The sequence below is a fragment of the Abramis brama genome, assembly GCF_963993115.1.
Source record: "Abramis brama genome assembly, chromosome: 1".
In the NCBI taxonomy this organism is placed as follows: Eukaryota; Metazoa; Chordata; class Actinopteri; order Cypriniformes; family Leuciscidae; genus Abramis; species Abramis brama.
In genome coordinates, this window is record NC_139963.1 from 78248698 (window position 1) to 78370593 (window position 121896).

Below are 121896 nucleotides of genomic sequence, written 5' to 3' on the forward strand. Positions count from 1 at the left end.
CTGGCAGCAGTTCGGGCCTACCTGGGACAAGGGTGCCTACCCAGAGTGGTGGAGAGGCGAGCTCAGACATGGGCAGTGAGGCAGATCCTTGGACAGTGGGAGAGGCTCGGTTGGAGAGAGGGAGTAGTTTGTCGGTCTGTCCAGGATCCGGTGACCCATGACGAGGTACACCAGGTGGTGGTACCAGGAAGCCAGATCCAACCTCTGCTGCGGGCCTATCATGCTCAGGCGGGACATCAAGGACAGGAGAGTACCGTGTCATTATTGCGGAGGTGTTTCTACTGGCCCGGGATGGAGGCGTCCGTGAGTACTTTTATTCAAGACTGTCCTCGGTGTGTGCTTTTTAAGGCCAGGAAGGAAGTGAGAGCCCCAATGGTCCCCATGCGGCCCAAGTCTCCGTTACATATTGTGGCGATGGACTTCTTGACACTGGGTCGACCAACTGATCGTTACCAGAACATCTTGGTGGTCACGGACTTGTTTACCAAATATGCTTGGGCCATCCCAACACTAGATCAGACCGCTTGTACCACCGCAAATGCTCTATGGAAGGCGGTGATTCAACCCTTTGGCTGCCCAGAGACCCTCCACTCTGATCAAGGGCCGAACTTTGAATCGAGGATTATACAAGAGCTTTGCCAGCTTTATGGGTGTAGGAAGACTCGTACTACCCCGTACCACCCCCAGGGGAACGGAGGGTGTGAGCGCTTTAACCAAACTTTGCTGAGTCTCTTGGGGACCTTGGACGCTGACCAGCAGAACAATTGGGTAGATTGTTTACCCGCCCTGGTTCAGGCGTATAATAACAGCGTACACAGTACCACTGACTATGCTCCGTCTTATTTGATGTTTGGGAGACATGTGCGGTTGCCTGCGGATCTGCTCCTAGGGACGGTTTCGGCGGGGGAGGCATTCAGTACCACAGAATGGGTGAGCCGGCATCATCGGAATCTTCATTATGCTTACCGACAGGTTACGGACCAGATAAGCGCAGCCGCAGCTAAAAGTAAGCGACTATGCGATCGGACGGCAAGGGAGGCTCCCCTGTTACCTGGTGAGCGGGTGTTGGTGCAGGATAGTCGGCGCCAGGGAAAGGGAAAACTCAGTGACCGGTGGGAGCCCAGGCCTTATGTGGTTTAGCTGCAACATGGCCCTGACCATCCGGTCTATACCGTACGACCCGAAGGAAAGTCGGGCCCAGAACGGACCTTACATCGGAACTTGCTCCGCCCTTGTCCAAATCTTCCAAGACCGAGGGAAGAGGTCCCGACAGTGCCCGCGGCCCCCAGGTCACCCTTAGTGGGGTGGGCACTCATCCCGAGGCGCCCTGAGGTCGAGATAAGAGGGGCGGACCTTGTAGTTCCACCTAGACGCTCCCAACGAGATACCCAGGGCCAGCCTCCGGTGAGATATGGCGAATGGGACTCAAGTCCCACGTTCTAGGGACTAGAACGGACGGGCAGGGGGGGATGTCACGGAGCGACAAGCGGCCTGGCGGAACTTTTCTTTTTGGGGTATGTCCCCCTGGGGAACAATAACAGCAGAACACCAGAACGGTTCCGGTTCCCTATGAGAAGATCATGGCGGCGGGCGAGGTTTGATGAGAAAACTCACGTCAGGTGGCGATGCGTGGGATTATGATCCGTGATTGGGACACGTATTAGGAGAGAGGGTTATGAAAGCCATTCGGAATGAGAGAAGGCATCGCCGTCGTGGACTCAGAGGAATACAGGCAGTGGAACAGAGATTGTGAAGACTTTTAACAGTTCAAGTGGGTGAAGAGTTATGTATTCTTTGAATGAATAATGAGGATTGTGGAAAACACGCTGTGAGTTTGACTGAGCTTCGACTCCTTTCCTTACTGTGGCAACATTGGACAGTTAAGTACCACCTTTGTAATTCTAAAGAGAAGATAAAGATTTGCCGTTTCCACTGTGGAGGCTGAGTTATGTGTTAAAACTGGAAATTAACTAAAACGTCTTTCTGATTTCTTCGATGCCAGTGAACAACAGTGTTAAACGGACTTGTGTGCAGCCCTTGCTTATTCGATCCATTGGGAAGGAAATGTCAGCTGGATGGTGAGAGGAATGCATTGGGTGCACCGTGAGTCTGTTCAATTTTGCAGTCCGATTGTTTAAGTGAGCACGAGTGAGTTCTTGCAGTGTTCTGGTGAATTTATGTGAGTGTGGATTTGTGGTTTTTGCTTTCCACTCTAAATCACCGCTGATCACGTTCTCCCATGCTGGGGTCGCTGAGCTATGTTGTTTAAATGACTGCATGTCTATCGAAGAGGTGTTATACAGAGACTAACACCGTCTAGAGACCACACTGGTGAGATACGTAACCTCTTCTCTGCCCGAGCCCTGTGAGTGTACAGCTGCGCTGGTGAAATATTATTAACTTTTCTGCCTGAGCCCTGTGAGTGTACAGCTGCATTGGTGCAATACCTGTCATCCTCTCTTCTTGAGCCCTGTGAGTGTACAGCTGCGCTTGTGAAATACTATTAACCTCTTCTCTGCCTGAGCCCTGTGAGTGTACAGCTGCGCTGGTGAAATATTATTAACTTTTCTGCCTGAGCCCTGTGAGTGTACAGCTGCATTGGTGCAATACCTGTCATCCTCTCTGCCTGAGCCCTGTGAGCGTACGGCTACGCTGGTGAGATACGTAACCTCTTCTCGGCTTGAGCCCTGTGAGTGTACAGCTGCATTGGTGCAATACCTGTCATCCTCTCTGCCTGAGCCCTGTGAGCGTACGGCTACGCTGGTGAGATATGTAACCTCTTCTCTGCCTGAGCCCTGTGAGCGTACGGCTACGCTGGTGAGATACGTAACCTCTTCTCTGCCTGAGCCCTGTGAGCGTACGGCTACGCTGGTGAGATACGTAACCTCTTCTCTGCCTGAGCCCTGTGAGTGTACAGCTGCATTGGTGCAATACCTGTCATCCTCTCTGCCTGAGCCCTGTGAGCGTACGGCTACAATTGTGAAATACTATTAACCTCTTCTCTGCCTGAGCCCTGTGAGTGTACAGCTGCATTGGTGCAATACCTGTCATCCTCTCTGCCTGAGCCCTGTGAGCGTACGGCTACGCTGGTGAGATACGTAACCTCTTCTCTGCCCGAGCCCTGTGAGTGTACAGCTGCATTGGTGAAATACCTGTCATCCTCTCTGCTTGAGCCCTGTGAGTGTACAGCTGCGCTTGTGAAATACTATTAACCCCCTCAGGTCGACAATCACGCCGGCGTGATCTGCTCGTTTTTTTTTTATATCAGTGCAAAATACTCTGTTGATTTTGATTTTACATACTTGTGTTGTACATCATTCAAAACTGTTAAATGTCTTCTTTTATTTGTGTACACTCATAATAAAAACAAAATGTTGTGTTTTTCGTAAAACAAAGAAAATAAACATGATGCGCGTTCTGCCGTCTCTCTCAATGAGACACTCATTCTGAAACGCGACAGAAAATGACCTGTAACTCAGCGAATGTTTGTCACACAGACTTGAAACGCATGTCTATACAACTCTTGGAGTCTCTATTTTTAAAGTATGTAAATTACATAAAAAACAAATATTCTCTGTTTAAGTAATCCGTAAGAAAGCAGCGGCATGTACAGTTTCTCAAACACGTCCTAATTAACTATAATGTGACCACACCCACGCGCGCACGAGCGATTGACATGCAAATGATCCACGCGGCAGAACGCAGACCTGTAAACGCCCTCATCACCTCAAAACAAAGAATAAGAGACTTCAGGAACTTACTCCTCTCTACTTTTCATCGAGTTTGGAAGACTGTGCTGTGCTGTGCTGTTTACCTTGGATTTAGCCTACCTCAGAAGAACGCGATTTGAAGATGAGAAGATTTTTAAGGTAATTCTTGTCTTACTTGTCGTGTGCCAGATTAAAATGTATGTTATGAAATGAGTTTGGAGTAAAAACATGAACTAAGCCTAATATCGTACATGCATCTATAAATATACAGAAACATGATGAAATATGAACTAGACTGGTAGGCAACCTTTCTGTGCTAAATGTATATACTTGGTATATATTTCACTCAGTTTTGATTAGCTTATGACACTGATTATAATGCTAAAATACTTCTTTATGCGTAATGTAGCTTGTTTGCGAATATCTGCTTAGGTTATATAATGTGATTCAGTGCAAATATGTTTCAGCCTCCGGTAAAATATGTGATAGCCTACTGTCTACATTATATTTTTATATAAATGCTCGATTTTGGTTAGCCTAAGACACGCTTCAATACTGCCTTATGCACAGATGTTTGTGAATACAGGTGTAAATGTTTGAAATGTAGTTATGTGTGTCGTTCGCGAACGATCCGTTCATTGCGTGTCACTAAATGCGTGCGGATACCCATCAACAGATACTCGCGGTGACGCTGTCTATGGCCCATAAATAGATATTTCTCCATTCTATGGCCCATCAACTATACATTGTTCGTCCATAACCATCACTTGCTCATCAGTTTACTTTGAATAATGTATGCTAAAAGTTTTATTTTGATGTTGTTTTTTAGGAATGTGAACCTTCAGTTCTCAGTGCGATCGAGAAATCATACCGAGTAAGTGCATAGACGTAATATTTTACAGATGAAATGTAGCCTAATTGTGTTTACATCGTCATAATATAAAAGTAGCCTACCTATTCTTGTGTGAAATGACAAAAACCATCCATTCTGCTTATACAGGAGACACTGCGCAGAGGAGGGTGAAAACACAAGATACATGGAGGACAAAGACATTTCCATGTCCTGCACCTGTGACTGCATACAACAAACTCATGGGGGTTGTTGACCTGTCTGATCAGCTGATACAGTACTACACAACACAGCACATTACCATGAAGTGGTACAGTAAGATTTTTCTACACTTCTTGGACATTGCTTCCACCAACTCTTTCATTGTGCACAAAGAGCTACATGGTAACTTGTCCCATAAAGAGTTTATGGAGCAACTTATAACAGAGCTCTGTGGTGTGTCACAGAAAACGGCAATGAGTTTTAAATCAGTGTTGGAAACCGTTGTGCTGCTTAATATATATTTTTTATAACCCGTAATAGTTTTTTCAGGATTCTTTGAATAAAAATATTTTTTTTATAAAAAAACAAAAGTTTGGTCTTTTTTTCTTTCTTTTTTGGAAAGGATGTATTAAGTGATAGTAATAACTTTAAGTCTTTCCATTGTTAGAAAAGATTTCTATTTTGAATAAATGCTGTTCTTTTTAACTTTTTATTCATCAGTGAATCATTCTTAGTTCATCATTCTTTGTTCAGGCTGCCTCACAGCACCTTGATGGCCCATTAGCCATGGGGGGAGTGTCTTTAGTCACACCCCTGGTGTGAATCACATTAATATTCATGGCCCACGAATACAGCAGTGCTGACACAAAAACTGACATGCAAAATTAAAATCGTTATATTGCTGTTTGTGAAAGAGTGGTCAGAATGATTTTCACAATGATTTTAGATTCAGGGTCCCAAGGGCGAGCCGGGAACATCTATAAGATATATTTTATTCCCCATGCCATACAGGAACTTAATTTAAACTGAAATCGTTTTTAAATGTGTTTATTGTAGGTCGAAACCAACCTTATTTCAATCGGCTGCGCTGCTTTCCATTTTCTGTTGTTGTATGTTGATGGTGGTAGTGTTGTACTCTTAACTGTGTGTATTTTAATGTAAGTTTAACTGTGGTGTCACTGATGCATTTCTGTTCGGAGAAGTCGAAGACAAATTTCCACTAAGGTGGACAATAAAGTCTAATAATTATTTTTATTTTTTTAAATAGTAGGCGATTATGCATATTCAGACGCAACATAAGTATATGTATAAGCACGTCCAAATCTCACGGAAAATTGCACACCACACACCAGATATTTCTCACCTACTGTTTTATGAAAACTAAAGATTCGGATTATACTACTGTGTGTCAAACTCATGTTCACTGAGGGCCACTTCAGCATTATAGCTTACCTCAAAGGACTGGTTGCAACCTTAATACTGTATAAATATTACTAGTCCTTAACATATTGTTAACCCTCTGGGGTCTAAGGTGTTTTTGGGGTCCTTGAGATGTTCTGACATGCCCTGACATTTTTGCTTTTTTCAGTTGCTTATAAACATATTAATGGCAAAAAAAAAATACACACTATTTAGCACAAACAGGACTACCATGAAATGTGAGCAACAAGAATGTACATGTCTGCATTTTTGAGAGAATAATGTTTATGCGTGGTTATTGAAAAAACTAAAAACTAAAGTTTCTGAAATAAGGCCATAAAACACATTCTAAATATGTGCCAATAAGACTTTTGTCTAATGGATGTCATTGCCTAGTGTTTTTTCTTCAAAATAAAGTGAAAATCACCCTGCCTTATCATTCACATAACACAATACATTGATTTGAATTTTGCAAAGCACTTTCTGTTTGGAAAGGCCATATGCGGAGTGGGCGTCAACGGTCATGTATATGTAGTGGTTCACACCTTAGGAGACAATGGGGCCCGCATACTTAATTAGCCATTCATTCAGGTGAGTCACTGAGCCACAAGAATGCAAGAGCAACAGTTGGAAGCATCTCAATTCTTCTTTATTTTTCCTCATATTGTGCTTGCAATTTGGCCTATAATATCCAAGGAAAACATGTCTAGTAATTGTGCAGTTAATTCTCATACTGTATTTTCAGTTTTGGAATATTTATGCTCTCCCCAAATTTGTCAATAATAAAACACAATAAAAGTTATTTAAAGAAAAGGCTTATATTTACCTTTTAATAGTTTGTTTACATCTACCTTATAAATATATATTTTTTATTAAAAAGGTTACAATTACAACAACAATTCAAGTGTAATCTTTCTTTGTAAAAACTAAAGTATACATTTTATCATACATATTTCAAAGTTAAGGATTTGATTGATTATTTGATAACTTTATTTTTGACAAAACATATTATATTTAACATAAGCAAATATTGGCAAACAAAAGCTTATTTGAGGTGGCAGATATTTTACATTAAAAATGTATAATCTATCCAAAACTAATCAACGAAATGTTGTCTTTCATATGTCTGTAACATAGGTCTTTCATTTTTATTATAAGAAATATAAATGTTAATTTGCAGTTTAAATCCAGGAAATTTGTTAATGAAAAAAATATTAAAAGTAAGATACAATTGATACAAAACGAAATTCGTTTTAAAGAAAGGATTTGTACTTTCTGTTTTGAGGTCTCTGTGAAAGTTTGAAAGTCTTTTAGTGATTTTTTTAGAGCGCTCGCGTCCATAACGGAGAATATTGTCTCGTAATATTGTTTTTTCCTCATAAATGCGAACACGAAAAATAAAAGACGACTTTTAAGTAAAACTTACTCCGAAATTGTGTTCTCGGCGGAATTCGCTCTTCAAAATGCTGCCGTTCGTCGTCTGAGTTACAATCTTCCTCTGAGGAAAAGGTGCATTCTTCCTCGCTGTCCAGAATCATCTGAAGGGCATCTTTATTACCGGAGAAGCGTTTCATACTCAAAACGCGATGAACTATCAGTAAGTCTGATGAAGAAACTTTTTTATGGCATTGATCGAGGGGCGTATGCGATGCATACTAGATCACCTAACTATTTACATGTGAATCGCGCCGGGGGCGGGGCGGCCTCAGCACATTATAGAGATAATGAAGCAGAAGGAAAAACGGTACCTCTCCTTGCTTTCAAACGGATTACATGAGTTGAAAACATTTGTTTTTTATATAAATTACTTCATTTAAAAGAGGAGATTTCAAGCTTCATAAAGACATATCTCACGTGCCTGTGTGAGAAGTATTCGCTGAGTTATGATTCATTTTCGGACGCGTTTCAGAATGGACTACACGGACAGAAAGAAGGCAGAACTCGCTTCGTGTTTATTTTTCTTTATTTGTCGAAAAGCACAACACTATGTTTTTATTGTGAGTATACACAAAAATAATACACATTTAACAGAATCGATTGATGTATGAAACTTGTTTTGTAAAATCAAAGTCAAAAGAGTATTTTGGGTCTTAATTCAACTCATAAGGAAAAAAGCGAGCAGATCACGCCGGCGTGATCTCCGACCTCTGAGGGTTAAATAACTGTCTCTTTATTTGATTATTACTATTTGACCTTTGCCTGGATTTGGATTATGATTGTGGATAACCCTTTAAATAAATACTGCATTTGGATCCTTAACCTTTGTGTCTCAGAGCAGTTCGTAACACTCACCCTGAGACACCATATCACACACCGTTATCATACATTTATCATGAAAATGCACAAAACAAAATGTAAGCACAACCATCAAATTGAATACATATTAAACTGTTCTTTTTAAATTCTACATTTTTAAATATTATTAATTTAGTTTTCTTTAAAAAAATACCTACATATTGGTTTTCTGGCCGAATGTCTGACCGTTTTCCCACGGTCAGTGTGTCAATGTCTGGTTTCAGGTCTTGTGCTGCAGCCTAGCTTTAAAGTTAGAATTAAAAGTAACCAAACATATCTTCATACTTGTTGTGTTCTTTTTGCTTTATAAATGTATTTTGCTTATTTCTACAAATATGGACTGAATACACGATTAAACTTCTACATATATTTTGAGTAGATAACCCATAGTATATTCTTAGAAAAGGGTTTCACCCCGTGTGTTTCCACACTGATTAAGGATAGTTTGGGAGATACAAGTTAAAATTATCTTATACGTGTAATAGATCATAGCTACCAGTAAGATCATGCTTTGAATCAAGACGAGTAAAATTAAATATTCGCCAACTTGACTTATGCCACGTCATGGACCACAGAGGCACATCGCGTCTGAAATTGTGTGGTGATCCAAATGATACAAACTTAGTGTAAATAAGAGCAATGTAGAGTCCTCGGATTTCTTAAAAACAGCACAACATCAAAACATTGTGACAAACTTTGACAACATGTTGTATGGACAACATGCTGTATGGACAAAAATACTGTTTGAAATATTTTGGTATAAATAAGATCTAAGACGCCTAAGCATACTTTTTTGCTTTATTTATTTATTTCATTTTTGAAAAATGTACAAATGTAGGTTTCTGTGATGGTCGTGTTTAGGTGTACTGGATAGAATATGCAGTTACGGTACAAAAATCATTATGGCTATGGAAAGCCATAAAAATTGAAACCCCGCATGGACAAAAAAAAAATGCTGATTGAATCTTTTCATATAAATTAGTTTTCAGTTTTTTCGTTTTTGAACAGACATTGTTTAATAACAATTATACTTTAGGGTCACCGTTAAACAAAATCATTACAGTAATCTTCTAAAAGATAAATAGAAGATATGAATGTATTCAAACTTGAAAGATTTTTTCAAGAAAGAAAGTTAAGAACTTTAAACTTCAAACTAAAACAATCTTTCATTTTTAAAATATCATATTTAAACTTTTATGATTATGCTTTGAAATAAATTTAGTACAAACAAAACTTTGGCTCTGGAAAGGCGTTAGCAGACAACATTACATACGCTGTGACATGATGCACATAGAGATTAGTTCATTTTTTAGAACCGTGTGTGTGCGCGCGTGCAATACAGCTTAGAAATGATATTAAATTATTTATTTATTTTATAGTTTTCTGTGATGGTCGTGTTTAGATGTACATGATCGAATATGCAGTTACGGTACAAAAATCACATAACATACGCTGTGACATGATGCACATAGAGATTAATTCATTTTTTAGAACCATGTGTGTGCGCGCGTGCAATACAGCTTAGAAACGATATTAAATTATTTATTTATTTTATAGTTTTCTGTGATGGTCGGGTTTAGATGTACATGATCGAATATGCAGTTACGGTACAAAAATCATCATGGCTATGGAAAGCCATCAAAATTGAAACTTCACACGGACAAAAAATTATGATTGAATCTTTTCATATAATTGAGATTTAAGAAGACTAAGTACAGTTTTTTAACCATCTAAAGTTTTTGAACAGACATTGTTTAATAACAATTATACCTTAGGTTCAATTTAAACAAAATCATTACAGTAATCTTCTAAAAGGTAAATAGAAGATGCATATGTATTCAAACTTTAAAGATTTTATTTAAACAGTCTTTTGTTTTTAAAAGATATCATTTAAACTTTTAAGATTATACTTCTTATAAATAAACTCAGCACCTGATATCCTGATCGCTGAATTTGTGTGACTCTCTCACAGACACAAACACACACACACACCCTTTGGCTGATGCTTTTTGAAAGCCCTGCAGGTCAAACGCTGGTGTAAAGAGAGGCCAGAGGGCCCCTGATTTCTAAACATGTAGGATGATTTTTTATTTTCGTGAACCCGTTTCATACATTGCGTTGTTTCATAAGCTGTATGTTTTTTTCTTCCACTCTCTAAACATTTTTTGCAATTTTTTTGTGACCATTTTATTTAAACTGAAATGGTTGGCTCAGTGGATAGTTCTACATTTATTTCAACTTTTTGTGTGAGGTTTTAGTAAGATCTTTATTTTATATTATTTATTTTATATTATTTATATTCTTTTAAAGAACATAATGTTTTATGTAAGAAGATTTTTTATTCTTTTGTTTATCTAAAACTGAAAAAATTGGTTTCAGTAAGATGTTATTTTATATTATTGTATATTATATTATTTGTGTGAAATATACATTATTTTATAAAATCTCTGTTTCTCACTATCACTGTCGTCTGGAATGTGGAGGAGCAGAAGGAGGGGGATGTCAGAATACGGAGGGCGCGCGCACCACTCAGGCCGGGGCTGTGCTGGAGAGGCGCTTCAGTAAAAACTCTGTGATCTTTTGTGACTCCATTTTATTTAAACTTTTTGAGTGAGGTTTTAGTAAGATCTTTATAAACATTTAATTTATATTGTTTTAAAAGAAATGAATGGCTTTTCAACCTTAGTGAAATGAGCATGAGAACAGTATGTTTTTCAACTTTAGTTTAATTGGCACGATAATTATTAAGGATATGATGTGTTTTGTATGACATTGTTTAATCACAGTGTCTGAACAACACGTTTCAGATGTCAGAACTCAAATGCGAATGGTGGCAGGGGGAAATCCCGTGACACAGATGGTCACATCTCCTCTGATGTCTGATCTCCACACACACACGCTTTGAGAGACTCATTGCAATTTTTTGTGACTCTTATTTTATTTAAACTTTTGGTGTGAGGTTTTAGTAAGCTATTTTATAAACATTTCATGTATATTGTTTTAAAAGAACTGAATGGCTTTTCAACATTTGTGTGAGATAAACTTCCACAGTTTTTTCCTTATCAGCTTCACATTACAGCCCGGATACGCTCAGGGAGGAGAATCCTGTGATACCAATGGAAGGGGCGGGGCACCTATCAATCAATCATTTTTTTGACAGGTGGTATATGGTATCAACTACTAGCACACTTGGCAATAAATTCTGATTCTGATCCCATTTGTATCTGTCGATAAACCTCCCCATAAAGTATGGGCATTAAAATCCCCGCACCGTATTCCTCATAATCCTTTTATTGCTTCCATACTTTTACAATGTTTTCAACATTGATAATAATCATAAATTTTTCTTGATCATCAAATCCTCATATTAGAGATATTTCTGAAGGATCATGTGACACTGAAGACTGGAGTAATGATGCTGAACATTCAGCTTTGATCACAGGAATAAAATTACATTTTAAAATATAGTAAAATAGAAAACAGTCATTTTAAAATATCATAATATGTCACAACATTACTTTTTTATTATTGTTTTTTTATCAAATAAATGCAGCCTTGGTGAGCAGAAGAGACTTCTTTTAAAAACATAAAAAATCTTAACCGATCTAAAACTTTTGACCAGTAGTGTATATAATATATATATATATATATATATATATATATATATATATATATATATATATTAATATACAATTCATACATTTTATTTATTTGAGTTTAATGTAAATATTTTTTTCACATGTATGCTGAATGCTACACTTAATACACATTTATAAACTTAAATATTGACATTGTCGTCTCATGTGCTTTCTCTTCCTTCATAAAATTGTAATGACAGTGTTTTACTCCGGTGGGGCCGATCTTCATGATCTTGCCTAGGGCCCCACAACCCCACGGGCCGGAACCGGAAGTACGAGCGCACAACCGAGAAAAACACGGTTTGGCGACTCCCTCACACATCCTTGGTTAAAATCGCAATTTTCTCATGGTTTACAAATAGTTGGAAACATTTCGGATATTAATTAAATAAACAAAATATATAATAATGGCCTAGTGGTTTTTGGATATTTTACTGCAAAATTCTTCCTTAGTGCACCTTTAATCTTGTGTTCTGTCTCAGTCACCAGCTGGTGTGCCCAGGTTGGCCACTAGAGGGCACTCCTCCTCTGACCTTTGCCACTCAGCCATGAACTTCAGTACCCATAATCCTTTGCCATCATGAATTATTGCTTTCACCTGTTTGTCATTATTGTTTGTCTCAGCCTATTTATACCATGTTCTCTCTATCATTTCTCATCGAGGTTTTGTAGTTGTCACGTTGCACGTCTGAGCGCTCTCCCTTGTCTCTTGTGTTTTTATTGTGGATTGTTTGCAAGTGTTTTGACCCTTTGTCTGGCATATGACTACGATTCTGGATTTTCCAATGAAGCTGCGCTTGGATCTTACTAAAGTCTCAGAGCGATCCGTGACGCGTTCCCCTCCCAGTCTAGGGGTCGGAGGAGAAGTAACAAAGGAAAAGAAGTATGATAACGTAGAGATGTAAAAATATGTGCAGAACACACTTCAGCCTCAGAGTGAAACCATAACACAACTTTAAGGAAAAGGAAAAGTATTTATTTCCTTCATATATCAAAAAAGGCTTAACAAAAAATGGGGATAAATCTTCAGGAGAGAGTAAGGCCTAAAATAATAACAGAAAAGAAGCAACAACACAAACTTCCCTGAGCTTCCTCTCTAACCAGAAACTGGAGGAAAAAATATATATGTACAAAATAAAAAACACACTCTTCCTACATTTCCCAGATAACCATAATCAAGTGAACAGAGCTAATAAGAAGTTATATGATACATTTGAATTACTAACAGAAAATGAAGTAAATGCCTGCTTTCACAATATCTTTTAGTTATCCACAGGTAAAGAGTCAACACTAAAATGCTAACTAGTGTCTTCCATTTATACTGACATTACAATATAATATGTTCCAGGTCCCTCACAAGGATGAACTGGCAAGACAACTAACCATTGTTGGCACACAGCAAATGAGTGTAGGTCATCACACACACTCAACACACACTTTTTTTTTTTTTTTTTTTTACCATTTTGACAAACACTGAATTAAAACCCATTTAATCCCACCGGTCACAATAGTGACAGTAAAAAAAATCATTTCTAAGGCTATAAAAATGTTACTGAATGATCTATCAATGCATTTCCAGCAGATATTGAAATAATAAAGGGTCTCAATGAAATATGTGCAGTGTTGCATGTTTACTGTAAATTGTCACATGACCAGAGCTGTTTACTTCCTGTTTGTGCCAATTTAGGATGGCAGCAAGAAAGCTCCCAAAGAAAATGGTGGTAAAGTATGTTAATATAAAGATAGGACATAGATTTTTGGTACACATCATGTTTAAGGTGTCTAGTATTGATATATGCATTTGCAATTACTCAACTTTGTTTAATGTGGTCATAGTTCTCACAAACATGTCAACGGCAACAATAGTGATCGGTGGGATAATCCATTGTATCTACATACTAATACACATAGGCTAACTGTTCTACCTTACTTTCTACCTAATTTTACACACACACACACACACACACACACGGTCACGTCTCTTCTGATGTCTGATTTCCACACACACACACACACACAGAGACAGAAACTCTCACACACACACACGGTCATGTCTCCTCTGATGTCTGATCTCCACACACACACAAACACACACAGGGTTGCCAACCGTTCCGTATAATACGGAATCGTTCCGTATTTGACACATAAAAGTCTTGTTCCGTATTGAATAGTGCAAATCCATGACAGACACATTATTAGCTTCTAATATAGCCTATGTCAGACAGACTATGAACGAAGAAATTTAGTCTATGCTAAGAAAAAAAAACCCGACAGTGCGGTAACTTAGATACTAATTTCCAGTGTTGGGAGTAACGCGTTACAAAAGTAATTAATTACTGTAATGCATTGCTTTCTGCTGTAAGGCGGTAATGTAAGGCATTACAGGGGGAAAAAAAAGTAATATTTTACTCGGGACAAATGTCAGTAACGCGCGTTACAAGCATTGTTAGTTAACCTGGAATAAAGTGGTAGTTTTTTTTTTTCTTCATACAAATTCGCCAAAATCACTGGAGATCAGCAGAGGAGAAACGTCCGCGCAAAATGTTTCACTTCCTGTACATACGTTAATCAGACACATAGATATAAACACTAGATGTCGCCTGGGGGTTCTAAGCGTGCGTCAAAACCGCCGCCATCTTGGAACAGGGGTCTTGTCATAGGAAGTAGCTAGGTAACGCTGCTATCTCCACCTGTGCTTCTAATTCATAGATGATATCGGACTTTTGTGCTGCGTATGGATGTTCACACGAACGAAATCTTAACCAGAGAGCACGGGATTATATTTACTCTGTGGATGGTAGTAGTCAAGTTGTTTTCTTATAAGATAAGTGTACATTTCTCTGCTTGGAGGAAGAAAATAAACTGTGATTCTCGCACAGAAAATTAACCGTGAATGTGCTGTACTCTTTAGATATTATTTGAAATAACCCTTGTGTTGAAAATGTACAATATTTAGGAGTTGATCCTCAATACCCACTTTTGGCTGTGTTATTCTGTATTGTTCCTAACTTTTTTTTTACCGATTGTACTCAAACCTTTTAATGTAAACAGTGTTGCGCTTGTAACCTGTATAAGTACAGTCCTAATATGTTTGTCCTCTCCCTTTCAATCTTCAAACAGTAGGCTACATCCATTATTATTATACATAGAATTTCACAAATCTTATGAATGAATGTGTGCGTTTTGCACAGTGGGCTCAAGAGGGCTTGTTTTTTCCTTGCAAACTGGGGATGGAATTTGTGAATACCTCTTTAAAGCCTTCCTTTAAAGTGAATTTGTTTTGGATAAATTGTATCTTAATTTTAATAAATTTTATTTATCAACAAATTGCATGTTATATTATAACCATGGAGGCGCCCGGGCGGTCACTTACATTGCACGTTAACTGGAGCTCATCTCATGTAAACGAAACTCCGTGTAGGCCTATGCCTCACACAGACATGAGAAATACATCAAATACACAAAGCTTGATTTAACTTTAAACTAAATCATTCAAAACGAAAAGAAAAAGGCTACTCCCTGATTATGTAATCCATTATGTGCATTTCTCTCTTCAGGCGCATTCACTACGTATAGCGATCTTCAACTTCATCTCTGCAGCCGAGTCGACACTGTCAGAAAATAATAGAAATCAATGCACGCCGAACCGAATTTACAAATGCACTTCTTGTTTCGCACACATTATTTCTAAATAACGAGATATTATGTTGAAATAACATTATTATTAATAATACATCTTTTAGAATATTTGATTAAATGCTGAATGTTGCGCTTGTTCAATTTAATAAAATTAAAACTTTAATTGTGATCATTAAAATAATTGAATATTAAATATTTAGTGGCCAAGTTTTGCTCATTTATATATATATATATATATATATATATATATATATATATATATATAAATATATATATATATATATATGTGTGTGTGTGTGTGTGTGTGTGTATCGATAGTTCATTCTAAGTTTACTCAAGTGGAAGAATGTGACTAATAAACTTAGGCCTACTAGCACTATGCATCATATTTTGAAAAATAAGTAGCCTAATTATCTTAATATCAAAACCTTACATTGTCTCTGGACTCAATGGTAAATACATGTCTAACCGTTGGAACGAACCAAAAAAAACTAGAAAAACGCATTCATGACGATTTATGGTGATTTTATTTCTGTTAGACCTTTGCCTACATTGACGCTGATGCATTAAAGCGGAGGGGGTCCCCTGTTCCAAGATGGCGGCTCTATTGACGCATTCGTTCCAATGAACTGCCGTATACCAGGCGACATCTAGTGTTTATATCTATGAATCAGACAGAGCCGAGATGAGTGAGCCTGCAGCGGATTTACATTCTCAACAGCGAGAGAGGGAGTTTCCTGCTTACCAGTCGCAGTGGTCCAGCGCCGTTTCCATGGCAACTCTGCGCCGCGGCCGCTCCAGTGTTTGAAAGCGACATGAATGTTCAAAGTTCACGCGCACGGCCATTGATTAAACCACGTCAAAATCATGCAGCATTTACAAACATCTAGAATTAGAACATTACTTAAATAAAAATCTCATTAATATTAAATTATATATTTAAAACTGATTTTGGAGATCTATGACTCGTTCATAGACCAAATGGCCTATGCCCACACTACTGCAGTCACTCACGATAATAATTAAAATAAAATAAAAATATATTTGGCTTAGTTATTATTCATTAGTTATTTTTATTTTTGCTAAAGTTTAAGCCTAAAGTTTACCCCGGGCTTAAAGTAAAAAAGATGTCTGTACCATGCGTCCATGCAAAGTACCATGGTAATATTTGAGGTACCATGGTTATATCTGAGGTAGTATGTACCATGGTAATATGTACGGCAGAATGTACCATGGTTATATCTGAGGTACTAGGGCATGTACCATGGTAAATCTGAGGTACCATACTATGTACCATAGTAACATACTGTACAGTACAGTATAGTACTTCAGATATTATCATGGTACCATGGGCTATATTGATTAGGCCTACTTTGCTATTCAATAAATATATAGGCCTAATAAGTTGTATTATAATATGCTATAATGTATGAAATATATATAAATGTATCAATTAATTTCCACAATATTCACCAGAAGTCATCATTTCAGGGGTTATTTTTCAAAATTTTCTTCTGTGGGGGCCAGGCACGGCGTTAGTTTTCGGCGCACCCAAAACAAACAAACAAAAAAAAATAAATAATAAATTAATATATTCTAATTTTCTCAAGAACTATAAAAAAATCGTCAATAAGCTCATAATTTAGAAAAATAATTTTTTAATCCTAAAATAGTCTAAATGTTTAGTTATTAAAAAGCTGGCTATGTCTATTTTGATGTTTCTGCGCAAGTTCAGCAGACAGTGGTTTGGGTTTGTTCCGATCAGAGCTCATGAGTGGAGAGCGCATTTCTGAATATCCCGCTCCACTCGCTCATTCCGCAGGGTCGCTCGCTCAACCCAGAATGGCCTGCTGCTGGTTCGAAAATATGTGGAATAAGGGCTACCTTCGACTAATTTTTTTTTCTAGTCGACTAGTAGTTGTTCATTTAAGCCATTTGTGGACAAATCGCCCCTTTATATTAATTAGGCTACTTAAATAGGCTGGTACAGGATAATAAGCGTTATGACCGCATGCACGCATAAAGCTTGCCACAAAGAACCGGTTAAAGTAATGATTATGAATGTGTCTAAATTAGCAAGGAGACATTTATTTGTTTAGTAATAAACTGGTGTTTTCTGTGTCGCTGCAAAGAGAAATGCACATTTCATATGGATAATCAGAGAGTAGCCTATTTATTTTGGTTTGAATATTTTCGTTTAAAAGTAGACATTTCAAGCTTTCTGTAATATATAGTCTATATTTCTCAAATCTGTGAGGCACAAGCTGAGTTTCGGCGCCCTCCAGTTCACGTGAAATGCAAGTTGTGCTGCATGGCGCCTTATTACATTGCCTATATATTTGCTTCTTATTTAATAAATACAGGCAATTTGTTGATAAAACATTGATCAAAATTAAGGTACAATTTATACAAAACGAAAATCTTTTAAAAAGAGTTTTCTACAAAACAAAACTTAATGAAGTCGTCAAAATCATGTTTTACCAAAAACAGCGCCGTTGCTAGGAGGGCGCCAGCGCCTCTGCCTCGCGAGTAGATGATAGCCCTGAAGACGCCTAGCAATGGTAAACCTTTAGTGGTAGTATACCTTTAGTTAAGTTATATCTTAAGAGTCTTCGTAGCGCGCTAAGAGTAACGTTATCGGAAAATGCAGCCCAGGTATGATGCGTAATGGAGATTGCAAAGCGCTCTTCTTCGGTCAGACCCATGGAGAGCGATCGTGGATATAGGTCGTCCTATGCACCGAACTTTTAACAATGCAAAAACAATTTTAAAGAGCACCAAGCTATTAAAATCTATATTATGTATACGCACAGATAATATAACAGTAGGCTTTATCAGTCAATATTTTTTTATTAGGTTAACCCTCTATGGCATGGTGTTGCCCTCAGGCAACAAACCACATTTTTGGACCTCACACCACCCCCTTAATTTTTTTATATAATTTTTTTTTAATGTATAATATCACCTGACATGTCTGTTCAATGAAATAAGGGGCTGAAGTGGGTGTGATCTTTTTTGGGGGGGTGGAGCTGTGCTTTAATGAAGCAAAACCACATGCTACAGAGTGCCACCAATTAGTAAGATAAATATCACTTTTTAACATGTTTAAGTTAATATATTGTTTTATTAAAAATATATGCATGTGTATCAGTATGTAAAGAAGTATGTTTGATTGTTGAAAGATTTTTTTTTTTTTATTTATATACTAAAACTGTGGTTTTTTGGTCGTTGCCTCAGGGCAACACTGTGCTATGAGGGTACTAAAACTCACAAGGTTTTCTACATAGGTGGAATAGGGAAACCAAGCAATATGTGTATTAGAAGGTTTATTTTGACAAACATCAATCACAAATGGTTTCAACCTATCACAAACATCAAATAATCAACAAAAACAACTATTACTACTAATTACAACTAACACCCCCCATAACACTTTATGTATAAATGTTCATATTCATATATACATTTACACCAAACACTACACATACACATACATATGGGGGGGTTAGGGTTGATTACCAACTGATTACCAACCCCCTCTGTTACTTAACTGACCAGATCAATATCCCAGGAGTTTAACTGACTTGATGCTATTCTCTGATTAAAAAGTGTTCCCTTTATTTTTTTGAGCAGTGTATATATATATATACACAGTATATATATAGATATATAGGTCTATATTGTCTAATTTATCATTGTAGCCTTATATAAGTTGATTTACTGTATACTGTGTACTTATTTTTGGACTAATAGTGGTTAATAAAGTCCAATAATGGTATGAGAGAGTGTCAGTGGTAATATCACTGTGTTCCTGTCGGTCAGTGTTAGAGGATCTGTGTAACAGCTGAGGCTTAGCCTGACAGTTAGCCTGCCCTGGACCAGGCTAGTTTCCCAGTATAAGTTGCCAGAGTAACTGAGTTTGAACTATTTTAAGTTTGCTTTATGAAACAGAATCCACCGACAATAAGTCTGACTAACCAAAATAAGCCTGGCTTGTATTCTAATCTTGTTTTATGGAACAACCCTCTGGAGTATCAACAACAGTTACTGGTCGACCATCAACTTCACCAACTCTCTTTTCACAAACTGTCGTGACTGAATCTAGTCTTAATTCACTGACAAACTCATCTCTTCCCAGAATACTGTTTCCTGTTGCACTCTTCCCATTTCCTGTCTTCCCGATCAGAGCAATCCTCAGACACTCCTAATCATCTTGTTCATCTTCAGCACCTGAAAATCACAGTGGTAGAAAGAAAACTTAGTGAAATGAAGCTCAGAACTTTAAAATTGTTATGTTGGATTGTAGAAGTTGCAGATGAATGCTAATTGATTATGAACTGAAAAAAACAAAACATCTTAAGTCACTTGCAATAATAATACTGGCTAAACCGACCGTCTGCTAGCGGTCTCACGTCACCCAGGTCAGATAAATCCCAGCACATAGAGCCTCTTTCACCTAGATATCATCATATAGAGACTGTGTCTGTTCCCAGAATTAGGAAATACAAAAAAACTCCTAAACCCATTCAAGGGTAAAAATTTAATTGATGTTCAACAAATAAAAGACAGATATAATACAAATGAGCAATAATAAAGCTTGGGTTGCTGAATATTCGATCGCTTACTTCAAAAGCACTCATTGTTAATGATATGATTTCAGATAATAATCTAGATGTGCTGTGTTTGACAGAAACCTAGCTAAAATTAAACGATTATATTACTTTAAATGAGTCCACCCCGCAAGATAACTGTTATAAACATGAGCCTCGTCTGAAACGCAAAGGGGGAGATGTTGCTGTAATTTATATTAATATCTTCAGAATTACTGAGAAGTCTAGTTTAAAATATAATTCTTTTGAAGTGTTGGTGCTTAATAGAGCAATATACACTCACCTAAAGGATTATTAGGAACACCATACTAATACTGTGTTTGACCCCCTTTCGCCTTCAGAATTGCCTTAATTCTACGTGGCATTGATTCAACAAGGTGCTGAAAGCATTCTTTAGAAATGTTGGCCCATATTGATAGGATAGCATCTTGCAGTTGATGGAGATTTGTGGGATGCACATCCAGGGCACGAAGCTCCCGTTCCACCACATCCCAAAGATGCTCTATTGGGTTGAGATCTGGTGACTGTGGGGGCCATTTTAGTACAGTGAACTCATTGTCATGTTCAAGAAACCAATTTGAAATGATTCGAGCTTTGTGACATGGTGCATTATCCTGCTGGAAGTAGCCATCAGAGGATGGGTACATGGTGGTCATAAAGGGATGGACATGGTCAGAAACGATGCTCAGGTAGGCCGTGGCATTTAAACGATGCCCAATTGGCACTAAGGGGCCTAAAGTGTGCCAAGAAAACATCCCCCACACCATTACACCACCACCACCAGCCTGCACAGTGGTAACAAGGCATGATGGATCCATGTTCTCATTCTGTTTACGCCAAATTCTGACTCTACCATCTGAATGTCTCAACAGAAATCGAGACTCATCAGCTGTCCAATTTTGGTGAGCTCGTGCAAATTGTAGCCTCTTTTTCCTATTTGTAGTGGAGATGAGTGGTACCCGGTGGGGTCTTCTGCTGTTGTAGCCCATCCGCCTCAAAGTTGTGCGTGTTGTGGCTTCACAGATGCTTTGCTGCATACCTCGGTTGTAACGAGTGGTTATTTCAGTCAAAGTTGCTCTTCTATCAGCTTGAATCAGTCGGCCCATTCTCCTCTGACCTCTAGCATCAACAAGGCATTTTCGCCCACAGGACTGCCGCATACTGGATGTTTTTCCCTTTTCACACCATTCTTTGTAAACCCTAGAAATGGTTGTGCGTGAAAATACCAGTAACTAAGCAGATTGTGAAATACTCAGACCGGCCCGTTTGGCACCAACAACCATGCCACGCTCAAAATTGCTTAAATCACCTTTCTTTCCCATTCTGACATTCAGTTTGGAGTTCAGGAGATTGTCTTGACACGGACCACACCCCTAAATGCATTAAAGCAACTGCCATGTGATTGGTTAATTAGATAATTGCATTAATGAGAAATTTAACAGGCGTTCCTAATAATCCTTTAGGTGAGTGTATAGTGTAAATGATAAATCACGTTTGAGATTTGTGCTGGCTACTGTATACAGGCCACCAGGGCACCATACAGACTTTATCAAAGAATTTGCTTATTTTCTATCGATGTTAGTACTGGCTGCAGATAAAGCTCTAATTGTTGTCTTTTGAAAATCATATTTCATATGTTACAAAAACAGCCTTTTTCCACCTTAGAAACATTGCTAAGCTACGTAATATGCTATCTGTTTCTGATGCAGAAAAGTTAGTTCATGCGTTCATGACCTCGAGACTAGATTACTGTAATGCTTTATTAGCTGGTTGTCCTGCATCCTCAATAAACAAGCTACAGTTAGTCCAAAATGCCGCCGCTAGAGTTCTTACTAGATCAAGAAAATTTGACCATATAACACCAATTTTATCGTCACTACATTGGTTACCTATAAAGTTCCGTATTAACTACAAGGTATTGCTACTGACTTATAAAGCCCTAAACGGCCTAGCTCCAGTCTATTTAACGGATCTTCTATCACCCTATAATCCATCGCGCTCTTTAAGATCACTAAATTCAAGGCTTTTGGTCATACCTAGGATATCCAGATCAACCAAAGGAGGGAGATCATTTTCACATTTAGCTCCAAAACTCTGGAATAGCCTTCCTGATACTGTTCGTTGCTCAGACTCGCTCTCCCAGTTTAAAACTAGACTAAAGACGCATCTCTTCAGCCAGGCATTTATATAATATTTTTAATCATACAGTTAAATCCGACCTCTAGTTCATAAACGCCAGAGGAGAACTGGCCCCCGACTGAGCCTGGGTTCTCCCAAGGTTTTTTTTTTCTCCATTAGGTCACCTGATGGAGTTTTTCGGTTCCTTGCCACTGTTGCCTTTGGCTTGCTCAGTTGGGGATACTTAATTTAATTTAATTAATCAATCAACAATACTATTGATCAGCATTAACAAACGTGGATGTTTTACACTAGAAACAAACACTGATGTACTATTTTATCTAATACTGTGAAGCTGCTTTGATGCAATCTGTATTGTGAAAAGCGCTATATAAATAAAGTTGACTTGACTTGACTTGATTGTTGGTGATTTTAATATACATGTAGATAATGAAAAAGAACCTGCGTGAAGTTGGCCCCCCACCCAACGCAAAACGTCTTCAAACTATGCTCAATCGTTTGTGCTCCGTTTGTGCTGGTTTGTGCTGTGAAATTTTTCGTTTGTGCTGTTTCGGTTTTTTAGATATTAAAAAAATATTTTTAGGTCATTCTGAGGTTACTCAGCCCCCCCCCACATGCTCCAAATTCACCCAAAATAGTCTCGTTCGTTTGTGCTGGTTTGTGCTGTAAAAAGTTTCGTTTGTGCTGCTCCGGTTTTTTAGATATTAAAATAATATTATGTGGTCATTCTGAGGTCACTCAGCCCCCCACATGCTCCAAATTCACCCAAAATAGTCTCGTTCGTTTGTGCTTCGTTTGTGCTGGTTTGTGCCGGTAAAATTTTCGTTTGTGCTGCGTTGGGTTTTAAAATATTATACATTCAATTATTGTTGATGACGTCACCAGCCCCCCCACATGCTTCAAATTCACCCAAACTATGCTCAATCGTTTGTGCTTCGTTTGTGCTGGTTTGTGCTGTAAAAAGTTTTGTTTGTGCTGCTTCGGTTTTTTAGATATTAAAATTATATTTTTAGGTCATTCTGAGGTCACTCAGCCCCCCCACATGCTCCAAATTCACCCAAAATAGTCTCATTCGTTTGTGCTGGTTTGTGCCGGTAAATTTTTCGTTTGTGCTGCGTTGGGTTTTAAAATATCAGAAATTGAATTATAGACGATGACGTCACCAGCCCCCCCACATGCTCCAAATTCACCCAAAATAGTCTCGTTCGTTTGTGCTTCGTTTGTGCTGTTTTGTGCCGGTACAATTTTCGTTTGTGCTGCATCTGCCTTTAAAATATTAGACACTGAATGAAAGCGAATTATAGACGGTGACTTCACCAGCCCCCCACCTGCTCCAAATTCACCCCAAACATGCTCAATCGTTTGTCTTCGTGTGTGCTGCAAAACGTATATATATATATATAAGCCTATACATATACATATACATATATATATAAATATATATATATATATTTTTTTTTACAGTAGCTAGTTGAAGTAACAAAGTAAGACCGAAACGGATTAAATTAATCAAAAGTGAAAAATTTATCAAAAATTTAATTTTCCACAAAAAATATTAAACACAAAAAAACACACAAAATAAAACATTATTTATTAAAATAATACAAAATACAATACAAAATATGAGCCTTTCTTAACTGAGCAGTGAGCACCAATAATAATTGAGCACAAAATCAACATCTTATGATTTCTAAAGAATAATGTGACATTGAAAACTGGAGTAATGATGCAGAATATTCAGCTTTGACATTACAGGAATAAATTACATTTGAATTATATTAAAACATTAAAATATTAATTATATGAAAATATCTATTTATAGGCTAATCATTTTTCACAATATCAGCAGCACTCCCAAACTGTAATACATTACAGATTACTTTATTACTTTTATTTAAAGGTAATTATTTACCTTACAATAAAGGCTGTCTCAGAATTGTAATGCATTAGCTACTCCAGTTACTTTCACCAAAATAACTACAGAAGTAGAACTTAACATTTCTAAAACGACTAGGGCTGTAACAATATGCAATATGAAACCGAAATCCCGACGCTCCATCCACGAACCTGTGTTGCGGTGTGAGAAGGCAGAATCACGACACACCCCTTCCAACTCCAGAGTCCAGATCCAATGCTACTACATCTTCATATCACTATTATTTGAAGTTAACATTATAAAATACATAGACTTACACCACAAAAATAGTTGAGGATAAATTCTTTAAAATTGGTCAATTCCAGCGTTATGGACGTGACATTTGCGCATATAAATGATCAGAAAATGCACTTAATACCAATATATTGAAACGTCTGTTATATATCCATAGGCTTCTCCCTTAATAAAGGAGTCCAGACATTAGAAAAATATCAGTCTACTCATGCGTTTTATATTTATGAGGGAAATAGCATGTGCGTTACATTTTTTTTTGTAATTCTATGAATTACACTGCGCAAACCAAAAGTAATACTAGCCTACCTACTGGATGAAGAAGCGTTGTCTCTCCGCAGAATATAAATTATCCATTTTATTTAATTTTTCGTGTTTGCATTTATGAGGAAAAAACAATGTAACGGACGGAGAACTGCGTTACGGACTGACCGCTCTAAAAACGGCACTAAAAGACTGCTTTAAAACTTTCACAGAGACCTCAAACAGAAAGCACAAAGCCTTTCTTTAAGGTGAAATTCGTTTTGTATTAATTGTATCTTAATTTTAATCATTGTTTCATCTACCAAATGCCAGGATTTAATAGGCAAAATAAGAAGTAAATAGGCCTATATCAGACAATAGATAATCAGGACATAGAGGCGCCGGCGCCTAAACTGCAGTTCTCATAAATGAACCGAAACTCAGCGCCTAGGCCTACTTGCATCACAGACATGTCTACTTTTAAACAGAACAATTCAAAACTAAAGAAAACAGACTGCTCTCTGCGTATGTATGAAATGTGAATTTCTCTGTGGTGCGTTCACGAAGATGCAGGCTGGTTGAAGTCACCGTCATTTAATGGGCTGGTGAAGTCACCGTCTATAATTCGCTTTTCATTCAGTGTCTAATATTTTAAAGGCAGATGCAGCACAAACGAAAATTGTACCGGCACAAAACAGCACAAACGAAGCACAAACGAACGAGACTATTTTGGGTGAATTTGGAGCATGTGGGGTGGGGGGGCTGGTGACGTCATCGTCTATAATTCAATTTCTGATATTTTAAAACCCAACGCAGCACAAACGAAAAAATTTCCGGCACAAACCAGCACAAACGAATGAGACTATTTTGGGTGAATTTGGAGCATGTGGGGGGGCTGAGTGACCTCAGAATGACCTAAAAATATAATTTTAATATCTAAAAAATCGAAGCAACACAAACGAAACTTTTTACAGCACAAACGAAGCACAAACGATTGAGCATAGTTTGGGTGAATTTGAAGCATATGGGGGGGCTGGTGACGTCATCAACAATAATTGAATGTATAATATTTTAAAACCCAACGCAGCACAAACGAAAATTTTACCGGCACAAACCAGCACAAACGAAGCACAAACGAACAAGACTATTTTGGGTGAATTTGGAGCATGTGGGGGGCTGAGTGACCTCAGAATGACCACATAATATTATTTTAATATCTAAAAAACCGGAGCAGCACAAACGAAACTTTTTACAGCACAAACCAGCACAAACGAACGAGACTATTTTGGGTGAATTTGGAGCATGTGGGGGGGCTGGTGACGTCATCGTCTATAATTCAATTTCTGATATTTTAAAACCCAACGCAGCACAAACGAAAATTTCACCGGCACAAACCAGCACAAACGAAGCACAAACGAACGAGACTATTTTGGGTGAATTTGGAGCATGTGGGGGGGCTGAGTGACCTCAGAATGACCTAAAAATATTTTTTTAATATCTAAAAAACCGAAACAGCACAAACGAAAAATTTTACAGCACAAACCAGCACAAACGGAGCACAAACGATTGAGCATAGTTTGAAGACGTTTTGCGTTGGGTGGGGGGCCAACTTCACGCAGGTTGAAAAAGATGCATTGGGATTGGTATTTATGGACATTGTAAACTCTATTGGAGTTAGACAACACGTGTCAGGACCTAATCATTGTCGTAATCATACTCTAGATCTAATATTATCTGTTGATTTATGCCGTTGAAATTCTACAGCAGAGCGATGACATCTCAGATCATTATCTAGTCTTGTGTAAACTTCATTTAGCCAAGGCTGCAAAGCCGACTCCATGTTACAAATATGTTAGACCTATCACTTCTGCCACTAAAGATTGCTTTATCAATAATCTTCCTGATCAGTTTCATCATCTCAGCATCCCAGATAGCTTAGCAGAACTAGATATTGCAACAGAAACTTTTAACTCTCTCTTTTCCAGCACTTTAGACACAGTTGCTCTGTTGCGCTTAAAGAAGATTAAAGAAAATAGTCCAACGCCGTGGTACAACGAGCACACTCGGCCCTTAAGAGAGCAGCCAGAGAGATGGAGCGCAACTGGAAGAAAACAAAACTAGAGGTATTTCGCATTTCATGGAAAGAGAGTTCGATTGCATACAGAGAGGCTTTAAAAGCTGCTAGATCTGCTTATTTTTCAACCCTATTAAAAGAAAATAAACATAATCCTAGGTATTTATTTGAAACAGTGGCTAAACTAACAAAAAATAAATCCTCAAGTCCAGAAGTTTCCAAGCAACACAGTAGTAATGACTTTATAAACTTCTACACTTATAAGATTGATTATATCAGGGACAAAATTATAACTATGCAATCGTCTACTACAGTATCGCATCAAGCAGTGCATTGTAGTCTCCCTGCCGAAAATTTTTATTCATTCACTGCTAATTTACAATTATACATTTCTAAATTATGCCTAATTACTATTCTAAATGAGCCAGCATCACGCCATTACACGTCAGAGCCTGCCAAGGGGGCGCGGCCTTAGCCTATATTAGTCCCCGAAAAACGCCATGATTTTAGCAGGTTTAACGACTGAAGCGACAACTTGCCAGGTTACTATAGTGCGGCCGGCTACGCAATACTCGTTCCCTACTCTCAGGGAACTGAGGTTACGATAGTAACCGAGTAGTTCCCTTTCGAACGGTCACTTCGTATTGCGTAGCTTAACGCAGTGGGGACGCCTTGCAAAACGCCGCACTGTAAGTAACAGGTTGCCTACTGCAGCTCAGGACCCCTCAACTCAGGATTTACACACAGTTTTACAGTATAAATTACTACACCTGCTGTTAATATTTACATAGGTCAGGTAGAAAAATTGCCCATAGGTTGTTTTAAAAGTTAATTTGATGAGAATTTGATTAGACCAAAATAAACAAGCTTTATGCATTTTGTTTGTGATTTGTGTCATGTATGACTATTCTGCATCTGACATAATACTGTTATGGTAAGTGTGATGTCCTAATTATAAAATATAAAAATCGCAAATTTTTTCACAAATTTCTGGAAATTACCACTGTAGCGTCTGGACCAATCAATTTATTTAATAAATAATCCAGCAAACTCACTCTCCCAAAATGCCTGTGAAACTTCCCCCAAAAACTAACATCCCAAATGAAGCTAACACACTGGCAGAACGCGGTGTCTCGTTACAGGACACACAGAGACTGATAAGAGGATTTTACGATCCAAAAGAATGTCCAGAAAGCTGCGACTCTTACTTACTTCTCACTGAGAAAGAGAAATAAACCCTGTTAATTCTATGTATTCTATAACCATTTGAGGAATGTGTAAACATCTATCTAATTTTCCGATCTCATGATTTTCCTTTAACCCCCTGAGGTCGGCTATCGCACCGGCGCGATAGGCTCGTTTTTTTCCTAATCAGTGAAAAAAAATAATATATATATATATACTTTTTATCTTATATGCTTGTGTTATACATCAATCGATCCTGTTAAATGTGTATTATTTTTGTGTATACTCACAATAAAAACAAAGTGTTGTGCTTTTCGCCAAATAAAGAAAAATAAATATGATGCGAGTTCTGCTTTCTCTCTGTCAGTGAAGTCAATTCTGAAACGCGTCCGAAAAAGAACCATAACTCAGCGAATACTCAGTCAAACAGACATACAGACACACAAGCATGAAGCTTGAATTCTCTTCTTTTAAATGAAGTAATTTATATAAAAAACAAATATTCTCAGCTTGTGAAATCTGTATTAAAAGAGAGCGATTCCAGTCGAGCTAATTAGAGCTCATTCAGATGTAATGTGAACCCGCCCCGGAGAGCGCGCGCTATTCAAACGCAAATGACTGAGGCAATCCTGCAAACTGTGAACGCCCCCATATCAGCTCGAGAAAACACATCAGATCATTGTACTTGTTTACACCGTCTCGCAGCGCTGTGAGGAATAATACTATAATGGAAAATTTACCTCAGAAGTACGAGGAGCAACAGATCCGAGGCTATGGAATAATGTAGTAGCCTAAGTTTTTTTTCATTCTCAAGTGCGGCGCGTATCTGTGCATGAATGAATGAATGAACGGCAGAGATGCCGCTGTTTACCACAACTGGTAAAAGACGGTTTAAATTTGAATCGTTTCTGTATGTGAATGTTTCGCTTTTAGCAAACTGTATTGCTATAGACTACTGAGTAAAAATCGAGTGAAATATGTTGAAATAAAATGCATTTGTATAAGCAACGTATTAAACTGCAAATTAACATTTATATTTCTTATAATAAAAATGAAAGTTACTATGTTACAGACATATGAAAGACAACATTTCATTGATTAGTTTTGGATAGATGATACATTTTTACTGTAAAATATCTGCCACCTCAAATAAGCTTTTGTTTGCCAATTTTTGCTCATATGTTAAATATAGTATGTTTTGTGTAAAATAATCAAATAATATGTTATAGTGTTTATTCCAATGTAGCCTAGGCTATGTTCAAGTAATGAATCCTTAACTTTGAAATATGTATGATAAAATGTATACTTTAGTTTTTACAAAGAAAGATTACACTTGAATTGTTGTTGTAATTGTAACCTTTTTAATAAAAAAAAAATACAAGGTAGATGTAAACAAACTAATAAAAGGCAAATATAAGCCTTTTCTTTAAAATAATTTTTTATTGTGTTTTATTAGTGACAAATTTGGGGAGAGGTTTTGGAGAGACGTTTTCCTTTTGATATTATAGGCCAATTTGCAAGCACAATTTGTGGAAAATAAATAAATAATTGAGATGCTTCCAACTGTTGCTCTTGCATTCTTTCTTGTGACACACCTGAATGAATGGCTAATTAAGTATGCGGGCCCCATTGTCTCCAGGTGCGAACCACTAAATATGCATGATCTTTGACGCCCACTCCGCATATTGTCTTTCCAGACAGAAAGTGTTTTGCAAAATTTAAATCAATGCATTGTGTTATGTGAATAATTAGGCAGGATCATTTCCACATCATTTTGAAGAAAAAACTCTAAGCGACATCCATTAGTCAAAAGTCTTATTGACACATATTTAGAATGTGTTTTATGGCCTTATTTCAGAAACTTTAGTTTTTAGTTTTTTCAATAACCATGCATAAACATTATTCTCTCAAAAATACAAACATGTACATGCATGGTGCTCACATATGATGGTAGCCCTGTTTGTGCTATATAGAGTGAATTTACACCTTTGCCATTAATATGTTTATAAGCAACTGAAAAAAGCAAAAATGTCAGGGCATGTCAGAACATCTCAAGGACCCCAAAAACACATTAGACCCCAGAAGGTTAATGTGGTTGTCTTTTGTATTCTTGTAAACTCTATTGGGTTCATATTTCAGACTTTGGATAATATGGTTAACCAAATCAAATGTGTGGCATTTTTGGTATCTATAAACTCCAATCTTCATCCCTGTTTTGTTAATTTACATTACATTCTGCTAACTTTGTGACGCATTAGTATTATAAGCATCTTAAAGATTCTTGTGTTAAACATCCAATCAAATTGCATGTTCAAAGGGACAATGGGTCGTAAAATTCCCCTCCAAAGGGAAATCTTCTCATTGGCTTCACCTCCAGAGGTTGTGCCATCTTCACGCTTTAAAGTCACTGATCAGCTCTTAGCTCTCGCTTAGTCCCTTTCTGAAATGCTGACGTGAAGATGATGCTGAACTAGAAGCCTCTAAGGACCCCCAAGCTTGTGCCAGGCTGCGGCCTTGTCTTTCCATTCACCAAAGATACTCTGGAAACCACTGGTTCTCTCTCATCAAGACCACATCAGCAAAGATCAACTGGAGCCTCAACAAATTGCATCAGGACAGTTTACTTCAAACTTAGTCTCATTATTTGATACATGAAGTATCCTTACCCCTTTAAAGAAGAAGGGCATGTTAGAACTAAACTGATGGTTTGCTCAAGGCTGTTGATCTGCTGAATTTCAAACAATGCTATAACTTCTTGCTTTCCTGTATTCTGCTTCAGCTCTCTTTCCCTTGGTAAACTGTATGCATGTATGTGTGTGTATGTTAGAGTAGTTTAAGTGTTTAGACTAGTTAATCTTGTTCATGTCACACGTAAAGTTGTCCGTGTCTCAAGCTCATAACTGGAGTCACTAATCATTTAGATTTTTGCTACTGCTCTTAGTAGTACTGTAAATTAAGAAAGACATTTCCCACGACCCAGAAATGTACATTTCTTAGAGTTAATAAACAATTAATCCTGAGTGTTCACGGGACAAACAGGCTAATTGATTGTAACATTAATTTACGACAGTAAGTTAATTATATTAACTGATCCAAATATTCATAATCAATTATAACCAGTTATTATTGATTATTAATATTTCATACAGCTAATTTGCTACACCACCACAAAATCAGTCATTTTGATCGCAAAAATCACACAAAAAATCGTGAAAACCTGGAGGTACGGAATTAGTTCATGCGTTCATGACCTCAAGGCTAGATTATTGTAATGCTCTACTGGGTGGTTGCCCTGCACGCTTAATAAACAAACTACAGCTGGTCCAAAACGCAGCTGCTCAAGTTCTTACCAGAACCAGGAAGTATGACCATATTAGCCCGGTTCTGTCAACACTGCACTGGCTCCCTTATTGAATATTGTATAAATTTTAAAATATTGCTGATTACTTACAAAGCGCTAAATGGTTTAGCTCCGCAGTACTTGAGCGAGCTCTTAACGCATTATAGTCAGTCACGTCTATTGCGATCTCAAAATTCCGGCCAGTTAATAATACCTAGAATATCAAAATCGACTGCTGGCGGTAGATCCTTTTCCTACTGTCTTCCTAACATTGTCCGGGAAGCAGACACACTCTGTCAGTTCAAAGCTAGATTAAAGACACATCTCTTTGGACTAGCGTACACATAATACATTATAGACTTCTATAATTCAATGTTAGGCTGTATAGATTAGGTCAGCTGGAACCGGGAACACTTCCCATAAATCCTGATGTCATTATTACTAACCCTAACAGTAGTCAGAGAGCGAATTTGTGTTTTTTTGCATTGATCTGAACTGACAAAATAGACATTACCGTTGGTTGAACACAAGTTAATAGCTATCAATCAACAACCGGCACACCACACACCGGCTAAAGGTGGAGAGGAGAGATTTGGCTATAGGGTGATGTGTGCCTAACTTACACAGAAGATACTTTTTTGCTCAGCACATGAAAATAAACTTACTGTGATCTCAGACTGTGTTTAAGTGGTTTCTCCACTGCATGGATCTTCATGTGTAGATTCAGGTGACTTTTAATAGAGAAACTAGACCGGCACTGATTACACGCGTACAGCTTCTTTCCAGTGTGGATCCTCTCATGTGTTTTCAGATTTGATGGCTGACTGAATCTCTTGTCACAGTGTAAACACTTGTAAGGTTGTTCTCCAGTGTGGATCTTCTCATGTGTTTTCAGATATGCTGATTGACTGAATCTCTTGTCACAGTGTAAACACTTGTAAGGTTGTTCTCCAGTGTGGATCTTCTCATGTGTTTTCAGAGATGATGACTGACTGAATCTCTTGTCACAGTGTGAACACTTGAAAGGTTTCTCTCCAGTGTGGATCCTCTCATGTGTTTTCAGAGTTGATGGCTGACTGAATCTCTTGTCACAGTGTGAACACCTGTAAGGTTGTTCTCCAGTGTGGATCATCTCATGTGTTTTCAGATTTCCTAACAGACTGAATCTCTTGTCACAGTGTGAACACTTGTAAGGTTGTTCTCCAGTGTGGATCATCTCATGTGTTTTCAGAGATGATGACTGACTGAATCTCTTGTCACAGTGTGAACACTTGTAAGGTTGTTCTCCAGTGTGGATCATCTCATGTGTTTTCAGATTTCCTAACAGACTGAATCTCTTGTCGCAGTGTGAACACTTGTAAGGTTGTACTCCAGTGTGGATCCTCTCATGTGTTTTCAGAGTTGATGGCTGATTGAATCTCTTGTCGCAGTGTGAACACTTGTAAGGTTTTTCTCCAGTGTGGATCCTCTCATGTGTTTTCAGAGTTGATGGCTGATTGAATCTCTTGTCGCAGTGTGAACACTTGTAAGGTTTTTCTCCAGTGTGGATCATCTCATGTGTTTCCAGCTGTACTGGCTGACTGAATCTCTTGTCACAGTGTGAACACTTGTAAGGTTGTACTTTAGTGTGGATCATCTCATGTGTTTTCAGATTTGATAGCTGACTGAATCTCTTGTCGCAGTGTGAACACTTGTAAGGTTTTTCTCCAGTGTGGATCATCTCATGTGTTTTCAGAGTTGATGGCAGACTGAATCTCTTGTCACAGTGTGAACACTTGTAAGGTTTTTCTCCAGTGTGGATCATCTCATGTGTTTTCAGAGTTGATGGCAGACTGAATCTCTTGTCACAGTGTGAACACTTGTAAGGTTTTTCTCCAGTGTGGATCATCTCATGTGTTTTCAGATGTACTGGCTGACTGAATCTCTTGTAGCAGTGTGAACACTTGTAAGGTTTTTCTCCAGTGTGGATCATCTCATGTGTTTTCAGATGTACTGGCTGACTGAATCTCTTGTCGCAGTGTGAACACTTGTAAGGTTGTACTTTAGTGTGGATCATCTCATGTCTGTTCAGATTTGATGGCTGACTGAATCTCTTGTCGCAGTGTGAACACTTGTAAGGTTTTTCTCCAGTGTGAATTCTCTGGTGCCGTTTTAAACTGTCCGCTGTAGTGAAAGTCTTCTCACACTCAAAGCACATGTACTCTCTTACACCAGTGTGAATTTTCTGATGTGCGTGTAAATACAGCAGAAGTGAAAAATTCTTTCCACACACAAAACATGAATGTGGCTTCTCCTTCATATGAACTGTCAGGTGTGTCTTCAGGACTGATGCACTAAGAAATGTTTTGCCGCAGTGATCACATGAGAACGGCTTTTCTCCGGTGTGGATCCTCATGTGAACAATAAGGCATGATGATCGACTGAAACTCTTCCCACATTGATCACATGAGAACGGCTTCTCTCCGGTGTGGATCCTCATGTGAACATTAAGGCATGATGATCGACTGAAACTCTTCCCACATTGATCACATGAGAACGGCTTCTCTCCGGTGTGGATCCTCATGTGAATCTCAAGATTTTGTTTGGCTGTGAAACTCTTTCCACACTGAGTGCAGGTAAAAGATTTCTTGGCTCTTCTTTCCTTTAAAAATGTCAGTTCTTCACTCTCCTCCTTTACTTCACTCAGTTCTTCACTCTCCTCCTTCACTTCCATCAGTTCTTCACTCTCCTCCTTCACTTCACTCAGTTCTTCACTCTCCTCCTTCACTTCACTCAGTTCTTCACTCTCCTCCTTCACTTCACTCAGTTCTTCACTCTCCTCCTTCACTTCCATCAGTTCTTCACTCTCCTCCTTCACTTCACTCAGTTCTTCACTCTCCTCCTTCACTTCCATCAGGTCTGACATGAAAGAAAAAAATATTAAATAAAATTTTCAGTACATCAAAATAATTAACCGAGAGAAATATAAAGTGAAAGGACATGAAAGTCAGCCCTGATGTAATGGTAGAAAGTAGACATGAGCTATAAAATATTATGATAATTGATGCCTTTTTATAAATTGATATGTCAATTTCCATGATTGTGAAGAGGTGGAAAAGGTGGCATCAAAAGGCAAGTGAATGGCGTCGAATTGATAATTTGCATCTGCCTATTATTATCTGGAGATATACAGTCCCCTCCAAAAGTATTGGAACAGTGGCAATTCATTTCATTCTTCTGTAGACTGAAAATATTTGGGTTTGACATCAAAAGATGAATATGAGGGAAGAGATCAACATTTCAGCTTTTATTTCCAGATATTTACATACACAACTTAGAAGATATAACCTTTTGTTTGAACCCACCCATTGCTCATGTGACCAAAAGTATTGGAACATGTGATTGGCAGGTGTGTTTTGTTGCCCTGGTGTGTCCTATTACATTGATTATTCAAACAATAAAAAGCACTGAATGTCTGCGCTCAGTTTCAGATTTTGGCTTTGTCTGTGCAGACTGCATTTATAGTTAGACGAGTAACCAACATGAAAACCAGAGAGCTGTCTATGGGTAAGATAAGATAAGATAAGCTAAGATAAAATGGAATATCAATCAGAGCCATTGCACAAACATTGGCCATAGCCAGTACAACCATTTGGAATGTCCTGAGGAAGAAAGAAACCACTGGTATACTAAGTATCAGACCTTGAAAGGGTTTACCAAGGAAAACATCAGCAGTTGACAACAGAAACATTGTGAGAGCTGTAAAGAAAGACCCTAAAACAACTGTTAGTGACATCAGCAACAACCTCCAGAGGGCAGGAGTGAAGGTATCACAATCTACTGTTCGCAGAAGACTTCATGAACAAAAGTACAGAGGCTACACCAGAAGATGCAAACATTTCATTAGCAAGAAGAATATGAAGGCCAGGCTGGAATTTGCCAAAAAGTACAGACAAGCCTCAAACATTCTGGGGCAAAGTTGTATGGACTGATGAGACAAAGATGAACCTTTACCAAAGTGATGGAAAGGCTAAAGTTTGGAGAGAAAAAAAAAGATCTGCTCATGACCCCAAACACACAAGCTCATCTGTGAAACACGGTGGAGGTAATGTCATGGCTTGGGATTGCATGGCTTCTTCTGGGACGGGCTCATTAATCTTCACTGATGATGTAACATGATGGCAGCAGCAAAATGAACTGTACAGACACATTTTGTCTGCCAATTTACAGAAAGATGCAACCAAACTGATTGGGAGATCTTTCATCATGCAGCAAGATAATGACCCAAAACACAGTGCCAAAACAACAAAGGAGTTCATCAGGGGCAAGAAGTGGAAAGTTTTAGACTGGCCAAGTCAATCTCCAGACTTAAACCCTATAGAGCATGCATTTTACCTGCTAAAAAAGAGACTGAAGGGAGTAACCCCCCAAAACAAACAACAACTGAAAAAGGCTGCGGTGAAAGCCTGGAAAAGCATTACAAAACAAGAATGCAGAAGTTTGGCAATGTCAATGGGTCACAGGCTTGATGCAGTTATTGCAAGCAAAGAATTTGCAACTAAATATTAAGTCTCAGTCACTTTAATGAATAAGGACCGGGAACACTTCCCATAAATCCTGATGTACTTGGTACTAGGGCTGCACGATATTGGAAAAAAAATTACATTGCGATATTTTTTTCCCAACGATATATATCGCGATATTGCGTGCCATCAATCCAGGCTAAAGTCAATAATTAGCCTACCATTCCATGATATTAATAATTTCACTAAGCAAGCTTCATTACAAGTGACAAAAAGGCCACTTAATATTTTATTCCAAAATTAGAACATATACGTCAGAATTCGAAAAAAAGAGTGTCTCTATGTTTTCGGTGCTGATGCAGTGACGCGTTCATGTAAACGGCACTTAAAAGCTGTCACAAAGAACCAGCAAAAGTAATGATTATGAATATGTAAAATATTACAATGAGACATTTTAATTGTTTATTAATAAGGCCATCCTTAAAAATATTTTGGTTTGCAGTAACAGCAAAAAAAAGAAAAAAAGGGTCGGTAGGTAGGTCTATATTTTTATATATATAAAAAAATATATATATAAAGGGGTATTGGAGAGAACATTTTTCACCGATGTCTAGGGGCTGTTTACACCAGGCCACTTTGCGTTTTCTCAGATCGGATTGCAATCTGATTTATCAAAACGATTCCATTTACACCTGGTTACATAGGCTAAATGTGTGTTGTTGTTTTTTTGCGGATATAACCGATCTTCAATTCCCGCTATATGCAGATTTAATGGAGTGCACGTCACCGAAAGCAACAGTTATGAGATACATTATTTTATTGATCAACAGCTAAAATTTCTGAATCAAAGCCCGCAATAAGAGAAAGCAGAAACAGCCCTGGTAAGATCATTTCGTTTCTTTACATTTAATGAAGATGATCGTGTGTTAAGCGTCTGCGACTTACTTTCACTTTGATTTGCGATAGCACGTTGATGCTCAGCTTCTCATCTGCGGCGATGCGTGTTGCAGTAGCGTCGTCATATCTGACTAAAACATGACATATAGCCTATAACACGCTCTCACATGTTTATTTTTTAATAAACCATATTCAACAACATATAAAAATGAAATAATCTTTAGAGTAAAGCCGCAGCCATTATTACCAAGCGCGAACCATTGACAGTGAATGAAACGAAGCGATCTTAGCCTGCAGGCCGTAGTGTGACATGCTTAAACCAATGGTGTAAACATAATGACGCGCCACGAGTTTTTATTTAAAAGAAAGAACGTAGCTTATGTTTGTATGTAGGTCTAAGCAATTTATATTCACAATACTTAATAACTAATATTATTTTATTGCATTCGTTTTAGTAGTTTGAAGAGTTAAAAAAAAATCGGTAGGTCTTAACGCAAGTTTACAACCGGCAAGTCGGTCGGACTAAAAGGGAAAAAAATAAATAATTGGGTCGGTACTAAATTGACAGGGTCGGTCGGGTTACGGCAAACAAGAATATTTTTAAGGATGTAAACAAGTGTTTTCTGTAAAGATGAAGTTGACGATCTTCATCTTCGCAGTAGTGATCGCGTGGGAGAGAAATGCACTTTTCATACGGATTACATTATTTTTGTTTTGAATGGTTCTATTTAAAAGTAGAGATTTCTGTAGATAATAGATATATTTATATATTTTTTTTAGGTGTGTGAGACGAGTAGGCTACCTTATATGCTGAGTTTCGGTTCATGGATTCAGGCGCTGGCGCCCGCCGTGTCGTGATTATGTCTGCTATATTTACTTTTTATTTATTTAATCCAGGAAATTGGATAATGAAACACTGATTAAAATTAAGATACAATTAATACAAAACGAAATTCGCTTTAAAGAAAGGCTTTGTGCTTTCTGTTTGAGGTCTCTGTGAAAGTTTTAAAGCAGTCAGTGCCGCTTTCATAACGGTCGCGTCCGTAATGGAGAACTGTCACGTAACATTGTTTTTTCCCCATAAATGCGAATACGAAAAATAAAATACTTTTTAAAAAAGACAACCATCCACAACTTTATAACACTTCAGCAAAGTACCTCTTTTTGGTCAACATCCTCCTTTTTGTAGACAAAATAGTCCCAAATAGCTGATTTTGACTTTCTTTTTGGTACGAAATAATTTTTTTTATTTTTGCGGCGGATCCTCTTTGTCGCCCATTTTTAGCTATAGGATGCCAGTGAATGTTGGCTGTGAGCGTGGTGAGCTGCGGCACAGCGAACCAATCACTGTGCAAGCATGCGGAACACCCCAGCAAAAAGCCATACAACAAACTCGGGTTTACTGTGTGCTACCCTGGTGCTACCGTTCTCTCAATACACAATGGGTGCTACTACCCTTCACATCGCATGTTCCGGCGATGTGACTATCGCTCATTCGCACATCGCAATGTCTATGTTAAAACAGAATATCGTTCAGCCCTACTTGGTACATCATAAAAAGGATGGCGTATACGCTAATATTAGTCTCTCTGTTTATCCCGAGGTTTACCGCTGTCCGCCGGATCCAGGCTGTATCCAGATCTGATGAAGGACCAGCGCCAGGACACGATGACAACGCAGTCCTGAAGTGTCAAGTAGTCTCTCCCCTGTGAAGGCCTCCTTCCCTTTACCTCTATACAGATAAAACATTGTTGGGATAATTCTGGTTTGCATGGCTACGCAGACGTGACAATTTCTGAATTATAAATTTAAGGCCTTACAAGTAGTTTGTTGAGGGTTGATTTGTGAAAGACTGCATGGCTGCGCATATATTTGCGCGCATACCTATCAACCAAACACGTGATGCGCATGTGTGCGGCATCTGCATTTTTGAGGTTTGCGCAGAGAAAATGGATAATCGTTTGCTCCTTCAAACCAATTTCAGGAGTGCGTTCTTGAGACACCAGGCACTTTTTGTGTGGATGGGCGGCCGGAGCGTGTTAAGGGTTTTCTGTTAGAACGGTGCCGTGTTAGCGGCCCCTAAGTTAATGACTAATGATCTTCGCAACTTCACTGTTACACTAATTTCTATTATCACTGTAAAGCTGCTTTGAAACAATCCATACTGTTGAGAGCGCTATATAAATGAAGGTGACTTGACTTGACTTAAAACACAATGGTCGAATGTATCAAAGGCTTTTGGTAAATCTAACATGACCATGCCCCAGAAGTTTCCATTATCTACCTCCTTTTTCATATAGTCAGTTAGAAATATGTCGAAATATGTCAGTTTGAGATATGTCTTCGCTATTTATCTAATAATTTCTTCTCTATTGTGATTTTTGACTATTCTATATTATGTAACCAGGTGATTGTCACATGACTAACTAATTGCTGCTTAAAAGGACTCTGAGTGTGTTTGCTACCCACACCCTGATGAAGGCTCAATAGCTGCAATGTGTCGGTGTGTGGTTACTTGAGTAATTTTGTCAAGTCAAGTCATCTTCATTTATATAGCCCTTTAAACAATGTAGATTGTTCCAAAGTGGCTTTACAGTGATAATAGGAAATTAAAGTAACAGAGATTGTTTTGGCTTTATAGCAGCTCTAGAATAAAGTTATTTTCCAGCTAAAGTTAGTTTTTATTGATTCACTTCCATCGCAACGATCATTAGTTATTAACTTAGGGGCCGCTAACACAACATCGTTTTAACAGAAAACTCTTCATTTCTTTCTGCGCAAACTTTAAAAATGCGAACCCGTGAGAACACTGATGGTGTGCACATGCGTATTACGAGTTCAGTCTATAGGTATGTGCATTTGAATATGTGCGCAGGCGTGTAGTCCTTCCCTACAAATCAACCCTCAACATACTACTTGTCTGGCCTTAAAATTTGTAATACAGAATTTGTAATTTGTAATACAGATACAGATTTTTACAAAATTTGTAATACAGAATTTAGAAATTTAATACAGAAACGTTTAATCTATACAGAGGTAAAGGGAGGGGAGGGAGGCCTTCACAGGGGAGAGACTAGTTGACACTTCAGGATTGCGTTGTCGTCGTGTCCAGGCTAGGGGTGTAACGATACACGTATTCATACTGAATCGTTCGGTATGAGGCTTTCGGTTCAGTACGCATTACAAACCGAACGATTTGGTGCGACCAAAATTTTGTTAGCAGTCGTGCTGACACCACAGTGTTGCCCAACAAGCGGAACGAAACTGCGCTAAGCTTTTTTTGACTTTCTGCTCAGCTACTGTTCGGACGCTCTTGCTTACTGCTCCGCGCACTGCTCTCGCTTTTATATTTCATCTTCTATACTTTTATATTTTATCTCCTTTTATCACCTAATTTTAACTTCAGCAAACAGCACAGTGCTCAAACGACAAAATTTGGATTACTACAAAAACGCAGAATTCTTTCACCCGACCAGCTTACATTCCGGGGAAAGGAAAACACAACTGCCTACATTCATAAGGATAAGAGAGAAAATGCCTCTTCTGGTTCAAGAATCTACTTGCTGCACTAACTGCCACAGACTTTTACAAAGGATTGCAGTTCTTGAAACAAAGTTACTTAAGGGACCACCAAACCAGACAGAACACACAACAGAGCTTCGTCATGGACATCCTCAGCATATAGCCGGTGAGTCCCATGAAACTAGTGCTCCTCGACAGGTAGAGAAACAAGCCGATCGACTTACAAATCGATGACACAAACGGAGCGAGACCCAAAGGCACTCGAGACATCAGATTGTCACGAGCATCACATATTGCCGCAGTAGCATCCTTTACCCCAGATTCGACTCTGACAAGGATTGAAAACACTGGTCTCCTACCACCGCCTATACATCTTGAGAACAGATTTGAAGTACTAATGAATCCCCAAACGTGATGAATGTGATCAAACACAGACTGAATCAGCCAGTAGCTCAGACTGAATCAGCCAGTAGCTAAGACTGATGCTAACTGGCGCTCAAGGTCGAGCAGACAGCGGCACTCAGCTCAGAGCGCTGACGAGCCCAGGACTCTGATAGTGGGGGACTCCATAATCAGAAACATTAGCAGCAGGGATACAACTACGTGCTGCCTTCCACAAGCAACAACTTCTGATATAAACAGGGAACTTCAGAACATTCTGATGAAACATAAGACTGCAAATCGACTCATCATTCATGTGGGGAAGAATGACATTCATAAGGAGCAGTTAGAACTCCTTAAGAAGGATTTCAATGAACTTTTTGAAACACTTAAAAGACTGAAAGTTCAAACATTCATCAGTGGACCACTTCCAGCAAGAGGAATAAACAGGTTTTCACAGTTGCTTGGGCTTAATACATGGCTGCAAGAAACCTGCAATATAAAAGGAGTGAACTTCATTGACAATTTCAATCTTTTCTGGAGTCAGAGACAACGGTTTCAACAGGATGGCCACCACCCAAACAAACTTGGTTCAAGAGTGCTAAAGGACAATATCTAATTGATATCTCTCTGCTCCAAGATTCAGCACCCAAGGACGACTTCCTGGAAAACAGCCAGGGAAGCCAGGTCAGCATATTACAGCCTCCGATAACACCAGAGCAACAGCCCCTTTCACCAGACACTTTATCCCTCTCTCCAGCATCTCCACTTCTGTGCTTCTCACAGAAAATGGAAGAACTGGTGTATGCTGGAACCAAACTATCCCACTCTTTTGCTGCGAGCCCCTAGATTTCAAACAAAAAACGGCAGGCACCGCAACCACCAAAGCCTGCGGGCCCAGCTCGCCCTCCCCCTCCTGTGAGAGCTCTTCGGCCTCTGCCACAACGCCAGGGCCCACACCCTCCTCCATCTGCTCGAGGTGAACCAAAAAAAAAAACAACTGATACCAGCTCTCAGTGATATGTGTTGGGTCCCTGCTATGATAACAGTAACTTTCTCAAATGTTTACAGAACAAGCGGGAACCCAGTGTGCATGTATCTTTCTCTATTGCTGTTCTATTACAAGATAGAAAGTGTAAGGCCTTCAATAGCTGTACAGCAAACCAAACTAATCTGGTGCCTATTACAAGTCAAACTAAGATTGCTGTGGGGACAAGTAAGACTGTTAAGTTAACGCTTTTAAACATTCGCTCACTTAAAAATAAATCACTTCTAGTCAACGACATTGACCACAAACAACCTGGATTTTATGCTTCTAAATGAAACCTGGCTACAAGACAGCTGCAGTGCAACAGTCCTCAATGAAGCATCCCCTCCTAACTTTACTTTTATGAGTGTCTGCAGAGCTGTTAAGAGAGGTGGGGGTCTAGCTGCTCTTTTTAAAGATATCTATCAATGTAAGCAAATATCATTTGGGAATTAGGCCTACACGTCTTTGGAATATCTGTTAATAACTGTTTTAAAAACTTTTGATCTGACTCAGCATGTACATGGACCCACACACAATCGTGGACACACTCTAGATTTACTTATCAGTAAGGGTCTAAACATTTCATCGATTGTTATTAAGGATGTAGCGCTGTCTGATCATTTCTGTATTTTCTTTGATATATTGATCTCTCCTGCCACTGAAGCTAGATCTGTGTCTGTCAAGAAGAGATGCTTAAATGAGAACACTAGTGTACTATTTATGAAGGCTATATCCTCAACACCAAGCATATCCGCAGACTCTGTTGATTTTCTCCTTGATTCTTTTAACTCAAAAGTTAAAAGTGTAATTGATGATATTGCTCCTGTTAAAGTCAGGAAGAAGAGTGGCAGACAAAAAGCACCTTGGAGAAACTCAACAGCAATGCAAAATATGAAAAGACAAGGCAGAAAAGCAGAGTGCATGTGGCGGAAGACAAAACTTGTAGTCCATTATAACATCTACAAAGACAGCCTTCATGCTTTCAATATGGAACTAGTCAAAGCTAGACAGACTTTCTTCTCAAATATTATAAACAGCAATTTAAACAACACACGCACTCTTTTTGCTACTGTATAGGGCTGTCGCGATAACCGCAATATCGCAGTACTGCGCTACTGACAAGCCAACCGCAGAGGAATTCAAGTAACCGCAGCAACCGCGATATTCACGTGTTTTCTTTATTCATAAGGATATACCCCTCTTGTTTTGAACTTCGTGCATGTGTATTGAATGTTAAATAAGTTAATAATGATAATAAGACGTGGTGATCATGGTTTTATCATGGTGATTTGTACAGACTACAGAGGCTTCGTGGATTTGCACTTAAGCCTAAACAGACAGTGAATGAGAGAGATCGACTGAGCGCGTGCGATTACCTGCATCTGTATTTGAGTTCAAGTCATATTCGTTAAAAGGTTGCCGTGTACAAGGACAGTTAAATATTTGTCCTGTCATCCTTTTAACGTTTAAAATAAAGGGTATTTACCATGAATGGCATCAGCGACAGCGCTGGTCAGCATCCACAGCGCAAGGAACTCGCGGTCGCGGGAAACAAAACTCAGTGAGTCACGCATTGAATCAATGCCATATGTCTCTATTAAGTGAAGCTTCAGCGTTACCTATGCAATGCATTGCTGGTCCGCTGAGCCTTGAAAAGTGGAGCACAAAGTTAAAAATAATTAACCTTGTTTCATTACTATCTTTTAATGAATCAATCAGCGTTTTTGAACGTGTTGAATGAATGGTTTATGACTCACTCAAAGACAGTCCGTTGCCGTAACAACTGCGCTCTGAGTGACAGGCTTTCAATGCGCAGATACGCTGTTTAGTTTCGGTTTATTGGTTACTGAAAATGTACTCGTTTTTGTGCATGTGCTGACCACATCGTAACACTTATTTATATAGCAACAAATAAATCAAAATAAATTCATAAATGCGGTAAGTCAAGTCAAGTCAAGTTTATTTATATAGCGCTTTTCACAACATAGGTTGTATCAAAGCAGCTTCACAGTAATAAATTAAAACAATACATCAATGTTTGTTTCTAGTGGAACGTCTACGTTTGGTAATGCTGATCAATAGTATCGTTGATTGATTAATTAAATTAAATATCCCCAACTGAGCAAGCCAAAGGCAACAGTGGCAAGGAACCGAAAAACTCCATCAGGTGACCTAATGGAGAAAAAAAAAAAAAACCTTGGGAGAACCCAGGCTCAGTCGGGGGCCAGTTCTCCTCTGGCGTTTATGAACTAGAGGTCGAATTTAACTGTAAGATTAAAAGTATTATATGAATGCCTGGCTGAAGAGATGCGTCTTTAATCTAGTTTTAAACTGGGAGAGCGAGTCTGAGCAACGAACAGTATCCGGAAGTCTATTCCAGAGTTTTGGTGCTAAATGTGAAAATGCTCTCCCTCCTTTGGTGGATCTGGATATCCTAGGTATGACCAAAAGCCTCGAATTTAGTGACCTTAAAGAGCGCGATGGATTATAGGGCGATAGAAGATCCGTTAAATAGACTGGAGCTAAGCCGTTTAGGGCTTTATAAGTCAGTAGCAATACCTTGTAATTAATACGGAACTTTATAGGTAACCAATGCAGTGATGATAAAATCGGTGTTATATGATCATATTTTCTTGATCTAGTTAGAACTCTAGCGGCGGCATTTTGGACTAACTGTAGCTTGTTTATTGAGGATGCAGGACAACCGGCTAATAACACATTACAGTAATCTAGTCTCGAGGTCATGAATGCATGAACTAACTTTTCTGCATCAGAAACTGATAGCATATTACGTAGCTTAGCAATATTTCTAAGGTGGAAAAAGGCTGTTCTTGTAACATATGAAATATGATTTTCAAAAGACAGGTTGCAGTCTAATATAACACCCAGGTCTTTTACTGTAGAGGATGAAGTAACAGGACATCCTACTATGTTAAAGTTGTATTGTGAGAGGTTTTGTGGGCGGTTTTTTGAACCGATAAGTAGTACCTCTGTCTTGTCTGGATTTAATAAAAGAAAATTACGCGTCATCCAATCTTTTATATCTTTAACACACTCTGTCAATTTGGATAATTTAGCGTTTTCATCCGGCCATGATGAAATATAGATTTGAGTGTCATCAGCATAACAATGGAAACTAATTCCATGTTTCCTTATAATATTTCCAAGTGGCAGCATATATATTGAGAATAATAGAGGGCCTAACACAGATCCCTGCGGCACTCCATAGTTTACTGGAGTTATGATAGATTTTTCTCCATTTAAATAAACAAAATGGTAGCGGTCAGATAAATACGATCTAAACCAGCTTAATGCTTGTCCTTGAACACCAGTATAATTTTGTAATCGATCTAAGAGTATTGTATGATCTATAGTATCGAACGCAGCACTAAGATCAAGTAAAACTAATATTGAGATACAGCCTTGGTCAGAAGCTAAAAGTAAATCATTTGTGATTTTAACGAGCGCAGTTTCAGTGCTATGGTGCGGCCTGAACCCAGACTGAAACTTTTCATAGGTGTCATTTTCTTGTAAGAAAGAGCCCAGTTGAGTGGACACAACTTTTTCTAGTATTTTAGACATAAAAGGTAGATTTGAAATGGGTCTATAATTTGCTAGATTATGTGGATCTAATTGTGGTTTCTTAATGAGAGGTTTTATAACTGCCAGTTTAAATGTTTTTGGAACATAACCTAAAGATAAAGACGAGTTAATAATATTGAGGAGAGGCTCTTCCACTACAGGTAACACTTCTTTCAATAGTTTAGTTGGTATAGAATCTAGTAAACATGTTGTTGTTTTAGATGAAGTGATAAGTTTATTTAACTCTTTTTGTTCTATAGTTGTAAAGCACTGTAATTGTTCTTGCGGGGTGATAATTGAGGCTGAATTATAAGGCGCGATTGAGGATTGAACGTTTACAATTGTGGTTCTGATGTTTTCTATTTTCTCAGTGAAGAAGTTCATGAAATCATTACTACTAAACTGTAACGGAATATTTTGTTCAGGAGACATCTGTTTATTTGTTAGTCTAGCCACGGTGTTAAATAAGAACCTAGGATTGTTTTGGTTGTTTTCTATTAGTTTGCGGAGATGCTCAGCCCTGGCTACTTTTAGGGCCTTTTTATAACATGACATACTGTCTTTCCATGCGATTCTAAAGACCTCTAAGTTAGTTTTTTTTTCCATTTACGCTCTAAAATACGGGTTTCTCTCTTTAGAACATGCGTAGTATTGTTGTACCATGGTGCTTTACTTTTCTCTCTGACCTTTTTTATAGGGGTGGGACGATACAGGTACCTCACGATTCAATTCTGTGGCGATATGTGGTCCACGATATGATAATATCACGATTCGCGATATCTACGATATTCAATATATTGGAAGAAATTTCATCAACGATATATCACGATATATGTGACTGAAAAGAAAAAGAAGGAATAAGGAAATAAGGAAATTTTATGCATTTATTAATGCCAACATTTCCAACATTGTGCAAAGAAATATGCATTTGCATAATAACTCACTGCCTCTTGGTCTTAAATGTAAACACTGTACATCTAGACAGATAAAAGTGCATGAACATTACAAAACAACATGAACATTATATCACCTGAGAGTAGTTCACCATGATAGCGAACGAGGTGCATTTGCAGATTCGTAGTGTTGCTGTTATATTTTATCTTTGCAAAGCAGTTTTTGCAGATTGCATAGTCTTTATCCAGTGCCTTTCCATCGACTGTCTCGTAAAACCCGAAGTGTCTCCACACTTTAGAGTGGAAACTAGCGGGTGGGTCTTTGATTCGTTTTTTATTGTTTTCCGCCATTCTTCTCGCTTCTCTTTTTTTCTGCAATTCTCTGTTGTTGTTAGTTAACTTGTGTTCTTAACCGGCCGCTGTTTGCGCCACTTTACCCCTATTTACTCGAACAGCGCCCCCCGCAAACAGAATGGTAGATATTGGGTAGTGACAGTGACACTGACAACGGGTAAATTAATCATTTTGTGTTGTAATAAAATATCGATATTGGGCGTTAGTGTATCGATTATTTATTGCGACAGAGAGCACAACAATATATTGCAATATCGATTTTTTTTCCCACCCCTACTTTTTTAATCTAATGGGTGCAACATAATCCAATGTTCCAGAGAGAATGGTGCTCATAGTGCTTGTTAATTCCTCAAGTTCATCTGTTTGTTTGGGTTCACTCAGCAGCTGAGACAGATCAGGTAAGCTATTTGAAAAATTATCTATGGTGGATGGAAGGATTGTTCTGCCTAATCGATAACGCGGCGCAGCATGATATACTACAGGAGTACGTAATATGCAAGTTACCATGTAATGGTCAGTGACATCGTCACTTTGTGGAATGATATCTATATCGGTTGTATCGGTTCCATGTGATATAATTAAATCGAGTGTATGATTAAAACGATGAGTTGGTCCGGTAACGTTTTGCTTGACCCCAAAGGAGTTTGTTGCCTTTGGCTCGCTCAGTTGGGGATATTTGGGGATATTTAATTTAATTAATCAATCAATGATACTATTGATCAGCATTACCAAACGTGGACATTCCACTAGAAACAAACATTGCTGTATTGTTTTAATTTATTACTGTGAAGCTGCTTTGATACAACTTATGTTGTGAAAAGCGCTATATAAATAAACTTGACTTGACTTGACTTGTTTTATGTCAGCTGAATGTCCGAAACGCTTTTCAGAGAAGATAAGGCAGTTTATTTAGCACAATTCACACCCAGCGGTAATTAAGGGAAAAAAAAAAATCTCTGAATGCTCCACGGAAACTCTTCCGACCTTTTACCACTGTGACGATTTATTTTGATGAATATGTGCGTGCGGGAGAGAGAGCAAGACAGCGCTTAGTTTGGAGGCGGTGAAGTCTTGTTTACACTTCCGCCTGGCTCTGAAGAGAGAGTGCGCACGACCTGGTCTCTCTCTCTCTCTCTCCGCTCGTTCTTTCAGTTAAACACGCGCCCTGTCACAAATGCAGCAGTTCATCTACATTACTCACCGATCAAATAAGACTTTGGCGGGACAACAATTCACTGTGGTGGGTGCTAAAACAAGTTCAATGCAGGAAAATTCATGCGTGAATTTAACTGAGTAGTACATGACCATGCACTCGCACAAATGCAACATAAAATTTTAACTCGCACATTCTCCAAAAATTGATTGCAGTCTGGAACCCTGCATACGTGTTCATTGAATCGATTGTAAAATCGATTTTGCATGTCTAAAGACGTTTCTATTTTCAATGCCGAATATAGGCAAATCCACAGACAACTAACAGGCATTAGGACGAACGTAACGAGGGCGCTGGAGACGCGCACAACTCAGCAATATTCCTGATGATTTATTGGCGTGAAGTTTTGTGCACAATGACAAACAGGAGTGCAACATTCTCCAAAAACAATAAGCAGAGTGGACTGCCATAACATCAGTGAAGAACATTATGCAGGCTTCAACATGGCTGTGTTTACCATTAGAAATGTCAAACAAATTCACCTATGTAGGCGATTGTATTGTATTGTTGGTCCGATCGATTGTGCAATCGATTTTCAAACGTAAAGTGACAGCCCTAGTACTAAGTACATCAGGATTTATGGGAAGTGTTCCCGGTTCCGGCTGATCTAATCTATGCAGCCTAACATTGAATTATAGAAGTCTATAATGTGTTATGTGAATGCTAGGTCAAAGAGATGTGTCTTTAGTCTAGCTTTGAACTGACAGAGTGTGTCTGCTGTTAGGAAGGCTGTTCCAGAGTTTTGGTGCTAAATAGGAGAAGGATCTGCCGCCAGCAGTCGATTTTGATATTCTAGGTATTATCAACTGGCCGGAGTTTTGAGATCGCAATAGACGTGAAGGACTATAATGCGTTAAGAGCTCGCTCAAGCACTGCGGAGCTAAACCATTTAGTGCTTTGTAAGTAATCAGCAATATTAAAAAATGTATGCAGTGTTTAATAGGGAGCCAGTGCAGTGTTGACAGAACTGGGCTAATATGGTCATGGGCTAATTTTGTAGTCGATCTAAGAGTATTTGATGATCTATAGTGTCGAACGCAGCACAAATGAAAAAAAAAAATCTTCAACTTTGATAATAATGAGAAATGTTTCTTGATCATCATATTAGAATGATTTCTGAAGTACATCATTTTAAATTAAAGCTACAATATGTAATTTTTTTCACCACTATGGATCGCTAACCTTATACAATAACAAAGGTGTAGGTTGATGACGCAGTGACGAGCTGAATGATGGGACTTGCTGTCAAGCTGATGGATCTAATAATGTTAATGGATGAGTGAAAACATTCATGTTTTTATCATGACTGTGGTATGAATCAGGTCACGATTGCTAATAATAGACAGATATCACACGCGAGTCCCGCAGATATAAAGGAATAAGGACATTTCCTTCTACCGAACTTCCCGCAAGTGCTGAATTACTGCTCACACACAGGTCAGTTCATCAGACGAATTAAACTTGAGGAAACGCAGCGCTGTTTCACTGGGTCTAACGTTACACTATCACACTAAACTGCATTTGAGTGTGGTGAAAGCTAAATGTTATTCTATGTGTTAGTTTATTTGCAATATGAAACTAGCAGTAAGCTAGATCAACATTAGAATAACATACAGATCGTTTGAACGAAACAAGAACAGCGCGCCGCTAAACGTTACGCACTACGTGGTTGTCCACGTCTGTCGCCATGGTTACGTCATGTCTATGGCAGTACGAGCGGAGACCGAGGATAGCACGGATATTGCGTCATTGACAGGCGACATATTTTTCCGGGACGGGCCAATATTTAAAATTGGAATTTCTCTGAAATAAAAAATATTTGGAGACTTTTGGGATATTGTAAGTACACAACTGCAGGAAATAATATTATATTATAATATATATCACACTGTGCAAAAAAATCTTACATATTGTACCTTTAAATGATAATGTATATGTGTATATATATATATTACACACACATAAAGCACTATTGTTATTCTTACACAACAACATTATGGAAGAAGCTGGATGATCATTTTGCTCATCCAACACATTATGCAACTTATATGTTTATTGCATTAATTTATGATACTGTATGCTCAGCCATAAATTGTGATTTTCTATAAAGTTCAGGATTTTATACACATTTACAGGTTTTATCATTGAGGATTTGTGGGGGTGCTGCTGCTGCTGTACTTATTTGCTTTATATATCCAGATGTATTTCTAATATTCTGACCACCTCATGTATGTAAACAGGGCTGACAGAAAAACTCTGAAGTGCAACATCACATTATTTAACTATGACCTCAGGGTTTAATTTACACATTTCTGACTGGTAGCGAACATTAGTGAAGTGTTGGTCACTAAGCTAGCTGCAGTTAACTATTCTCTTCCAATAAACACTAACTAAAGCTGGCTACACAACTACTGCCTAGATTCATGAGAGGACGGCTAAAGTGTTTAAAAGTGAAAAATACAGTAATTTCGTCAACTTACCAGCGAGCGTGTTTCGGAAACACTGGAAATAAATGGGGTTCAGTGCTGGAGCTGTCGGTGTTTGCTGGAACTTCTTCTTCTTCTTCTTCTTCGGGCTTATTGGCGGTTCGCATTCTTAAAAAGAGCATTACCGCCATCTACTGTAGGCAATAGATCAGAGACAGTATATCAGAACTCCCAGAACAATCAGGGCTCGAGCTTTCAGTGTCGCAGCGTGTTCAGCTCCTCCATCTCCAGCCAAAGCCCATCACATTCCAGAGATCAGGGATAATGATACTAATAATAATACCACTAATAGCCTATCTATATTCTATAGATTAAATTAGTTCTATTTAAAAACTGTATTATTAATCTACCCCCTTCTACTGAGTATAAAATCATCTTTAATGTTAATTGTTGATTACCTTTCATCTGAAATTCTTTAATTATCTTACTTCTTTTCTCTGAATATTTATACTAGTAATATTGATTAATATCCTCTACATTCCTACCTCTGAGCCACAGAGCTGCATCATCCGTGAACAGCGATTTATTTATACTATTGTTGCAAATACATCATTAATCATAACAATAAACAACAGAGGGCTTATAACACTACCCTGAGGAGTTCCATTCTCAATTATTCCTTTCCTTGATATATGGTCAGTGACATATGTACCATAAAAAAGTGTTTTTTTCAAAAATTTCAAATAACAGGCATAAAAATGGTTGACTCTCATCTTTATAGAAACATGTTGTTTCAAAATTTTCAATTGGAATCAGAATTTATGTGACAATTTGTTGTATTAGTGCGTACAATCGTCATATGGTGTGACATGAAAATAATTGTATATAAACTGAAAATACTTATACTTTTACTGTTATAAACTCTAGAATGATTTTAAGAGATTCATCACTTAAAGGGTTAGTTCACCCAAAAATGTAAATTCTGTCAGTAATTACTCTCCCTCATGCTGTTCCAACCCCGTAAGACCTTCGTTGATCTTCGGAGCACAAATTAAGATATTTTTGATTAAATCTGAGAGCTGGATCACTCCTCCATAGGCTTCTATAGACATTATAACTTGCTGGCCCAGAAAAATGTATTAAAGAGATTGTTAATATAGTCCAAGTGACTACAGTGGCTCAATCTTAAGTTTATAAAGCGACGAGAATACGTTTTATGTGCAAAAAAATTAAATAAAAAAATAACGACTTTATTCCACTATTCATTTCCTTCTCTCTGGGCCTCGAGTTGGTTCACGTAGTGTTTTAGCGCAGCGCTTCTGTGTTATACGTCACACGAAGGCTCACTATTGGCCGACGCTGGTCATATGTGTGACGTATAACACAGAAGCATATAAAATAAAGCATAAATTAAATGTGTTTTTGTAAATGCATACACTCTTAGAAAGAATGTGTTAAAAATGACACGACCTGTGTTAAATTTTGACACATCTGTGGGTGAGCTCCAGGACTACTAGTTTTGTGTTAATTTGAACTCATTCACTGTGTAAATTATTTTAACACAGTAATGTGTCAGGAAAGGTTAACACAAAGATGTGTAAACATGTGTCATTTTAACACAGTATATGTGTTGTCCATGGTTACACAGAATGTGCAGGAAAACGCACCTAAAAGCCTATAGAAAAAAAGCGGTATTTTTGGCCTAATATCAGTTACTTAAAACAATGACCAATGACAACCATTAATGAGTTCAAAACATTTATTGTCTTGAAAATTCAATTACATTCATAGAACTCGGACTGCAGAATATAATGATAGTTTCAAGAAGTAAAAAAATATGTTCAGCAGGACAGTTTCACAAATTCATTAGGCAGAATGGCAGATACAAAATAAATCATGTCAATACTTTGTATCTGGGATTGATGTAGATCTGATCATCTAAAAAACTTGTCTGAATATCAAGGGGTCTGGAATCTGCCAGATCAGTAGGAATTTGTACAAGCCTGTACTCCTCCATCTTTTCCACAACGAATGAGTAAAAGTGATCATCAAAATATTTGACCTTAACAGTCCTTAAAAAAGCTAATAACATGTTTTGGTCCACCTCTGGGAACAAGTGGACAACTTCACCAAATATTGGTTCGTCTTCAGAACTGTATCCACAGAAACTAACAGAGTTTGACACATGAACTGTGTCTGTTGACACATCTGACAAGGAGCTCAGTTCTTCTCTTATTTGGTTACCATATTCCAAAGAACAAACAACAACAGGATATGCATTTGGCACACACATTGTATAAACTAACGGGTCCCCAAATTTCCAACAATGCATTTGCTGTACCTGGTTTTTGTAAGCCAGAGTTTTTGAAATATTCTTGAAATTGCAAACAGCATGTGCCTGCCGTTTGAGAGGATTATGCTTTGCTTCAAATCTCATACACCACAGTTTTGACAAAGGTCCAAATTTAATTAACATACTAGGATAATGTATCATAAAGTGGTGTTTTGGGATGAGATTTCGAGCAGGATAAAGTTCTTTGAACAATTTATGATGATCTATGATGAGCTGTTTCAAGAATACTGCAAGACCTCTGGTTACAACAGGAGCAAATATAATGCTGCAAATTTCTCGTAACAAAATGAATAACTGCCAGTGCAGACTCTCAGGATTGACAATGTCCCCCAAAAGAAAAGGTAAGTTTTGAATGAGACACCACATCTGTGATGCTGTTTGTTTGATTGCTGTCTCAGATTTCAAGTTAAGGATGACACTTGGTTTGTTTTTTGTGTTTGAATACCCATAATCATAGCTGGCAATTCTTTCATTTAACTGTTCCAGGCACAACAGTTTTTCTTCATAAATGTAGCGCTGAAGTAAAAGTCTCACTTCTAAAGGTGCAACACCTTCTAGCACATCATGCATTATATCAACACCTACATTTTCGGTTACATGAAAGAATTCCAAGGTATTCAAGCACGAGTCTCCTTTGATTCCTGAAATACTAACATCATTCAGCACAACATGCTGCAGGTAATTGTGTCTGTTCCTCTTTTCAATTTCATCTTCATTAAACGTAGTTTGTGAAGTTGGTTTATCAACAAGGCAAATATGGCCGAACTTATTTGCAGAAAAACTTTCTGCATATCCACACAGCGCATGACAAGCCAGATTGTCAGCAGTGAAAAGGCAGACTGTTCCATATACTGTGTTCGTTTCTCCTCTTATCAAAATGTCAATACCTTGCATCTCTAGGACTTTTATGTCATCTAAAAGAGGCTCAAAGATTTTTGCGAAGCCATATTTCTCTCTATCAATAGAATTGAAAAGAAGACAAAGATGAATGTTGGCCAAGCTTGAGTTATATTCAGGGGACAAGTTTCTCAATGAAAAATACACCGCCCCCATTTTATGGATTTTTGTTTTCGACCCAAGATCATCAAAGTAAATTTGAATTTGTAGACCATTAGGGTGTGTTTTGTACAGTTTGTGGTTTGCAAAATGATCACCATCACAATAGTCATACATCTTACCATCTGTACTTCTGTGAGACTGCAAATAGAGGGTCTGAAATCTCTTATTACCAAAGATAAATTTTAGGGTTTCAAGGATGGAAATATACTGAAATGTATCCGCTGCAAGTGTTTGTTGTGCAATACCATTTTTTTTTATTGGTGTCAGCTCTATGACCTAAAAAGATCTCTGTTGGCTTAACAAGAGAATACTCTGTTTGAACAAAGCACTGGTAGATGCTTGAAGGCTGTCAATAGTCCTATCCAAAAGTTCTTTAGTGCAAGTTACACTTCTTTGTACATCACTCAGTGTTATATTAGAGCAAGATAATTACCGGTATGTTAATAGACAATATAATTATTATCAGTGATCCAAGATTATAATAAATAACTAAATAAAAATTACCCGTACAAAGTCCAGCAAATAAGAAATCGCAGATCTGACACTGCACCGGCTTGACTCTCCACCTCTTCCTGGAGTTGGTGGAAGTAAGTGTGTCAGGACCTGCAGCATGATGTAGCACTTCTGATCTATTTAATGAGAAAGAGAATAAGATGGTTGTAGTGTCAGTTAGTTAAAATTATGTCTGTAACTAACCAATTAATGCATTATAATAACACTGAAAAAGTGATTAATCTTAGGTTGAAGGTGAATTGATTATTTTGTCTAAACAACAACTTTCAGGTGTCCATTCATGTTTATTCTGTAACTGAGGAGGAGAATCGTGTTTACTCACACTTCGCGCTGCCACTTTTTTTTGAGGAGCTACAGTGATCTGTCACGCCACATCAAAGGGGCTGTTTACACCTGGCAACTTCATGCGTTTTCTGTGATAGCTATCAGATCCTGAAATGACCAGGTGTAAATGCCCTCCGAAACGATCTTTGATTTAGAAATTTTAACGGATGATCAATAAAATGCAAATCACATCTGTTGCTTTGAACGTCATTAAATCTGCATATAGCGTGGAAATCAAAGATTGGATTTATATCCGTTTTGCAAAAACGAATATGTGACCAGGTGTAAATGGAATCATTTTGATAAATCAGATAGCTATCCGATCTAAGAAAACGCATTAAGTGGTCAGGTGTAAACAGCCCTAAAGAGCAACAAAACAGCATTTATTGTTTGAATTTTGTGATCAAATTTGAAAGATTACACCTTGCTTATTATCGAAAGTAACAAAACACGGACCTTGCTTTTATATGGTGTTAATGGTGGTTAGGCAGGGCTGGGCCGGGGTAGCAGGGGGAGGGGCATCCTCACGCCATGAGAGTATCACGATACGTAGGCCTATCGCGTTTTTTTGGTTCGGTTTGAATATCGTTACAACCCTAATAAATATCCCCCCACCTTTATGCTACATGTCACTTTACATAGTAATGATTCAAATATGTCCTTAAAGGACAATTCCAGTGAAAAATGAACCTAGGGTTAAATAACACATGGTTACCGAGTCGATCGTTCCCTGGGATGCGTTTTCATGATAATCGAATATAAAGAGTTTTATCTCTAAAAACAGATTAGCTCATAACACTAGTATATGGGGCATATTTTAAGTAAAAGTAAATTGCAAGTTAATACCACTAACAAGGCTCAATTTTATCCTCACACTAACACGGTAGCATAATGAGGGTCCCTACATGCAAACCGAAGCATTGAGAACTTTGTAAGTGTACAGACAGTTTAATAAGAAGATACTTTATAACGACATTACATTACGTGTATACAGGCAGGCGTCATCTTGGAAAACAGGCACGATTACAGGGTGGTGATGGCGCAGTGGATAAGACACATGCCTTTGGTGTGAGAGACCCGGGTTCGAATCCACTGTGAGACACCAATGTGTCCCTGAGCAAGACACTTAACCCCTAGTTGCTCCAGAGGCGTGCGACCTCTGAAATGTATAGCAATTGTAAGTCGCTTTGGATAAAAGCGTCAGCTAAATGAATAAATGTAAATGTAAATGATTAGTCGAGCCACGAACGCCAGTCTTGGGCTACAGGGTGATATGGCTGCTGACTCTTTAAGAGAGTCTGTCATTCCAATGGCAGTGTCCATCGAGATGTCCACTGCTTGCATTGCCTTGCTGACAGGTGATCTCTGACAAAAGATTGTACCAAACCAAGAGGCACATGAGGAACTCCATTCTGACAATCTCGCCAGACAGCGACTTTGCCTCTGAGACAGTTTTGCCGTCTTTTTCCACTTCCTCAATCTTTTCCAAAGCATCAAGAATCCCCCCCATAACTATAAATGTACAGCTTTGACAAGTTTATTTTTGCTTCCCACCTGGTATCACTCAGAGGCTTCAGTGTAATGTCCACAAATTCTTTCAGAATATCCCACCTCTTCACCGAAGCCGAACAAATGGTGTAGTCTTTGGAGAGTGCCAAAAAAGGTTAGACACACTCTGTTTGATGACGCAGCATCACATAACAGGAGGTTCAGACTGTGGCTACAGCAGGGGATAAATAGTGCTTCTGGACTAGAGGTCTGCACAGGCTTCAAACTTTAGCCCGAAAATAAATAGTTTAAATAGTTAAACATTAACCCGAACCCGGCTTGTACCCGAAATAATTTAACCCAACCCAACCCGAAAATTATGGTTATATTTTAAGCCCGAGCCCAACCCGAACCCGAGGTCCGTTTCTCACTCTAAATACTTTTTTTTTTTTTTTCAATACGCTGTATTTTATGATTGCTTACAAATATAATAAAAAATATGCTACATGTACAAACACCGTTTCACCAAGGCACAGCGGCCCCCTCAGCAGACAGCAGCACACAAGAAAAAAAAAAAGAGCAAAAGCACGGACTTACTAATTACGAAACTTAGATGTGGTTGAACAGGTGAAACAATCACAAATTCCCCTGGTACCCAAACATTAAACTTCAAAACAAAGTTTGCGCAGTTGCACAACTATTTACACAAATATATCCTTCTCAGTAGACTACGAGTTATGAAGGAAGAGAACAGCATCGAGAGTTGATGGTTTCAGCGCCACCCTCTGATTGCGGTGTTGTGTCTGAAATAGCACGCGCAGGCTATTCATTAAACATTAACCCGAACTTAACCCGAAACCTGTGAGTTTTTCGGGACCCGTCGGGCTCGGGTTGGGTAGCAGACCTCTACTCTGGACACTTCTGCTGCACCAATGCTTGCACAATGCACACCCTTGTGTATACCCCTCATATTTGAGCCATTGTCATAGCTCTGCCCCTACAGTTAGCCAACTCCAACCCCAGGTTATCCAGCACCCCAGTCAGTGTTTCTGTGAGGCCTTTACCAGTTGTGTCCTTCACAACTGTGAAGCCAACAAAAGACTCATTGATGGTGGCATTTTTGTTGTCGTCTGTATGAACATACAGGATTATTACGGAGGCCAGCTCCTGCTTTGAAATGTCAGGTGTGCAACCCAACTCCACTGCAAAGTACTTGGAGGCTTTGACCTGGGCACAAATTTGACCAAGTACACATTCAGAAATTGAATCAAAAAATTCATTTTGAGTGCACCAGGAAAGATATCCTGTGGTTTCTTTAGAGGCTACATTTCTAAGATGCTCTGCTAGTGTGACAACATATTGTGCTATGGCATTAAGGACACCCAGGAAATTTCCATTTTTAGGATCTCCTAACTTAGCAATGTTCTGTCAATAGTTTTCCCAAGGCGTAAGCGTGATGCTACACAACAGATAAGCACTTTACACAACAGATAAGCATTTATGTGATCACCACTGGTTTCATGGTGAACAGGTGAACTTTTGGAGTACAGTAACCAATCCCGCTGCACTTTTTCTTCATTGGACATTGAACGAAAACAGTATGCTTTGGAAAAACACTGTCTACTCTTGTCTGATCTCAGATACGGCCCATCAGGACATTTCTGTGGGCCATTCTCAGCCATACACTGCCTAAATGAGTCCCCAATCTGGTGTGGTGGTGGCCAGTCAGATGGATCTTCTGAGTAAGGCCTTGTCTCAGCCCTCTCCTCTTCACCTCTGTTCCATTTCCACCTCCCTCTCCTCTTCACCTCTCTGTTCTATTTCCACCTCCCTCTCCTCTTCACCTCTGTTCCATTTCCACCTCCCTCTCCTCTTCACCTCTGTTCCATTTCCACCTCCCTCTCCTCTTCACCTCTGTTCCACATTCTCTTCCACCTACTCTGAGCAATGCCTGAACTTTGTATTTTGAGCACTTTCTTGCATAGTTTTTTGCCTTGCTTGCTTTAGTCCTCAGTTGTAAGTCACTTTGGATAAAAACATCTGTAAAATGACTACATGTAAATCTCAAGGCACCCCAGTGTAAATTATAATTTAAAAACACTGCATAACCCAAATGTAATGTACAAATGTAATGTATACAGTCAGTGTATTTTACAAACTCTAAATGTATTGTTTTTTTAGTACTTATGTCTGAAACCTAAAACAAACATTATGTGGATGAAAACACTGAAAAGTTGTGATATATGACAGCTGAGCGCACCTGTCTCTGGCTCAGCTCCAGCCAACGCGCGAAAGCACATTTGAATTTAGCTGTTGATCACGTCATGCACTGACCGTTCTAATCACACCGGTGCTCCAGGGACCAGCCTAGACTGATCACACCGGTTAGCATCTTGCATCCAAAAACTGCTGGCGTTCCAGATTGGAGATTGCAAGGAAGAGCAAGTGAAAGAAAGAATCATATTTACTGTAAGGCACATGACTGCTTATTTCAATATCACATGTACACATGCTGATCCCAGCTAGTGTAGTCCTGCTATTTCGGTACAAGCCTGACTGTCCAGTCAGTGGCTTTTTCCTCTGAAGATACAACAGTTCCTTTGTATGTGTGGACAAAGACCCTTCTTACTGCTCTCTCATGTGACTTGAGAGAAACAGAGATGGACAGAAAACTCTTTATTCACAACAATATTTTTAGATGGTTATATGTTTCAGTAAACCAGAAAGCTCGTCAGTGACATGCTTAGTTACAGGCTTCTTATTGTGACCCTTTCTGCGTTGACGTCGAGTTTGAGGTGTAGGTGAAGTGAAGGAAATGCCGCTCTCAGGTGGAGCCTCGTGACTCCGCAACACAACATACATGTCAATATTTATTATCCTTAGACACTCCTGAGGCCTGTTGCACAAAAGTAGAATTAAGACATCCGGGATAAATGACTCAGCTGAGCTCAATGAAGCCAAAACATGTGCGTCCAGGCTTAATTGGTTGCACAAAGACCAAGCCAGGATGAGCAGACACGGATTCATTAAGCCAGGTGAAACCAATCCTGGATAGGTGCGCGCTCACGGCTCACTCAAATAGACCCCGCCACAGATCACAGATTAACTGATTTACCATGGCAACTAGAGCCGCGTACTTTTCCCCGTCGGAAGCACAAATCCTCATGGAGGCATACGAGGAGGTAAAAGATATAATTAAGAAGAAAGGCAACACCGCCACAGTGATAAAGCAAAGAGAAAAAGCGTGGCAAAGTATTGCAGACCGCCTGAATGCGTAAGTAGTGCACAATTACACACTCACCGCTCCGCTGAAACATCACAATTACAATTCAAATATTTAATTCACATCTCCAAAAACGCAGTTGTACTGTAATTATGAAACGGTTAAATTTTTAATTGAAATGCACTGCAGATATGAGTGAAATTGTGTAAAGTAACTCCATCACACTGTATAAAGCTATGATAAATTATTATTAAAGCCTTACATTATTATTTAACGTTACTACGCTCAGTACGGTTTAATCTTAGCCGTTGTACTCTGCTTCTTATGTTGTCCACCGTTTTTTTTTTGTGTTTCTCCTGCTTTTATTAATGTAAAGCTGCTTTGACAGAATGAAACAATTGTGAAAAGTGCTATATAAATAAAATTTAATTGAATAAATAGATGAGCTATAATAATAATCACTTTAATTTATATAGCGCCTTTCAAAGGACCCAAGGTCGGTTGCTCACTGCACTGCAAAAATGTCTTTCTTACTTAGTATTTTTGTCTTGTTTTCAGTAAAAAAAAAATATCTAAAAAAAATCTTAAATATTTTCTTGAGCAAAATTACCTAGGAAAATAAGCAAAAAAATCTGCCAGTGAAACAAGAGAACTTTTCTAAAATTAAGTGTTTATGGAAAAAGTAAACTTATTTCAAGACAATTTTTCTTATTATATTGACAGATTTTTTATTTTTTTGCTTGTTTTAAGCACACATATTTTTTGTCTAAACTATACTTATTTTGCTAGGTCATTTAGCAAATCAAGAAAATACATCTTTATTTAAGATTTTTTTTTGTTGATATTTTTACTGAAAACAAGACAAAAATACCAAGTCATTTTTTGCAGTGTGACTCCATTAAATGTTCTTGTGATAAAGAATGTGTGTGTGTGTGTGTGTGTGTGTGTGTGTGTGTGTGTGTGTGTGTGTGTGTGTGTGTGTGTGTGTGTGTGTGTGTGTGTGTGTGTGTGTGTGTGTGTGTGTGTGTGTGTGTGTGTGTGTGTGTGTGTGTGTGTGTGTGTGTGCGTGATGTAGATTAAACATGAACGGGCCAAAACGGACATGGCAGCAGGTCAAAATCAAATACAAGAACATTCTGCAGAATGGTATGGTCCCTGACTAATATTTAACAAAGCACAAGCATATATTGTACCCAGAAGGTGCCTGCGCACACATTGTCTGTACTGTTTTAGCAGTGAAAAAGAATACCCACAGACAAGGCACGGGTGGTGGGTCACCAAAGGCTGACCTTACCCCAGCAGAGGACATGGCCTTGGAGCTAAATAAAGGCAGGCCCGTCTTAGAGGGGATCCCTGGGGGGAAAGAGACGAGCATAGGTTCCTCCCAAGATGCCACCCGCTTCATTCAAGGTATGGCCTTCCATCTCTACATGGGATACAACCACATTCATATTGAATCAATTTGGACTGTCTGACTTTGGTTTACCTATTGCCTTGCAGTGTCTGGCAGCACTGTGTTCCTGTTAGAGCCACCAGCACAAGCACCAGACGATGCTGATCCAGTGAGTACTCCATCAAAGGCATACTGTAGGCCTGGCATGTCTTGTCTACTAGCTTCAATATGAATCCAATTAAATGTGATAGGGTGAAAGCCCCAGTGCAGCAGCAACAGCACATGGTGGAGACGATGATGAGGAGGAGACCATCTCTCTGGATTCCAGAAGGCATGAGGTATCATGTTAAGACTGTGAAAGTACTATTTACTCTACAATGGTGAGGAGTCCTCATCAAAATAAAAAAATCTAATTTCTTTTACAGGACCCAGATGCTATACAGTGGGAAAACCAGCCTGGCAACATAGTGCGTATTAATAAAAGGACACCACATCCTGCCAAATTCCAGCTGCGCTAATTGTATTGTGTTCACAGAGCTCACAAGCTATCAGAAAGTTGTATGGCAACCACCTCCGGCGCCAAATAGAACTGGCAGACATAGACATTCAGTACAAGAAGAAAAAGATGGAAAATCTTGCACTGGAGTCTGAAATAAAAAAGAGGACAATTAGGAAACTGGACCTTGAAATAAAAAAACTTGAGAGGGAGGTGAGATATGCCTTCAATGTACACTGTATGCTAACTGTAACACAAATGTATTAATCATTATTTTTCTTTCCTCCCCCAGCTCCAAGAAGATGACACAGCTCAAAATAAAAATTAGGTATATTCTCGTAAAGTCAAGTGAGCCATGACATATGAGCTCTTATTGTGAGCACACAGGACGGTGGCATCTTTCTAAGGTTTTTTTTATTTTCCCAGCAATCAGTACAACCAAGTCATCGTTATAAGGCACCGGCCTCTTTTGCCCACCCCCCCAGCACCAGGTGTGGCCACTAGCCTATATGAAGGCCCAAAATTGTGTGTTCCTTTCTGCTCTGACAATGGCATGCCCATTCTTGCGAGTTGTGGTGGATGAAGGAGCACTTGTGCTGAGGAGAGCCTTCAGGCGAGAAAGGGTCTTCAGGGACCGGTTGGACCCACTGGCCTTCCCTGATGACCATCTATATGAAAGATACAGGTTTTCTGCAGATGGCATCAGGTATCTATGCAGACTACTGGGTCCCAGGATTAAGCACCGCACTGCACGGAGCCATGCACTGAGTGTGGAGCAAATGGTTTGTGTGGCCTTGTGCTTTTTTGCTAGTGGAGCCTTCCTGTACTCAGTGGGGGATGCAGAACAGCTGAACAAGGCCACAATTTGCCGCACAATAAGGAGTGTGTGTCTGGCTATCAAAGCATTAGCAGATGTCTTCATCTCCTTCCCTGGCCACAGAAGACTCTGTGACATCAAAGAGGAGTTCTATAGGATTGCAGGTAAGAGGATCTACAAATTACAGGACAACTGTTAACACATAGTAGGATACTCATTACTTTGTGTGACAGGTTTCCCCAATGTCATTGGTGCAGTGGACTGCACACACATAAGGATAAAAGCCCCCTCAGGTGCCCATGAGGCCGATTTTGTGAATAGGAAATCCTTTCACAGCATTAATGTTCAGGTGAACATAACTTTTTGATATTGTCCATTGACGAACACTCTGCATTGCCAGTGATGTGCATTGATTGGTGTAATATTCCTCATCTTATGATTTCAGATGGTCTGCAATGCTGACTGTGTGATCAGCAATGTTGTGGCAAAATGGCCTGGCTCAGTCCATGACTCCAGAATCTTTCGGGCCTCTGAAATCTATCAGTGCCTATCACAAGGTAAGCCACACAACCCCTATTTATAACCATCATGGCTGTGTCAAGAATATCACTGTGTTTATGAGGTAATAATGATGAGATTTTGTGTTGACAGGTGAATTCTCTGGTGTGTTGCTGGGAGACAGGGGGTATGGCTGCCAGCCTTTTCTCCTGACACCTTTCACAGACCCCCAGGAAGCACAGCAGGCCTACAACCATGCCCATGCCAGGACCAGGGCCAGAGTTGAAATGACCTTTGGCCTCCTGAAGGCACGCTTTCACTGCCTTCACAAATTAAGGGTCAGCCCTGTTAGGGCATGTGATATTACTGTGGCTTGTGCTGTCCTCCACAATGTGGCCTGCCTGAGGAAGGAGAGGGCCCCCAGAGTGCCACCAGCCATGGACTGGGACAATCCGGCAATCTTCCCTGATGACGACAGTGGTCGGCTGCTGAGGGACCAATATGTGTTGAATTATTTTAGTTAGTATGTGTGCTTTCAATTTTGGTTAAATATGTCCTGCGGTGGCAGAGGAATTTGGGTTTTTTTGGGTTCGTTTTTTTACGAATTTGTCCTCTTATGATGTTTGTGCGGTATACTGTGTGTAATACAAGGCTGCAGGGAGGCTACTGCATCCATTCATTTGTCTGTTCAGTTGATGTATATGGATTTGTCCTGCATTTATTTTAGTGTGCAGACATGCAGGGTGTGTTATATACAGACCTTTGAATGTGTATGTATCATTTTGTATAATATGCTTTGATTCTGTGCTTTCCATCTTGTAGAGTCACTGTGACTTCAGTTTCGAAAGGAGCTGATGGTTTACCTGCTTTGTTTTGTCCTTATTCAATAAAGGAACATAATGTTACACATTGTGTTTTTATATTCATATGGAATGTGTATTTGTGTATTTGTTTATATGACAGAGTACTAGGGCCACACTGAGGAAAAAGGATAGTCATAAATTTATGAGGCTGGTTCTTTCTGCAGAAAAGCTACATATTCTTTTTACAGTTTTGATACTTATGACAATGTGATACTTAATATTCTGGCACATCAGCATGTCTTTGTTTATGAAACCATACTGAAGTACAATTTCACGAAATGCCCCACATCTGTCATTTTAACAACTGTCCTCCTTTAAAACAACTGGTTACAATATTATGACTTGTCTTTTTTTTCCCTCTGTGGCCCTAATATTCTATCATTTTATATATAGCCTTATAGTCTATGGGAAACTGTAAATTATCTAATGATAGCAACATCATCTAAAAATCATTATTTATCCAAAATGATTGAAATTAATTATCACAAACGTTTAAATAATGACAGTGGGTCTAGTTATATGTGATAACAATGTATAGTGAGCAGTGAAATAACTATTGGTTTCCATTTGTGGTGACTGCTGACTGACGTTAGGGATGAGATTAAATAGATCCTGGAATTTAGCCTGGTCTGGAGCAGGCTAGCTCCACAGAATAAATCTCCATGGTAATTTATACCATAACATATCCTCCTGCCCCCTATCCAGCTTTAGTGCAACCGGATTACGGATCAATTGAGCCAGGATCACCAAGATATCCTGGCTTAATCCCTTATCCTAGTTTTGTGCAACAGGCCCCTGATCATCTTGTTCATCTTCAGCACCTGAAAATCACAGCGGTAGAAAGAAGACTTAGTAAAATGAAGCTCAGAACTTTAATATTGTTATGTTGGATTGTAGAAGTTGCAGCTGAATGCTAATTGATTATGAACTGAAAAAAAACAAAACATCTTAAGTCACTTGCAATCATAATACTGGCTAAACCGACCGTCTGATAGCTGTCTCACGTCACCAAGGTCAGATAAATCCCATCACATAGAACCTCTTTCACCTAGATACATGGGCGTCGGAACCATTGTATATGGGTGGGACAGGACCCACCCACTTTTTAAGATCAATGATATTGGACCCACTCACTTTTACCGTCTCTAATTCAGCGCATTTGTCTGTTCGCTTTTCAGAGCTCCGTCAGTCAAATCCATTCCACTTGAGGAATTAAATTAAATATTTTTTTAATTAAAATTAATAAATTAAACTCCATTTCCGCTGAATCGCTACATTATATTTCTAAACGAGCCGCAACTGACAAAAGTAACCGCCCGTTGTACCTTTCCAGTCAAATATTGCGTTGCAAACATCAATAACAGCTTTAAGCTGTCATTGCTGGAAGATGACCGTATTAGGGGGATAATCCACGGATAGCTGTGCATTTAATGCACGACGTGGAGTGAAATGGTATTTACTCCAGTAACATTTTTCTGGGGGAGGACCCACCCACTTTTTTTTCTCTTCCGACGCCAATGCCTAGATATCATCATATAGAGACTGTGTCTGTTCCCCGAATTAGGAAATACAAAAAACTTCCAAACCCATCTAAGCTTAAATTTTTTAAAATGTAATTGATGTTCAACAAATAAAAAACAGATATAGTACAAATGAACAAATGCTAAAGCTTGGATTGCTGAATATTCGATCGCTTACTCCAAAAGCACTCATTGTTAATGATATGATTTCATATAATAACCTAGATGTGCTGTGTTTGACAGAAACCTGGCTAAAACCAAACGATTACATTACTTTTGTTGTGTTCAGTTCTTATGTGAAATCTTCTGATAAATCCCTTAAATTGGAACCCCTCCTAAATGATTTACATATTTCAAAAGTAACTGATAAAATTGAAATATCTATGGACGATCTTTTAGTTGCGCGACTCCAGAAAGACCACGCCAGAGAACTTCATAAAGCTAAGAAAACGGAGAAGAGGAAGAAGAAGGACCCAACATCCACAGAACAAGCTGACACATCAAAGTCAACAGGTTGTGAGGATTTTAAGGCAAATGGAGAAACTGCATAAACGATTACTTAGTATTGTAAGGGGAGTTATGTTAGAGAATCAGTATAAATGTCCAAATTGTGAAATATCTGGCTTACAGGATAAGTTTGAATCACTTGATACAAGCTTGCCCTGTGTTAATGTTTTATAGTTTTAAAAATGTCTTTGCTTGCAAAAGAAGCTTGCAACGCTGGGAGCATGTTGCAAGCTTGCTTTGCAACCACAGTGTTTGTGGTTTCCTTTGATCTCTCTGAGCGAGTTCAGTGGAACAACAGGTGTTAAGGCCATGCCTGCTTACTTGACCTTTTAGCACGATTTAAGAAGATGGAAAGAGGCCTCCTCACAGTTAGAGACGAGGCGAGAAGCGAGCTGTGGTTTTAACACCTGCAGGCCAAGAAACGGCCAAGATGTATTTTAAGCTTTTTAGCGTAGGCGATGCAGATGAGATAACCTATACACACATGCTTATTGCATAACAGCTTTAGGGTCATGGAAAATTCCAGACCAATTGTTTTATTCTTCTAAGAATTGTTTCATTGTAAGGGACAGCCCTAAAATGCTTAAGACGGCCCCCATCAAACCATATAAAAGGTTTTGTTTCCAGTTGCTCGGGGCCGCACTTCGAGGTGAAGACCTATACGCATTTCTGTTATTTTTTTTCCTTTTTGAATTAATTGTCTTTGTATTGTTCTGAAACTTTTTTAAGTAAGACGAAACCAATTTTTGGTGATTCGAAAAACTTTTAAAATAAGTCTCAGAGTGATTTTTTCCCTAGAGATATCTTTACTTTATTATAGTTTAGATATTAATACTTAGTAAAAGCCCAGTGAAACGGACCCCGGACTGAACTGGATCGGACACCGCCGAGGACCCTGAAGCCATTACAGCATCTTTAACCGGCAGGTAAGGGCAATTTTCTGATTGTAGTTGGTTATTGGGAATGTTGTAGATGGACTCAGATGTTACAGCGGTATAGAAACACAACATGGCGCCCAACCGTGTGGGGCATTTTGCTAGTAGGGGAAATTAAAAGACAATTGTTCAGGAATAATAACATGTATAGGTGAAAAGTCCACATACCACAGCCACTGTCAGTGTTCATAGTTCAGAGAAACTAATATTGAACACAGCTCACTCGCAGAGTTCAAGGGAACTGAGTGAAAATAAGCGCGCGCAGGCTCATATGAAGACCTGTTATGACAGACAAAAAACTCGAAGCCCAGGAGAGAAGGGTGAGTTAGTCTAGAGAGATAAACCGGTTTTGAGTGAACCCAAACACTTGCAGAAAATAAGGGATTGAGTGAACCCAAACACTTGCAGAAAATAAGGGATTGAGTGAACCCAAACACTTGCAGAAAATAAGGGAGTAAGGAGACATATAGATTTGTGATGAGTTGCATCATTTGTATGCAACACATGGGTGTCTAAGTTTTCAGTGCATGCTTTCAGCACGGCTCGAACGCTGCTCCCTTCGGGTTGTGTTGCTGGTGGGCATTGGTTTCGTCACAAGGAAGTGCGGGCAGGCACTTCTGATAAATCTAATAACAACACCACATTCGGTGTGAGCAACGGGAAGTTTGAAGTAAAGCCAGTGAATCCAAACACTTGTAAAAAATAGGAAGTTTGAAGTGAATCCTAACACTGTAGAAAAAAAATGGAGAACCGAATGGTGACTATAGATTTGGTTGCTAGTGACACTGCAGGAAAGTTGGAATGGTCTGACTCTACTAAGTGTAAATGTGGCTTTAGAGATATACCCTGGCTAGAGGTCAGAGAGGCTGCGCCAGTGGTAAATTTGAGGGTAAAGGAAGGAGCGGAGGCTCCAAACTTCATCTACTCCAATAAAGGAGGCAATGATGAAAACCCTAAAGTACGAGTCTTTAATTCAGCAGGGAAAGAGATAAGAGGTATACCAACGAAAAGTTGGGCCACCCTAGCTGGAGAAGGCTCTGAAGAAGAATCAGACAAAGGCTCGGTAGCTTTTAGTATAATCTCTCAAGAAGAGATGGGTACAAATTTTACCGAACCTGACGCACCACTCTATGAAGACCCTGAAAGCCCGTATGAAGAAGCCATAACAGAGGTCGAAGGACCCCTCAGGTTATATTTTGCGAAGGGATCTAATTTAGTTGTCCTAAAAGCAGGACCTTTGCAGTTTGAAGAAGAGGCAGACGCTTTGGTTAATGCCGCTAACAAGCATCTCAGTCATGAGGAAGGCGTTGCAGCAGCCTTTTTAAGACAGGCAGGACGAAAGTTTCAAGACGAGTCAGACAAGTTAATGCAACGTAGAAAAACCTCTCTCCGTACTGGAGATATCCTCATACAAAAAATAGGAGGGCCGAATGGCAAACCAGTAATACATGCAATAGGGTATAAGAGAGGTAATGGCCATGACCTCGAAGAGGAATTACAAGCCTTAATAGCTCTAGACATTTTAATAGACAAAATCTGTGCCTGTGCTAGAGATTATAAGTATCGTGTAATAGCCATGCCGATAATTTCCGGAGAAGAGTTCGGATTTAACGAAGTCAAATTAGGTGCATACCTGGTAACTGCACTGTTAAGAAAGGCGAGCCAGACTAGCTGGCCTAAAACATGGATGATCTGTCACCCTGACCCAGCAGTGATAAGAAACGTAGCAAAAATGGTGAACCAAAATGAAGCAGCAGGCGAAGGGGGATCAGAGCAAAGAACAGGACGGGGTCATATAGCGAACGAGCTTAGGACAGAAGCCAGAGAATGCGAAAAAGACCCGGAATGGCCAGTATTAAGGCGAACAGTCACCTCCCGAGGTGCAAAAGACCCGGTTGAAAATCCCTTCCCCAAATTAAAACTCGGTAAGAGCTATGAGACCTTCAGAATAGGTAAGGGATCGTACCGACCCACTCATGCGAAAAGTAGAAAGAAAGAAACTCTTTTAGAAAAAAAGAGACATGTGGGATACTGAATATGCACCAGGCATTACCTGCGGCCAAGTTTGGTGTCTGCTGAATGGCGGTGACGCAGAGGAAATTCTTGCAGACACCAGATTAACTCAAAGGGCTAAAAGGGCTATATTAGCACAAAAAGATCTAACAAACAAAGCAGCCCTTGAGAGAATAATCAAAGGAAGTGTAGGTGATTCATGGTATGATCAGTATTACTCTGATGTGGGTACAGAGAGTGATAATGATAGTGATGATGATTCACCGGGTGACTCGGGCAGTGAGGAACCAACAGATAGAGAACCAAATAGGTTTGAAAGTGCGAGGGTGGAAACCCCCGCTCGAAAGCCACAGGTTCCTCGACAGTTGCGGTTCAGAGATGAAACCATCGATACAGATGATCAGTATGATTTAGACAGGGATCGTCTTGCTGGAGTGCATGAGTTAAATCAGCACTTGGAAGCTCTACATCTGGGAACACCAGGACAGAGGCCTAAAATTACCAGCGGTTTAGGGCGGTCCTTCCAGTCACCAGAAGTTAATTCAGAAAGAACTAGGGCAACCTTGGAGGACCTTTTAAAGCGTGACCAAGAAATGCGTATGCTTAAAAAAGCAAAACTGAAAAACACCACTGTGAAAGGAAAGGTTAGAGAGATAGTACGTTATGGAGAACAGATGGGAATAACCGGTGAATCCATAGATTCACATATTTTGGCTGAATTTGGAATTCATGGGGGAAGAAAATTAGCTCAAACGTTAGAAGGATTGATCCCGACAGATAAAGAAGAGTTAGAGCAAAAGCAGTTCGAGGAGAAGTGGGCCGCTGTAGGAGCTGTATCCGCATGCCAGGAAATGGCACAAAAGGGCGTTGAGGGGCTATTGCGACACATATTTAGGGGAGTGAAGAGTAATGCTCTTACTGGAGCCAGAGAATTCCTCTTATATGGCCCGGAGACGGCGCCAGAGGAACTAGAAAAAGCCCTGATCAGATATGATCATAAAACCGAACTAATTCAGGCAGAAAAAGGTAAGCCAAGTAACAAGCAGCATCCACCAAAAACTCAGGCCCGGAGGTCAGAGCGTGAAAGGAAGCCGTACAACCGGCATGAGCCAGAGAGAAGGCCCGCACTACCTCATACCCCTAGATTCGATCAGAAAAGGAATCTAGGAGAAAATAATTATCGTAGAAGCATGAATCGAGAAGGAGACAGGTACAGAGATCGATCGAGACCTAACCTGAATAGGGGAGAAAACAGCAAAGAGAGGGGGACATTTATCAGTCCCGAAAAGTGGGATAGACTTAGCCACGAAGAAAGGGCACGAGTGAGAAAAGACAGAGAAAAGAACAAACCAGCTGCTAAGGTAGGCAGAGTTAAAGTTGACGAAGCCTATAATAACACAGAAGTTAGAGATGAAAAGACTAGGAAGCAAAAACCCAAGAAGAAGAAGAGAGCAGATCCCGAAGACTAGGAAGAAGCGGCCCCCCTAAAGACGGCCCTACTAAAAACAGTAGAAAAAGATAAACGACTTTACAAAGTTTATGACGATACCACATTCCGTGTAGACACAGGGGCCGATATTAGTGTAATTAAACCCACAGAAAACCATGGAGAAATGATTGACATGATAACTGTCGAGGATTTTGATGGTCGTGTAAGTGACAAACATGTTTGGAAGAAAAAGAAAATAGACGTAGTAATAGGTAGTGACAATTTGCTTTGCCCAGATGACCTAGTGAAAATAGGAAAGTTAGGGATTGTGGATCAAGATGAGGAAATCCAAAGAATTGTGAAAGATTCAGATTTAAAAGATAAAGGGGGGCTGGAAATACTTTTGAAAAAGTATTTGCCCTATTACTCAAAGAGCAAAAATGATTGTGGGAAAGTTCAATCGAATTATGAACATATAATTCACGGAGGAATCCCACCTCCACAGAGGCAATATAAAATTAATAGCAAAGCTGAAAAAGAAATCGGCGAAACTATTAAAGAACTTACAGATCAGGGAATAATTAGAAAGCTGCAGAAGAATGAAACAGCCGTCACCAATGCCCCAATCCAAGCAGTGGCGAAGGCTGGGGGAGGCTGGAGACTAGTGAATAACTATAAGGCCCTGAACAAGGTCACAGTGCCAGATACTAGATACCTAATTAACTGCGGAGAGGCTAGTGGAGGTATTGGTCGAGACAAAACGTGGTTATCAAAGATTGACCTTGCAAACGGGTTCTGGAGTGTCCCGTTAGCCAAGGAAAGTCAGGGCAAGACAGCCTTTACATACCGGGGCGACCAATTCGTATATACCAGGTTACCGCAAGGCTACAAGAATTCCCCTAACGTTTTCCAGAGCATGATGATTGAAACGCTCGCGGGGATACCGGTAGTAGTTTATATTGACGACATTCTGGTAGCCACGGAAATGGAGGCAGAACACATGAAACTGCTTGAGCAAACTTTAGACAGGGTGACCGCAGCTGGTCTAAAGCCTAGTCTAAAAAAGATGGAAATTGGAAAGCATGAAGTAGACTTTTTAGGATTTAAATTAGGAAAGGATACCAAGACTCTGACGACTAGCACGAGAAGTAAGTTAGAGGAGATGTTGAATTCTAGCCCTCCGAAGTCCAAAAAGCAACTACAATCACTGCTAGGGACGCTGAATTATATCAGGGAATTGATTCCTAAGTATTCTAGGGAGGCCAAAGTGCTATATCAGGGTACAAAGGAAGGAAAATGGCAGTGGACTGACGAGATGGAGTCAGCCAGATTAAAACTGATAAGAATGGCATTAGACAGTGGAGAATTAGAACGACGTGATGAAACCGTTCCATTAATTGTTGAGGTGAAAGAGGCAGAGGACGAAGTCACACTCACATTATCGAATAGAGACGGAAAGGCACCTATAGCCTTCTTAACTCATACGCAAGAGCCTGCTATGATGAAGTATGAGGAGAATGGGCCAGAGAGGGTGCTAGCGGCAGTGACAAAGAGATTATTGCAGCTTAAGGCAGTAGCAAAAGAGCAACCTATTGAGATATATTCACAAGCAGGAGAATTGACCAGACTGAAAAAGAATCTAGTGATGAATCAGGCAAGAATTCATTCCCAAAGATGGGATCAATGGAATTTGATTCTAAATGACAATCAGATAGAGTGGAAAATGATCAAACTGAAAAGGAAAGAAAAAATGACCAAATACCATGACGCACACCAGCACCTGCCAAAGTATTTCACAGATGGAAGCGAAAAGGCAGGAAGAGTGAAATGGGGTTATTTGGTTAAAAAAGGCGGTCAGTTAATTACTAGCCAAAGCAGGGAGATTCAAGGAACGGCTCAGTTGGCTGAGGTCACTGCGGTGCAGAAAGCTCTAGAAAAGGCAGTAGAGTTAGGACATAAGGAAATTGTCCTAACATGTGACTCAGAATACGTCGCAGATGGTATAAACAAAGAGATTGAAATTTGGAAAGCCAATGGTTTCCATAACGCACGTAATAAGCCTATGCCACACAAAGAACAATGGGAAAATATTTATGAGCTTTTACAGAAAGTCACAGTACACTGTTATCATCAGGTCAGCCATACAAAACAGGAAAGTGAGGCCGCCCAAGGAAACAGAGAAATCGATAAATTCATAGGAACGGTTAAACTTCAGGAAGTCACCGAGCTATTTGAAAAAATGCACAATGAATTAAACCATCCTAGCTATAATATGATTCAAATGGAACTTAGATTGAGAAATCTAAACATCCCAAATTGGAGAATGAGGTATAGGGAAGTGAAAAAGGAATGCAAAATATGCAGGAAATTTATGACGGCTAAAGGAGCAAAAGACAGTGAACTTCCCAAAGAATACAGAGGTCAAGAGGTCTCTGTCGATTTTGCTGGCCCCCTCAGGCCAAAAACTAAGTTAGGCAACTGTTACTTCCTCTTAGCGATCGACAATTTCTCTAAGAAAAAGATGATTTGGCCGATGTGTGCCGCACTAGAGAAAAACGTGGTCGAATGTTTAAAAGAATGGATAAAATGGGAAGGAAAGATGGAATCCATTAGAGCAGACGGCGCGCACAACATTAGTGGGAAACTAGTAGAAGACTTTTGCAAAGAAAACAAAATAATACTAACCAAGAGTATCCCTTATCGACCAGAAACGAATTCGATTGCCGAGAGGGCTATCAGGGAAGTGAAAGAGTATTTTAGTAAGAATGAAGAACTCGGGGAATGGGACACAATTATTGATCAATGTCTTCTACATCTCAACAGATGTGATCACGTGACACCAAAAGAAAAGGAGGTAAAGAGCAACCCGAGGTTCAAACCTGGAGACCGTGTGATAATCTCTAGACGGAAAAAGGTAGGGAGATTCTATCAGGGTTTAGGAACGGTAGACACGGTGAAATCCATAACTGGATCAAACACAGTAGAGTTGGAGAATAACGGGATCCAATCAAATAAAGATCTAGTTAAAAAATAGTAATGGAGGAAATAATTAGGGTCACCAGCAGGAGGGGTCTGATTAGAGTGGAGCACAGTCAACATGGTTCGAAAGCCATGTTATGGTTAGAACCGGAACTCGAACGGGTGTTGGGTTTCACAGGAAAAGAGGCCACGCCTGTGGAGATCCGAGTTCGCCCATACATGTGTGTGATCTGTGATAAGGCGGTGGCCATGCCTACTCTTGCCCCAGATGAGAAGAAATCTATGGGTGCAGAGTGGCTGGTCAATGAGCATAGCCACATAGAGATAGGAGGCATCCTAATATGTAAGAATTGTTGGCCAAGCCATCCAAAACTCTGGATTGATTCGTACAGAATATCCGGGGGTACAGCAGAAAGGTGTAACTGCACATGGGATGGAAAAGACAGCTGGATCTGCGTGGTATGTGGCACTAAGGACAGGACACTAATGTCGTCCAGGTCCGTATGGGAATCCATAAGAGTTATGAAACCCATAGGACTGTTCCAAGAGGGAATAGTCACCAGGTTTTCCAGACACCCCTGGGTGGGGATGAGGAAGCATGAGAGGATAGCTTTTCTGGAAACCAGAATCCCTATTTTCCCGAGTGATGATAGGGAGATTAGAAACCAAGCGCTGAGAGAGAGGGAGGCGTTGGTCGGAGAAATACTGGATAAGGATTGTGAGAGTGATTTGTCTCTAGCCGATCTGGAATCCACGAGGTGGAGCCTCACACTGTGGCAGGTACCCATTCAAGGCTGTTTTCCCGAGGTAGAGATGAAAAGAGGCTCTTCAGGGAAACTAGCCTGGGTCTATGTCAAGAGAGGCCAGGAGTGGCGAGTAAGAACCTGGGGTTCCCTAGCCAAGGAGTTAGCACAGGAAAGTGGATGGGAAGATAGCCCTAACTATAATAAGGATTATAGGGGAACCCTTTCCAGGTCAAATGTGACAAAAGAAAAAAGACAGTCAAGAAGGAAAGAGAAGTTTGTGGAACTTGAAGTAGCACCAGTCAAAGACATAAAAGAGCACAAAGTTTGGCGAACTGATGAAAAGAAATTTTGTGTTGGGAGCTACTATGGGGACGACCAGTTGACAGAAGTCCCAGAGAAACAGTTCAAGATAGTGATGCACTTAAAAATAAATGTGTTGACCTGTGCACACCCCGACTTTAATTGGATCGGGGGAATTGAAGCTGAATTGCATGAGAAACAACCTGAAGTGAAAGTAATAACGAAAGGTCTGTTTCGACGGGCCAAAAGGCTCGTAGAGCCTAAGAACTAACCTCTAATTTCAGGAAAATGAGGAGAGCGAAGTCGTTGGATGTCCTGACTGAAGAGCTGGAGGGAGCGAGAGGAAATATCAGGAGGTTGAAACGACAACGAAATCGCTGGAAATGGATGAGTACAATTTTATGGTCATTATTAGGATTGGGTATAATTATAATGGCCATAGTACACTGTCAGAAAAAAGGGTACGGTTGGGGTACATTTGTGAACACTTAGGGTACAAATGGTGAAGTTGTACCCTCAATGGGTCATAGTTACACCTTAGGGTACTAATATGTACCATTTAGTGGTAAAAAAGGTACAAATATGTTTCCAACTGTCAGAGGGTCCATGTTTGGACCATTTAATCCCCAAACAAAGGTACAATCTGTGACATGGAGGAAGCCAATGTGTATGAAATGGTAAAAGCTTTTTAATCTCTGCATCCACAGTGATCTCAACAATTCAGTGAACACATAATTGTCAATCACCCAAAATAGATTAAACATAGAGCAAGATATTCATGTTCATGAGTTGTTGCTATTTAGAAGAGATGCACAAAATAACCAAATATATTTAATAGCCCACATATTTACTGGCTGTCACTGGTTCTGAACAGTACACAAGCACATTACCTTTTATTGATTATGCAGAGCATTAAGGTGATAAGTTTAAACATAAAGCAAATATTATAAAGTTAAACTGTGTAACATAATAGCTGGTTTAACTTGTAAGATAAGTTTTAAGTTTTAATTTAGTTAAAATAAATACATATTTACTCAACATTTTTAGCAAAAGCAATTTTTAAAAGTAATGTAGACTACTACATAGAATAGAAAACCATTCAACGTTTATTTAAAATGATATGGGGTACTTTTACTTTGCCTCAAAGTACAAGTCAAGTACACGCATTTGAGCAGCCAATGTGATTGTAGCCCGCGCAGTGCACTTTATGCGCGCGAAGAAGTTGGGACGGGACGTCGCAGGACGGTGCGTGTGCACAAAAAACGACGGTTATTTCATGATGGCGGTCTCACTCTCGACGCTGTCGACGGAGGATCTTCTTCAGAAATTGAAAGAAGCCGGAATAAATATCACCGAAGACGAAGCAAAGAAATTCAGAGGTATGTTTTTAAGCATTGTGAAAATCTGTTGGTTCCCTTTCGAGTTATGTGCACTTAACGTAACGTTAGGCCTAACTTACTGACGCCTGAGGGAAACCTTTCTTCGAAAATGCTGACTTGACAAAACCAATGTATTGTCATTACGTTTTAAACTTATTGTTATTACGATTACTTGTATTTTTTGGCATCATTGATTGAAGATATAACTTTTAACTTATAACGTACCCTAACTCTACCGCGAGGCAGTGCTTGAGACGCTGTCAGTGGTGAAACGGCCATAGAAACAGTTCAAACCCATCGCGTTTTGTTTAAAAAAAAAAACTCAATATAAACCAACAGATTTATACATTCAGTTTCCCAGAATTTTCTTACAACTCTAACCTAACGTCACCCAAGTTCACCCGGACGCGAGCGAACGCTTGGCCTGTTTCTATTTTATCGCTTCTCCTAGTCAGTCTGGAATTAAATCATTTACGAATATGTCAATACGATTTATTTCAGATTTATTTGGTAACATTACATATTTAAATAACGTTCTAAACGTTAGTTTAGAGAGTCCATGAGAGTAATCATTTAGTCCTTTCAGTCATCACGAGCGAACTATGTAACGTTAAGCAGCAGTCAGGCTCGGAGATCGAGGCGTGCGTCAGTATAATTTTTTTTTAACCATTTATCAAAATCTCGTGAAATAAGTCTCTAGTCTTTGAGTGGTAATTTAAATAGGTTTGCTTCTAATCATACACTCAGAAAAAAGGTAACGGTTACTCTCTGTTCATATTAGGCCTAGTACTTCAAGTGTACATATTGGTACCTTTTAGATTTTGTACCTTAGGGTACTGCCCCAGTGACAGCTTTGTACCTTTTTCAGAGTGTATGTACAGAGTTATTATAGTGTATTTTTCTAAATTAAAGTAATATTTTATACTGATGAATTTCCATTGAAAGTTTAAAATTATTTTAAAAAGACATTGATTTTATTGTTGCTGTTAAAACCTCAAGCTCACATTGATCATTATTTCTTCTTCTTTTTTTCAGAAAATGAGGTGGATGGGGAAACAATAGAGTGTGGCCTCACAGAGAACATGATCTCATATTTATTTCAAGGCTCCTTTAAAAAACAGTCCAAGTTCAACAAATTTTTACATGAGATGAAGGAGGTGATAACACTAACACTGGAGCCAGTGCCAGCAGAATCCCACCAACAGACTTCGACTACAGAAATGCAAGTATAACATTTAATATTGTGTATTATATTTGGCCTATGTTTAGTGGTCGACCGATATAGATTTTTTATTTTATGCCTGATGCCGATATCTTGGAATGCAGGGTGGCCTATAGCCTACAGTGCTCAACATTAACGCTGGTCCAGGACAAGTGTATTTTTTTGAAGGGGCAAGTGAAAGAAAATTTTTACTTGCCTGACCCGGACAAGTAGTCTGATTAAACCATCAATAACAAAACAAAAAAATAGCTTGTGAATCACCAAAACACTATAATGACTAATACATTAATGTCCAATAAGGCCTATAATGTACTGACGGTAAAGGCTTATTTATACTTCTGCGTCGAACCTGCACCATAGCTATGTCATAGGCTGTGTGTAGCATGCGTAGCTCCTCCAAAAATGCAGGGCTTAAAGTTTTCCGGTAGGGTTGCGCGATATGCTCCATTTCCATATCGTCCTATCGTCAGCCTGTGAGATCGGCGATACACGATATTATCGTGAGGGGGCGGGGCTTACTTATTTGATTATTAACTTGCTTATTTACTCATCAATTTGCTTGTTTTATTACTTCGTTTTAAATGAGAATCTTTTTTCTATTTTGCTAGCAAAGGTGGAGTGTTTATTAATAGGCTAAATCAGGTTATTTCCTGGTATAGTGAGGTAAAAAAAAGATCCTAATCATTCTTGTATCTGACTCGGAGTATTTCAACATGTCAGCGGGAAATTTACAGACACACATTATCCTCTCATGCCGTTACAGATCTGCAGCATTTTGACTGTTTGACGAGATGTGAACACGTTTTAATTTCTTGATTCAAGAAAGAGTCGGAGTCTGCGATATATGTCCTCCTACCAGTGCTCTCTCTGTCTGGATGCACTTCACATGCGCACCGCACTTCAATAACGCAGGTGTTTTAGGGCGCTTTCACACTAGCACTTTTGGTGCGCACCCGGGTTCGAATGACGTCAGAGTTCGGTTCGTTTGGATGATGTGAACGCTGTTTTCCGAACTCGGGTGCGCACCCGCGAACCGTACTCGAGGCCGCTTAAAAAGGTGGTCTGGGGTACGGTTCATGTGAACTCGGGTACGGTTCGCTTCTGATATGAACGCAATCGTACCAAATCGCGGAAGTGAACCGCTATTGATGACGTATAATGTGGTGCGTGCCTGCGTGTGTGTTTAACAACTGCAAAAGGGTCTATACACTTACCTTGACGAAAAGCGGGATTGACGCACTGCAAGCAGAGAGATGATTTCTGCTTGCCTCCACAAAAATTGTCTTCGGCGGACATCCCGCTGTATTTGGAACGGTTTTAATACTTTTGCGGCAGACAGACCCAAGTGTGTTTCTGTATCTTTTCTTTGAAAACAAAACCAAAGGTTAAAAAAAAAGAAGAACAAATGTGAAGCGAGCAATTCTATCCATTTTGAGCCTTTTCATAGCGGTTACCAAGCAACACGAGTACGCGCCAGCTGCAGCTTGATGACGCAAGCGTACTGCGGTTCAGATACAAATAATATAATGTGAACAGAGTTCATCGGGGGCAGGGGGAGGGGGGAGCAATCGAACTCGGGTTCGGAACAGGCAATCGAACCAAGTGTGAAAGCACCCTTAAATGCCAGGAGAAATCAGAGGCAAAAATCTAAAAGTCGATCGGTTATACGCCGACTTAAACTTATGACTTGACTCTGATAAAGGAAAACGGGTTAATCCGTTTACATGACCACGTGCATTGTCAGTTTATTCAGCATAATCGAGTTAATAACGTGCATGTAAACGCGCTCAATCCCTGAAAACGAAAGCAGAAACGGACTGAGCTTTCGCTGCATTAACAGCACGTTCTCTCAGAGTCGACGGTGGATAACGGTAGGCTACAGCAACTATCTTAATTTACTGGATATTTCTCTTGTGGACTTACATTATTGACAGCGAAAAAATTTGAAGAATATTTCTTGTTAAACAAGTTTGAAGTTGCTTGTGATTTTCACAGATGGCAGAGTTTCACAGATGCTTCGTGAACTAAAGACTTTTATTAGGCCTAGGCGGCCTATATCATTTTATTGATATTATTATTATAATTCATATTTTGTAATTGTATTGTTTTTAGTGTTATTCGTGTCATTAAATATTTTGTTAATGTGCTATGGAAACAAAATACTGACGATCAACGATGCCGCGTCTTTATCTAGGCTCTGTATAAAAATTATGCGTCTGTTAAAGCACTCTTGACAATTTGTGAATGGATCACCTTGCAATGAAATTTCGTTGTGGGATGTAGTTTTTGTTTTGTCTGTTTTAAAAACATTTTCTTTGAGGAGTCCTCATACGCGCGTGATATCACCGCAAGTGTGGTGATGTCGTTATGAATTTAGGCAAGGCAAATATAATTGTAGTTCCTAATTAATTTAATAACTATACTAGCTTCATAATAATAATAATGATTTAATACATTAATGGAAAAACGAGCCAATTATCGTATTGATATCGTCAAAGGCATCTGCCATCGGCGATATCCCTGTCTATCGTCGATACACGATACTATCGTCTATCGGCACAACCCTATTTTCCGGCACCGTGCTGGATCTCCGGCAGGCTTTAGGTTGGTATTAGCTGTCAATCACTCCCTTTCACTGCGCTCTGGTCTAACTAGCGCAAAATTTAAAGAGCTGAAGAGAGAAAGATTTTTTTTGGAAAGGGCAAGTGAAATAGTCCGGATAAGTAGCCAGATTAAAACGTCAATAACAAAAAAATAACTAAGGAATCAGTTATTACCAGTAATTATCAATATTACTACTAATGCAAGTTCTTAACTACTACCACATCCTCACTGCAGAAATGCAACAAGTGGTAGACTGCCTCCTGGATTCGCCATTCCACCCTTTCCTAGAGATCTTCAGGCCAAGCTTGATGACAAAGAACCATGCCAGAAGTCCTCTAAGGATAGACACAGAATCATTAGAGTTCTTCATGAAGCCATGATAGAACACACAATGTAAGTCAGAAACTTGTAAAGCAACATAAATACTTTGATACATATCAATGAAGCAATGCTTCGTTGACATGCATTTGAAGTATTTATTTTACTTGAAAGTAATAAAAAATAAAAGATAATTATTTTTTATCAAAGGAGTTTCTAAAGGGCCAATTGGTTTTAATTTAATCTTTCAGGTATCCAACCAATGCAGAATATGTGCAGGTGGCAAAAGCACTTATTGTGAAATACCCTTTCCTAAAGGATCTTGAAGGGAATGGCTATGTAAGTTACTAGGAATGGTAGACTTCACGTTATGTGAAAGGACTTAAATTACTAGTGTAAATAGGAGTTACATAAGGACATTGTTCCATCAATGATATATCCTCGATTTTAAAGGATTAGTTGACCTCAAAATGAAAATTTCCTGATAATTTACTCACCCCAATGCCATCCAAGATGTTCATGTCTTTCTTTCTTCAGTGGAAAAGAAATTAATTTTTTTGAGGAAAACATTTCAGGATTTTTCTCCACACAATGGACTTCGTCTACGTCCAGTGTGACCTTTCCAATGTGATTACGTAATGCCTGGCAAATTTATTTATATATACGCAGAAAAGCACAAGACGAACAATTGTGGTTAAGTATATACATTTAAAAACATTTTTAGAAAATGACCGATCGTTACGTTAGATAAGACCCTATTCCTCAGCTGGGATCTTGCAGAGCCCTTTGAAGCACTTCAAAGCCCTTTGAAACTGTATTGATTTGGACTTCAACAATTTGGTTACCGTTGAAGTCCATTGTGTGGAGAAAAAACCTACAATGTTTTCCTCAAAAAACTTAATTTCTTTTCCACTGAAGAAAGAAAGACATGAACATCTTGGATGGCATTGGGGTGAGTAAATTATCAGGAAATTTTCATTTTGAGGTGAACTAATCCTTTAATTGACAGAAGTTGGTGGATTCTGTTTATATGCGTTTAAAAAAAATGACATCAATTTCTCTGCTGTATTCCCTGATCTACTACTATTTTTTTCCCTGATATGTCAGCACACTTGGCACCAGTCCCTCAAACGCAAATTTAAAACTGAGCGTGCACCTCTCATCCATGAAGATGAGGTAAGAAGGAGTAAGGAGAAGTTTGGCCATGCAAGAGTGAGACTCTCTGAACAATCTCCAACAGCCTGTCGCAGATCTGAGTCAAGGGTAAGTGTATTCCTGTAGTTCAACAGGTTTATTATTCAAGAGCCCAAGTAAGTTAAGCACGACAAACTAAAAAAACTAACATTACAATATTTTGTTTTTCTGCAGTATATATTGTGATATGAAAAACTACAGGAATTTTCACCAGATGACTTGAACGGCTATATGAATCATTCTAAAATGATTAGGGATAAAATTATTTTGTTCGGGAGTGCATCTGTGTCATCTCAACCAGAGGTCCCTGGTTAAAATTTTAGATTTAGATTTTTTTTTTATTATTCTGGTGAAAGAAATACATATTTACTGAGTAATCCACTGTTTTGTAGAGGGGGGTGAAAATTACAATTTCACCTGAGATGAGTTTAACAAAAGAAAAATTTGTTGAGAACCAGAATCTAAAAGGATATTAACTTAAGGGATCTTTAATACTTCTTAAGTTACAGGCATGCAAACTTTGGGCCAAAACAAGAGCTTTTTCCCATTTTAAAACCATTGGCATATAATTCTACAAAGATTGCTGAAGTCAAAAGATTTTACTAATAGACAAATATTTGTGTAAAAATAAAATAATTATGCTGCTTTCTAAAGTCATTTTACCCCACTGTAATTTGGCTCCAAATATCAGGTGTAACTGTACGTTCACACCGCCTGAAAGAGATCAAACATGCAAAATTCGCTCTCGCCGCCCTGCCACCGACGCCGTAGAAAGATTCGGGGACGCTCTGACGTAGATTAGAATGCGTGATTTTTTTTTTTCTCTGAGGCGGAGGACTTCTACATTCCGATTGGTTGCCGCCAAACCATAGCTTATTAACATAAAGTTGACTTGATTTCAACTCCTCTCGCCGTCCAAGGCGCACCGCGCCGCCCTCGCCGGAGCTTGCCGCCGGCGGTGTGAACGCACAGTAAATGGTCATTTTGACCCTCCTCTACAAAATAGTGGATTACTCAGTCAATATTCATTACATTTAATATTTTGGTTTTCATCACTATTTAAATGTAAGGTACATATAAAACATATATAAATGTAAGGTAAGGAAATAGTGAATGACGTGTTTTATTTTTAGATTATTATTCTGTACTTTAACATTTGATCCAATAGGAGATTGCTGTCATTGGTGAGGATGCATCCTCTATTGAGGGTCATGTGAATGTCCTGCATATCCAGTACAGCAAGATGCGACCAGACACCTTGGTGGTCAAAGACCGAATGCAGCGAACCTTTGCATGGCGAAGAAGGGAGATAAGAGATGGGATGACTGTGGAGGATATACTTAAGAAATACCCTTTCTTAAAAACACCCTCAGGGGTCAGTTATATCACCGATTTTATATCAGTTCTCAGCTTAAAATAAATGTTGAATGTTGATGTAAGCAAAATGTATGCTAAAATGATCATTTACATTTATAACTCTTTTGTAAAAACATTATTTTCTAAACCCTCAGGTGAACAAATATATGTGCATTCAAGCTTAGAAATATTTGTACAATGATATTACTAAAGGGAAATGACTATGAAAGAGGCAACAGAATTTTAAAATGTCTGATTTCTTCTTCTTCTTTTTTTTTTCTTTTTTTTTAAGTTCATGTGAATGATTAACTTTGTCTTCCTGCCTAATTTCAGTTGTGTGATGAAGTTGACCGAATGCATTCATCAACTGTCAGCTTAAGCCAGCGCTTCAAGGATTGCTTTACCAGTATTGTGCCAAAGGTTCTTGAGCTTGTTCAAAGAAATGCCCCATTAGCCAAAATCTACAAAGAAGCAAGAGAAGAGATGCTTGCAGAAGATCTATCAGGTATTGACATAAAACATTGCGGTTTTGTGATAATCTATTTCTAAACTTTATGGACTGACAGTTTTGTTAATTAAAAGTAAAGGTGTTCAACAAATACATTTGTTGAAAATGTGTGCTTAGTTTCCATACAGTATATCCTTTAGAAACTGATCTAGCGCTGGATATGAGTAATTTTATTTCACGATAATGATATATATATCACAATATAGTTAATTTTGTAATTTTTAATTAAATCTGAGAGGTTTTTGTCCCTCCAATCCGCTCAACTACGTTTTTGCTTTAAAAAGTTTATAAAGAGTTCATAAACTAATCAATATGAAGCGGATCAGTCCAAATTTTCTAAAGTGGCTCGATAGCTTTTTATATATATATATATATATATATATATATATATATATATATATATATATATATATATATGATCATTGTATCATTGGTAAAACATGTATTCACTTGAAACCAGCTTGTAAACAATTTCATGCATTTTATGCATCATTTGTTGATATTTCCAGTTACTTTGTTTTTAGCAAATTGCAGAAAAATGACTAACAATGAGTAAAGGAAACCACTTATGGAGGATATAAATGAATATGAAAACAAGCAATTTATAATATTAAATTATTGAAGAGTAATTTATTTATTAATTTATTTTTTACAATAGATTCTGACTTTCGTGCAGCGTTGATTCTGCTGCCCCACATCTTTAAAGAGAAAGTTGAGAGCTTCATCACATTGGGAGAGGTATGGAACTATTTGTTAAACTGCCATTTTGTAAAACTCTGATACAGGTCCGGTTATTCAGTTCTGATAGATGTTGCATTGTTTTACTGATAGATGTTTAAAGGAGTCATATGATGCGATTTCTTGTTTTCATTTCTCTTTAGTGTGTTGTGTAACTGTTTGTGCATGTATAAGATCTGCAGAGTTACAAAGTCTCAAACCCAAAGAGATATTCTTTGTAAAAGTTACGGCTCAGCCACGCCTTCCTGAAACACTTTGTTCAAACACTTTGTTGTTTTTTAAACCTAAAACCGCGTAACATTGCATTAAACCAAATACACAAAATAATGTTATTTTTTAGAACCATCATATGACCCCTTTAACATTTTCTTTTCTTCTCACAGTTTGATGCTGATACTCCATACCCAACCATACAATTGGTAGAAACAGACTGGAAAATGGCTTTCTCCAAGAGGCTTCAAGTCATTGTCAAAGTGGATGGCGTGGAGGTGTGCAGGGGAATAGGAGTTGAAGAAGGGATAATTGCAGCCTTCAGTGCTTACTATGTTTTCAACTTGGCTTATCCACCCTACATGAAGAATACACTGACCTTCCTGCAGCATGCCATAGCAAAGATTACTGAGGTGGGTGGCAAGCCCCTTCCAATAACTGTCACCCGAATAATTAATATCCTCTGCTGACAATGCCACAACCATATCGATGCACAAGGTGTAGAAGAAAAACCTTCACCTTAATGAAACTAGTTCAACATGTTGGTCTGGTTCACAACCATGAACCCAATTTCAGCATCACTTGTGGACTGAATAACTGCAAGTCATCTTTTACAATATACGAGTCTTTCAGGCGTCATGTCTATCGAAAACATAGGAAGCTTGTTCTACCTCATGATGACATGGATGCTACTGAATACATGGACAATGACAATGATTTTGAGGAAATGGACTGTCACAATGATCTGGAGCAAACCAATGAGCTACAGCCTAGGACAGATGAAATGCATCCACTTAGTAGGAATGAGCTTTTGACAAACGTTAAAGAAAATCTCTTCAGCTTTATTCTTAAATGTAGAGAAAAAAATCACATTCCACAGACTGTCCAGCAGGAAATAGTGAATGACATAAATTTTTTATTTTGTTATTTTAAAGAGAACTACGACTCTTTTATTACTTACCATCTTCAAAAAAATGGGTTCAACATTTTAGAATGTCCTGAAATAAGAGAAATGGTACAGTCAAGGGATTTTTTTGAAGAAGCTTCCAAAATTGTTAGCTCTCCATACATGTTGAAAGAACATTGTAAATCTAAGCTTAGGCTGGTCGAACCGGTACATCATATTTTGAGGTCACCTAGTGGACACAAAATAGGCACATATTCATATGTACCCATCACTGAGGTTTTAAGTAACTATTGCTCACATGAGGACATATTTGATGAAATTCAAGCAAACAACTATTTAGACAGAGATCCAGATTATTTAAGTGACTACTCGGATGGTACATATTTCAAGGAACATCCCTTCTTTAAAGATAATCCGCATGCCTTACGTCTTCACTTTTATGAAGACGAATTTGAAGTTGTCAACCCCTTGGGTTCAAAGAAAACCAAGCACAAGCTTTGCGCTTTTTATTATACGGTAGGCAACCTTAAACATTGCTCAAAACTGAAGCACATTCATCTGGCTTTGTTAGTACGACAAACTTTTGTAAAACGCTGTGGTTTAGCGACCGTCTTAAAACCGATCTTAGACGATCTTAAAAAACTTCAAAGTGAAGGGTTCATGGTAACTGTAGGTGGGATTGAGCAGACTATTCACGCTGCACTAGCAACATTTTCAGCAGACAATCTTTCAGCACATATGTTAGCTGGGTTTACAATGTCGTTTAAAGCTGCTAGAATTTGTCGCTATTGCATGGCAACCCACAATGAAATAAAAGAGAAATTCAGAGAGAGTGATTTTGTTTTAAGAACCCCAGAGGTACACCAGTACCATCTAACGTGTATTGAAAACACTGAGGATAAAAGAATTTATGGTGTAAACTATGCTTCACCATTTAATGAACTAAACTATTTTGATGTGACGAAGGCATTTCCACCTGATATAATGCATGATTTATTAGAGGGAGTCATTCCTCTAATAATGAAGCTAGTTCTTAGCTGGGCTCACAAAGAAAAACATATTACTATTCAAGAGTTAAATGATGAACTTCAGCAACTTTCCATTGGTCAAAATGACAAGAAAAACACACCTGTACAGTTGTCAGAGCGAACTTTACACAAATCTGGAATTGTTGGATCGGCTTCACAAAAGTGGTTTCTGTTTAGGATTTTGCCATTTTTAATGGCACACCGTATTCCTCCCAATAGTGAACATTGGAATGTTTATCTGTTATGTCGTGACATTGTTGACATTGTAATTGCCCCAAAGGTGAAAAGGGAAAACCTAGCAATGTTAGACACACTTGTTTGTGAGTTTTTGACACAGCTAAGTGATGTTTTTGGGGATGTTGTAACACCCAAGTGTCATTATTTGACTCACTACTCAAGGCTAACAACAATGTATGGACCTTTGCGTTTACTTTGGTGCATGCGTTTCGAGGCAAAGCATCAGTATTTTAAAACTGTTGCAAGTAGCTGTAGAAATTTCATTAATATTGCCAAAACTTTAAGCGAAAGGCACCAGATGAAACAGTGCTGGAAATTTTCCACTCCCAATATCCTTGATGAATTTGAGATCGTAGTAGGTAGGAGTATAGAGACTCCGTTGTCATCGCTACCATTAGACCTACAGAAAATTCTTACAAATGTACATGGAAATGAAGATTTGTGCAAAGACATTCAGCGTGTTTCAGAAGTGACTGTTGACAGTGTGAAGTATGCTTTAAAAGATGTATTCATAGTTGACTACGTCCATGCAGAAGACATTCCTCTATTTTTCCAAATTAAGTATATTTTAAATGTCAATACTGTATGGTTTCTGTGTGGCAAGTTTTTAATACCAGTGTTGTATGATTCACACTTCCATGCGTACACAGTCAAAGTTGACTTTGAATGGAGTATTATGAAACCAGGGCAAGAGATGGACTTTCAGGCCCTTGACACATACTCTGCAGATGATAAATTGTTTGTGATCCCCAAGAATGTTTAAAAAGTTCAAATTAAATGTGTAGTACTGTGTTTGGTGAAATGTTCGTGATCAAATGTTTTAAGGGTATAGAAGTTACTGTTGTACTGTTGGAAAAAAGATTGCTTTGTCATTCTTGATGTTCAAAACTACAAGTAGAAAAATGTACTTAAAATGAGATCTAGTACTGATTTGAAAAGAAACTAAATTTCTTTGTGATTTTTAATGTTAACATGTTTTATTACATGGTAAAAAAAAAGGTTAATTAAATGTATTGTACTGATTTTGAAAAAAGCTTAATATAATATTAAGCTTAATCTTACTGTTACAAATGTGTGTTTGTGATCAAATGTTTTAAGGGTATAAAGTTACAATGAATGAAATGTGTACTGATAGAAAGATTGCATTGTCATTCTTGATGTTCAAAACTACAAGTAGAAAAATGTACTTAAAATGAGATCTAGTACTGATTTGAAAAAAAAAAAGATATTTCTTTGTGATTCTTGATGTTAACATGTTTTATTGCATGGTAAAAAAAGGTTGATGAAATGTACTGATTTTGAAAAAAAGCTTATATTTAAGCTTAATATTCTTACTGTTTACTATTTTTTTAAGATTATAAAAAGTTGAGTAAAATTGCTCAATATATGCATCCTGTTATGACACATTGTGATAGTGTTTAAAATATTCATCCTGTGAAAAATGTGAGACTAATAAATTTGATTGTTCAATAAATGATAAAGAGCATTCTGGCCTTTTTAATGTGCTGTATGAAGTACAAATTTGCCATCATAAGGTACAAAACGCTCGTCACTGGGGCAGTACCCTTAAAAGGACAAATTTGCTCCTTAAAAGGTACACTTTTGTCACCAGAGGTACATATTTGTCTTTGAAAGGTACATACTCCAAGGGTACTTATATGTACCCATGTGAAAGGGTACAATGGGTGTACCCTTGAGGGTACTGCCCCAGTGACAAGCCGTTGTACCCCTGAAGGTACAAATTTTGCACATTTTTTCTGACAGTGTACGAGTAAGCTACATATTACAATGGGAAATATTGACCGGACAAGTTATATTAGCGCAAGTTCAAGTAGACAGAGAAAATGTCTCTGGATTTGATGTAACTGTATTTGCTACAAGGGAAAAGAATAAAAGTAAAATAGAAAATGATCAATATTTCTGGAAGTGGTTAAATGGTAACCAAAAGGACAGGGATCAGAACCATGAGGTGTTGTATTATTTGGTGAGAATACCAAAAGTTAAAATTAAGCGCACAGTAAAAATGAAGCGCTGGTACAGTAAAGAAGTGGAGATTTATGAAACTAACAGTTACATTACAGATCATTATGGAAATGAGACGCTTAAATATTTCATCGGTTCAACGAGTAGAACTAGTTCTAATGAGGAGCTAGGGGGATGTTGGATATTTAGAATGAATAGAAAATTTAATCCGTGGAAAATAGGTCAATGTAAAAATAAAGGGACTGTAATAAGACGAGCGCAAAGAAGTATAGGGCTGGATAAGGTAAAATATGAAAAAGCAGTGGAAAAGAATGTGATGGAATGGATTGAATCTAGTAGACTTTTAAATCCCTTAGGGGAATATGTTTTACTAAGTACAACTCACGGTCGCTATTTAACATCCCAGTTGTCTCCTAGTATGGATAATCGACTCGGGATGGAATTAGTAGAAGCTGAGAGATATTCCGCAACAAGAATTAACCTAGAACTTAATGAGACCATTCCATGGATATGGCGAAAAAGACTGAAATTGCCAAGAGTTAAATATAATTATAAGAAGGAACTATGGGAGGTAGATAACAAACGGAAAGATACTGAAGTATATTTGGTCAAAATGATAATCGATGAATCCTTAGAAACAGAAGAGGAAATTAAGAATCATTACGAAAGAGAAATGAGGGCAATGGATAAGTGTATCCGGCTAACGATTAGTAAAAGAGACCACAAAGTTAAATATCGGTATAACAAGAATGGCTATAATGATTTTTCGTACTCTAGTTTCTGTGATAAAAGAGGGGAACTTATGGATTGTAATGACCTCATGAATGGTACCAATCCGATATCAGGAAATCAAACAGATAATATTCTTAGCATAAGAAGGAAATTATCATTGAAAAGAGTGGGTATGACCAAACGGAAAGAAGAGGATGGCAAATATAGGATGAAGTTAATCTTTCATGATGATGGCATGATGGGTTTAACCGGAAAAGAGTGTGGTGAGTTAATTAGACAATGTATGGGTGGACATGATTATGTAACTATTAATCAGATGTTATCTGTATTATGTTACTGGCCTAATGGAATCATGCCATTACCATGGACTCTAATTAGAGACAATCAGTCCGACATTTATGAGATGTCATATGAGCCAGGTGGAGTCATCAGAACCGTAGATAGAAAATCACAATGGAAAGTATTCCATGTTCCTGCTAGAATAGACGAGAATATATTCATTCGATATGACTTGGAACGAGAAAGCCCACTAAAGTTAGCTAATTTAGAGACAATTGCTCTGGACGATTTAGATCAACTAATCTCCAGGAAAAGTTGGAAAAAGCTGTGGTGTAAGGGTTTAGACAATAATTACTATCTAGGCATGGACTGGATGAAAAGAACTATTTGTAAACGTAGTATTGAAATTATTGGCGCAGATAGCTATCCCAGGTGGTATGACGAACCCAAGGTATTTTTTGAAACAGGTATACAAGGGGTGGTTAACGCAACAACAGCCGTTGTTAATTTCGTAACAAAAGATATATGGGAATGGATAATCGGCTTCTTAATCGATATGGGATGGTATGTTTTGTACTGTGCATTGGGGATTTTGGGGCTGATGTTAATTCTCATTATCGTGAAGTGTACATGTAATGCTATAGGAAGACGGATTTGTTCGAGAAATGACAAGATAGACCAACTAGCGGTCTTAGAACAGTTGGTAAACTTGCAAGGTTCTAATTTGAAGAAAAAGAGGACCCTTTCTGAGAAATCGTTGCTGTAGCAACATGCAGAGGGGGTGGCCCGGAAACTTGTGACTGATAGGCGGAGTCACAAGAGTATATAGGTTAGACAGCTGTGTAGGTCAGACATAGAGGAAAACTAAACTTCTCTCTGCACTGCTCGAAGATAAGAATTTGAAGGGGAACCAATTACTTATTTCATCAAGAAAATTTTGAAAGAAAATTTTTGTTCCAGTAAGACCAACAGAGATCTAAATTGATAAATCATTAACATGGCATCCAACGGGACAAAGAACGAGACTTCAATTGGGATCGCCGACGAGGCTGAGAGTTTCCCAGGAACCTCTAGTAGCTCGTTTGCGTAGGTCAGTGAATTTGCTATCTATTTTGTATGGATGCTTTTGAATGGTTACAACCGAAATCTCTGTTGGCACCTGTTAATTTCTGCTCTCCAATTTGGGAGAATATTTATGATCGGCAAATTGAGCAAACTGATACTAGTTTGTGATATGTTGATTAATTCGGACGGATGGTCTAAATTATTGGAATTGCGAGGAGCTGTGGCTCTCTATCTATTGAGTGGGGGTAAATTGGCAATTGACATAACAATGAAAATAATTAAAAAACCTGAAATTGCCCTATGGTGCGAGATAGCAATAATCACAGTAACGACAATGTATCTAACTGGATTATTGATATATCGACATGGAAAAGAATCCAGGTTGTGGATTCTAATAGGAGCATTAAACATGAGTATTTTTACTTTGGGAATTTTCATTCCCAGCGAGAATGTTTTGCTTTTGGGGATTATAATCCTTTTCCATAGATGGGATAAGATGAAAAAACCAATAAAACATTGTAAAGACTGTTGGAATAATCTGAATTCTGTAGGTCCTAATTAAATGTCTACCCAAATTTCAGGAGCTGACACGTCAGATTGAAATTTTGGATAACAGACGACTTAGCGAAAATGAGCATGACATTCAAAATACAACGGGGAGTAATCTCCGTGAAGATAATTGTGATGAGTGTGGGAGATCAATAAGACGAGTGTACTTTGAATTACTTAACGGTCAGAGATGTGGTAACAAGTATGAGTGTTCGAGAAGGCCTTTGTTTGGACAATGAGTTAAAATTACATGGCTTCTCGGAAATTATATTGGGAATGGATAAATTTAGACGTTATGTGCTTCCCGCATGGTTGAAATTATGTATTCCTGGAAGACAGTGGGTATCGATCTCTGAAAGCGATGGGAGATCGAAATGTACTTTCCAAATTATAGAATTTTTGGATGGTAAAGAATTCACAATTTGGGATGGGAGTGCATTAAGACATATAGCAATGTCTGTGGGATCGGGGGCTTTTGGACTTGCGTTCATTGATAAATCGCGTGTGTTCTTCAGATGCCTCAAGTGCTGATCCAGGAGACCGGAGGCCAGTTGGCTGGAGAAACCTTCGAGCAGTTTCTAACACGGGCGAAATCCCGACCGGAGACGGCAGAGAGGGTATGGTTCTCCAAGGCAGTAATGAGGCTATGTGTGGACCACGACGATAGAAATGATAACTATATCCATGAGACCCCCAGATACCAGGACCCAAAATTTAAATGGTCTAACAATCATTTTGATGAAGTAACTTTGTTTAGACGTAAGAGAAATTTATTTGATTTATATGTTGAACAGGAATACCAAAGTGTAAAAAGGGGAACTATTGTGATGTTTAATTGTCCCATTGATAGATTACCGAAGACAGCACAATTCACCAGGGGTCTTTACCATAAGATTTCAAGAGAGGGTGTTGTGTTCAGTTCTAATGTGAAATCTTCTGATAAATCCCTTAAATTGGAACCCCTCCTAAATGATTTACATATTTCAAAAGTAACTGATAAAATTGAAATATCTATGGACGATCTTTTAGTTGCGCGACTCCAGAAAGACCACGCCAGAGAACTTCATAAAGCTAAGAAAACGGAGAAGAGGAAGAAGAAGGACCCAACATCCACAGAACAAGCTGACACATCAAAGTCAACAGGTTGTGAGGATTTTAAGGCAAATGGAGAAACTGCATAAACGATTACTTAGTATTGTAAGGGGAGTTATGTTAGAGAATCAGTATAAATGTCCAAATTGTGAAATATCTGGCTTACAGGATAAGTTTGAATCACTTGATACAAGCTTGCCCTGTGTTAATGTTTTATAGTTTTAAAAATGTCTTTGCTTGCAAAAGAAGCTTGCAACGCTGGGAGCATGTTGCAAGCTTGCTTTGCAACCACAGTGTTTGTGGTTTCCTTTGATCTCTCTGAGCGAGTTCAGTGGAACAACAGGTGTTAAGGCCATGCCTGCTTACTTGACCTTTTAGCACGATTTAAGAAGATGGAAAGAGGCCTCCTCACAGTTAGAGACGAGGCGAGAAGCGAGCTGTGGTTTTAACACCTGCAGGCCAAGAAACGGCCAAGATGTATTTTAAGCTTTTTAGCGTAGGCGATGCAGATGAGATAACCTATACACACATGCTTATTGCATAACAGCTTTAGGGTCATGGAAAATTCCAGACCAATTGTTTTATTCTTCTAAGAATTGTTTCATTGTAAGGGACAGCCCTAAAATGCTTAAGATGGCCCCCATCAAACCATATAAAAGGTTTTGTTTCCAGTTGCTCGGGGCCGCACTTCGAGGTGAAGACCTATACGCATTTCTGTTATTTTTTTTCCTTTTTGAATTAATTGTCTTTGTATTGTTCTGAAACTTTTTTAAGTAAGACGAAACCAATTTTTGGTGATTCGAAAAACTTTTAAAATAAGTCTCAGAGTGATTTTTTCCCTAGAGATATCTTTACTTTATTATAGTTTAGATATTAATACTTAGTAAAAGCCCAGTGAAACGGACCCCGGACTGAACTGGATCGGACACCGCCGAGGACCCTGAAGCCATTACAGCATCTTTAACCGGCAGGTAAGGGCAATTTTCTGATTGTAGTTGGTTATTGGGAATGTTGTAGATGGACTCAGATGTTACAGCGGTATAGAAACACAACACTTTAAATGAGTCCACCCCGCAAGATTACTGTTATAAACATGAGCCTCGTCTGAAAGGCAAAGGGGGAGGTTTTGCTTTAATTTATAGTAATATTTTCAAAACCACTAAGAAATCAAGTTTTGAATATAATTATTTTAAAGTGTTGTTGCTAAATGTAACACCATCTAGTGTAAACGATTAATCACATTTAACATGTGTGCTGGCTACTTTATGCAGGCTGAGTGCAGTTGACTGTGGATTGAATGTTTTTAAACTCATATGGTAGTTTCACAGCCCCTAGAACTCTGTTATATAATATAACAAAGAGACTTTGTTGCTCAGCACATGAAAATAAACTACTTACCGTGATCTCAGACTGTGTTTAAGTGGTTTCTCCACTGCATGGATCTTCATGTGTAGCTTTAGGTGACATTTAATAGAGAAACTCTTTACACACTGATCACACATGTGCGGTTTCTCTCCAGTGTGAATCCTCTCATGTCTGTTCAGATTTGCTGACAGACTGAATCTCTTGTCACAGTGTGAACACTTGTAAGGTTGTTCTCCAGTGTGGAAGATATAGTGTAAACGATAAAACACGTTTGAGATTTGTGCTGGCTACTGTATACAGGCAGGGCCGGCGCTAGCCATTTGGGTGCCCTAAGCACAAATGCTTGGTGGTAGTTAGGGTTAGGGTTAGGGTTAGGGTTATGGCGGATCTATATATTGGCACTGACAACATGTATTAGGCTACATCTCATTAAACGACAAATTAAACCCCATGTAACCTACTATTTAAATCGATAGCCTATTGTGATGATTTTTCACGACCCAGATTTTTTGGTGCCCCCCCAAGCACTTGGTGCCCTACGCGCAGTGCGTGATGTGCGTGTGCGGAGCGCCGGCCCTGTATACAGGCCACCAGGGCACCATACAGACTTTATCAAAGAATTTGCGGACTTTCTATCAGAGTTAGTACAACATTAGGAGGCTCGGGCCCTTCCTATCAGAACATGCTACTCAACTCCTTGTCCAAGTGCTTGTTTCATCCAGACTTGACTATTGTAACGCTCTCCTGGCTGGTCTTCCAGCTTGCACAGTCAAACCTCTGCAACTGATCCAGAACACCGCAGCTAGAGTGGTCTTTAACCCTCTGGGGACCAAGCTGTTTTTGGGGTCCTTGAGATGTTCTGACATGACTTGACATTTGTGCTTTTTTCAGTAATTTATAAACATGTTAATGGCAAAGGTGTGAATTCACTCTATATAGCACAAACAGGGCTACCATAATATGCGAGCAACGTGTATGTAGATATTTGTATTTTTAAGAGAATAATGTTTATGCGTGGTTATTGGAAAAAATTTAAATGAAAGTTGCTGAATTAAGACCACAAAACACATATTAAATATGTGTCCAAAAGACTTTTGACTAATGGATGTTGTCCCTTTGAGTTCTAGCTTCAAAATGATGTAAAAATAGTCTTGCTTTATCGTTCACAAAAAAAAAATACATTGATTTAAATGGTGTAAAACAGGTTTTGCTTGGAAAGCCAATATGCGAGGGGGAGGAGTAGTTTACACCTTAGATTACAATGTCCCACCCACTCTGCATAATGATGAGCCATTCATTCAGGTGTGACACTGACTGAGCCACAATGCAAGGACAAAATATGTATTTAGGAGAAGACTTATATTGACCATTTAAGATTTCGCTTACATCTCTCTTGTAAATATGTTTTGCTATTTTATTATGTTACGATTACAACAATAATTACAATTTCAACAATATTTCAAGTGTACTCTTTCTTTGTAAAAAAGAAAAAGAAAAAAGATTATAGGCCTACAATTTATCATATGTATTCATTAGTTTGAATATAGCCAACATTGGAACATCTAACATCTTAGTCCTATTTATTTTTGACAAAAATAGTATTTTATATATATATATATATATATATATATATATATATATATATATATATATATATATAACGTTAGATATGAGCAGAAATTGCTAAACAAGCTTATTTGATGTGGCAGTATATTCTACAGTAGCCTAAAAGCTGTACCCAAATCTAGTCAACAAGTGACTGAATGTAACGTTGTTTTTATGAAATATTAGGGCATATAAATACTAATTTGCAGTTTAATACGTTGCTTATACAAATACATTTTATTTCAACATATTCCAGTCGATTTTTACTCATCTCAGTAGGCTATAGCAAAGCAGTTTATTCTTTCACACACAGACGCGCGATTCATATTTAGGCTAAACAGTCTTTACAAATATGTACCCTTCATTCATCTCACAGAAAGGCGAGTCATATTATAGAAATGAGATTCATCTTTTTGCGGTTTGCATAGGCCTACACTAACGTTATTCCATAACGTTATTCCACACTTGAGAAAAGAAAACAGCCTACCTCACTCCTCAGCGGGATCTGCTCCTCATATCAGGAGATATTGCTCCTCATCAGCACTGTTCTGAGGAATCTTTTCTCCATAAGGTAGGCTATATTATGCCTCACTCGATCGCGACACGCTTTGTTTACAGGTGATGTGGGCGTTCACAGATCTGAAATAGTTCTCAGAATTTGCGTTTGAACAGCACGCGCTCCCCGGGGAGTGGTCACATTACTTGTGAATTAGCTCGTAATGAGCTCGACTGGAGTCGCTCTCTTTTTATACAGATTACAGAAGCTGAGAATATTTGTTTTTTATATAAATTACTTCATTTAAAAGATGCGATCTCAAGCTTTATGCCCGTAGGTCTGTTTGCCTGTTTGACTGAATTTTCGCGGAGTTATAGATCATTTTCGAACACGTTTCAAATGGGAGTTTACTGACAGAGAGAAGGCAGAAATCACATCATGTTAATTTTTCTTTATTTGTCAAAAAGCAAAACACTTTATTTTTATTGTGAGTATACAGAAAAAAAATATGGAAACTGAACAGGATCGATTGATGTATTACACGAAAATGAAAGATCAAAATTAACAGAGCATTTAGTGTTTATTTTCATTGCTAAAAAAAAAAAAACGAGCAAAACGCGCGGGCGCGTTTGTGGTCCCCAGAGGGTTAAGGCAGTTCTGAAGGCGAAAGGGGGTCAAACACAGTATTAGTATGGTGTTCCTAATAATCCTTCAGGTGAGTGTATCAGCTAGAAATAGCAAGGGTTCACTCTAAATGACACTCTGATGACACTCAAATCTATATTTCATCACGACCAGATGAAAACGCTAAATTATCCAAATTGACAGAGTGTGTTAAAGATATAAAAGATTGGATGACGTGCAATTTTCTTTTATTAAATCCAGACAAGACAGAGGTACTAATCATCGGTTCAAAAAACCGCCCACAAAACCTCTTACAATACAACTTTAACATAGTAGGATGTCCTGTTACTTTATCCGCTACAGTAAAAGACCTGGGTGTTATATTAGACTGCAACCTGTCTTTTGAAAATCATATTTCATATGTTACAAGAACAGCCTTTTTCCACCTTAGAAACATTGCTAAGCTACGTAATATGCTATCAGTTTCTGACGCAGAAAAGTTAGTTCATGCATTCATGACCTCGAGACTAGATTACTGTAATGCTTTATTAGCTGGTTGTCCTGCATCCTCAATAAACAAGCTACAGTTAGTCCAAAATGCAGCAGCTAGAGTTCTAACTAGATCAAGAAAATATGATCATATAACACCGATTTTATCATCACTGCATTGGTTACCTATAAAGTGCCGTATTAATTACAAGGTATTGCTACTGACTTATAAAGCCCTAAACGGCTTAGCTCCAGTCTATTTAACGGATCTTCTATTGCCCTATAATCCATCGCGCTCTTCAAGGTCACTAAATTCGAGGCTTTTGGTCATACCTAGGGTATCCAGATCCACCAAAGGAGGGAGAGCATTTTCACATTTAGCTCCAAAACTCTGGAATAGTCTTCCTGATACTGTTCGTTGCTCAGACTCGCTCTCCCAGTTTAAAACTAGATTAAAGACGCATCTCTTCAGCCAGGCATTCATATAACATTTTAAATCTTACTGTTCAAACTACAATCTGGCCTCTAGTTCATAAATGCCAGAGGAGAACTGGCCCCCGACTGAGCCTGGGTTCTCCCAAGGTTTTTTTTCTCCATTAGGTCACCTGATGGAGTTTTAGGACACCATTAGGTCACTTGATGGAGTTTTCGGTTCCTTGCCACTGTTGCCGTTGGCTTGCTCAGTTGGGGATATTTAGTTTAATTTTATCAATCAAAAAATTTACACTAGAAACAAACCTTGTTGTGTTATTTTGGTTTAATGCTGTGAAGCTGCTTTGATGCAATCTGTATTGTGAAAAGCGCTATATAAATATACTTGACTTGACTTGTAATTGTAACCTTTTTAATAAAATAGCAAAACATATTTACAAGATAGATGTAAGCAAAATCTTAAATGGTCAATATAAGTCTTCTTCTAAATATATCTTTTGTCCTTGCATTTATTCTTGTGGCTCAGTCAGTGTCACACCTGAATGAATGGCTCATTATGCAAGTCATTACGCATAATGGGCGGGACATTGTATTCTCAGGTGTAAACCACTTCTCGTTCACGCCCCCCTTGCATATTGGCTTTCCAAGCAAAATCTGTCTTACACAATTTAAATCAATGTATTGTTTTATGTGAACGATAAAGCAAGACTATTTTCACATAATTTTGAAGCCAGAACTCGGAGCGACAACATCCATTAGTCAAAAGTCTTGTGGACACATATTTAGTATGAGTTGTGTGGTCTTATTTCAGCAACTTTCATTTTTATTTTTTCAATAACCAAGCATAAACATTATTCTCTTAAAAATACAAACATCTACATGCATGTTGCTCACATATTATGGTAGCCCTGTTTGTGCTATATAGAGTGAATTTACACCTTTGCCATTATCATGTTTATACATAACTGAAAAAAGCACAAATGTCAGGGCATGTCAAAACATCCCAAGGGCCCCAAAAACACCTTAGACCCCAGAGGGTTAACCTGGTGACGTCTAGTCCTACATATCCTCAGTCTAATGGACAGAGTGAGAGGTTTGTGCAAACAATAAAACAGCTAATGAGAAAAGCAGCAGAGGATGGCAAGGACATCTGCAAGTGCCTGCTTGAACTCCGAGAAAGTCCTATTAGCAGACTCCAAGTCACTCCAGCACAATTGCTTATGGGTCGCCGTCTCTAGGTCTATAGCCGCTTTCTGACCGGAGGAACCTTTTCACAGTTCCTAGAACTATTGGCTAAAGTACCCGGATGTCGGCGTGTTCGCACCGCAGGAACTAGGAATGATTTTAGTTCTAGGAACTCCATTTGGAGGAACTAATTTGGGTCCTACTTCAGAGTAGGGTCTAAACCAGCACTATAGGAACTATCCGTGACGTTAGTGTACGCTGATTGACCGAACGCACGCGGAACATCAGCACCCGCCATTTTTAAAACAGCTAGAATGTAAACACACAGATTATAGCCTATATATTTACTAGGGCTGTGCTCAGAATATCGATACAACGATACATCGTCATGAACTCCTGACGATGCGCGTATCGATACAGCAGCTTCCGTATCGATACTGTTGTGCTTATGTAGCCAATTTAGGGCTCGAATTTCGGCGCGGGTATTGCGCATAATTTTAATCATTCCTGCACTTTAGCATGTATTGTATGAGTAAATTAATCCAAACAGACTATACAATCAGAACAGTCATTTTAAAACTTTCTGCGAGACGCAATTTCATAAAGAGCGTGAAGCCTTGTTTGTACTTTCGCCTGGCTCCGCAGCGCGAGTCTCCGCTTCCTGCACGCGCACCTCCGCAAACGGACGAGGCGTTTATACTCGACGCGCTCACAAACAGCTCGCGAGTTACAAAAGTTATTTTTCGCGGATTATATCACTTTAACAAACAAAAACACGCAAAATTATGTCAAACATTTCGGTCTTATTGAGTATCCTCTAAACACAGTCGGTTATGTCTTCAGCATAAACGCATTATAGTATTATTATTATAGCATTTTAGGACAGTATAATGAAATCAGGATCCGTGCACTGGTCTTAAAGCGACAGAAGCCATAATGTGTCTGTCATTAATATTGTTGTCAAAACAACGAAAGATAGTTTTAATTTGAAGAATTTGGATTAATAGCCTATGTATTTAATTTAGTCAGGACTAAAATACTACCCAGTGTTATTTTGCATTTGATTACTTTATTCAGTTTCTAGTAGCCTATTTCTGAAAACTAGTGCTAGACCTATTCAAAAAGTTTTCTCTTTATTGGTAGGCTATCTTTATTCTATTGTATTTATTTGCGTTACTGAAGGAAGAGCCATTTTACGCTTTTTTGTGACAAGTTTTTTATTTTATTTTTTATTTAACTTTGTTTTTTTATGACAAAAACTAAATAGTTTTTCAGTGATCACAACTGTTATAACACTGGTTATACAATAAACATATATTACTGTTACTAAACTCTGAAATTCCAAATTGATCCATATCGTGATACGTATCGTATCGTGGCTTTAGTATCGTGATGCGTATCGTACCGTGACATTGTTGGTGATACACAGCCCTAATATTTACTCCATAAACTATACAAACATGGAAAACAGTGATAGATGGGTCTCTAAACCTTTATGCTGAAGAGAAAATCCAACGCAACTTTAAGGAGATGATTATGTTTATCTGCTCAGCTAGCAACACTGGACATCAACCACATGGCATAGGCTAATAACCTTTTTTCATATACTGTCTACTTTCTATAACAGTTCTATCTAATAAGATATTAAACAGTACTGTTAGACAGATTGCTAACTAATAAACACAGAGAATGCGAGCATTGTTTGCTCTGGCGTTCTCAGCGCCGCCAAAATAAAGGTCCGTCGCGCCGTCAAAATAAAAGTCACCGTGCTTGCGTCACTCCCTTACCCCTCCTACCAGTTCCTATGGCCACTTGGCCAGTGCGAACGCAAACAGCAAAACCGAGTTTGGGGGAGAGTAGTTCTTAGAACTGTTTAGAAGTGGACAGTTCCTAGAACTAAGTTCCTAGAACTACTTGGTCGGAAAGCGGCTTATCTTGCCTGTAACCTCATGTAAACTGATGCCTCAAGCCACGGTGCAAGGTAGAGATGAGTTGGTGGCTCGACAACAATAGATGGCACACTACTATAACCGGGGAAAGAGAGAACTGCCTTCCCTGCAACCTAGTGAAAGCTGCCGTATCAGACAAGGCCTCGTGTGGAACCGAGCAGTTGTGGTACAACCTCATACCACCCCTCGATCATACACTGTCATGACAGAAAATGGAACCACCTACCGACACAACAGAATTCACCTGTTTATACCATGTTCTCTGTCATTTCTCATCGAGGTTTTGTAGTTGTCACACTGCACATCTGAGCGCTCTCACTTGTCTCTTGTGTTTTTATTGTGGATTGTTTGCAAATGTTTTGATCCTTTGTCTGGCATATGACTACGATTCAGGATTTTCCAAGTGAAGCTGCGCTTGGATCTTACTAAAGTCTCAGAGCGATCCGTGACGCGTTCCCCTCCCAGTCTAGGGGTCGGAGGAGAGGTAACAAAGGAAAAGAAAGTATGATAACGTAGAGATGTAAAAATATGTGCAGAACACACTTCAGTCTCAGAGTGAAAACATAACACAACTTTAAGGAAAAGTAAAAGTATTTATTTCCTTCATATATCAAAAAGGCTTAACAAAAAGGCTTAAGATGGGAATAAATCTTCAGGAGAGAGAAAGGCCTAAAATAATAACAGAAAAGCAGCAACAACACAAACTTCCCTGAGCTTCCTCTCTAACCAGAAACTGGAGGAAAAATATATATGTACAAAATAAAAATACAGACTCTTCCTACATTTCCCAGATAATCATAATCAAGTGAACTGAGCTAATAAGAAGTTACACAATACATTTTAATTACCAACAGAAAATGAAGTAAATGCCTGCTTTCAAAATATCTTTTAGTTATCCACAGGTAAAGAGTCAACACTAAAATGATATAATATGTTCCAGGTCCCTCACAAGGATAAACTGGCAAGCCAACTAACCGTTGTTGGCACACAGCAAATGAGCGTAGGTCCCACACTCAACACACACTTTTTTTTGCAACATTTTGACAAAAACAGAATTAAAGACAATTATGAAAAAAATCAGTCAAGGCAAATCAAAACAGACACAATAGAATTTTTTCAGAAAAAATACACATAGATAATATCAGCATCCTAAGCAAACAGAATATTAATATGCACTGTGAGTCAATCAACCAAAGGCTAGATTTAAGGCTTTACAGCAACTTACAGCGACTATCCCTGAGAGTCCAAATCTGCTCCTTATACATTTCCTCTGCTTTAGTTCTGGCATCATATTTCTCCCGAATCCTGTATAATTACATTTCTTACCATGTTGTTTTCTCTCTTTGAAGATCTGCCATCATCTTCTTCATTTGTTCTCTCTCACTCTTTTGTTGCTGAACTGAGCGGCTCTTGGACTAAAGATCTTCTTTATCAGATCTACTGTGTCCATCTCCTCTCTTGTAAATCTTCCCAAACTCAACACAATGATGAACACATGAGGTCCAGGTGACAACATGGAAATACATTTCAATATTTATTTTACTGCTTGATCATTCGTCAGTGTCGTGTCAAAGAGACCTGGAGTATCAACAACAGTTACTGGTCGACCATCAACTTCACCAACTCTCTTTTCACAAACTGTCGTGAATCTAGTCTTAATTCACTGACAAACTCATCTCTTCCCAGAATACTGTTTCCTGTTGCACTCTTCCCATTTCCTGTCTTCCCGATCAGAGCAATCCTCAGACACTCCTGATCATCTTGTTCATCTTCAGCACCTGAAAATCACAGCGGTAGAAAGAGAACTTAGTGAAATGAAGCTCAGAACTTTAATATTGTTATGTTGGATTGTAGAAGTTGCAGCTGAATGCTAATTGATTATGAACTGAAAAAAAAAAACATCAAGTCACTTGCAATAATAATAAATAATTAAATAATCTGTGGCGTGAGATCGCTTCCGCCTTAATAATCTGTGGCGTGAGATCGCTTCCGCCTTAATAACACCAGTTACAGTGCCAAATAAACATGAATGAGCATCTGAAAGTGAGTTAAATGATAGAGTACAACTTATCGAAATCCGTATCATGTCACATGGAATCGCTCAGTGTTTCAACCGTGGAAAAACGTCAGTAAAACAGCTTGTAAACAATGTCATGTAACATAACATTTACCTCAGAAAAACCATATCCAGTGACCATAAACTCGGTCAGCTAGAAAAATTAACTCTAGAGAGAAGCATTTTGCTAAATATACACTCACCTAAAGGATTATTAGGAACACCATACTAATACCGTGTTTGACCCCCTTTCGCCTTCAGAACTGCCTTAATTCTACGTGGCATTGATTCAACAAGGTGCTGAAAGCATTCTTTAGAAATGTTGGCCCATATTGATAGGATAGCATCTTGCAGTTGATGGAGATTTGTGGGATGCACATCCAGGGCACGAAGCTCCCGTTCCACCACATCCCAAAGATGCTCTATTGGGTTGAGATCTGGTAACTGTGGGGGCCATTTTAGTACAGTGAACTCATTGTCATGTTCAAGAAACGAATTTGAAATGATTTGAGCTTTGTGACATGGTGCATTATCCTGCTGGAAGTAGCCATCAGAGGATGGGTACATGGTGGTCATAAAGGGATGGGCATGGTCAGAAACAATGCTCAGGTAGGCCGTGGCATTTAAACGATACCCAATTGGCACTAAGGGGCCTAAAGTGTGCCAAGAAAACATCCCCCACACCATTACACCACCACCACCAGCCTGCACAGTGGTAACAAGGCATGATGGATCCATGTTCTCATTCTGTTTACGCCAAATTCTGACTCTACCATCTGAATGTCTCAACAGAAATCGAGACTCATCAGACCAGGCAACATTTTTCCAGTCTTCAACTGTCCAATTTTGGTGAGCTCGTGCAAATTGTAGCCTCTTTTTCCTATTTGTAGTGGAGATAAGTGGTACCCTGTGGGGTCTTCTGCTGTTGTAGCCCATCCGCCTCAAGGTTGTGCGTGTTGTGGCTTCACAAATGCTTTGCTGCATACCTCGGTTGTAACGAGTGGTTATTTTAGTCAAAGTTGCTCTTCTATCAGCTTGAATCAGTCGGCCCATTCTCCTCTGACCTCTAGCATCAACAAGGCATTTTCGCCCACAGGACTACCGCATACTGGATGTTTTTCCCTTTTCACACCATTCTTTGTAAACCCTAGAAATGGTTGTGCGTGAAAATCCCAGTAACTGAGCAGATTGTGAAATACTCAGACCGGCCCGTCTGGCACCAACAACCATGCCACGCTCAAAATTGCTTATCACCTTTCTTTCCCATTCTGACATTCAGTTTGGAGTTAAAGAGATTGTCTTGACCAGGACCACACCCCTAAATGCATTGAAGCAACTGCCATGTGATTGGTTGATTAGATAATTGCATTAATGAGAAACTGAACAGGTGCTCCTAATAATCCTTTAGGTGAGTGTATATACACTCTTTGGAGAGTGCCAAAAAAAGGTTAGACACACTCTGTTTGATGACGCAGCATCACATAACAGGAGGTTCAGACTGTGGCTACAGCAGGGGATAAATAGTTAAACATTAACCCGAACCCGACCCGAAACCTGTGAGTTTTTCGGGACCCGGGTAGCAGACCTCTACTCTGGTGCAGCAGAAGTGTCCAATGCTTGCACACCCTTGTGTATACCCCTCATATTTGAGCCATTGTCATAGCCCCTACAGTTAGCCAACTCCAACCCCAGGTTATCCAGCACCCCAGTCAGTGTTTCTGTGAGGTCTTTACCAGTTGTGTCCTTCACGACTGTGAAGCCAACAAAATACTCATTGATGGTGGCATTCTTGTTGTCGTCTGTATGAACATACCGGATTATTACGGAGGCCAGCTCCTGCTTTGATATGTCAGGTGTGCAATCCAATTCCACTGCAAAGTACTTGGAGGCTTTGACCTGGGCACAAATTTGACCAAGTACACATTTAGAAATTGAATCTAAAAATTCATTTTGAGTGCACCACGAAAGATATCCTGTGGTTTCTTTAGAGGCTATCTTTCTAAGATGCTCTGCTAGTGTGACAACATATTGTGCTATGACATCAAGGACACCCAGGAAATTTCCATTTTTAGGATCTCCTAACTTAGCATTTTTCCCCTTCAGTGGCAAGCATTTATGTGATCAACACTGGTTTCATGATGCTTCTGCATTTTTTGAAAGACACTGAAAGTTATTGTACCCCACCACAAAGCGTGTCAACAACTCTAGCTCCACCAAAAAGCTTACACACAAAACACACTTTATTTGTCCTTTTGGAGTACAGTAACCAAGCCCACTGCACTTTTTCTCCATTGGACATTGAACGAAAACAGTATGCTTTGGAAAAACACTGTCTACTCTTGTCTGATCTTGGATACGGCCCATCAGGACATTTCTGTGGGCCATTCTCAACCATACACTGCTTAAATGAGTCCCCAATCTGGTGTGGTGGTGGCCAGTCAGATGGATCTTCTGAGTAAGGCCTTGTCTCAGCCCTCTCCTCTTCACCTCTGTTCCATTTCCACCTCCCTCTCCTCTTCACCTCTGTTCCATTTCCACCTCCCTCTCCTCTTCACCTCAATGTTCCGCATTCTCTTCCACCTACTCTGAGCAATGCCTGAACTTTGTATTTTGGAGCACTTCTTGCATAGTTGTTTGCCTCTTCACGATGACTCGCTTGCTTTAGTCCTCAGTTATAAGTCACTTTGGATAAAAGCATCTGCTAAATGTAAATGTAAACCTCATCTTCACCTCTCTTTTCCACATTCTCCTCCAATTCCTCCTCAGTGGTGAGTGGCTTTCCATCTCTGTCTGCACTATTTTTTACCCAAAAAGGACACAGTGAATAGGTTGGTCAACAGAACTTCAGACCATACTGGACATTTAGTTTTGTGTGGTCTAACTAATAGAACTCCTACCTGATGTCATCACTGGTCTCATCTGTACTTGATGTCTGTGTTCTTCTCCACTAAGACATATTGTCAAACAAACATTATGTAATAGATTTTCCATATTACTTTTTCCATATTAATAATAAGAAATGAATCTGTTGGTATCAAGTGGCTCCCCTACACTTCCATCTAATGTTAGACCTACCTGTTGTCTTTCCTGATCCACCATCCTCACACCTGAATGAAATGAACTCACTGTTAAATATAGCAGCCTAAATTCAATTCTTAAATCAGCCTAGTGATGGCATCAGATCTGTTGAAAAAGTCCTGGCAGAAAGCGATGCTTTTACGTGCTTTTCCCAAATCACTGAAGTGACCTCGACGTCCGGTTTAGCAGTAGCATGAATCTGCCAGCTCTGTGTAGTAATGTTGTTGCGTGATCGAGATCGGCCCATGAGTAAACCGCCGTCTAGTATTGCTCTGAGCTGATAAACTCTTTGCGCTGCGCAGCTCAAACAAGTAGCGTGGATTCATTCTGCTTTTGTTTGCCGTGTGCCAGGAAAAAAAGGTCGCAAAATGAGACCATTTACTCGCAGTCTAGAGCCCTGTATAGTGCTATATTTCTGCTTTACATGAGCGCCACCTACTGTCAGAGTGAATTTGTGTTTTTATGCATTGACCTGAACTGACAAATTAGACATTCCTGTTGGTTGAACACAAGTTAATAGATATCAATCAACAAAGTGTCCTGTGCTCACCACACACCAGCTATAGGTGTAGAGGAGAGATTTGGCTATAGGGTGATGTGTGGCTAACTTACACAGAAGAGACTTTGTTGCTCAGCACATGAAAATAAACTACTTACTGTGATCTCAGACTGTGTTTAAGTGGTTTCTCCACTGCATGGATCTTCATGTGTAGATTCAGGTGACTTTTAATAGAGAAACTCTTTCCACGCTGATCACACGTGTGTGGCTTCTCTCCAGTGTGGATCCTCTCATGTGTTTTCAGATTTGATGACTGACTGAATCTCTTGTCACAGTGTGAACACTTGTAAGGTTTCTCTCCAGTGTGGATCCTCTCATGTGTTTTCAGATCTGCTGACAGACGGAATCTCTTGTCACAGTGTGAACACTTGAAAAGTTTCCCTCCAGTGTGGATCCTCTCATGCGTTTTCAGCTTTGATGACTGACTGAATCTCTTGTCACAGTGTGAACACTTGTAAGGTTGTTCTCCAGTGTGGATCATCTCATGTGTTTTCAGATCTGCTGATCGACTGAATCTCTTGTCACAGTGTGAACACTTGTAAGGTTGTTCTCCAGTGTGGATCCTCTCATGCGTTTTCAGATCTGCTGATCGACTGAATCTCTTGTCACAGTGTGAACACTTGTAAGGTTTTTCTCCAGTGTGGATCATCTCATGTCTTTTCAGATCTGCTGATCGACTGAATCTCTTGTCACATTGTGAACACTTGTAAGGTTTTTCTCCAGTGTGGATCATCTCATGTGTTTTCAGATCTGCTGACTGACTGAATCTCTTGTCACAGTGTGAACACTTGTAAGGTTTTTCTCCAGTGTGGATCCTCTCATGTGTTTTCAGATCTGCTGATCGACTGAATCTCTTGTCACAGTGTGAACACTTGTAAGGTTTTTCTCCAGTGTGGATCATCTCATGTGTTTTCAGATGTGCTGATCGACTGAATCTCTTGTCACATTGTGAACACTTGTAAGGTTTTTCTCCAGTGTGGATCCTCTCATGCGTTTTCAGATCTGCTGATCGACTGAATCTCTTGTCACAGTGTGAACACTTGTAAGGTTTTTCTCCAGTGTGGATCATCTCATGTGTTTTCAGATGTGCTGATCGACTGAATCTCTTGTCACATTGTGAACACTTGAAAGGTTTTTCTCCAGTGTGGATCATCTCATGTGTTTTCAGATCTGCTGACTGACTGAATCTCTTGTCACAGTGTGAACACTTGAAAGGTTTCTTTCCAGTGTGGATCCTCTCATGTGTTTTCAGATTTGCTGACTGACTGAATCTCTTGTCACAGTGTGAACACTTGTAAGGTTGTTCTCCAGTGTGGATCATCTCATGTGTTTTCAGATTTGCTGATCGACTGAATCTCTTGTCACAGTGTGAACACTTGTAAGGTTGTTCTCCAGTGTGGATCCTCTCATGCGTTTTCAGATCTGCTGATCGACTGAATCTCTTGTCGCAGTGTGAACACTTGTAAGGTTGTTCTCCAGTGTGGATCCTCTCATGTGTTTTCAGATGTCCTGGCTGACTGAATCTCTTGTCACAGTGTGAACACTTGTAAGGATTTTCTCCAGTGTGAATTCTCTGGTGCAGTTTTAAACTGTTTTCTGTAGTAAAAGTCTTCTCACACTCAAAGCACATGTACTCTCTCACACCAGTGTGAATTTTTTGATGTTTATGTAAATACAGCAGAAGTGAAAAACTCTTTCCACACACAGAACATGAATGTGGCTTCTCCTTCATATGAACTGTCAGGTGTGTCTTCAGGACTGATGTACTAGGAAATGTTTTTCCGCAGTGATCACATGAGAACGGCTTCTCTCCGGTGTGGATCCTCATGTGAATCTCAAGACTTCCTTTGCTTGTGAAATTCTTCCCACACTGAGTGCAGGTGAAAGATTTCTTGGCTCTACTTTCCTTTAAAAATGTCAGTTCTTCACTCTCCTCCTCCACTTCACTCAGTTCTTCACTCTCCTCCTTCACTTCACTCAGTTCTTCACTCTCCTCCTTCACTTCACTCAGTTCTTCACTCTCCTCCTTCACTTTACTCAGTTCTTCACTCTCCTCCTTCACTTTACTCAGTTCTTCACTCTCCTCCTTCACTTTACTCAGTTCTTCACTCTCCACCTTCACTTTACTCAGTTCTTCACTCTCCTCCTTCACTTTACTCAGTTCTTCACTCTCCTCCTTCACTTTACTCAGTTCTTCACTCTCCTCCTTCACTTTACTCAGTTCTTCACTCTCCTCCTTCACTTCACTCTCCTCCTTCACTTCACTCAGTTCTTCACTCTCCTCCTTCACTTCCATCAGTTCTTCACTCTCCACCTTCACTTCCATCAGTTCTTCACTCTCCTCCTTCACTTCACTCAGTTCTTGACTCTCCTCCTTCACTTCCATCAGTTCTTCACTCTCCTCCTTCACTTCACTCAGTTCTTGACTCTCCTCCTTCACTTCACTCAGTTCTTCACTCTCCTCCTTCACTTCACTCAGTTCTTGACTCTCCTCCTTCACTTCCATCAGTTCTTCACTCTCCACCTTCACTTCAATCAGTTCTTCACTCTCCACCTTCACTTCCATCAGTTCTTCACTCTCCTCCTTCACTTCACTCAGTTCTTGACTCTCCTCCTTCACTTCCATCAGTTCTTCACTCTCCTCCTTCACTTCACTCAGTTCTTGACTCTCCTCCTTCACTTCCATCAGTTCTTGACTCTCCTCCTTCACTTCACTCAGTTCTGACATGAAAGAAAAAAAGATTACATTTAATTTTCAGTACATCAAAATAATTAACCGAGAGAAATATAAAGTAAAAAGGACATGAAAAGTGAGCCCTGATGTAATGGTAGAAACTAAGTAGACAACTGTTATAAAATATTATGATAATTTGATGCCTTTTTATAAATTGATTATATGTCCATGAAACTTTCCATGATTGTGAAGAGGTGGAAAAGGTGGCATCAAGAGGCAAGTGAATGGTGACGAATTGATAATTTGCATCTGCCTAATTATTATCTGGAGATATATCAATCAATCCAATCAATCAATCAATTTAAAAGCACGTGCAATTAAAAGTTGAGGTCCTGCTTTTACTTTTTTTTTTTTTTACGGTGCGGCTTGGACGCGGCGTCCGTCGAAAATAGACTAGGCGCCTATCTTTAGCGAAGCGGCGCGGAGAGAGCTTCTGAAACGCGCCGCGTCGTGGCTGTTGTAAACACAAGCATTGACTAGAGTGGGCGCGATCAGCTCCGGGAGCCGCGTCACAGCCGTAACGCACCACAGGGGTTATAGTCAATAGCCTACAAATGGAATGTTATTATGTGTCATGGAACAACTTGCGAACGGTCAGATTTGCTCCATCTTTTGATGATGGTTTGTTTAGAAAACCTTGAATCCATGTAAGACACAATGTTATTAGACACAATCCATGTCATTAGAATCAACGAATCCATGTCATTAGACACAACGTGAACACATGTGAAGGCCAGTGGGGTTTTTTTGTGTTTTTTTTGCGGTGATGACGGTGACAAGCTCAGACCCGCGGTAGGCGTCACGTGACTGCGGTATTGCGGTAACCGTCCCAGCCCTAGTTAACAGACTGTGTGCGTTTTATATCACTAGTAGTGCAGTGTCCGTTCTCTGAGCATATAAGCCCTGCCCGCGTGAGGTGCGCCGCTTCCCGCTCACGCTGTTCTGTAGTTTACTAAAAGTTTATTAATTCTGAATGTGTCGCGTCTCGCGTGTCCTTCTATAGCCTATTGCACCAAATGCGAAACTGCACTCCCTTGTGAAGTCGGTCGGATGAACGGTTCTCGAAATAATCAAAATGCAAACGGACATACAGACACATAGAGAATACTGCCTTTATTAGAGAGAAGAATATGTTCGGCACCCTCTCTCCAAAGCTTCGAATATTCGATGTTCATTACTACCGAAGCTTCGAAGCTCAAAAAATTGTACTCAAACCAGCCCTATCAAACAAACAAAATCAGCCACTATATCACACAAGGACAATGATAACACTACTCTGCCACAACAACCTCTGCTCACGGACTCAATCTCAGCTGAGCCCTGCCCACAGAGCTCACCACAGACAGACATATCAGAACTGCTCCAAGATTCAGCACCCAAGGACGACTTCCTGGAAAACTTTGTTTGGTTTTCCACTGTGTAAAAGTTGTACCTGTACCTGCTTCCAGGTACTTTTTTTCGTACCACCTCCAGCGAGGTTCTGAGCGAGCTGAGGCAATACTAAAATGTGACGTGAAACAGCAGACTGCTGATTGGTCAGAGAGAATCGGCACTATTCACTGTGTCATCATTGCACGCGCCAGACTGAGTATCCTGAATAAAAAACAGCAAAAAAAAAAACATCCAAAAACAGCAAACACTTGATTTCCTCCATTGTCCTGTGTGTGTGGGTAGCGGGTGTGTGTCGGGTAGAAGATTAAGTCACGGCAGTTTCCTGCGACGTCTCTATGATGACCAGGTACTATTGTGGAGGTACTATCTGCAATGGAAAACGGAGCGAAATGCGAGCCGAGGCGATAATAGTAATGGAAAAGCGCCATTTGTCTGATTTCAAAGAAATTGATGGCAAAATTTTGGAAGAAACCGTACAGCACCTTAAAACATCAACCTGCGCTCTTGACACACTTCCCACATATTTTTTCAAAAGTGTGTTAAACAATTAAGAAGCAGATCTTCTAGAAGTGGTAAATGCAATCCTTCTCTCTACTCTCAGAGGCAGAAGTCTCCAATCTCCTCCTTTCCAGTCGCCCTACCACCTGTCCGCTTGATCCTATTCCCACTAACCTACTTCAAGCCATTTCATCCTCGGTTGTACCCACACTCACACACATCATAAACACCTCTCTTCACACTGGTACCTTTCCCACAGCATTTAAGCAGGCTCGTGTAACCCCACTGCTTAAGAAACCCACTCTAAATCCAGCACATCTGGAGAATTACAGACCGGTATCTCTCCTTCCATTCGTCGCGAAAACACTTGAACGAGTTGTTTTCAACCATATCTCTTCCTTCCTTACACAGAACAACCTCTTGGACAACAATCAATCTGGTTTCAAAAGCGGACACTCAACTGAGACTGCCCTGCTCTCAGTAATTGAAGCTCTGAGACTGGCAAGAGCAGCCTCCAAATCATCAGTTCTCATCCTGCTGGATCTGCTGCCTTTGACACAGTTAACCACCAGATCCTCCTGTCAATCCTAAAGATGAAGGGCATCTCGGGAACCGCACTCCAATGGTTCAAGTCTTACCTCTCAGGTAGGTCCTTTAGGATATCGTGGAGGGGTGAGGTGTCTAAGACACAACATCTAGCTACTGGAGTGCCTCAGGGCTCAGTGCTGGGACCGCTTCTCTTCTCCATCTACAAGACATCACTAGGATCTGTGATTCAGAAACATGGCTTTTCCTATCACTGCTACGCTGATGACACACAACTCTACCTCTCATTCCAGCCTGACGATCCGACGGTAGCTGCTCGCATCTCAGCCTGCCTGACAGACATTTCTGGCTGGATGAAGGACCACCACCTTCAACTAAACCTTGTGAAGACAGAGCTACTCGTGGTCCCGGCCAACCCAACACTTCACCACAACTTCACCATTCAGCTAGGCTTGTCATCCATAACTCCATCTAGGTCAGCCAGGAACCTTGGTGTGGTAATTGATGATCAATTGAACTTCAATTGAGACCCTTCCTATCAGAACATGCTACTCAACTCCTTGTCCAAGCACTTGTTTTATCCAGACTTGACTATTGTAACGCTTTCCTAGCTGGTCTTCCAGCTTGCACAGTCAAACCTCTGCAACTGATTCAGAACGCCGCAGCTAGAGTGGTCTTTAACGAGCCGAAAAGGGCACACGTCACTCCTCTCCTCACAAAACTGCACTGGTTGCCAGTTGCCGCTCGCATCAAATTCAAGTCACTGACGTTTGCCTACAGAACATCCACTGGTTCTGCTCCCTTTTACTTTAACTCTTTACTTCAGACTTACGTGCCATCCAGGAACTTGCACTCTGCAAGTGAACGGCGTCTTGTGGTGCCATCTCAAAGAGGCACAAAATCTCTTTCTCGGACCTTTACCATGACTGTTCCCTGCTGGTGGAATGACCTGCCTAACTCAACCAGAGCGGCTGAATCCATAGCCACTTTTAAGAAACGGCTGAAGACTAGGGCTGTGTATTGGCAAGAATCTGGCGATACGATACGTATCACGATACATGGGCCACGATTCAATATATTGCAATATATTTCGATACTGTGCATAAGGCAATATATTGGGATTTTTTTTTAAAGTAGGACTATAATTTTAGAAAAGGTAATATTTAAAAAAAGACATGATGTGCATAAAAGTCAAAGAAGTTTACTTTAGGTAAACAATTCAGTACAACGAAAATCAAACTGCCAGTTTGGGATTGTGGTTCACATGTTCTTAGGCCGGCGACACACTTCTGTTGCGTGTCAGCTGCGTGGCGTTTGCGTGGCGTTTTCCATGTCTTTGCACACCAGAAACGTGTCTGACGCGGCACTGCTGCTGCTAGGTGACATGATAAGCCTCAATGGTGATATATTTGACATATGGGGAGAGAGTTGTGGAAGGACTATACTTCATGTTAAACATAAATATAAAGCAGCAAAGACAACGTCGGCAGTGTTGACGGCAAAATAGGCTATAGAATATTTCGTTATGTATTGACAGGTGCAGTATTTGAAAATCGATAATAGTTTTTTAAATTACATTTATATTTGCATTTATGTCAAAACCTAGAGACTTTCAAACATCAAAATGACCTTTATTAATATGTATTCGTGTCAAAATGACATATAAACATCTTTTCCTATTCTATTTTGCCTGGAAACGCTTCCAACACGCTTGCGTGTCGCGTGAAAAATAGGTGTCGGTTCTATTTCTAGCATGCACGCGTTTTCCGCGCAGCTGTCACGCAGGCAGTGTGCAAGCTCTAACCTGTTAACATAAGAGCCGAAATAAAAACAGAAACATAATAAAAGAAAATATATAGACCCTGTCACAATACATAACACATTATGTGCAATCAAATTCATGGTATTACCAGAGTATTTTTCCCAGACACAATTTACAAACTGTATGGTTCCTGTCGATATCGGTAGTGCCCTCTTTACTCTGGAAACCAAAATGATTCCACACTTCAGCACGGAATGCAGCGGGAGCCGGTCTTACACGGGGTTCAGCCATAGCTACGTTGTTAACATCTAGCAAAAATGTTAGGCGAGGACACTAGTGGTGCGTCTCAGCATAGCCATCTAGAGGTAGGGATTTAAACAACATAAACGTGAACCACTGTCTTACCATGAATATTTGTGCACGTAAAAAAAAAAAAAAAAAAAAAAAAATCGATATTGTGTTTTTGAAAATCAATACAGTATTGCAAAATAAAATATCGTGATACTCAAGTGTATCGATTTTTTCTTACACCCCTACTGAAGACGCTTTTTCGACAGCACTTGATCCAGTAATACTAACACTTTCTCTACTACTTTATTCTATTCTGTTCTGTAACTATAAAAAATTAAAAAAAAGAAGATTAGATTAAACTGAGAAGGGTCATAGCACTTGCATATTGTTGTCCTACTGTTAGTTTAACTGCTTCTATTGTTCTCATTTGTAAGTCGCTTTGGATATAAGCGTCTGCTAAATGAATAAATGTAAATGCCTCACTTTTCTCTGAAAACTGCAGTTGTCAAGCCCCTCCTGAAAAAGAGCATTCTTGATAAGACCATATTAAGCAACTATAGACCGATCTCAAATCTTCCTTTCATAGGCAAGATCATTGAAAAAGTTGTCTTCAATCAGCTGAACAAATTCTTATGCTCGAATGGATACTCTGACAATTTTCAATCTGGTTTCCGACCGCACCACAGCACAGAGACAGCGCTCTAGGGGTCAAACAACTAAAAATCAAGTGAGGAATCTTGGTGTGTCACTAGAGTCAGACCTTAGTTTCAGTAGTCATGTCAAAGCAATAACTAAATCAGCATACTATCATCTGAAAAATATTGCAAGAATTAGATGCTTTGTTTCCAGACAAGACTTAGAGAAACTTGTTCATGCTTTCATCACCAGCAGGGTGGATTATTGTAATGGACTCCCCACTGGCCTTCCCAAAAAGACCATAAGACAGTTGCAGCTCATACAGAACGCTAGGACCTCAATACATTGCAGATATGCTCACAGAATATAAACCCAACAGATCACTCAGATCATTAGGATCATATCAGCTAGAAATACCAAGGGTTCACTCTAAGCATGGCGAGTCCGCTTTTAGCTATTATGCCAGCCGCAGCTGGAACCAGCTTCCAGAGGAGATCAGACGTGCTCCTACAGTAGTCACTTTCAAATCCAGACTCAAAACACTTCTGTTTAGCTGTGCATTTACTGAATGAGCACTGTGCCACTGTTCGTCCGACTGTTTGTACTGTACTGCATTTTATTTTATTTTTCTAAACTGTTTTAATTATTCTTATTTCTTTTTACTATTTTAATTTCTTCTATGTAAAGCACTTTGAATTGCCATTGTGTATTAAATGTGCTATATAAATAAACTTGCCTTGCGCTCATTATTTCGTGCTCTACGGACCATTCTACGTAATGTCAGTGCAGCGCGTCAGCGTGAGCCGATCTTGATCAAGCGACACTGTTACTACACAGCGCTAAGAGATACAGTAAAGAAAGCATTTGAATTCGCCACTGAAGTAATAACATCGTTGCGAGATCAAGGGAAAGGCATTCAGATTTCTCTGTTATTAACCGTAGATCTCTATTAGGTCAAACAGCACTGACGTGGAAACCAGGAGAAACATTATGCCGTAAATGAACTAGTTATAGGCTTTAAGTCCACAAATCAGCAGCATTCACCATGGATTTACTGTAGTAACACTCACTGTAACCATGGAAGTTTGGCTGGAATAGAGAAATACTTTCAAGTATTTCACACATCTTTTTCCAGCACTTCAAAACTCAAATATTATCATAATGTTATTTTTAATGTGATGACGACCAAAACATTGTGTTCATCCTTCAAAGATTACCCCCATTTATAAAACTAAAAGTTTCAAGATGTAGGAAAACTCAACCTTATTTAAAAAATAATATTTTTTAATAAATTAAAAATCAAGGAAATTTCTCTGGCATTTCTTTCTCTTTTTACTGTATCGAAAACATAGCGAACCGTGACACCACTGTGTCGTATCGAACCGAACCGTGAATTTTGAGAACCGTTACACCCCTAGTCCAGGCACAGGTCCTTCATCAGGGGCCTCATTTATAACCGTTGCGTACGAACAAAACAGGCCCTGAAAGAGGCGTACGCCACTTCCGACGCCTAAGTTGTGATTTATAAAAACAAACTTGACGGGAAAATGTGCGCACCTGCACGCAAACTCTGACCCATGCGTACGAACGTTTTGGAGATGGAGCAGTTTGGCGACACCGATGGTGAGCTGGAGTTAAATGTCTTTTAGAAAATTTGAAAATCTAAAGAAAATTAAACATATACAGAAAGATAATAGAAATATAATTTCACTCACCATCTATCACATAATTTGGTTGTCTGGGAGGTAGGGATGGGCGATATCTTATCGTTTGCGATATACCGGTAAAAATTCTCCTCACGATAAGAATTAGTCTTCCCGCGATAATAACGATACATCCTAGTTGATGATGTATTTCTGTTTGGGACCCATTCGGAGCTCACGTGCAGCGCGAAAACAACTATTGTGGAAGGCGAACGTGAAGCTGAGGCGGAGTTAATCGCTGAACGAGGAACTACCTCTACAATCTGGATGGGGTACACACAGATATATTTTCACTCGCCGAACACTGACTGAGCGCTTGAGAGTTTTGCTCTCCGTCAAGCGATCCGTAAAGCGCACCATTTCAGTTCATCCCAATGAATGCACAGTGAATTTGACGCACGGTAAACACTAGTGTGAGGCGCACAACTCACCGCCGATTTGGTGAGAGCGCTCAGTGTTTCTCACACAATCAAAGAGAGAGCGAGAGAGTCTTACATACCACGCAGAATCGACGTGCTACATGTAAACGATATTACCGGTTATTTGTTGCATTTTCCTGTAAAAAATAATGGAGTTCATTTGGAATTATTCAGCTTTTATGAGCAAGCAGAAACTAATGCACAAACGGCAATCTCATTGGCTGCCGCTCACCTATTTCTGTCCGTTTTGATATCAGCAAATAAGTTTGAGCGAACGCAGACAACGTGATTAATATTCATGAACCCAGCAGCTCATCAATCCTTAGTGCATTGTATATTGTTATTAGAAGTAGAATTCGTAGTAGTACTATTATCTCATCTTAGTATTATTGTAAGTTCTCTCATTAAATGATGCTTGATTTTTTTGCACTCTCATACAAATACCATAGAAACCATAAAGTTACATTTTGCCATGATAGTGAGGTGCTATAGGCTATGCCTGGTTTTATCTGTGGTTATCATGATCTAAATGCATGATACTGGATGACCAATGGTTAATTTTAATAAAACTCAAACAGTCACAATATTGCATTTTACAAATAAAAATTAGCACATGCAGAAACTAAGAATTTAATTTTGCTATCAAGATATTTATTTTGTTAAGGAAAAATGACAAATGTTTGAAAGTTCTACCTCAGATTTGTGAAATGTTCACCTGTTTGGCAAATGTTTGTAATATGTTCTGACAATAAAGAGTATTTTAAAACCACAATTAACACTCTGGTTTCTACAACTTTCACTTAGGAGCAAAAATCTGCCTTTAAACTTGATTTGAAAAAGATTTGACATTTATCGTGATAATTATCGATATTGACTGATACAACAAAATTATCGTGATAATTTTTTTTGGGCCATATCGCCCACCCCTACTGGGAGGGTAATGCTTTGTAAAAGTAAAAAAAAATGTTAACAAGATATCTCTTTAAAAAAAAAATAAAATAAACGTATTTAAATCTTTTTAAAATTGACTTTTGCAAATAACCTTTGTTAAATTTATAGAAGTATTTGTTAATATTAATAGACCAGAGCTTAAAGTTTTATTTTTTAACTAACAACTAAAAAAAGATTTATAAATACTAACAAATATATTGCTCATTCATTGTTCGTTAATGTTAGTTAATACATTTCTATGATAAACAAATTTTAAATGGGCTTTTTTTGTGAGAAGTTTTTATTTCTATGAAGCATTTATTGGAAAGAATAATCCTGTCAGACGCAGCACTGCTTGTGTTCACGTTTAAACAATTTAGCCTAAATAATGTATTATTCAATGCATTACTTCCATATAATTATATTAAGTTGCTCAAGCAAGTGGTAAAATATTTAACCATGTACTTATATTAAACTCACATAGCCTACATTTTAAATTAAAACTTAAAATTTACAAAAACAGCAGACTCTCATGCCTTTTCTTTTGCATTTAAATTTTACAATAAATCTCGCATGTCACAAAGAACTTGTTTTTCCACCTCCACGAATGAGACGAGTGTCGTTCATTATGTCGCCTTGTTGAGGTAAATTGTAGTTTTCCTTGCTTTACCCCGCTCTTAAAGTGAAAAAAGTAGTATTTAATTAAATACATTTATGGTGAGATTACTACATTTTCATGTCAATCTGTGTTCATTTTGACCACGAACCATGCGCTGTCACTTTAGTTCAGCGTTTGCAGCACAGCAGAAATAGACCCGGTGCGGAAACGATCTCTGCACTGCTGTATACGCACCGCTCCTGGAACGGATCGACGGACTGCAAACGTGTGCAGTGCGAAAGCTCTAACCTGATAACATGGGTACGGAAAAACATACTCACTGCTAGGCATGTGCCGGTATCAAATTTTCATGCTGCGATTAATTGATTGAGCTTTTATCACGGTATACGGTATTATCACGATATTTTAATTGCTATAATTATTAAAGGTTAAAAATTAACAAATTAAATTAAATACAATTTGGTTTTCATTATAATAAATTATGACACAAGTAAAAATATAATACAAATGTAATATAGTGCACATATTTAGCAAAATACTCCTCTCTATAGCTATTTTTTCTAGTCAACTAACGTGTTTGGTCATTAAATGGCTTTCCTGAGGTAAATGTAACGTTCTGTGACATAATTGTTCACCTGCAGTTTTACTGACCTCTTTCCGTGGTTGAAAAACACTGATTGATCGATATTATGTATGAGGCATAAATACCTCTCGGTAAGTTGTACTGTATCTTTAAATAAAAAGTAACAGATGATCGGTTTACTTGAACTGAGGCGCTACAGCGATCGGTCACGTCACATTTACAAGCGCCAAAACGGTATTTATTGTCTGAATTTCGTAATAAAATGGACAGAACATGAGAGCTGAGATTTTTTTTCATATCAAAAGTAACCTGCTCTGTCTAGTCTGTCGGTGTCAGTGTCCTCTTTGCTCCGTGATTTTTCTCTGCGTGAGAAAATGGATGTGTGGCGCGAGAGCATGTGAAAAGTGTCGATTGCGTGAGTCTCACGCTGAATGCGTAGAGTTGACAGCCCTGCTTTTAGAAGGGGGATAAATCGACGGCAGCGTTCCTCCTTCCGCCGTGCTTCTTCTCCATGTGAGGATTACATTAGACTAGAGCGCGCACGGCGCCGCATGCACACAGTGCTGTATGTGGGGATTGTTTACATCAGAGTGCGCACGTGTTTCGCGCAGCAAATATGCAGTGTTTGTTTAAGCGGTTGATGGAAAATAAGCTAATGCGCGTTCTATAAATATAAATTCTGATCTATTATTTTTCACGGTATTTTGAAGTGCCCGCGATAACAATATCGTGCATATTCATTACCGCGATTTATCGCATTACCGAATACCGGCACATGTCTACTCACTGCCTACGCACTGCAAACGGAGTATGTGTGAAACGGGCGTTTTAGACTTGGAGCAGGAGAGCTACTCGCAGTAGAGCGAGTGTTGCCATCTTCAGTTCAGCGACATATTTCCCGCCGCGCGCTCTCTGTCCGCTAGTGCTCATCTGTATGTGACGCAAGTGTTTGTTTGTGTGCGAGTGTGCGCGCTTGCGCACTCATTGGGATAATTGTAAACGCGCAAACACAGACAGAAAAGACATGCCGTCGTGGAAATAAGATAAATAACAAATTACTTAAGGGCTATTTAGTTTTTTAAATAAAATAACAAATTGTAATCTGGCGCTATAAAGAAAATCAAATCCAATTTACTTGACCTTCAAGGGGGGTGGGGCGAGCCGTTAGGAGGGTTGGGCGCCCCCCTTATATAATGGTAGGGGAAACACTGATATGCAAATGATATGCAGATGAGGATCTGCATAGTAAAACTAGGCGTTGTAAGCTCCATATATATGTATATTTTGGGGTGGAGACTCATGTGCGCACAATCTTCCGCTGACTGGGATTAATAAAGTGAATTCTGCGCAGGTTCTGGCGTTTTATTTTTAACGAGCGCAGGTTCTTTGCTATGATGCGGCCTAAATCCAGACTGAAACCTTTCATACATATTATTTTGCACAAAAGAAAGCACAGACACGGCTTTTTCTAGTATTTTAGACATGGATGGAAGATTTTAAATGGGTCTGTAATTTGCTAATTCATTTGGATCCAATTGTGTTTTCTTGATGAGAGGCTTAATAACGGCCAGCTTGAACAATCTTGAACATGACCTAGAGATAAAGACGAGTTGATGATATTGAGAAGAGGCTCTTCTGCTACAGGGAACAACTCTATCAGGGGTTTAGTGGGTGTTGATAAACATGTTGTTGGTTCAGATGCAGAGATTAGTTTATTTAGTTCTTCCTGTCCTATAGTTTGAAAGCACTGTAATTGTTCTTTAGGGCTGGTATTAACTATAGGGTTGTAACGGTATGAGATTTTCACGGTATGATAATCGTCTCAGAAAATATCACATTTTCGGTATTAAATGGTCAAACCATTAGTTTTTGTGTGTGTGTGTGTATTTTTAATTTGTAAAGCATATTATATTATGTTTTATTTCATTCATCAAAAACATCCAATCAATTAAATGTAATAATTGAATTACAGATTAGTTAAACTCATTAATAATTTATAAAAAAAAAAATCAGAAATTCTGGTTTGAAGGTTTTCTGGCTTCTGTACTGATTTAACACAAATATACTATACAAAATGGTGGCAGTGAAATTAATACAAACTTTAAATAAAATTTTAAAATGTAATCAACTGAAAATATAAATTAATATATTTCTAAATTAAATTAATATATTTCTTAAACAATGTTTAAACAAATTGCAATACCCTACTATTATGATTATTATAATTATTTTACTGTCAAGTTAGAAAGTTGGTTTTTATTTTGATGGGTTGAAGTGAAGAGCTTTGAGTTTCAAGGTGTATTTGACAGTAGTTTTTCTCAAATAAAATGATGAAATTATAAATGATAACTGAGAAAAACTGGAAATCTTCCGGAAAACCTCCTATTTTAGAGTGGCTTTTGGATTTAGGGCAGGCAGCAGCCCTTAAAAACTCTCTCTGTCTGCATGGGAGGATTGATATTTATTCTGATAAATGGGGAACATTTTTGCATTTGGTAGTGGCATGTGGTGAGATGAAAATAAAATAATAATCATGGTAAATATGATTTAGCATACAGTGGGAACTTATGGTGCTGGCAACACCCCTGTCCAACCTTTTCTTCTTCTTCTTTGTTGTTTTGTTTTTTACTCCATATTATTTTTTTTATTTATGTATTCACTTATTATTTATACTGTTATATTGTTACAATTTATTGATTAACTGTTTTGTTTTATGTACACGTTTTCGATTTAGTGGTTTGGTTATATGTCAAGTACATGATTGTTTAAATAATTTCTTGTTTTGTTTGAAAATAAGAAAATCAATCAAGTACAAATCATAAGAAAAACAAGTTAACATTGTGTCAGACCCAATATTTGGTGAAGCTAGCTGCAGTTAACTATTCTCTTCCAATAAACACTAACTAAAGCTGGCTACATAAACACAACTACTGCCTAGATTCATGAGAGGACGGCTGAAGTGTTTAAAAGTGAAAAATACAGTAATTTCATCAACTTACCAGCGCGCGTGCTTCGGAAACACTGGAAATGAATGGGTTCAGTGCTGGAGCTGTCGGTGTTTGCTCCGCGACACGCGTCACTTCCGCATTCCAAAGTTCCCGCGGCGTTACGTACATGACCGACCTGCCAATGGTGGCGTGCGAGAAGGCGGGACCTAAAGCAATGCACAAACGCACACAATGAATGAACGGCGACTATATAAAGCAAAATCTCATTTTTTAAGGTCCAAAAAGAGGACATGTCCGGGAAAAGGGGACGTATGGTGGTAGGGATGGGGAAATGAAGCCTCGTGAATCACTGAGGCTTTCCCCTGACTGTTCCGGGAAAGACTCAAAGCTTCGAGAGTGTGGAGAACAGCGCCACCTGGTGCTTATTTAAAATAAAGCAGCCAGAAGCCTAGCTGTGTTAGAAGCTCTGGCAGATGAAGCAACCACAACACACTCTCAGTGTTATGTGTACAAATAAAAGCCTTACATGTTTGTGTTTGATTTGTCCATTAAATAAATTATTTTACCCATTAAAGTGTAACAGTAAAATATAAAATGAGCTTATATGATTCAATAAGATCTAACGTAGGCCTACTCACTCTCTCACTCTACACACACACACACACACACACACACAGAGTGCGTGTTTGAGCTTTGTTTGTGCTGGTCTACAGAACTGTCCAACAGAAGACAAAGGTTTCCACCCCAGAAGTGTGAGGAGAAAAATGACTGTACATGTACATTGACTAAATATAAGACACATCAACGGTCAACAATTATAAAATAAAATAATAAAAAATAAATTAATAATAAATTATTTAATTATAAAATTATTTTTTCTTCTTTTTTAGAAATGCATACATACATTGGAAGCTCAAAATATTCCCAGATAGGGGAAGTCTTCCTTTTTTTTGGCTGTTGCCATTGCTCTAAATACAAACCCTTCACCAAACACTAACACCCTATCTGACACCCAAAGCGAAACGCGCACATGATTGGACAGAAAGTGAGGCTTCACAGAGAGGAGAAGTTCCACTCTCAGTACACTTCCGGCTTCTGAACTGCTTGCAGTTCCACTCTGGCTCCACATGAGGGCGCTCACAGGACGAGTGCAGTTCCGCTCTGGCTCCACATGAGGGCGCTCACAGGACGAGTGCAGTTCCGCTCTGGCTCCTCATGAGGGCGCTCACAGGACGAGTGCAGTTCCACTCTGGCTCCACATGAGGGCGCTCACAGGACGAGTGCAGTTCCGCTCTGGCTCCTCATGAGGGCGCTCACAGGGCGAGTGCAGTTCCGCTCTGGCTCCACATGAGGGCGCTCACAGGACGAGTGCAGTTCCACTCTGGCTCCTCATGAGGGCGCTCACAGGACGAGTGCAGTTCCACTCTGGCTCCTCATGAGGGCGCTCACAGGACGAGTGCAGTTCCACTCTGGCTCCTCATGAGGGCGCTCACAGGACGAGTGCAGTTCCGCTCTGGCTCCTCATGAGGGCGCTCACAGGACGAGTGCAGTTCCGCTCTGGCTCCACATGAGGGCGCTCACAGGACGAGTGCAGTTCCACTCTGGCTCCACATGAGGGCGCTCACAGGACGAGTGCAGTTCCACTCTGGCTCCTCATGAGGGCGCTCACAGGACGAGTGCAGTTCCGCTCTGGCTCCACATGAGGGCGCTCACAGGACGAGTGCAGTTCCGCTCTGGCTCCACATGAGGGCGCTCACAGGACGAGTGCAGTTCCACTCTGGCTCCTCATGAGGGCGCTCACAGGACGAGTGCAGTTCCGCTCTGGCTCCACATGAGGGCGCTCACAGGACGAGTGCAGTTCCACTCTGGCTCCACATGAGGGCGCTCACAGGACGAGTGCAGTTCCACTCTGGCTCCTCATGAGGGCGCTCACAGGACAAGTGCAGTTCCACTCTGGCTCCTCATGAGGGCGCTCACAGGACGAGTGCAGTTCCACTCTGGCTCCTCATGAGGGCGCTCACAGGACGAGTGCAGTTCCACTCTGGCTCC

The 121896-nt window shown here is 39.1% G+C and overlaps 2 protein-coding genes across 3 annotated transcripts; one reads left to right on the forward strand and one right to left on the reverse strand.

Moving 5' to 3' along the window:
* Positions 1-34018: 34018 nt before the first annotated feature.
* Positions 34019-120079, reverse strand: LOC311088230 (uncharacterized protein). Its single transcript, XM_084122084.1, has 3 exons — positions 119899-120079; positions 104885-107507; positions 34019-34189 (listed from the first exon to the last, which is right to left on the reverse strand). The coding sequence occupies exons 2-3, from the start codon at positions 107470-107472 to the stop codon at positions 34162-34164; spliced, it is 2616 nt and encodes an 871-aa protein (XP_083978210.1). The 5' UTR covers positions 107473-107507; positions 119899-120079; the 3' UTR covers positions 34019-34161.
* On the forward strand, positions 58722-63181 carry LOC311090889 (putative nuclease HARBI1; the record flags this gene model as incomplete). Of its 2 annotated transcripts, XM_084126514.1 has the most annotated exons (6): positions 58722-59102; positions 60127-60197; positions 60285-60461; positions 60552-60613; positions 62203-62314; positions 62409-63181. In XM_084126514.1, the coding sequence occupies 6 exons, from the start codon at positions 58945-58947 to the stop codon at positions 62777-62779; spliced, it is 951 nt and encodes a 316-aa protein (XP_083982640.1). In that variant the 3' UTR covers positions 62780-63181. The 2 variants fall into 2 exon arrangements, with proteins under 2 accessions (XP_083982640.1, XP_083982639.1); XM_084126513.1 differs by lacking the exons at positions 58722-59102; positions 60127-60197; positions 60285-60461; positions 60552-60613 and adding exons at positions 61450-61921; positions 61991-62106.
* Positions 120080-121896: the final 1817 nt, after the last annotated feature.

Bases quoted from the DNA above. Each gene is read 5' to 3' on its own strand.
- LOC311088230 (XM_084122084.1), bottom strand. From the start codon at position 107,472: ATGGAAGTGAAGGAGGAGAGTCAAGAACTGAGTGAAGTGAAGGAGGAG. The intron at 34,190-104,884 runs GTAAGTAGTTTA...CTTTCATGTCAG, and splicing joins AAACACAGTCTGAGATCACA to ACCTGATGGAAGTGAAGGAG.